General features: G+C 44.0%; 2 protein-coding genes and 1 pseudogene across 3 annotated transcripts; all 3 read left to right on the top strand.

Annotated features, from left to right (window-relative positions):
* The first annotated feature begins 34932 nt into the window (after window positions 1-34932).
* Window positions 34933-114331, top strand: LOC147425324 (beta-galactosidase). 2 transcript variants are annotated; one of them, XM_086500350.1, is made up of 14 exons: window positions 34933-35089; window positions 86571-86715; window positions 86800-86861; window positions 86946-86999; window positions 87091-87174; window positions 87266-87354; window positions 87435-87506; window positions 112705-112844; window positions 112921-112962; window positions 113059-113135; window positions 113233-113332; window positions 113644-113725; window positions 113842-113914; window positions 114020-114331. In XM_086500350.1, the coding sequence occupies exons 1-14, from the start codon at window positions 35001-35003 to the stop codon at window positions 114189-114191; spliced, it is 1281 nt and encodes a 426-aa protein (XP_086356476.1). In that variant the 5' UTR covers window positions 34933-35000; the 3' UTR covers window positions 114192-114331. The 2 variants fall into 2 exon arrangements, with proteins under 2 accessions (XP_086356476.1, XP_086356477.1); XM_086500351.1 differs by lacking the exon at window positions 112921-112962.
* On the top strand, window positions 79049-79941 carry LOC147425325 (uncharacterized; annotated as a pseudogene).
* LOC147425326 (uncharacterized) lies at window positions 82755-85060 on the top strand. The gene is given in 3 exon segments (XM_086499396.1): window positions 82755-83165; window positions 83226-83754; window positions 85029-85060. Coding segments are annotated over 3 exon segments (963 nt in total). The 5' UTR covers window positions 82755-82763.
* Window positions 114332-144179: the final 29848 nt, after the last annotated feature.

The raw sequence follows: 144179 nt of genomic DNA on the forward strand, positions 1-144179 counted from the left end.
TGCAATGTATAACCTATCCCAATCAATAATGTAGTAAGTGCAGCAAAATGGGCCAAACGGGCTCAACCCTATCTAAGAACCAGTGCATAGTAAAACAGAAAACACCACCCCCCCCCCCCCCCCCCCCCCCCCCCCCCCCAAGTATGTACCTATACCCAATAGGGCTACAAAGTCTATGTACTAAAAAACGTCTGTAAGCCCCCATAACGTGTCTGATTACCATCAAAAAAGATTTGCCAAGCTAAGTTAGACAGCAGCAAACCCCACAGCAAACCATTGTCAATGTAGAGTAGCCCCCCAATCAAACTAGTCATTTCAAAAAATTAACACACGGTTAGCAGCTGGTATACCATACCCAAAACATCATAAAATGCTTGAGACCAGTAACTACAACATTACCAGCAATCCGAACCATAGTGTAGGGGTCGAAGCTAGAAAAATAATAACATCACCATAAAATAGGATGTGCTGTGTATCAATGTTTTCATCATAAAGTGTTTTGAGACCAATACCTACACATCGTTGCCAGCAATCCAAACCATAGGGTAGGGTTCAAAGCCAAGCCAAAAATATTATCACCATAAATATTCACCACCTCATGGAACGACAACCAGGTAATGTTGAACTGAGCGACATCCTTATAAAAAACCACACCAAAATACTTGCTACAGTAACATTGATACAATGATTATTTGTTATATAAGAAGTAGGTATGTAGGACATTACACAAGAAAAGAGTGGCAAAGCTAAGTAGTTTGTGTTGCGAGCTCCATTCTTCAGTGTAAAAGAGACAGACAATCCTACTTTATGCAAGCAGAACAACAAACAAAGCTAAGTGAGGGGCAGAGATGCGCCCTCACCTCTTTATATAGACCCCTCCTTCTGAGACAGCGAGGCCGCCTACATTGCAAAGGAAGTTACCCTAGTGCCTTCATGGCTAGTTTCGCCTTAGGGTAGTAAACCACCCCATAAGAAAAAAACGTATTACCTGTGTTACAGACGAGCCAAGTCCCTGGTGCAGACCCAAATATAGTAGAGTTTTTAGGATTTTAACTGTCAAAATAAGCTAGGGGATCTTAAGTAATACTATGTGTGTGTGTGTGTGTGCACGCACATGCGCGTGCGTGTGTACGTGATTGAGCATTATAGCGGCGTCGGCGGGCTCCCTCTTCACAGTGGCACCAAATTCTTGTAACGACAGAAAGACAGAGGTGAGTGACGTTGCATTCCTGAGCTTCCCCATACGTGGGTTGCGTGTTTGTAACCTTACTGGCTCACATGCAATGCACAACAAGTCCCATGCAACACGACACAATGTCCTTCTTCTCTAATCTTACTATGATTGCCATGTTACTTGCTTCTCTCACGATTCCTCTCCATGAATTTTTTTTCTACCTCTATCGAGAGAGAGAGAGAGAGAGAGAGAGAGAGAGAGAGAGAGAGAGAGAGAGAGAGAGAGAGAGAGAGAGAGAGAGAGAGAGAGAGAGAGAGAGAGAGACTCAATTTACTTTTCTTGTTCAATAGACTCTCCTCTAATCTCCTCTAAAAGCAAGATCCTAGCCACACGTTTGAGCCACCGAAAGAAAGCTTCTAGCTAATTCATCAATGTCAAAGATATAATTGGCCAATACAATATAGCTTTGACTTGTGAGCTTGTAATTGGACAAAAATAATGTCGAATTTTGTCAAATGCAAGGCGACAGTGCTATCTTCTTTCATTCACAAATTAAATATCTTTTCATGATGTAACCTTGCTAGATTTAGTATCTTTTTCATAAGGATTGCATTAGCCTTTTCCAAACTGACATGGTGGTCTTGTCATTGATGACAATAAAGTATACTGATTTTCCAAGTGAAATCTAAATGTAGGTCTAGCGATTGCATCTAACTCTAGTCAATCCTCAGCAAACATGGTAGCAAGCATAGCTCCTAAACCATGCAATCTCTTGAGTTGCTTCTTTTGGATAAGAAAACCTTGAATTTTCTCTTTCCACGGTGAGAAGTTTCTACCATCAAACTTTTAATGCCTAATAGATCCGTATTTTACATGAATTCTTCCAGATTCAAGCACGAGACAATAGTAAGCTCATAAGAAAAATTTGGAAAAGTCTCAAAAATAATTTGGCAATAACTCAACCAAAAAGCATGATAGGAATGTCAATAAATGATATAGATATATAAACTATAGCAAGAATCTCAATCTGGTAAAATTTGGTAGCATTGTAGCATCCAGATAAAAATTTGACAACCATAGAAAATGTTACTTAGTAGAGGGAATTTTAATCAAACATTTTCAAGTTTATGAAGAAAGAGGGTAGTTTTACTCAAATTTGAGAAACGTGTAGAGGGGATTTTGATTAGCCTTTGATTGCATGTTATACTTAGGATTTCTTAAGGTGCATCCTCCAAGGACTCCCTAAGGAGGGGGTTTTGATTAGCCCTTGAGTGCATGTTATACTTAAGATTTCTTAAGGTGCCTCCCCCAAGGATTAGCATAAGGATTATCAATTGGTCAACATGACAATGCATCAATTGTATCTTATTTTTCTTTCAAAAAAGTGTGATATCCAATGAAATCATTAATAGTAGCCAATACCACATTTTCTTGAAATGTTAGTCAACTCTCTTTGAATTAAATTTATTATGAGTTTAGAGCAAGGTTGTGAAAAATAAGCCCTTTCATTTGACAATCAAACATAATTATTAAAAACCCATAGTTCGTATCGTTATGTGAAAGGAATTTCCTTCTTTCTTTCTTCCTTGCCTAAGGACTTGCAACAGCATCCTCAAATGTTGACGATAAGAAGACTTTTTGGCTTATTCATCTCTCAAGGACATTGAGAAAACTTATTAGTACCACAATTTGGACATGTGATTTCCACAACACTTCAAATAAAAGCAAGCAAAAAATGCTACTCTAGGACATATTATACCATTTTATGTCAGTGTGAGTACCAATTTGTGTGAGCACACCACAACCAACATTATTATCACTTCCCACTCAAAAATGATAATGGCATGTAGGATGATCGATCATGTATGGCTTTAAAAAATCATTTTGACTTATTGAATGAAAATTGATGATTAAAGAAGGCTATCTTTGTAGTGCTAAGATTTGCATAGTCAACAAGTGTATAAGGAATGATATAGAAAGCACCCAAGTTCTGAAGAACGGTTGCGGGAGTGAATCACACCACCTATAAAGTGCATGCAACACTACCTAGATCAACATAATGTCAATCAAGGACATGATAGGCGCACGGAGGCAATCTCTTTAGCTTGTCAGGCTGAAATCGTCCCACACATACAACATTCTGGAAGGCTAACTAAACCACAATCAGGAATCTCACTGCTCTCAACTACACCATCCAACCCACATACACACAAACGGGAGGAAATTCATCAAATCATACCAGAATTGTATGAAACCTAAGGAACACCATCCCCTCACTAAGATACACCTGTTCCAAAGCATCTACACTCAAAATCCTCACTCTAGACCCATCTATGAAGTGCCAAAAAATTGAAATCTATGAGTATCTGTGTGTAACTTATGTCGCCACGATTCTAATGACTACTTGCACGTAGAAAACAGACATCATTTGATATACTTACGGCCGCAAATAGCTCAAAGATGCATGAGCGTGCGTGCTCCATTCCATGGGGAATGCTTCACGTTGATGCGTAGCTCTCTCCGAGCCTGTCGTGATGGTGCAGTCGAATCTCCAATGTGATAAACGAGCGGGGAGTAGCGCCAGGATGAAGCTCACACTCTCTCTCTTTCTCTCTCACACACGGTTGATGTCAGCTTAAAACTTGATTATGATAAAAGTTCTCTTAAAAAATGACCTAGGTACATTATATACTAAGGCTACCATAGGTTAAACCTAAAACAAAGTTTAATGGGTCAAATGGCTTTGTATGTACAATATGGAAGTGCCATTGCACCGGGATTCTGCAACTAGACTAACTACTCATTACAAATGATGTTTTTAACCATAATCTATAGCATTTCATAACTCTCAAAAAATAAGGCTTTGTTGAGTTATGTCGTGCTATTGACCCATGGTATGTCCTTCACATCCAAACCCCAAGCTGCAACATCTATTGCTATCATTATAGGGCTATTGCAAGATCTAAATTGAGAAAGAATCCAATCTCGTTCAGCTTGACTCTTATCATCATGGATAGGTAAAGCTCCATCCATCATTCACCCCACTAAATCTGACCATGTTGAATATTTCGCATTCTCAGAAACAACTTCTAGAGTCTGTAGAATTGAGTGATTGGCTTTCAGATCTTGTGAGCCAATGACAACTTTGTAAGGATTCTGTAGAAATTGTCTGGCTAAAACCTTCAACTTCTTTAGGCCAAGTTGTACTTCAATACAAAGTCTGCCTTTCCGGACAAATTTGGGAGATAATTTTTTTGATTTGAGGTTCAAAACCCATGTCCAGCATTCGATCTGCTTCACCAAGGACAAGATATGTAACCTGTGAAGGTTGGTTTGTTGACCATTTGTATCTGCTCTTCTTCCTGGGTGACTCCTTTGTTCCTGCATCAAGGTGATAAAAGTTTCATTTTCCACTGATAGCTTTTGTCATAAAATCTAATAGCTAATATCTAACCAACCCAAATGATTTTCTCATATTAAATTGATCACTTAATGTGGGAGAATAAACGGGAACAAGTGTTAAGATATAGACATGTGCTTATAGATCTATCTCAACATGGGGCCAATGGTAAAGGGGCTCAAATGAGAGATGGTCTATCAAAGAGAAGGCTAACTAATGGAGCATAAGACCTTAGGGTTAGCTTCATTGAAGACCTCCAATAAGCTTGAGGCACGGGAACCCGACCCAGCTCCAGGTGCTTGTCATGCTTGATGACTAAGGTGCTTGAGGTGCTTGATGATTGAGGTGCTTGAGATTCTTGAGGTGCTTAATTATTGAGATGCTTGAGGTGCTTGACATGCTTGAGATTCTAGGGTTGCACTTAAGGTGAGAACCTAGCGCAAGCTTAAAGTGCTTAACGGCCAAGATTGTGGTGGGAACTGGGCCTATGTATGAGGGGCTTGAGGTGTCAAAAAGTCAAATACTCAATCCCTACAAGGAGGGGGCGAGCCCTACGTGAGGGGGGGTGAGATAGAACACCCACACACTCACACAAGGCATGCATCGTACAAAGAAAGCAAAAGGGACACTTGTCAAGTTCCTCCTCATGTTGCCCTCATGGTGTGCCTGAAGCCTATTGGTTGGCCACCCAAGGGGTCCAATAATAATTTAGGAGATTTAATTAAATGATTTAGCATTTATCTAGCCCTCTCTCTCAAAGGGGAAAGGGGGACACTTGTCTCAAGGCTACCCTTGCTGCTTGTAATGCCTCTTGCTTGTGATTGGCTAGGCCTGGAGGGGTCCAATGAGCTTCAAGATGAGCTACAAGGGGGGCGTCGACCCAAGCAATCTAGGGGGTTTCTTAGGGGGTATACTCACCCACACACACTCAAAAACACTCTCATTGTGTGCTATGCAAAGTGCAAGAGCTCCCTCTCCTTCTCCAAGCAAGTAGAGGTTGAGAGCCTACACCAACACTCTTGGATATGGAGTGAAAATCCAACCAAGAGCGCTTCAATGCTTAAGCTTGCCATCTCCTTCTTCTTCATTACTATGCTATTATGTATGCTAGCAACAAGAGTTATGATAAGTGAGGAACTAATTCTTTCTCCTACGAAATGTTTCTTCTTCCTCTTCCCTACCCTCATTCCCTGCTAGCTCTCTCCACCTTCGAAGGTGTTTGAGGTCTTGGGACTGAGGCTTGGGATAGTTAAAGCTTTCTTCAAGTTTATGTTATGTTTGTGATGCATCACCTAGGTCACAAGGAACACAAAGATTGTATTGTAACAAGTCTCTCTTAATGGGAGAAATCATAATACAAATGCCTATTGGAGGGGGGACCGGCTCCACATAAATCCGGTCCTCAACTGTTGTCATGTTCTCTAACTTCTCTCTCTTGCAAAAGTATTGTTCATGCCAAGTTAATTAATTGCTATGATTATGTTGCTATCTTCAATTATGTTCACCCGCTATGCTCACAAAGTCATTTCTCAAAAGTACTCTTATTAATTTCCGCTACTCTCAAATTAAATAGACCAATTCCATTACATTGGTATCAGAGCATTTGGTTTCTCTTTTCTTGCTTAAGAAGAGAGGTCCTTAAGTAGCCTATAAATGGTTGATGTTGTTAATTATATTAGGGTAAGTGGAACAGGGATCTGTTATCGATTTTGTTGAGCCCACTATGTGGGGGATGGTGCACACCTCGGGAGCTTTGGACTTAATAATGGAGTCTTTTTAGACTTGCCTACGGCTTTACCATTATTGAGCCATAAGAAGTCCGAAAGGAGCTAGCGCTCGGCAACTCTTCTATGTTAGACCTACTCCTCTACTCTCTATAATTAACCACTTCAAGAGAGGAGTAGATACTTAAGAGCCGATTTTCAAAGGCTAAGAGGAGTGGCAACTAAGGTTTTGAATTGCCAAAGCATACACTAAGTACATACATAAATTTTGTTAACATGGCTGACAATAATCAAGAGAGTAGAATGAACATTGATAGCTTTGATTTTGCACAGGAAGGTGCTAATGATGATGCTCCCATGTTTGTGAATTATCTCGTCACTAGGTTGCAACAAGCTATGGGCAACCCTGCTTTGCAAGCCGAAGTTACTCAACAACTTCGTGCTTATGGAATTTTCCTTCCTCTCCAAGAGGAGAGAGAGCTTAGGAGGCCTCTTGAAGAGACCCCCAAAAGAAGACTCTCTCCCATTCGAGAGGAGGAATCCAAAGAGCAAGAAAGCAATGAAAGTTTAAGTTCCTCTGAAGATGTGGCTCCACGAAGACGGCGGTCTAGACGATCGCCCACTCCTCCCAAGAGGAAAAGATCAACACATAGTCCTTCTCCTCATCACTCTGAAAGGCAAGAGAGGAAACAAAGGAAGAAAAGGGCTAGGAAGAGGTCACCCTCTTCTCCTTCTTCTTCACCTTCCTCCTCTTCCGACGAAAGTTATGGCTATTCTCCTAGAGAATACAAGAGGGGAGGACATCGCAAATCATTTCCTGCATGGCAAAGGTCACAAAAGCTAAAGAAGTTCAAGGAGGGAGGAAAGAGTATCTCTTTTCTCACCTATGATGGCACCTTCGGTGCTACTGACAAAGTGTTGGCCTTCATCCAGCAATTTGATGCGGCCTTTGGAGATGAGGGCTTCACAGAGTCCTCCAAGCTACACCATGTAGCTATGAACTTCCAAAAATCAGCTCGTCAATTGTGGGCTAGCCTTCGTAGCAATGGTGAAGCCCCAAAGACATGGAAAACTCTACGAGTTTCCATCATGAGGCAATTCCTTGTAAGCGAAGCGAAGGACAAAGTGCTTACCGAATGGCGCAGCTTGAAGCTCCTCTCCCATGAGTCTATCCACAAATATGTAGACAAGTTTTGGGATTTACATCTCAAGGCTACTGTCTTTCAAAAGATAGACTTTGCCGAGCAAAGGCAGCAATTCTGTGCGGGATTACCTGAAGACATGGCCGAATACATCAACTCTCAACGGCCTGGTACTATTAGCAAAGTAATCCATCACACCATGGTTGCTTCACACATCAATTTCCATCAAGGGGCTAGACGTAATGTCAAGCCCATGGAAAACAAAGACAGAAATGATGCAAAGGGGAAAACCAATGTTCAAAATACTTCCCAAGTCAATTCCAACAACAACAACAATCGGTCCAAGGAGAAGGGAGTTTACAAAGGTAAAAACAAACTCTCCCCTGAAGAGCTTGAGGCTTTTTGCAAGGACCATAATTGTTTCAAGTGTGGGGAGCAAGGACATGGCTATCGTTCTTGCCCCGAGAAGAACACTCGCAATGAGACTCCTAGGGCTTCCACCATCGAAGCTCCAAAAGACGATGCTCATTGCAAAGGATCATCACTTTCCTATGCTTGGGGAAAGGTAAGAGAGCATGATGCCTTCATCTTGTTTGACCCTGTCTCTACTCTCAACTTGATATCAAAGGAGTTGGCCACCAAGTTGGGCATTCAAGATTTTGACATGGGAGATATAGTAGTGGCTGATGCAGCTTTCAAGGGACAACAAGCCTCCGTTAATCCTTTGATTGGGAAGTTGAGGCTTCATGTCCAAAGCTATGTCGACAAAGAACACTTCTTCATCTCTCCTCTCCAACATGAGGATGTTATCCTAGGGGCACCATGGTTTGATCGCATGGCTGCCAACATGAAGTTCCCTGAAAGAAGAATCTACTTCACCTACAGGGGAAAGAACATGTATATAGATGCTAGTGAGCGTGGTCGCACTATTCCACTTGTAAATCCTCTTGCTTTTGATAAGTCAATGAAGAGCTCAGTTTCTGCGTACATGATTTTTGTCAAAGAGTCTCTAAAAGATACTAATGTTTGATAAAATGTAAATGGTAGGAATCAAGAAGAGTTAGACTTGCCTAATTTTCTAAAAGGATTCCAAGATGTGTTCATCGATGATATCCCTATGGACTTACCTCCAAAACGAGGGGATGATGACCATCGCATTGAGCTCCTTCCTGGAAGCTCACCACCTAACAAGCCTCCTTATCGAGTCTCACAAGCTCAACAAGAGGAGATCATGAGGCAAGTACAAGAGCTGGTAGACAAAGGGATGGTGAGGCCTAGTTCCTCTCCCTTTTGTTCTCCAGTCCTTTTAGTGCAAAAGAAAGATGGTACATATCGTATGTGTGTGGACTATCGAGCACTAAACCATATCACTATCAAAAACAGATTTCTTGTACCTCGGGTAGAAGATATGTTTGATAAGCTACAAGGCTCTACCTACTTCAATAGGATTGACCTTAAGAGTGGATATCACCAAATAAGGATAGTGGATGAAGATATCTTAAAGACCGCGTTTCGCACAACGTTTGGTCTTTATGAATATCTAGTCATACCTTTTGGCTTGACTAATGCACCAGCTACGTTCAATCGTTTGATGGAGAAAAATTTTAGACCATACCGCAGATTCACTGGAGTGTTCTTTGATGATATCATCATCTACTCCAAGTCTTTGGAGGAACATAAGCAACATCTCCAAGTGATTTTTCAAGCATTGAGGGAGAACAATATTTTTCTCAACCAAAAGAAAAGCGAATTCTTCCTTCAAGAGATTCAATACCTAGGTCATATTATCTCTAAAGATGGTATCCAAATGGATCCATCAAAGTTAGAGGTAATAAAAGCATGGACTAACCCAAGAAATCTACATTAGCTAAGAAGCTTTGTTGGTATGTGCGCATACTATAGACGCTTCATAGCAAAATTCTCTCAAGTAGCAGGACCACTACACGACTTAACTAAGAAGAACATTAAGTTTGTATGGACTGCTAAGGAGCAAAATGCTTTTGAAAAGCTCAAAGAGAAGCTTACTTCCCAACCAGTCCTCGTGCTTCTGGACCTCTTAAAGCCATTTGAGGTCCAATATGATGCTTGTGGTGATTTCCTTGGAGCAGTTTTGCTTCAAGAAGGGCATGCCATAGCATATGAGAGACGAAGGCTCAATATTGATGAACGAGTCTTGGGCATTTATGAGAAAGAGCTTTTAGTTGTTCTGCATGCCCTAGACACATGGAAGCACTACCTATTGAGGACTCCATTTATCCTACGAACCGACCACCAAAGTCTCAAGTATTTCATGACGCAAACCAAGCTTTCCGACAAACAAATGAGGTGGGTAAATTTTCTTTCGCAATTTAATTTCCATATTGCTCACATAGCTGGTAAGCACAATCAAGTGGCCGATGCACTTTCACGACGACCCAAAGTTAATGCGGTGTCTATAGCTACTCACAATGATCTATCCTCTATGATAGATGACTATGCTTTTGACCCTGACTTTAGAGACATAATGTCAGCCCTTGCTTTGGGGAAGAAAGAGGAACCATTCACCTTGCAGGATGGTTATCTTCTCCACGGAAATAGGCTATGTGTTACCCATTCCCTTCGTGAGAAAGTTATGTATGAATCCCCTGCTCCTCCATATGCGGGGCATAGAGGTATTCAACCTACTCTTCGAGGAGTAGAGACGTACTTCTATTGGCCTACCATGAAAGAGAACATACAAGAGTATGTTTCAAAATGTGTAGTATGCCAAAAGACCAAGTATGATAGAGGGAAGCAACCTGGATTACTCCAGCCATTGCCTATCCCAAATTCACCATAGGAGAGTATATCCATGATTTCATCTTTGGATTACCCAAGTCTATCCATGGGAATACAGGAATATGGCCAATAGTTGACAGGTTTAGCAAGCAAGCACATTTTATTCCTGTCAAAAAGACTATTAAGGCACATCAAATGGCAACTCTCTTCATATCTCAGATTTTCAAGCACCATGGATTACCCACATCCATCGTGTCAGATAGAGATCCTAGAATGACCAGTAACTTTTGGAAAGGTCTCTTTGAAAATATAGGAACAAGATTGAATTTCTCTTCGGCCTATCACCCACAAATGGCTGGGCAAAGTGAGATAGCCAATCTTACGATACTCGATCTACTCAAGACTTATGTTACCGAAGTAGATCAACACTCACAATGGGAAAAGTATTTACCTCTTGTAGAGTATGCCTATAATAATACTGTGCATACTTCTATGGGAGAAGCACCTTTTGAGATCATTGAGGGAAGACCTAAAAGTCCCTTACTACTCAAAGTACATGGGAAGATCTTCGCCGCCGATGAGTATAGCCGTGACCTACAAGAATCTTTTGAAAAGATTAAGGAGCTATATCCATCTCTCAACGAAGGCAAAAAGATGCTGCTGATAAGCACAGAAGAGCCTTAATGTTCAAAGAAAATGATTGGGTCTTACTCAAGTTTCCTAAGGCTCGATTAAGGCAAACGACGGGCAAAAATCCTACGGGCCATCAAAAGTATTATGCTAAACTAGCAAAAAGATACTATGGTCCTTTCCAAATCTTGAAGCCCATCAATGAGACGGCTTATCAACTCAGGTTGCCCAACCATTGGCTCATACACAATTCCTTTCATGTAAGCCTACTTAAGCCCTACAAAGGAGAGCCACCAACTGAACCAATTATTGAAGACCCTCCCGAAGTTGAAGACCAAGAAGAGGTGCTACAACCCGAAGCTGTCCTTCGGCATGAAGACAAGGTATTACGACATGGTAAGATTATCTGGTGGTATCATATTAAATTCAAAAATTATCCTTTTGAAGATGCTAGATGGATGCAAGGAATACAGCTTAAGGATAGTATGAACCTTGTCAATGCTTACAATACTACATTAGAGTAAGCCAATGTACAAATTTCTTTTAAATGACTCGTGTTTATAAGACTAGTCCTCTTTTAAATTGTGCACAAATTTAACTAGTGTGCATGCTTAGAATCATGTTTGTGATGACGACGTCTCTCTAGCACCAAGTAGAATTTGTCACTCTACTTTGGGAGAATGAAATGGACTAAAGAGCAGACATGCTTGCGGCAGCTATGTCTCCCAAGCACCAAATATATTAGTCATCCATCTTGGAAAGATGTCGTAGGGTAAAAAGGGATCCTCTACCCGCTAAGTAAAATTGACTAATAACTAAGGCTTTATCTCTTCTACCTCATAGTCGAGGACGACTATGATTTCAAAAGAGAGGTAATGTCATAAAATCTAATAGCTAATATCTAACCAACCCAAATGATTTTCTCATATTAAATTGATCACTTTATGTGGGAGAATAAACGGGAACAAGTGTTAAGATATAGACATGTGCTTATAGATCTATCTCAACACGGGGCCAATGATAAAGGGGCTCACATGAGAGATGGTATATCAAAGAGCAAGGCTAACTAATGGAGCATAAGACCTTAGGGTTAGCTTCATTGAAGACCTCCAATAATGTGTGTAAAAGGCCTTTGACCTTACGTAAGCTAGGGCTGATCTTGAGGCGCGAGAACCCGACCCAAGCTCGAGGTGCTTGTCATGCTTGATGACTAAGGTGCTTGAGGTGCTTGATGATTGAGGTGCTTGAGATTCTTGAGGTGCTTAATTATTGAGATGCTTGAGGTGCTTGACATGCTTGAGATTCTAGGGTTGCACTTAAGGTGAGAACCTAGCCCAAGCTTAAAGTGCTTAACGTCCAAGCTTGTGGTGGGAACTGGGCCTATGTATGAGGGGCTTGAGGTGTCAAAAAGTCAAATACTCAATCCCTACAAGGAGGGGGCAAGCCCTGCATGAGGGGGGATGAGAGAGAACACCCACACACTCACACAAGGCATGCATGGTACAAAGAAAGCAAAAGGGACACTTGTCAAGTTCCTCCTCATGTTGCCCTCATGGTGTGCCTGAAGCCTATTGGTTGGCCACCCAAGGGGTCCAATAATAATTTAGGAGATTTAATTAAATGATTTAGCATTTATCTAGCCCTCTCTCTCAAAGGGGAAAGGGGGACACTTGTCTCAAGGCTACCCTTGCTGCTTGTAATGCCTCTTGCTTGTGATTGGCTAGGCCTGGAGGGGTCCAATGAGCTTCAAGATGAGCTACAAGGGGGGCGTCGACCCAAGCAATCTAGGGGGTTTCTTAGGGGGTATACTCACCCACACACACTCACAAACACTCTCATTGTGTGCTATGCAAGGTGCAAGAGCTCCCTCTCCTTCTCCAAGCAAGTAGAGGTTGAGAGCCTACACCAACACTCTTGGATATGGAGTGAAAATCCAACCAAGAGCGCTTCAATGCTTAAGCTTGCCATCTCCTTCTTCTTCATTACTATGCTATTATGTATGCTAGCAACAAGAGTTATGATAAGTGAGGAACTAATTCTTTCTCCTACGAAATGTTTCTTCTTCCTCTTCCCTACCCTCATTCTCTGCTAGCTCTCTCCACCTTCGAAGGTGTTTGAGGTCTTGGGACTGAGGCTTGGGATAGTTAAAGCTTTCTTCAAGTTTATGTTATGTTTGTGATGCATGAAGCTTTACATCAAAGGGGTCTTTGTTGTCGTTTTGTTGTTGTAAAGAAAGTATAGGCTATAGCCTTTGCAGTAGCTTGTCTTGTTCGTCCAATCTGATGTACATAGTCTTCACATGATTCAGGAAAATCATAATTGGTGACGAACTTTATGTCTTTCACATCCACGCTCCGAGCTGCAGCATCTATTTCTGTCATTATAGGTCTACATCCAGATCTAAATTCAAAGAGAACCCAATGTCGTTTAACTTGACTCTTATCTTCATGGATGGAGAAAGCTCCATCCATCACTTGCTCCAGCAAATTTGTCAATTCAGAGTATTTGTGATTCTCAGAAACAACTTCTACAATCTGTAGAATTGAGTGATTGAATTTCTGATCTTGTGAGCCAATGACAACTTTGTAAGGAGTTATGTTGTGATGTTGACCCAGCGGTCAACACTTTGCTGTTGTTTTGTCTTCATCTGTTGCACTGCTTGTATCTTTGTCGAACCACAACAAGAACTATGATCCATTAGAGCGGACTTCTATCATCGTAACCATTCATATTTTGAGATCCTCTGATTACTTTTATGTCTGCTCTTCTTCATTGGGGACTTCTTTGTTCCTGTGCAATCATGTTGTTAGTGTTGTCTGCAGCTTTGTCATTGTAGGCCATTCTTCGACTCGCCATTGAGGAGAAGTATGCTAGCTCCAATTCATTTGTCAATTGATTTGAGTAGCATTTCCTTATTGTTGATGTAGAAGGAATATGTACAAGAGGATGGTGATAGGTGTCTTTAGATTAGGGTCTAAAACCTGGATGACCAAAGGGAAAAAACCCGGTGGGAAAAAAATGCCTTTGGTATACGCCTTATTCGAGTTTGAGCAGTTGAACGTGAAGTACATGTTCATGAAAGGTGAGTGCTTGGGTGAAACACGGAAAGAGTGTCTGATGCAAGTGCCAATTATGGGACACTCTATATGCATATGAGAAATTTGTCAACAAAAGCATGCAATGTGAAAGAAGGAGATGATGGGTGTTTCGAAGAATAAATGTAGCACATGTGACATCAAAAGATGTCTCAATAGCTTCCACCTTTCCAAGAAGGGTTTTCGATGTAGAAGTTTCTCCACTCGTATCTCACTGTGCTCAGTACGTGAGTGTATTTTGGACCTTCTCCTTCACTTCACCAGACTTAAGTACTTAGACTTCGACTCTTTTGCTCACCTATACCAGCATGAGCGACACAACTTAAATATGCTCAACTCTTCCAGCTTGAGCAGTACCTAGAATAGCTAAGACGCTTAGACCAGAGAGAATGTTACTTGGAGCTTTGGGACTAACAACTCACTCATTTTGTGGCTTAGCTACTCAACTCTGACTTGTATGACTTGTCGGTTGTATGTTGACACTGCTTTGTGACAAGCTCTTCGGCTATTGTAGTGGCTGCTGAGACATACTTCGTGAAGTTTCATCGTTTCCCTTAATTTTCTTCTCTTTGTAGTACTCAGGCCTCTCGTCAGTCTTTTCTTCATGTGGAGTATGGATTTTTTAAATTTTTTCTTAATAATAAACAAAGAAAATCTTTAAAAAAACTTAACAAAAGAAAAATCATTCAAATAGAAATCTAAATGCTATGTACACTATACACATGTCCCTAGGGGCTCATATATGGATTTTGTCCCCATACTCCGTTGTAACACTATTATGAGGGCATATACTCTAAATTTCGTCAAAAATTATCACAATAAAACGCAAAAATTCAATGCATCTCACAAAACATTGCCTTCTAATAGTCATAATGTTAGGTCCGCATTCAGAATGCCTCCCCCCTTCCTATTTGGAGTCATTCTTTACGACAGGGTATCGCAAAGGGTATGTGTTGTGCTTGGGCAATTAAAAGTTGTGCCTATGCAGGCCTTGTAATGTAGCCCTATTATGCATACACAGTCAATGCATGGAAAAGATTTATGTTGTGCAAGATGTGGGTATAAGCAATTTGCTTATTGGCATTTGTTGACGAGGCTTCCTATTCTAAGCAATGTAATGGTCTTAGAAGCTCCTGTATCGTTGCTTGATTGAAGCGACTTCTCTCTTCTAACTGTACTGTAATTGTAGAAAGAATTGTAAGAATTCAAGCGACGATGCACTGACAGCAGTTTTGTTGTTCTTCTTTTGGACCCATTTCTTTGCGATTATTGGTTGTTTTGTTGCTGACTCTCGTTTGGGAACCCATACTTGCCCGTGCTTCGTTTGTGTTTGAAGAGACTTCTTTGGGATCCACCTTTTTGTTGTGTGAGTCAACAGTGGTCTTTGCTTCAGCCCTTGTACGCTTGGTTGGGAATGGGATTTAGGCTTTAAAAATTGATATTGTGGTTGTTTTTGAATCCAAATGAATTGATTTTTTTGTGCTTGAATCAACTTCTTTAGAGCCCAAACCTGAGTTGTGAAAGCTTGCGACTTTGTGATATTCTTACCCATTCGTGCACGCTTTCTTTGTTTTTGTTTTGGTGTTGGATCTTGTGATTTGTCATTAGAGATCTTTGTCTTCTTGATCCATATCTGTTTTTTGCCGATCTGGCTTTTTGGTATCCAGATTTGTCGAGCTTTTTGCTTTGACTTGTTGTCTTGTTCTTTTGACCTGTCATGGTTGTTGTTGAAGGGGTTGGTGATAGTGATGGCCTGAGTTGATGATAGGGGATGTCGTAAGATTCATCACTATCGCTACTATCCTCAACAAGTTTGACTTCTTGTACTTTCCCTTGATTTTTTGGCCAGTAGTGGAAAGTTACTGTCTGTTTTCTCGTGGGTGGTAGTTTCTTGGAGGACTTTTCTAGTCCATTGATTTGAGCATTGTTAGCTCGTTTCTTTGGTCGTATTCCTCCTAGCTGAGTCTTTGCATCCTTATTAGGAGCCATGTATGAGGATGCTTGTGGTTGCTGTGTCTTCATCGAGGACTTTGGAATCCACTTTTGATGCACTTTACTCATGTAGCGATGACATTGATTCCTGGGTCGTTGATCTTCTGGAAGCTCGAAGTGTTCTACAGAGTCATAGAACTCGTCGTCGTCTTCATCTTTTGATTCTCCACATTTCTTTGTTTGCTCCTTATGTCAAGAGCTTGTTGATGTCTGGTTCTCTTCGTTTCCTCGATTACACTCACTGCAAAATAAGGAACGACATCATAGCCATTTTCATCACAAAACTTTGTTGTGGGAGCGTCCTCCACGGCGCACACGTCCAGAGTAGCCAAAATGTGTTCCAATCCAAAAGGCTCTAACTCTTCTTCAGGAACTGGTTATGGGGTATAGTCCTTATCCTCTATAACCCGCTCTAGGATACATTCCTCACGTTTCAAGCTACCACATTGTGAAGATCCACACATCCACAGTTCTTTAGGCTTACCTAACCAAGCTGGAAGTTCTGATCCTGGAACTGTGGCGGAATCAAACTCCTCTACCGGTGTTCTCGTCACATCCCTATAGTTATGGTCCCTCAAGTTTACCTTTGTTATGGTTTCCATATGTCTCAGGTATATATGGTCATAATCCCAATCTTGGACCATCTTCAATTGTCGCATGAATGGTCTTCCCAGAATGATGTCATAGTTGTTCTTCTTGCCAAAGTCAACAACAACAAAAGTGTGTTCATATTCAATGCCACAAGAAGTAACAAGTACTTTTTCTAGCAGTCCTAGGGGCCTTTCCTTATGTCCGTCTGCAAGCTGCAGGGTCATTCGTGTGGATATCAAGGCAGGTTTTCCCCATTTTTTCCAAACCTCTTTGGTTGCAATGGCCACACCAGCTCCACTGTCAAGGATTGCCATGGTTTTTACATTATTGCATTCCATAGGAAGGGTGGTGTTTCCATCTTCTCCCTCGTAATACTTGCCTACCTTGTTTAATGGCACTGGCCTAGTATTTAGTTGAGGCATTTCAAGCTCTTTGATGCCTTCCTCGATTTGAGTCATTGGGGTTTTTACACCAAATTTCTGTAGACATTTACCCACATTAGCCCACATGTTTGGTCTTATTTTGAGAAACTCGGCTAACATTATTGTACAGGTGACTGGGGTAGATAGAATATCTACTAGTCCCTTTGAATCGATGGCCTTGTTGGGAGACAGTCTCTTTGATGGGACTGCAACCACATCTGACTTGGTCTCGTACTCTCCCATGTAAGACGGTAGTGTTCTTAGCGAATGGGGTTGACTATCCATAGATTGTACAAATCCTTTGTCGCCCCAACACGATTGCACATCTAGATTCATTTGAGATCCAGTCTCAAATTCCTTTATTGGTGGTAGAAACACTCCTCGTTCATCACCAGTCTTGTCTACTCGTCTTCTTAGGTCATCGGTTTCATTGGCCTCTCTGACTTGTTTCCACAATTCGTCAAGACCATCTATCTCTTTACAATCCTCAGGTATAGCTTGGTGAAATCCCTCGGAAGAGTTATCCGTGGTATTCAGTACTATCCTTGGTTCTAATGCTAGGTCTTTGAGGTTTGGTCTGTCCTCATGACTAGAATCTGGCCCTTTTAGTTCCTGGTTTGGTGGGATTACTTGTGTAGGCATGACACGGATCACATCCTCAGGTTTTGCAACTGGTGGTTCTAGTAAAGCTTGGGTTGTTTGAATCATTTTCTTGCACATTTCAAACCTTTGCTTTTCTAGTTCTGTATAGGGATATGTCATCCACCTGTGTTCTTGGGTTTGGTTGTTTTTGAGCTTCACATCATAGGATTTCAAGAGGGCATCTAATGACTCATTAACCTTCTCTGCCAACACAGATCCTTCTGAACTAGCACTTCTCGGTTTCTCATCTGTGGATGGTTCTTCTAGAGGTTTAACCATCTGCGTAAGAGAAGGTGCCTCCTTTTCCTCATGTTGTTTTATCTTCTCCTCAGCTTCGGTAAGCTTCTCAGCTAGGGATTTTTGCTCTCGTTCCCTGCGTGCTTTCATCCTAGTCTTTCTAGCTTTCCAACTATTTCGTTTGCTCTTGGTTTTCTGACTAGGTGCGTCTGTCTTTGGTCCATCATCTGTCTTTGGACTCGTGTCACTTTCCATGTTCTTTGTCTCTGGATTCTCATCAGCTTTCTTTTGAGCATGTGCTCTCGTAACCACTTGAACTGGTACAACATTTTCATTTTCTGAGCTACTAGGGAGCTGAACAATCCCTGATACATTTGTCGTGCTTTTCCTGATTTGGTTTGGGTGTTTCGGGCAATCGGGGATCAAGTGAGTGATGCCACACTCAAGACAATAGGCATTTACTTCAATGATCTCCGTATGAGGACATTGTTTGACCAAGTGGTTGTCGTGACCTTTGTGACAATCTGTCTCTGGTTGAGGAGATTCTTTTAGCATTTCCTCTTCGCTATAAGCAAGCTGACCTAGATAAGCCGCTATTTGTAATGAATCGCAATGTCCTTTCGTCCATTTCATACCTTCTTTCTTTCGACTGAAACCCAGGAGGTGGAGGTTGTACCGGCCTCACCACTCCATGTGTTTCTCTCACATTTTGTTGCTCCGAAGGGTAGTACTCACTTTGGTTGCGATACCACATTGTAGCTGGTACTGGCATTGGTTTATTTGATGCTTCCATCATTGACATGTATCTCATGTCTACCGGCATTCTAGCACCTGGCAGCGGAGGTTGTTGTCCTAAGACAAGCTGTGGTCTTAAAACTCCTACTGGTCCTGGCGCATTCCCCGTAATGTATCTAGGTGGAGTAGGTGCTTCTGGAACAGGTTGTACATACCTCTCCCTAGCGTTTTCCATGCTATAATAGCACTCTTCCCCCGTATGGTTCGTCCATTTTCTCTCAATTTCACACCACTTCGGCTCTCCCGAATCAGACCTTACAAGAGGAATCAACCTCTTGACCAAGTCGTCGATAAGCTTTTCTTGATCAATAGGTGCCGTTGGCTTGGCAATGGACTCACTTATCTGTGAAACACTGTGCTAAGAGGATGTGTCGTCTCCTTGACTCTTTAAGTCCTTTTCTTTGTATGCCTCACAATTATCCACTAGATAAAGAGCTTCTTTGATCAACTCGTTTAGCGTCATCCTCCTTATCATATGCAGATCCTTCTGAAGGCCCTCATCTCTCATTCCCTGGATAAAGATCAGCATCAGTCGTGCTTGCGTAGGTACTTCCGCTCTCGGACAGAACTTAACATATCTCTTGAGCCGTAATGATGCTTTGCGTACTGATTCATTCTCTTTCTGTTTGAATCTATGGATTTGCGAGACCGTGTTGTGAGCAATGCCTTTTGGCGAGAATTCTTCAATAAACTCTTCAAACAGCTCATGTAGGGTCTCAAAATCCCATTTTACCACCGAGTTGAACCATGTAGCTGCATCATCTTCTAGAGTCAATCCAAATCCCGCAAACTGTGTCGCAAAATCTGAAACTTCCTCTGCTCTAATCACTCTTCTAAAAGCCGTTACGTGATCTCTCGGATCTTTATCTCCGGAGTATTTTCTGTTTACCCATTTTTGGACTTGGGATGTTCTAACTCGTCTATTGTCTACAAGTCTAACCAGAGACTCTCCCAATCCTTCTCTTGTTATCGCTCTTGAAGGGAATCCTGGTGGCTCTCTTCTTGGAACTCCTATAGGAATTCTCGTGTTTGGTGGAGGCATTTGTGGTCCTTCATTGACCAAATATCCACCTCTTTCTAGTACAGTCTGTGGATTTGTGCTTTCTACAACTCTGTATTCTCGGCCATACTTGTCGACAACTACAGATCTCCATTGACAGTCGACTCCGTATGTGTAGACATATAAGAGCTTGTAATCCGTTATCTCTTCTAGGTATGGATCTAAGCACCTATAAAGATTGACCTCATTGTCGTCAATGTATCTATATTGTCCTTCACTCTCATGACCAATCATCCAAACTCTCTCAACAAGATGGGTCTTTATCAATTGCAAGTTTGGAAGATCCATTGTGGGAGGATATTCCTCTATCGTCGGGATCTCCAAGCTTGTGTAAGCTGCGTTTGAATCTAGGGTAGACATGATTTCTGGGCTTAAAATCTTTTGCTTGGTTCAAGTAGACTTAGTCCACTGTGTTCAAGTGCTTTGGTTAGGAAAAAGTCGAAACTATGTCCAAAACCGCAACCGTTTCGTCACAATTCTCGCAAATTGTCGCTTTTAGACACCCCTGACTTCCGGATGAATTTTGAGTCCTTAAACGATGTAGGCATACATTTAGTTTAAGTTTTGCTCTAAGATCTGTAGAGCCGCTCTCAGGCTACGTTTTGATATAAAAACTTTTCCGATCCGATACCGTTTGTGAAAGTTATGGCCAAAACAGTGAAATGTAGTTTAGAATGGTCAAAATGAGTCCAAATTCAATTTTGAAAAAAGATTTGGGATCTCTGTGACACTGTGAACACTTCTGTATGCTCAAAAGTACAGTTGGACCCTAAAACTGGCGTGGAGACATCCTACGCGTAGGACGTCTTTTTACTCAGAATTTAACAAAATTTGGTCCAGAGACTCCCCTTAAGTCCAACAACACAATGGTATGCTCAGAATTTCATTTGGTCCTAAAAATGGCCTTTAGACATCCTACGCGTAGGATGTCTTTTTGCTCAGAATGACTTGAAATTTTCACCCCAGCTTCTCCTTGATGTGTTGATCACAGTGGTGTGTTCATAAGTTGGTTTGGAGTCCTAAATCAAGCTAGAGACATCCTACGCGTAGGATGTCTTTTTGCTCTGTTTCAGCTCAAACTTGCACTGTAGCTTCCCCTTGATGTGCTAAACTCACAGCTATTTTTACTTTTTGATTCTGACACCTATAGGTTGGTCAAATGATCCAGAATCTTCTCCAGAAACCTGATGTCTGTTCTGATTAATTCCTAAGTCATATCAACTCCAAATTTGACCAAATTTGACTAGGAGGCTTGCCTAAGGCTATACAACACCCTGCTATGTCCACAGTTTGAATTTTGGTTTCAAAATTATGCCTTAAACATCCTACGCGTAGGATGTCTAACTGCTCAGAATTTCCCCAAATTTGAACCACAAACTCTCCTTAAGGTGTTGATCACTGTGGTATGCTCAGAATTTTGTTTAGAGTCCAAAATCACACAGAAGACATCCTATCTTTTTGGCCTGTTTGACCCCATACTTGTCCCACAGCTTCCCCTTGATGTCAGCAACCCAATGCTATGCTTAGATTTGAGTTTGGATGTCAAAAGACCCCCAAAACTAGCTATTCTTGACTTTTTCAGTCAAAAGCTAAAGTCCGCTCAATCTTCCCTTTCACTGACCCAAATGAGATGAAATTTATCACATGCACTCAATACAACATTTAGAACATGCCTATGGAGTCATCCTATGGTTTGGTCTCAAAATTAGGCCTTGGAAACAATTTGGGTAGGATGTCTGGCAATTCTCATCTTTTGGCTTTGATCTGTCAAAATTTGGTCAAATTTCCACTTTCCAGGTGAAAATAGGGTAAAACCTACCTTCAAAACACACTGGTACAGTCAGATTTTCAAAAAAGTACCCAGATCACCCCTACGCATAGGATGTCTACTGCTGATTTTTTGAGACTGAAGTGTCCCTGATGCTTCCTTATGCTCTCAGAAAGTGCAAGTATGCTTCACAATTGCAAAAAACATGCAAAAATCACTCAATTAAGCCTTTGCTGAAATTTTACGTTTTCTGACTCCGCTTTTGGCTTTTGGTCAACAAAAATAGGGAAAAACACCCAAGTCAATACGTTACGAGGGTAAAACCTACCCTCTGAACCCACTGGTAACTTCAGTTTTCCCAAATTCCCTGCCAAAAGTGCCCTGGAGACATCCTACGCGTAGGATGTCTACTGATGAAATTTTTGGCAGAATTCATCCACATGCATCCCCAAGTCTTGAGCACTACTTTTTAAGCATTTCTACCAGTTTTTATGCAAAATTGTGCTCAGAATCTTAAGTTTCTTGTTTTCACGTTTTTGACACTCCGACTTTGGTCTTTTGGGTGTCAAGAGTTGGTCAAAAATCTAGTTTCAATGTATACTTAGGGTAAACCCCCCTTCTGAACACACTGGTGCAGTCAGATTTTCAAATTTGGTCTCCAGAACCCCCTTGAGACATCCTACGCGTAGGATGTCTATGTTTACAGAATTGTAGGTTTTCTTCACAGAACCCTTGCAAATGCTCTTTTATATGCACAGCATCAATCAGTCATACAAAAATGTCCACAAAAGCTTGTTTAATGCATTTTTATCCTCAAAAGCACACTTTTCCGTGATTTCAAATGCAATCAAGCACTTTAGCAAATAATTCAGTGCTGAATAGCTCTAGATCAGAATCGAATCACTTACCTAAAGCTACTCTTACAAATCATATGGGGTTTTGCATCTATGAGTAGAAAAACGCTTCACTTCCACACACGGACTAGTAAACGCTTTTATCACCTCACAAATCACTCGACCACCAACAACTACTCTAATCCCCAGATCCTAGCTAAACCTATCTAGTCGCAGACCCTCGGCAAGACACACGCTTCCTGGCTATCCACTTGATCACAGAATATCCTCTTCCGGATCCACTTGAGAAAAACGCTTTCTTTAGCCGAAACTAAATCAAGCAACCATCACACGAGTGTTAGTAGGAAACCTACTTAGGTCCTTGTGTCCCCGGCAGCGGTGCCAATGTTGGACGGGAAGCGACTCACACACCCATGAAGTGCATGCAAACACTACCTAGATCAACATAATGTCAATCGAGTACACAGATGACACGATAGGCACACAGAGAAAATCTCTTTAGCTTGTCAGGCTGAGACCATCCTACACATACAACACTCTGGAAGGCCAACTAAACCACAATCAAGAACCTCACTGCTCTCAACTACACCACCTAGCCACATACACACACACGGAAGGCAACTCACCTAATCATGCCAGATTCATACGAAACTTAAGGAACACCATCCCCTCACTAGGATACACCTGTCCCTAAGCTTCTACACTCAAAACCCTCACTCTAAACCCGTCTGCGAAAAACGTGTAGAATGACAGAGCAGAATTTTGAAAGTGCCCGAAACTGAAATTTATGAGTATCTATGCGTAGCTTATGTCGCCACGATTCTATAGACTACTAGCACGCAGAAAACAGACATCATTTGATACACTTAGGGACACAAATAGCTCGTAGATGCGTTGGCGTGTGCGCTTCGTCTCGCGTGGAATGCTTGGCGTTGTCGCGTAGCTCTCCTCGAGCCTACAACAATGGTGCAATCGGATCTCCAATGCGTTGAGCGAGCCGGGCATAGCGAGAGGATGAAGCTCACGCTCACTCTCTTTCTCTCTCACACACAGTAGACGACAGCGCTAAAGTTTGATTATGATTAAAAGTCCTCTTTTACAAAATGACCTAGGTACCTTATATACTAAGGCTACCTTAGGTTTAACCAAAAATGGGATTGAAAGGGTCAAATGGCTTCGTATTTACAATCTGGAAGTGCCATTACACCCCGGCTTCTGCAACTAGAATAACTACTCATTACAAATGACGTTTATAGCCATAATCCGCAGCATTTCATAACTCGCAGAAGATAAGACTTTGGTACGAAACTTGAGTTATGTTGTTTTGTTGACCCAGCGGTCAACAATTGTTCATGCCAAGTTAATTAATTGCTATGATTATGTTGCTATCTTCAATTATGTTCACCCGCTATGCTCACAAAGTCATTTCTCAAAAGTACTCTCATTAATTTTCGCTACTCTCAAATTAAATAGGCCAATTCCATTACAGCTTTTGTGCGATGTGTAAATCATTATACTGCTTCTACTTGATATATGACTTAATTAAAGCCTGACAAACCCTAGTTAATTCCCCAAGTTGGTCACATACTTCAAAAGGGCCTTATCCTACATCATTCATGATAGATGACCATCGATGAGCTATCATTGTCCATTTGTCCCCCAAAACTCATATACATGATGTACAAGGTATGTTTGATGGCTATCATGGCTTCAAATTTGAAAAAGTGGCATCTTTGGCTAGCTAGGGGTTAGGCTCTTTTTTTTTAACCCTTAGCTTGTACTCTCTATTCATAGCCTCTTGACAAAGTTTTTCTTGAGCTGGACCCGTATTTGGCTTTCCAAACTAACTTTTTGGATTTCAGTCTTGAAAATGACAAAAATGGCATCTCTGGCATCTTTTGGCTACCAAACACATGTAGAACCAATGATGATGAGTAGAATTTGACTTGACTCCTAGTTGCTCATGCAAACATCTATCACGATAGATGATTGAATTGTCATTTTTTGCCCCAACTTTATGTTGGAATTAGGGGTGCAAGAAAACACACACAGCTTGGAGAAGACAAAGGAAGCTCAAGGCACACAACAGAGAGTGTCGTACTTAGTGTGCAATGGAAAGATAGATAGCCCTAGAATGATGGGTGTATATACAATGCACAGGGGGGAAAAACTCCTAGTGAGGGAAAAATGCTCAGACAGTCCTAAGTGTGTTCACACACATCACTACCACATGTATATGGTAATAAATCCCCTCTAGAGTGATGTGGTGAATGAGAGCTGGCACATAGAGTAAAGGGAAGTTCCATGCCATGAGGACATGATTAGTCAACAAAGGGGAGCAAGTCCAAAGCTTTGCGAAAAGCTTCAAACTTCCCATGAGACAATGCCTTTGTGAAAAGATTTTCAATGTTGTCCTATGTTGGCACATAAGCCAAGCTAATATCTCCTGCTGAGAGCCTCTCTCTGACATAGTGTTAATGCACATCAATGTGCTTTGTGTAAGTATGAAAAGCTGGGTTCCTCGCAACTGCCAATGCACTCTGACTGTAAGTGTAGATAGTGTTGGCAGTGTCATGTCCACCAACACCAAATCAGCCATACACATTCAACCATAGTTGTGACTCAACGTGTACTCAGCCTCACAACTAGAAGTGGCCACAGTAGGTTGTTTCTTTCTCAACCATGATATACATGAAATGCCAAGCATGAAACAAAACCACTCGTGGACACTTGCGTGTCAAAACAACCAACCCAATCTGAGTCCGAAAAAGCATGTAAATCTATCGGCAATGATCTCCCCTTGGGATAAAAAAAGCCAAAATGTAAAGTGCCACTCAAGTAGTGAAAAATCCTCTTGACAGCCTGACAGTGCTTAGACCCTGGGCTATGCATAAATCTACTGACCTATGAGACTACAAACTGAATATACTATCTCATATTGCATACATAAATGAGGCATCCAACAACAATTTGGTAAAGTGTGACATCTGCAGGATCACCAACATCATGAAGACTCAATTTCAAACCTGTTTCCATGGGAGTGGCAATAGGTTTGCAATCCTCAAGTCCAAACGTACATATCAATGTCTCTATGTAACTTTTCTGACACAAGGCAATACCACCATCACACTTCTTAAACTATATACCCAAGTAATGATGCAACAGCCCCAAATCTTTCATCTTGAAGGTAGCATTCAAATCAGCCTTAAATTCAACAATATGTCTCTCATTTGGTCTAGTGATCAGCAAATCATCCACATAAAGAACCACAATGAGAAGTATATCACCCTCATGATTTACATATAATGTGCTTTCTGTTGGACTGTTAACGAAAGCCTCGTTTGACCAAATGAGTGCCGGCCTTCTCATACTAAGCACAAGGAGATTGCTTCAACCCATACAAAGCTTTGTTACATTTTCACACCTTATTCTCTTGTCCTTTCTTGACAAAACCACGAGGCTGTGTTACATAGACTTCCTCAAATATGTCACCATTCAAGAATTCACTAAAAATGTCTGATTGACGCACATCCCAAACAAAATGAGTTGTCAATGCACATAGGAAAAGCACAGTAGTCATATGACAAGTAGGAGAAAAAGTCTCTCCATAATCTATGCCTTTTTTATGTGCATAACCCTTTGCAACAAGTCGAGCCTTATAGCGAACAATCTCACCATCCAGCTTGCGTTTCAACTTGTAAACCCATTTTGTACCAATGGCCTTTTTTCCAGGAGGAAAATCACATAAAGTCCATGTGTCATTTTCTATAAGTGCGTCAAATTTTGATTGCATGACAACCATCCAATTTTTTGAATTTTGTGCTTCATAAAAAAACAGAGGTTCCTCAACATCATATAAGCTAGACAAAGCCAAAGCATAACAATCTAATGCATGGCGAGACCTTGAATGAGTGCAACTAGACAAAGATGCATCCAATTTATTGTCACGCAATGCATGCACCAACCATTTTGGGATACCTCTAGCCTGCTCATTTTCAGCCCTTTCCTCATCAAGTACATCATGTACATGTGCATCAGTAATAGGGTGATCTGTAACATTTTCAAAAACCCCCATAGACTGTACATTTTCCTCATTGGAATTTACATTCATACTTTCACTACTGAAAAGAGGCAACAAAGTGTCATAAATGTCTTGTGAGCTTACATTACTATCTCTAGTACATGACATCAAGGGCACAAACACAATATCTCATGAAACTAGAATACGCTTTGTTTGTGGATGATACAACCTGTAACCTTTGCTTTCAGCACTATAACCAACAAGAATACATTTGACAGTCTTATCATCCAATTTTCTGTGTTGTGTTTGTAGCACCAAATCATATGCCAACAAACATTCAAAAACACGCATGTGCTCAATAGAAGGCTTTCTATTATGCCATGCTTCATATGGAGTAATAGACTACAAAGTTTTTGTAGATACCTGTTTAGTACATAAGTGGCACACATGATAGCCTCAAGCCAAAACGAATGTGGCAAAGCTTGACTTTTGACCATACATCGTGCCATTTCCGTAAGTGACCTGTTTTTCCTCTTAGCAATACCATTTTGTTGAGGCGTATAAGGCACTTCACACACATTGGTGTTTTATCCCACGACTAGCCAAAAATGCATTAAATTCATGAGACATATACTCCCCCCCTTGATCGGAACGAAGGGTGCCCATAGTACATTTCAAGACATTTTCATCCATAGCCAAAAATTGTTGGAAGCACATAAAAACTTTGGACTTTGCTTTAAGCGGATATATACATGCATGCATGGAGTAATCATCAATAAAAGTCACGAAATAAAGGTAATTGCCCAAGAACGGAGTTCGCATGGGCCCACAAACATCACTATGCACAAGCTGCAACCTGCATGTGGCCCTAACTGAACCATCCTTTGGAAACTTAGAAGGCTGCATCTTACCCAAAATACAGACTTCACAGATATATTTGACACGTTCTTCAAGAGGCACCAAAGAAGAAACCATATCAGATTTCTGCAAACGCAACAAACCGGAAAAATTCAGATGAACAAAACGTGCATGCCAAAGTTTTGCATCTGAAATAGTGTTTGAATCCACAACTGCATTTACAAAATTCTGCCCGGCATAGTTGTCATACAAAGTGAGCTTATAGAGCCCACGACATAAAATGCCAGATGCAACAATTTCATCATCAAAACTGAGATCATGTACAGTACATCTATCATCCACAAATTTGACTACAAGACCAAGTCAAGCAAGTGCATATACAGACAAAAGATTCTTCTTGATCCCAAGTATAAAGTGCATCAACAAGTATGAAAGAACTGCCATCTATAGCAGTAAGCACAATCTTTCCAACTCCCTAAACCGGAGAAGAGGCATTGTTGGCACAAGTAACTGAATTCCCATGAGGGACAAAATCAAGAGAGGTGAACAAATCACGATGTGAGGTAATGTGCTTTGTAGCACCAATGTCAAAATACCACACATGTGAATCTACAGCAACTGACATGCATGCATCATGGACAACACGATTATAGGTACACTCTGCACTAAAATCCCATTCTGCATCAACATTAGCATCAAGTCTCCTTTCACAGAAGACTCAACAATAGATGCATTTGTAGTGGAACCAGCATTTGCAATGGAACAACCATCTTTCTTCTTAGCCTCTTTGGCCTTCAACTTAGGACATTGCTTGATCAAGTGATCATTAGCTTTACAATAATGGCAACACGTCTTCTTTTTGCCCTTATCACTAGAATTTCTAGATGAATTTATGCCAGCAGAAGCAGTAGGAACATGTGATTTTTCACTCACAGAAGAACCATAAGAAGTGGTTGCATTGTTGCTACCACCCTTTCTTTGAGTAGCAATAAAAGCCTATTCAACTGCACGCTGTCTAGCCCTGTTTTTCTAGAAATTGACTCTAGCAACGACAATGTGCACAATCCATCAAACTTGACAACTTCACAATTTCCTTGGGTCATAAGTCTCCGAGTACTAGCAAAAGTCTGGTAAGAGTCTAGCAACGCATCAAGAACAGTTTGCACAAGGGAATTGTCTGAAATGACTTCACCTGCAGAAATAAGTTGCTCATTGACATCCTTGACACCAGCAAGGAAAGTTTTTATATCATCTTCCTCATGCATAATCTTCGAATTCAACTCTTCACGCAGCAATGCAATTTTTACATCATTGCGGCTTGCATAAAGACCAACCAAAATATCCCAAGCCTGTTTTGTAGATTTCGTTGAACAAATGTGAGGAGTAATGGTGCGCTTCACAGACAATGCAATCAACACATGAGCTTGGGCATCCTTTACATCCCAATGAGCTTGTTCTGTTGTAGGCAAAACAACTCTAACAGATGCAATCCTTGCAGTAAGACCTCCAACATCCTCAATATCGCCTACTCCTCATATCTAGGACGTACATCAATACCCTGCACAATATCCCAGACGCCCTTTGACACAAGAACATGTTGCATCATATAAGCCCACATAGGGTAATTGTCAACATCCAATCCGTCCTCAATAGCAAACATCTTGAACACATCTGTGTTGTTGTCGGCCATGGTAAATGTTGCACCTGATGTAAAAACTGCCCGAATAGAGGAGAAATGAAGCGGGAACAATACGTGTTATATAGCACAAACCGTAGAAGACTATAAGGGACCTGTTATGCAAAAAAAAAGGCACTGACAAATTTTTTGACAAAATAGCATGTGCAGACTAATCTGTAGTGGAGTCGGAGGCCGAAATGAGCCCAAATAAAAAATCTGAGCAGACTAAGCTCTTTGAGCTTATTCAAAAAATTTGTCGACCTATGAAGCCTCACCAAAGCTCACCAAAATGGGAGAAAATGAGCAGGCATGTGCTGGAGCAACTGGTGACTAAGCCCGGGAGGATGCAACCTTCTCTGATACCAATTGTTGGAATTAGGGTTGCAGGAAAACACACACAGCTTGGAGAAGATGAAGGAAGCTCAAGGCACACAACAGAGAGTGTATTACTAAGTGTGCAATGGAAAGATAGATAGCCCTAGAATGATGGGCGTATATACAATACACGGGGAGGAAAAACCTCCTAAAGAGGGAAACAATGGCCCGGCGTTCCTAGGTGTGTTCATATATATCACTCCCACATGTATATGGTAACACTTTACACTTGATGGGTACGTTCATCTAGTCGCATCACCAACTTTCTTTGTCCTTGTAGGCCACCCCGGAGTTTGATGACCGTTCGCTTGCAGTCATTTTTGGCCTCACGTTGTTGTTGAAGACTGATCAACATTCTTTCCTTACCTTTGACATTCTAGCCTTGTGCATATGGTTTTTGGATACCTCGTAAAGTTTTGTCATTTTCTTGTACCTTCTTCTCTTTGTACTTCTGAGGCATCTCTTCAGCCTTTTCTTCATCTGGATTATGGAATTTTTTTCATGTTAAAAAAAAGAAGAAGAAAAATCTCAAAAATCAACTCAACAAAAAGCAAACATAATAGAATTCTAAACGCTATGTACATTGTACACATGTCCCTAAAGGCTCATATATGGCCTTTGTCCCGGTACTCCTCCTATAACGCTATTATGAGACTCTCAATTTTGTCAAAAAATCATCACAATCAAACGCAAAAATTCAACACAACTCAAAACATTTCCCTCTAATATTCATAATATTAGGTCCGCATTTAGAGTGCCTCCCCCCCTCCTATTTGGAGTCCTCAATGACGACAGGTTATCGCCAAGGGTATGTGTTGTGCTTGGGCAATGAAAAATTGTGCCTATATAGGCCTTGTAATGTAGCCCTATTATGCATACACAGTTAATGCACGAAAAAAATTAATGTTGTGCAAGATTAGGTTATAAGCAATTTGCTTATTGGCATTTACTGGCGAGGCTTCCTATTCTAAGCAATGTGCTATTCTTTGAAGCTCCTATGTTGTTTTCTTGATTGAAGGTTGTAGAGATTTGGACTTTCTCTTTAGTTGCCTCTAGTTATTTCATTTCTGCATTTTTCTTGTGTATTGAAATCATCTCGTGATCTGTAAGCGCGACGATGTAGTGACAGTAGTTTTATTGGTTTCCTTTGGGACCCACTTCTTTGTGATTACTGGTTGTTTCGTTGAGGATACTCGTTTGGTAGCCCATACTTTTCCCTCCTTCGTTTGTGTTTGAAGAGAATTCTTTGGGATCCACTTTGTCTTTGTGTGAGTCAGCAGCGGTCTTTGCTTCAGTCCTTGCATGCTTGGTTGAGGATGAGATTCAAAATTTGGGAGTTGATATTTTATCTATTTTGGAATCAAAATAAATTCTTGGTCTCTTTGTGCTTGAATCAACTCCTATGGAACCCAAATCTGAGTTGCGAAAGCTTGCGGCTTTGTGATTTTCTTAGCCGTTCTTGCAGACTTTGATTGTTTTCCTTTTGGCATTGGATCTTGTGATTTTCCATCAGAGATCTTCATCTTCTTGATCCATACCTGCTTTTGGCCAAGCTGGATCTTTGGTATCCAGATTTGTCAAACTCTTTGGCCCTGATTTTTTTTTTTTTGCTTTTGGCCATCCTTGGTTGTTACTGAAGCTGCTAGTGATGGTGATGACCTGAGTTTCTAGTAGGGGATGTCATAAGAATCATCACTGTCGCTGCTTTTCTCAGCAAGGTTGCATTCTAGCACTTTCCCTTTGTGGCTTGGTTGGTTATGGAAAGTTACTATCTGTTTACTCTTGGATTGTTGTCCCTAGAATGGCTTTTCTATCCAATTGATTAGCGTGTTGTTAGCTTGTTGACATGGTTGTGTTCTTCTTAGTTGATTATTTTCTTCATGTATAAAAGCCACGTATGAGGATGCTTGTTGCGGTTGCATCACCACCTGGGATTTTGGAATCCACTTCGGATGCACTTTATTCTTGTAGCGGTGACATTGGTTCTTGGGTATTTGATATGGACAATCATAAAACTGTGCATTAGTTAAAGTGTCGTTCTTGTCACTTGTTGGGTTGTCTTGATTTCCATTGTTAGCATCTTCTTGAAGCTCCAAGTGTTCTACAGAGTCATAGAACTCGTCTTCTTCTTTGTCTCTGGATTCCTGGATCACACTCACTGTAAAGTAAGGAATGACACCATAGCCATCTTTATCACAAAACTTCGTTGTTGGACCGTCTTGAATAGCACACACATCCAGATTAGCCAAGACATGTTCCGATTCAAGTGGCTCTAAAGCTTCCTCAAGAAAGGGTTCTGGGATATAGTCCTTATCTTCGTTTTCTCTTTCTAGGATACATCCCTCTCGCTTTAAGCTTTTGCATTGTGAATCTCCATACATCCACGGTTCTTTAGGCTTACCCAATCATGTTGGAAGTTTTGATCCTCCTATCGTAACGGAATCAAACTCCTCCACAGGGGTTCTTGTCACATCCTTGTAACTATGGTCCTTAAGTTTAACCCTGTTGTGGTTTCCATATGTCTCAGGTAGATATGGTCATAACTCCAATCTTGGACCATTTTCTGTTGCCTCATGAATGGTCTTCCTAGAATGATATCATAGCTATTCTTCTTGCCAAAGTCAACAATAGCAAAGGTATGCTCATACTCAATGCCGCAAGAAGTAACAACTCCTTTTTCTAGCATCCTATGGGCCTTTTTGTGTGTTTGTCTACAAGTTGCAGTTTCATCCTGGTCGCACTCACTATTGGTTTCCCCATTTTTTCCAGATCTCTTTTGTTGCAATGGCAACGCCAGCTCCACTGTCAAGGATTACCATGGTTTTTACACCTTGGAATTCCACAGGAAGAGTGGTGTAGGCTAACATTATTGTACAGGTGGCTGGTGTCGACAAAATGTCTATCAACTCTTCTGAATTGATGACCTTGTTGGAAGACAGTCTTTGTGGTGGGACTACAATAACATCTGACTTGGCCTCGAACTCTCTTGTATAGGATGGTAGTGTTCTTAGAGAATGAGGTTAATTGTCTATAGACTGAACAGATCCTTTGTCTCCTTAATACGATTCCACTTCTAGATTAATTTGAGATCCAACATCAAATTCCTCTATTGGTGGAAGAGACACTCCTCTTCCATCACCTGTCTGGTTTACTCATTTTCTTAGCTCACTTGCTTCATTGGCCTCTCTGACTTGTTTCCACAATTCGTCAAGACCATCTATTTCTTTACAACTCTCAGGTATAGCTAGGTGAAATCCCTCGGAAGAGTTATCCATGGTAGTCAACACTATCCTTGGTTCCAATGCTAGGTCCTTGAGCTTTGGTCCGTGCTCGTGAATTGAATTTGGCTCTTTTCGTTCTTGGTTTGGTGGGATTCTTGGTGTACACGGAACAAGGATCGCATCCTCATGTTTTCCAATTGGTGGTTCTAGTAAAGCTTGGGTTGTTTGAATCATTTTCGGGCACATTTCAAGCCTTTGCTTTTCTAGTTCTGTATAGAGATATGTCATCCACCTCTGTTCTTGGGTTTGGTTGTTTTTGAGCCACACTTTATAGGCTTTCGAGAGAGCATCTAATGGATCATTAACCTTTTTGACCAATACTAATCCTCCTGAACTAAGACTTTGATTTCTTCTCTGTAGATGGTTCTTCCGGAGATTGAGATGTCTGCGTAAGAAAAGGTGCAACCCTTTCCTCATGTTGTCTTATCTTCTCTTTGGTTTGGGTAAGCTCCTTAGCTAGGGGTTTTTGCTCTCATTCCCTACGTGCTTTTATCCTAGCCTTTCTAGCTTTCCAACTTTTTTTGTTTGCTCTTTGTTTTTTGACTAGGTGCATCGGTCTTTGGCTCATCCATCTCTAGACTCACATTCGTTTTCGTTTTCTCTATCTTTGGGTTCTCATCAGCTTCCTTTTAAGCTTGTGCTCTTGTAGCTACTTGAACTAGTACGGCGTTTTTGTTTTCCAAGCTACTAGGTAACTGATCGATTCTTGAGACATTTTTTGTGATCTTTATGACTCGATTTGGATTTTTTGGATAGTCGGGAATGATGCCACATTCAAGACAATAGGCATTTACTTGTGTGATCTTCGTCTAAGGACATTGTTTGACCAAGTGTTTATCACGGCTTTTGTGACACTCTGGTTGAGGAGCCTCTCTTTCATTTTGTCTTGGCTGTAAACACGCTCTAACCTAGTTAAGCCTCTATTCACAATGAACCTCAATTTCGTTTCGTCCATCTCATACCTTCTTTGTTCACGTTGAAATGCAGAAGGTGAAGGTTGTACCTCCCTCATCACTCCATGTGTTTCTCTTGTCTTCTGTCGCTTTGAAGGGCAGTACCCACTTTGGATGTTATAGTACATTGTAGTTGGTATTAGTTGTTTATTAGATGTTTCCATCATCAGTGTGTATCTCATATCTATAGGCATTCTAGCACCTGGCAGTGGAGGTTGTTGTCCTAAGACAGGTTGTGGCCTTGAAACTCCTACTCGACTTGGCACATTCCCCATAATGTATCTAGGTGGAGTAGGTGCCACTAGAATAGGTTGTACATACCTCTCTATAGCATATTCCATGCTATAGTAGCAGTCTTCCCTCATATGGTTTGTCCATTTCCTCTCAATTTTGCACCACTTAGGCTCCCTCGGATCAAAATTTACAAGAGGAATTAACCTCTTGACCATTTCATCGATAAAATTTTCTTGATCGATAGGTGGCATTGGTTTTGCAATGGACTCACTCATCTGTGAATCATTGTGCTGAAAGGATGTGTCATCCTCTTGACTCTTACAATCACTTTCTTTATTCCTCACAGTTATCCACCGGATAAAGAGCTTCTTTTATCAATTTGTTTAGCGTCAGGCTCCTTATCATATGCAAATCCTTCTGAAGACCCGCATGTTTCATTCCTAGGATATAGATCAGCATCAACCGTGCATTTGTAGGTACAGCTCTTGGAATCTGTGAATTTGTGAGACCGTATTGTGAGCTATACCTTTTTGCAAGAATTCTTCAATGAATTCCTCAAAAAGCTCGTCTAGAGTCTCAAAATTCCGTCTTTCCACTACGTCAAACCATGTAGTCGCGTCATCTTCCAACATCAGTCCAAATCTTGGAAACTGTGTCGCAAAATTCAAAACTTCCTCTGATCTAATCACTCTTCTAAAAGCCGCTACGTGATCTCTCGGATCTTTATCTTCAGAGTATTTTTTGTTTACCCATTTTTGGACTTGGGAGAATCTAACTCGTCGATTGTCTACAAGTTTAATCATAGACTCTCCCAATTCTGCTCTCGCTTCAGGCCTTCTACTATGGCTCACTTCTCTGATGGTGATGGGACGCCCGAGCTCTGCCCATATGTGGTTGCAGGTTTCTATTCTGAGTTTGCTTTTGGATTATCTTTGTTTATGTACGATCTTGTTTGTGAAGGATGAATCTGGTGGCAACATATTTATTCCTTGTGGCTCTTAGGCAGGATCTCTTTTGATGGGTGGCTCCCTTAAGAGTCGATGTAATCGGGATGTGGGTAGAGGGTATGTTGCTACTGATGGTCTTTGTATTCGAAGTATGTTTTGGGTGCCACCTGTCTTTGTAACTTTTCTAGTTTTGGTAAATATATCTTACTCACAATTGTGAGTTTTGCAAAAAAAGAAAAAAGAAAAAAAAAGAGAGGAATTTTCAAGTCTTTCTCAGGCCACAGATTTTCTATAAAAAGCTTTTCTAATTATGTGCACTTAGAAAGGAGAGCTCCTGCAAGGGTGGCGGGCTGCGGCTGGTGTAGCCAGGATGGGGATGCTGCTGAGCGCCGAGAAACCCCCTCCAGTGGTGTTAGTTCCCCCTCTTTTCCATCGCCCTGAACTTGCATGGCGCTATCGGTACTCTCTCTCTCTCTCTCTCTCTCTCTCTCTCCCCACACCCACACACACACACACACACACACACACACACACACACACACACTGTGTAAGATATCTTTTTAAACTGGTAAAAGGATGTTGAGTGAAAATCGAGAACTAATGACTTGGATGCATGTCCACCGAATCAAATTATCTGCATGCCATTCAAACGTTGTAGGTTTGAACTTTGGAGGTTATGTTGCTATCTTGTAATCAACCAAGCTGCTAATCTTATAAAGCTAATTTCTCATTAATGCAATTCCGTAATTGAGAGACTAAGCTATGAGCATTTATGATGTGTCATACAGTTGATGATGGGAGCATTGGGACGGGAATGCTTCTTGGTACTTTAGCATCACAAGTTCTCTTGGTCGTTTCATCCACAACACTTACTTAGACCGGAATCTACTCATAGCTATAGCTTAAAGAAATATGAATTATTAGAAAAATATGGATCCATAAGTAAGAGAGTTTTCTGGGTGCGTCATCGGAAGGATGACATAGAGCATCATAGAAAAAAACCAATTTTGAGACATCCAAGTGCGGATGTTCCTAGTGCATCATTCCAAAGAAATGACGAGAGTAGTGTGAATAGGAGGAATATTTGATTGGCGACCAGGAACGAATACTTCTTATGCGTCACTTTGTATGGGTGACTAGAGCATCGAAAAGAAGTACTCGGCCATCCGGAACGGACATCTCTGATGGGTCATAGGATGGGTGATAGAGCATCACTAAGGAGTTGTCTCAATAGCTTTGAGGAAATGTGGTTGCTTTCTAAGTTGCTTTTTGGTTACGTCCCGGAAAAGCAAGTGCTTCTTCGTAAAGGATTATATGTCAGTATTGCACATGTGCATGAGATTCCATCCGAGGACTCCTAGATTGTGTGTGTGTAAGCATAAATACCCTAGTGTAACAGACTTTGGACACCCCAAGTCTAGAATCTGGCACGACACACGAAAGAGAAATTGAAAACCACTTAAATAAATTTCATCACAATTGAGAGAGATGACACGGGCCGACGTAGTTCCGTGCCTTGGCACCCCTTTCAGTATTTTATATTAATTTCTGGTAAAGTACAATGTCTGAAGGTCCTCTCTTTGCTTAGTGCCCCAAGCCAATCTCTGAGGGAGAGAGGCCCTGGCAATTCTTATAAAGGCACTGGGCCCAAAAGCAATACATGAAAAGCTTCAAGTGCGTAAATGGCGCCACAAATCGCGAAAATCCGTACATTGTGCCATGTCAGCAGTCAATGTAATTTGGGGGGCGCTATACAGTTTGCCATATCAGCATTTTCTACGTAGTCCTAGGTCCTTGCTTTATTTTAACTTCCTTGTGTCCCTTGGCCCCATCGGACGGGACCCCAAAAGTTGGAACAACTTAATTCATTTAGCCTGCCAGTTTTCATTGGGGTTTGTCCGGGTGGACATGCCACATCATCACTTTGTGACATACGCCCCTCTTGAAAGATTTGTAATCGCCCTCGATTACGCCTGCAAAATCAAACTTAAGCCAAAAACCAATTCAGTAGACACTGACTCTAAGTACTGATGCATTAGACAACACATATCCAGCACTTGCACAAAGATGGCAGTCATTGAACTTTCAAATCACATTCACATCACTACTTATGTCGAGATCTTGGATGAAAATCATGATCAATCGGCAACGTATTTAGCAATCACATCTAGATCTGTCATTGATCTCCAAAAAAGGTCTCGATTGACTAAATCTTGTTACTATCATGTCTCTCCAGAAACCAAGACCGAAATGCTGCAGTCATTTCGTCTTTCAAACATGCACTCAAACACTATTCACATGAAAGAGCACATGTAACAGATTCATTTCGGGAATTCCTAGTTCGAAGTACTTCTTTCATAAAGTCATACAACAAAATACTATCAGTCCATTAGTATCCCTGAAATCCAAAGGAAAATCAGTGACTTTATTCCATCTAGGTAATCTGTGACAAAGGAGCGGAATAACTCCCCTCTTGTGCAATCCCGTCTGCACCAAATTCAACTTTGTTGATCTTCGTGATCTATCGGAATGGTCGAAGCTAGACAGGCCTCAAAGTAAAGTTCCAGTATCCAAGGAGGATCTGTTAGGTCCTTCCGATCCACTTCGCATTCAATGCCGGATAGTTCTTGACTTTAACTAAGAACCGCCGTATCACTTTACCTTTCACTTTCCTTTCCTTGTGAGAACGAGAATCTCCTCGCTCTCTTCCACTTCAGGTTGCTCCTTAGGCTCCCTGTCCATTGGCACCTCACCTTTGAAAGGTTTCAACACTCACATGATAAGCATTGTGAATCTTCCTAGTATCTGGCAGCTTCAATCTGAAGGATACATCATTGATCTTATCTTGAATCTGGAAAGAGCCATAGTATCTCATACTCAGTTTTGGGAAAAGCTGCTCCTTTCCCTTTCGTTATCGTAGGCGTGCCTCCATAAACCGTACGAGCGTCCAATCATCTTCCTTCAGCTGCAAGTCGCGGTGATGCATGCTTGCTGCCTTCTTATGCCGTGCTTGGGACTACCTCAAATGGTGCCTTCCCCGTCAATGAATGACTTGTATTGTTGTAGGCAAACTCCACCAAGGGCAAATACTTTTCCCACTGAGGCTTCTGATCCGAAATGTAAGATGGCAAAGCCAACACTGGCCCCGTTGTCAACTTTTCCTTGAGAGTGTGAAAGGTTGCAATCTTTGACGGTCCCCAAGTAAAAGGAACCCCTTTCTGAGTCAACACATGCAAAGGAGAAGCTATCTCTAAAATTTTTCGGATGAACCGCCTGTAATATGAGCACAAACCGAAAAAGCTTCGAACTTCATGAACATTCTTCAAATCAGGCCAATCACGAATGGTTTCAACTTTGGACGGATCCATCTTTACACCTTTTGCTGAGACGATGTGTCCCAAAAAGTGCATCTTTGGTAAAAAAACTCGCTCTACTACAAATCTATGTTGTCGCAGTCCCTGGAAAACCTATAACAGATGGTGTTTGTGCTCTGCCTCACTCTTGGAGAAGACGATGATGTCGTCGAAGAGATGCCCACAAATGATGGGTACTTTCTGAATTTCCTATCCACCATGCGGTTGAATGTAGCCGGAGCATTCGTGAGACCAAAAAGCATCACCAAATACTCGTACGAACCAAAAGTCGTCCTGAAAGCTGTCTTGTAGACATCCCCAAGAGCAATTTGAATCTGATGATAACCACTCTTCAGATCAATTCTGCTAAAGCAAGTAGAACCCTGCAGTCTGTCTAGTATATCATCGATCCTCGGAATAGGGAATTTGTTCTTGATGGTGATTTTATTGAGAGCTCTATAGTCAATGCACATTTTCCAAAATCCATCTTTCTTTAAAACCAACAACACAGGCGAACAGAATGGTGAAGTACTAGGCTGGTTGTCAGGTGCAACGGAAGTGTTTAAGGATTTAGCTCGGATCTAGTACTCAGCACAAACACAAGGGACACTTTACTTCACTTGAAGGAAGTGAGTTGAACTGAAAGAAAGAGAGGGACAAGAGACGACACAGGGATGTTGGGTCCCAACCCTCAAGGGCTCCCTTGCTCTATTGCCAAAGCAAGTACTTTATTCTTGCACAAATGTCTGAGATGCTGATGCTAATGGGTACTGATGCTACTGATGCTGGGCACTGCTGGTTTTTTGTTGAAGTCGATGACGATGACGATGACGACGACGACGATGATGTCGACGACGACGTCAAGATCCAAATTGCTAATGGCTGAAAACTGGAAACGCTAGGTATTTCTGCTAGAGATCTGCAACTGCGGTGGTATTGCGGTGAGGATTTACAACCGTCAATGCATGCGAAGCTGAAATGAAAAAACGCTAGCTGATCTGGGCTGAATCTGCAAAGCGCTAGCTGCTTTGGGCTGAAAACAGAAACACTAGGCTGATCTGCTACTGATGGTCGATGTGGCGAGGATCTGCAACCGGGAAGGGTGCAGTACGGCGAGGTTTAGGGCTGATCTGAAAACGCTGGTTTTATGAGCTGAAAACGCTGGTCTTATGATGCTGAAAACGTTGGGCTGATCCTGGAGAAAACGCTAGAAAAGCCTGAGGTACTGCCGTCGAGTGCCTGCCTCCTTGTGTCTCTACCTTCATCTCCCTTCAACTGGCGCCCCTTGCCCTGCTTATATAGCCAAAAAGTGTTGGACCGAGCAAGCTCCCTTCAGCCCCCACAATTCTGACAAATAAATAAGTGACTTGTAAAATAAATGACTTATTAGAGGTGGTTCACATGCTGTAGCAAAATTGGGTTCACATGGTGAAAAATGCTCATGCTGTGCAAGAGAGGGTATGCAACTGTGACCGGCTTGGACATGCACATCCTGCTAGAGGCTCACAAGGGTGCCTTGCTCAGTTCTAAGGTATTGGATCATGCTAGATTGGTAGAACATGTTCACATAGCGCAAGTGAAGTGCGCACGTGACATTGGATGAGACCCTTCGCAAGAAGTTCTTTTACCTGGTTAATTATTTCTTCATTTTGGGCTCGGCTAACTCGATAAGGTGGCCGGTTCAGGGGTGTACTACCGGGAATCAAGTCAATCGTGACACATCTTCAAAACGTGAAGGAGGTAACTCGCCTGGTAAGCCTTCAGAAAAACAGTCAGCCTAAGCTTGTAGAAAATCTTGTCGTTCCCTTTCGAGGTCTGAAATATTTGCATAGTTACATGGGACGGCGGGTCGGGGTCGAGGACAGGACGGCAAAAGTCAGGAAACAGGGACGAGGGTCGGAACGACAAAAAAAAAGAGAGTTTTTTTGGCATTTTTTGACCTACACACATGCCACACACATAGAGCATCTTTTTGACCACAAATTTACACTAAATAGACAAAAGAGCGGCGCAAATGTGTTAATAAAACATCGATGGATACAAAATGAAAAATGAATGCCACAAGGGCTCAAAAAGGACTCAGGACAAGCCTCAAGGATAACAAAAAGTACGAAGGGCTATGTAGTAGGTAGACTCTAGACTCGAGAGTGATCAATGATCATCAAACTCAAGAAGTGCTCGCCTGCTGAATCTCCATATTATCGTTGTAGTCGAGGTCGTCAGCGACATATGAGGCCTCGCGAGGCTCGCATTGAGGCTCGAAGTCCTCCTCTAGCTCCTCCAAAAGTGTATCGGCCATAGATGGATTCTCTTGTGCCATCTCCCACTCAGTGAAGGGATCTGCCTTGTGTGTGACGCTCTTGGCAAGCATGCGCAAGTTAGCGCTCAGAAACACCAAATCATCGGCCCTCTGGACCCCAAGGCGATTCCTCTTCTTAGAGGCAATGTGGCCATACACACTCCATAGTTGCTCCAAGCAACTAGTGGTACATGCTTGGCTAAGGACACGAACCGCAAAGCGCTGCAAATGTGGGCCATCTCCTCCATAGTCCTCCCACCACAAAACCGAGCCAATCTTGTTGCGATCAACCTGTGCATCTACACATCCATAGGAGCCCTTCTTTTTCTTGTAGTTGAGTAGCTCGTCTCTAATCTTGCGTCTAGTGTCACTGCTAGGCTCAAGGCACTCCAATGCAAGCCGCCATCCTTTGCTCACCTCCTTGTCGGTCTCTTGACGCCTTCCCTGAAACTCAGGGTCAAGCACATAAGCTGCCGCATGAAGTGGAGAGAAGTATCCATTCCACCTCGACTCACACATGCCATGAATCTCCGCATACTGAACAGGGTTAGGCACAAGCTTCTCAAGTGTCTCTATCATCCGATCCATGGCTTCGTAGACTTTGCCGATGCATGGCTGCAAGCCATCCACAACTCGAAGTAGGTGTAGAATAGGCTTGACCATGGCGTCAAGAGTCTTCACCTCCTCCCACCAAGCGGGGTCGTCGTCCCATTCTTAGCATTTCAATCCTGTTGCTGATTAGACTCCGGCATGGCCTGGAACTCATCACTGAGAAAGAGGCCCCTTAAGGCTCCGCAACATGTAGACAAGCGGCCTAGCATAAGCCAATTAAATGCAAATCTTGTCTCTGAATATTTGAGCAAGGACAAGTGGCTCCTCTTTGAGAACTCATGGCGCACTTTTTGATGGTTGAGCACAAAGGAGACAATTCAAGAGGCGTCACCAATGGTGGGTGAAATCCATGACAAGTTCCCTATGTCCTTGAGGAGGTTATTGAGGCAATGCGCCATGCAAAATGTGACATGGATGCTGGGATACATGCCCTCAATGATAGCCCCAACTGCCCTATTTGACACCTCTCCATCTGCAACCATACAAAGAACATTCTTCGGGCCGGTGATCTCTATGGTGCTTGTCCACTCCGCAACAAGCATCTCCGTGGCCTTGCCACTGTCGGATGCATCATGTGACTCCACAAAGTACATCTCCCCTGAGAGTAGGCCACCGCTTCGTGGATGGACCGCTTGCGGGTGTCGCTCCATCCATCTACAAGGAGAGAAACGCCTTTGGTCTCCCACAAATCCTTTGTTGCTTGGGCCGCTTGCTCCACGGCAAGCTTCTCTTTGTCAAAGAGGGTGGTGCGAAGCCTCTCGGATGAAGGTGGCACATAAGAGGAGCCATATTCCCCTATTTTGTAACCATGGTTCGAAAGTATGGAGACCTATCCACACAAAATAGAGCATGTTGTGCTATTATGGAGAGTCGAGAGTCGAAACCCCATAATGAATACAAAATGGGAGATTGCAATGTGCATATGCCAAGGGAAACTCATTGCGAAGCATGGAAGGCAATGTGGTCGTGGAAGAAGAATTGGGCAACCGACCTATCCACCTCTTTCTTCAATTTAGGATTCCAATTTTCGTTGAGGGTGCTTTGGCGATACGCAAAGGAAGAGGACGGTGTAGATGCATTTGTCTTGAACGCTTGAGAGATGTCGTCAAGGTTGGCTTCCCTTTGCTCTCGCGGTGTCGCCGTGGTGGAGGGATCAACGGTAACAAAACGGCCCCTCTTGGCCGCTTCCGCGACCTCATACACCGCGAAGAAGCTCCAACCTCTTTTTTTTTTTTGTGGAGAAAAAGATCCTTCTATTAGTTAATGAAACTGTCCATAGGGTGCTCCAACCCCTTCTCGAGAGATACTCAAGGGCAAAACTTCTCCTCGTGACCGGGTTCATGAAGAAGATAGGCTCGCACTTTGTTTGCACCGCCCGTTCTCTTGTACGGGCATAGCTTGCACGTCCATGGTCTTGCACCGCCACCTTTACCACGCTGCTAGAGTCGACTTCATCCCACCACGACCATGTTTGCACGGCGGGCCTCCTTCGAGAAGAGCCGGCTTGAGAAGTGGAGTTAGCTTGAGATGACATGATGGTGGAGAGATAGAGCTAATAGCTTAGAGGAGAGCTTGTGTGGAGAGAGAGTAGAGGAGAGCTTCAAAGTTGAGAGGGTAGCATAGGGAGAGTGGGTAGAGAGACTCAAGGGTAGATCTTGAGCGCTTGTAGGTAGACCGTAGACGGCATAGAGTGTAGAGAGTAGACGGTAGACCGTAGAGAGGAGAAGATGAGGCCCAAGGGTGCTTTTAAGGGCCAAACCCCCCCCCCCCCCCCCAAGAAGTGAACGTTGTGTCACGTGACACATCTAACCCTATTTGCACATGGACAAGCTACAGCATGATCAGGGTTTAGTTCAGTCAAGTCAATCTAGAATAGGAAGTGATCTCGCACTTTTGTGAGTCTGTTCGCAGACCGTGCATGACCATACACTTAGATTAGATGCATATCCTCGTGTTGCACACGGCATGATCATCAGCATTACCATCAGAATCCATCAGGAGCATTTTCCAGCGCATTAAAACCTATTTTCCCTATTTTTGACATTTTCACTTATTATTTTTAAGTGACTTTTGTTGGAAAGTAGGTAGGGCAATTTTGCTAAGTTGTATAAATAGAAACCTAGCGATAGCACTTTCTGGCAGAAGAGGTAGCATGAGCATTGCTCACAGGCAACTTCTCAGCAGGACCCCAAGCTCTCTAGCGTTTTTGCATCACAGTAGAAGAGCTAGCGTTTTTGGACAAGAACCGAGATCAGCCAGCATTTTTGTATCTACATCAGCCTGGCGACAGCAGAGGAGGATTCAGCCCTAGCGTTAGCAGTTGCATCAACAGATCCCTAGCAGATTTTCCATCAAGATCATTTTCAGCCCTAGCGTTTTTGCATCAGCGTGGCAGTCCAGCGTTTTTGCAGATCTTCGCGACCGAATCCCCACAAGCATAAGCGTTTTCAGTTTTCAGCAGTTAGCACTTGCAGTAGAAGTCCCGAACCTCGCAGATCTCACCTTCCCGCAACAGATCCTCGCCACACGATCAGATCCAGCACATTTTGCAGTTTCAGCCCGGAAAACGCAGATTTCAGCATCTGCGTTTTCAGCACGTCGTCCTCGCATCGTCGTCATCGACATCGTCACCGACAGAGTCAGAATTCAACAGATAAAGATTTGCAGATTTCAGCCATTAGCGTTTTCAGATTTCAGCCCGTCTCGTCGTCGTCCTCATCGTCGGCAAGTCCAAGCATTGTAGAGATTTGTGCAATCAATAGTAGAACGCTCTCGCATAGAGAGTGGAGCCTTCGAAGGAGGGTTTGACAACATTCTGGTGTCGTATGCTCTTCTCTATCTCTTAGTTTCAACACCTTCATTCACAATGTTCATCCACTTTGTTTGTGTCCATTGCACTCTCTCACTAAAGGACGGAAGGCTCTCCCTTTCATAAGTAAAAGGAACCCTTGAGCACAGTTCGGAGCACTCATCTTGAGCAAAGTTCAACATTCACTTCCGCTGCACCTTGCCCATGGGTTTTTGAAGAGTGACAGGAAACCCAAGAAAGAAGGGCTTCTCTGTGCGCTATTGGAACCACACCCATGGCAGTTGATGAGTTAGGGGTATCTATCCCATATCTCTCATACTAGACGAGGTTCAAGACGGGGATTTTGCCAGAAAATCCTCTAGCCAAGAAGAGATAATTATCCCAGATTCTCCTACCCAAAATTGGAACCTGTTCTAGAGGTGGTACCTATGCCGGACTTACCCGTTTTAGCTCCCGAAGTATCAGTTCTTAAGCTTATTCGGAGAAACAATTACTTTCTCTTAAGCAGTTGGCATGACTGGATCACAAGATGGCGACGGCAATATTATGCCTGAGGACCCGATAGCAATTCTCAAAAAGCAGATGGCAGCAATTTCAACAAGCCTCACATCGATTCAAACTCGCTTGGATCAAATGCAGACGCAAAACACTTCTTGGAATCATCCTACAACTTCTCGGACGACTAATGCTGCTTCTCCGCCATCTTCTTTTGAAGCTTCAGTGGTCGACAAGGAAGAACCACTCAAACCAAAGGCTTCGGAACTCAAAATTTTCTCACCCAAAGCATGGTTTCTCAGAGACAACTAGACACAAAGTACCTTCATGCGAGTAACAAAAGTCTCAACATGAATATTCTTGGAAATGTTACAGTTCTAAGCAACCAACTTCTTATTGGAATCATCAGCAACAAAAGAAGCAACATGAAGCTTCCAAAGGATCATCAACCATATTAAGATGGGCTTACTTAGTGGCACATATATCTGACCCTAGTCGAGTACTCGGTCGTGAATGCCGCGACGCTGGACAAGTTCTCCCTCGCGAGCCATGCCCTACATTTAAGTCTTTCTTGTCTGACGGTGGTAAAGTTGAAAATTTATTGATCCTTTCATTGTGCAAGAGGATTCTTCAGAGGTCTAAGAGGCAACAACTTCATCGACCTCCCCCTTCTCAATTGGAAGCCTTAATACCCGTTGAGAAAGCTGAAGATTCAAACGATTCTGGTTCTTGTGCGACAACCAACAAGCACATAACCCCTTCTTTGGCCGTGATTTAGGCAGAAAAACTCGCCTCGTCCGCCCTTGCAGAATAAAGTCTTTTTCTCTGAACAGATACCAAATGGAGTGGTGAATGACAATTTTCAAACTTGAAGAGGCCAGTCCTTATGTTCAACGGTATAAAGGATAAATCGAATGCAGACTCTTGCAACACGACTTCAGTTGTCACAATTGAATCTTTGGATCCCTTCAAGAGGATTTTACTGTCCCAGACAAACCAATGGAATACCTTACAGATCTCCAACCAGTGGTCATCACTCAACAAAAAACTCATGTCAGTTTACCAATAATTTCTCTCGAAGCAGATAAAGATTCAATCTTTTCTTTGACAAAGCTCGAAGTTACAAATGACTTTGATAAAAGCACTAATCAAGTTGCAGATGTGATACTTATACTTTTGACAAAGAAGAGACAAGTTGCAGATATAATCAATTTTCAATTTGGCAAAATAGTTATGGTCAATAACAGTGCCATGACATGGGAGTTGACAGTTACAGCTTTGGATACAGAAGCAAGCAGAAATACATTTTCCTTCTCCTGGGTTTCATTTTAAATGGGAGGGAATGTCACGATTGTGACATATTCTTTGTCTTGGTATTACCTTTTTGCTTGATTCTTTTGCAAATACCAGATCCGAGGCTCCCGATTCTCCAAAGGATGCATCTCTTCGTCCAAGAGTTGCACCTGTTCGGCGAATAGCCATGCCTCTTCAACGAATGGCTGCACCTTTACGCCAAAGGGTCACGACTCTACAGCAGAAGGACATGACTATTGGCCTAGAGTCATGTCTCTTGACCTATGGTCATGTCTTTTCATCGTCTCTTCAATTTCTTTATAAGAGCACCCTTGTAACACATTCATTCAATCATCAAACACAGAGTCTTCTGAGTCTTGTGTCTGAGTCAAGTTCAAGTTTCTTAAGTCTTAATCATGAGTTTAAGTACTTAATTAAGGATTAGTAACTAGAATCCTTACAATAGTCGCATGCAGTCATGTCCCTCAATGAACGTAGACTAGCCTTTACTCCAAGCATAGGTGACTGTCCATCTGCTATCGAGCTCGTCCTTCCTTTCCCCAAAGCTGTCATCAATTAGCAAGTCGTGCACTGCTTTTAATCCGAAATCCTCCTCTTCTTGCTTTGTTGCTCGCTTAGATGTTCAAAACGCTACGCTGAAGTTTCAACGTTACATTTTTTTTATAAAGCTGCTCGTCCCACTTCTTTTAACAACTTGCTATGCTCTAATCTTCTTTCCCCGTCTTTGTAGCGTGATCACACCCCATAAGTAACTAGCTTGCCCTCCGCTCCTAAAAACTGCTCGTCAACTCGTTGCTGCTTGCCCTCCTTGCTACTTCACACACTGTTTGTGATGAGGTAGAAGCGGGTTTGAAGCTTTGCTTTTGGGCGATGGTGAGCTGAGTTCTTCATGAGCTCAGATCACTCGAACAAAAAGCGCTCAATCTCTGTGAACGCCCCTTTAAACTGCTCATATTCTGCTTAAACCGCCATACTGCCTTTTTCCGTGCAGATGAAGCCAAATCAACTCGTGCTACTCTTCGAAAAAAAAGGTGCCCTTTATTGGCTCTCCTGCTCCGAAGCTATGCTCGTTTCTTTATTGTAGATGCTGCTTCACCTCTGCTTGGCGATCTTAGAACTTCGCATCCAAATGGGTTTGTCTTTGTTCACGATATGGTAGGTGTAGTATTTCTCCACTTTTGTCTTTGTGGCTTCCTTATCCTCTGTAGCTGCCGCTTCAAAAGTCGTTTTTTTACAGCTGACGGCGTTCTCCTTGTTCACCAACTTGCCGTCCCTCTTTCGGTTGCCGCATGTCGCCCACCTCGCGTTAACTCATTGAAGCTACTCGTCCCCTTACGGCCAACACTGCCCTTTTGCAGATCAACCGATGTTTCTTTTGTTTTTTTGTTTTTTTTTCCCCCTAAAGTCCTGCACGTCATCTCCTCCTTCAACTTGCTCGCTCTATATCTTCCTCTGCTCGGCCGTTGCACGTGCTCGTCGGCTATCGAGACTCCACCGTGCGTTGCTTTATGCTACTCCTCGCCCTTTTTTACTACGCTGCAGTTGTGCCTCAATCTCCCCTTGTCGGCTCCTATCTGCAGGTAGCACGCCTCTCCTCCCTTGCGACTACAGAAGCGGTCGTGCGCCAAGGACCGCTCACCTCCCTGCAACAGTGCTGTACTCCTCTCCTCCTCGTGTCACAAAGTGATGACGTGGATACGGACAACAGAAACCCTAATTTCTGCCAGAAACCCTAAAATTCATGCCAACCCTAATTTCTGCCAGAAACCCTAATTTCCGGAAATCGCGGAGGCGATTTAATTTTTTTTATAAAAAATAAAAAAATAAAAAAATAATGAGCGACGCAAATCCTAGCTTTTTGCTACTCAAGGATTTTGGATGAGAAAAAGAGAGTTGAATTGCTTTATTTTAATTCTCATTGAGAGAGAGAGAGAATTTGCTTCTGCTTTCAAGCTTTTGGGGCTCTGCTTTTGGGCATCCCTTGTAACCTTTAAATTAGTGGTGAGGGCCTAACTTCTCAGAGCATCTGGACACAGAGTCTGAGAGTGAAACCCTAACCGCTCTTTGTACTTTGACATTGATTTAATACATAAAGAAATACCGAAAGGGGCGCCAGTCTTTGGGGCCAATATCTCTAGGCACGGAACTCCGCCGTGCCAGTGCAAATATATTGTGATCTGTGAATTGTTTTGAAGTGGTTTATTTGGTGCTGTCGCGATTGATTCTTGACTTGGGAGTGTCCAAGTCTGTTACAGTGGTATCAGAGCACGGCCGATTTCCCTTCTATGGGAAATTTGATCCCCAAATTTTTTTCCGCGGCACCTATGGCTTCACGCAAGGATTAGTCGACTCCCTGTGCATCTGGAGATGCGGGCAGGGATCACAACGAAGATTCAGACAGAGAGTATGGCCCGCCTCGGCCTACTCAGGCGGAGGAAAGAGAGATGACGCGTCGTCAATTGATTGGCGATGCAACGAAGATGATGCTCAATTTTGCGAAGGACCCAAAATTTGCAAAATATATGAGCGAGGCTTCTTTTCAGGAAGTGCATGAGCAGTGGCAGAAAACCAGTACACCACCCCCGAAACCCACTCTCAAGAAACTTTCTGCTCCCAATAAATATTCAGAGAAGGAATTAGAAGAGGTGGTTGATGCACGGGTCGCCCAGCTTTTTGACGCGCAATAGAAAGCCAAAAAGCACGGCAAAAAGCAGAAGAAAAGCACTGACTTCTCGGGATATTTGGGTCGTCAGTCAACTTTTGATAAGGCAAAGAAACAGAAGAAGTGTGTTTGATTTGAAGGAGTACCCAATTCTTCTTCTTCTTCTTCTGACAGTTCTTCTAGCTCTTCAGATTCGAGCGAAGAAGACAGAAAAGGTAAAAAGCGAAGCAAGAAACAAAGCTTTGGAAAGGGCAAGAAAAAGGCAAAGAAGGCTACATCTCGCCCAGAGAATGACAGTTCTACTGAGGACTCGTCTACAGACAACTCAGATTCGGATGACGGAAACTTCTATGCGAACAAGAAGAATTTTTAGAAAGCCAACCAGTATGACTTTTTCGAAGATAAAAGCAAGAAAGTCAGAGAGTTTAAAAAAGGTAGCCACTCGATCAAGTTTGATACTTTTTCAGGATACTCAGATGCTTCAAAGGCTTTGTCTTTTATACAACAGTTTGACATTGCTTTCGCGGGAGGACGCTATTCAGAGCACTCCAAGATTCGGAGAGCTACCTCTTATCTTAAGGGGAATGCTCGTACTTGGTGGTCCACGCTTCTTTTAAACAAGACTGTGCGAGTTAAATGGCTGAAATTTAAGAAGCTTTTTATTTCTTCTTGGTTGACGCAAGAATATGAACAAGATATACGAGCTGCTTGGACCATCTTCGGATGACCAAGAAAGATACAATCCATGCTTACTGTGAAAGATTTTGGAGCTCTTTTCTACCCGCCTCTTCATTCAAGAAGATCTCGTTCAGAGAGCAGATTTAGGGGTTCACCTTGGGTTTACCTACAGAGATCCGAGATCACTGCTTGGAACAGAAGTCAGCTTCTATTTAGGAGTTGATGAGTCATGCGAAGCGGGGCTTTGCCATTCACTCTGGCAGTCTAACCTACCCCACAGATGAGGCCATGACACAACGAGCCGAACAGACTTCTGGGAATGAAAGTAGAAAGAAAAAGAGCAACCCAGAGAAAAAGGATGCACGACCCAAGCTTACTCCTAAGGAGAGAGCTCGCTTCATCAGAGAGGGGAAGTGCTTTGGATGCGGGGAACATGGACATATCTCCGTGAAGTACCCTAAAAAGGCATAGAAAGAACAGAATGAAGACGATGATAGGCCTGAGAGTTCGAGAGCAGCTGAGGAACGTGGCAGAAAAGGCAGATAGAAAAGCAGAACTGGTACCACATGGCGTGGGATCTGCACCGAATCTAATGAATGAAAGTACAAACTTTGCCGCTTTTGGGGCAAAGTGAAGGACCAAGAAGCTCTTTTGAAGGAGCCAAGGCCAACTTCTTTTCGCTTGGAATTGGCGGCTCGATTTGGAATTACGCCCGACAGACTGACGCCACAGGCGGAGGTAGTCGACTGGTACCCGGATGGGATGTTGCCATTACACCGAGCATTGGAAAACTTCGTTTGCAATGACAGGGGTGTTTAGGGCACGTGAGTGACGTTCTACTCAGGATCCCTTGGTACCACAAGAACTACGCCGTGGTTGACAACCGGGCCGAGAAAGCGACTTTGATAAATGAAGGGCTTAGAGATTGTACTTGATGAACTTCAGTTCTTACTCATTCTTTTGGGAGAGAACTGAATGATGGATAAAGGTTGAATATGTTTTGACCTGATCAAAAGAACGCCAAGATTTTTCTCCACACTCATGCCGATTGCTTTTCAGAGGGCCTGAAGATCAAACCATTGATCTGATACCTGGAAACACGCCACCGAACCGGCCACCTTACCGTGTGAGCCGAGTACAGAATGAAAAGATTATGAACCCAATGAAAGACCTCTTGGAAAAGGGTCTTGTCCAGCATAGTACTTCACCGTATTGCTCTCCATTGTTGTTGGATTTGAAGAAAGACGGATCTTGGAGAATGTGCATCGATTATAGCGCTCTCAATAAAATCACCATCAAGAACAGATTTCCGATTCCTAGGATCGATGATATACTCGACAGGTTACAGGGATCCTCGTGCTTTAGCAGGATTGACTTGAAGAGTGGATATCATCAAATCCGAATCGCGCCGGGAGACGTCTACAAGACAGCCTTTCGAACGACTTTTGGGTTATTTGAGTTTTTGGTGATTCCTTTTGGCTTAACCAATGCTCCTGCGACATTTAACCGGATGATGGACAGGATTTTTCAAGAGGACAGGCTATCTGTTGGCACTTTCTTTGATGATATCATTGTTTTCTCTAAGAATGAAGCAGAACACAGAGATCATATGCTTCAGAGATACAATTTTTTTGGGACACTTTGTCTCAGCAACAACAAGAGTGCAAATGGATCCGGCCAAGATAGACACTATCCGTGATTGGCCCGATTTGAAGAATGTCCATGAAGTTAGAAGCTTCTTGGGACTGTGTTGTAGAAGAATAGGAGAGAGCTTTTCTGGAGAAGGTGATCGCGAAGATGGGGAACCTGATGAAGGAATGGGTGATGTGATATGTGGGGGTATAGGTGATGAGGTTGAAGGATTTCTACAAGGTGTCAAAGGTTGTCTTCTGTGATAGTACTTCAGAGGGCTCAGTAGTGGGCTTTGACGCTCAACTGACCTCCTTGTATGTGTCATGCAGTGACCTCCAATCCAACCAAGCTTTGGGCAAGAGAACCTTGAACTGGCTGAAGACTGGTCTAGACTCTACTAGACCAGACGAGTGACTAGACTAGTTGGACCAGGGACGAGGGACGAGGAGGACTAGACCAGGGTCGAGGGGTCTAGACCAGAGACGAGGCAAGTTGGACCAGGGCGAGAGGGGACCAGGCCAGTAAGGCGAGAGACTAGACCAGCTAGATTAAGCTATCAAGGGTGAAACTGGACCAGACCAACAGGCTGCACAGGCGAAGCGAAGAAACCAGCTACTCAACAGAGTGAGACTTCAGTTGAGGTCCCACCGTGATCGCCAAAATGAGAGCACCTATAGCGCGGATAATGTGTCGTGCTCTCTACAGTGTGGGTGTCCCCCAGTGCAATGTGCGTGACAATCTCACTCAACAAACAGAAACTCTCTCGACAGAATGAAATACAAGAAACAATGGATAATAACAGAGACACCGCAGTAGACCAGAACAGGTGGACTCGACTAACTCAAAGGACCATGTACAGACTCTGGAGTGGCAGCACACTCAGCTCCAGCCCAAGACTCACAGGTACAAAATAGGGTGTCGAGGCTCAGATGTGCATGGATGGTGTAGCAGTGCTCTGTGTAAGTCTCTCTAGACGACTACGTGCAAGATAAGATGGAACTGTCCCAAATCGACTACTGATATGTACAACCATAGGAGCCACCAACGGCCCATAAATGTCCAGCCAGCTAAGTCTATCTCCAAACTGAGTGGTGGTGGTGACTTGGCCACGACGTCCACTAGACCACCGTAGGTACCCTGCCACGTGTCACTCCCAGCCAAAGGGTCCGTCCAGTGTGAACCAGACCAACTGTAGCTAACTGTCCAACTGCCTGTCCTGTGAAGTGACATTGTAGCAGGCTACATACACACTGCTCTCTCTCTCTCTCCCCTACGTGCAGTTATGTGATGCCCCACAACAGGGCTCTTCATTTGACTAATGTACAACTGTGTGGTTTCATGCTTTTGTGCTGAGGCAAGAGCCTCCTTGAGCAGGAATAGGGGTAGCTAACTGCTACTCCAAAGCCGGCACCGGTGAGGGTCATAACCTCACCGTACAGGTGCGTTTTCAGCGCTATGTATGCGCTGTAAATTGACTGTTTACTAATGGACGGTAGTGCCACCTTGGACCATGGTGAAGAAAGGCCCAGGGCGCTAGAGTCGAAGGAAAGGCTCTCTACGCTCCCGCATGCGGTCGGAGCTGCCCTGGAGTCTCTCGAACTGTCCCCTGAGAGTATGAATCAGCTCTAGCCAAAGATCTCGAACTGTCTCTGCTGGTGGTACAGGGCGAATCTCGAAGATGCGGAAGTAGCGGGCCTGCTAGATGGACCAGTGTCAGGCCGCAGATGAGCTCCCAACACTCCTCTCTCTCACTACACCACTCCTGTGGAGTAAGATCTGTAGTAGCCTAGAGTGTAAGTCGACCCCCCTGGATCACTATCATCATGTTGGTGGAGGATAGCTCAAACCGTAGTGCCGGGTCCGTGAGAGTGGACCAAGAAGCTGCCCCCCAAGTGTACTGTCATGCTGCGGAAAAAGCTAGCATCAGCCGAAGGACACAAAGCCAAACCTGCTGTGCCATAGGACAGTCCCAAAGACAATGACACTGACTCTCCACATGATGGCCACAAGCTGCGCATGCTGCCAGAGACCATTATGTACAAGCCGGCTCCCCACTGCTGTAGCTCCATGTGCAACCAACCACTGGAACAAAGTGACTCGCCGCGGCTGTTTGGCGTCCCACAACCTCGCCCTAAAAGCTGACAAGAACTCAGCTGTGAGACCCTCCTCCTGCCAATGAGGTGCTGCAGCAGGACGAGCCTCTCTCCGTGCTGCCAGTATGTGACGTCCTGATCGAACAGTGTACTGAAAGAAAGGGACACCTGGATGGTCGGCTGAGGCGAAAGGGTCCCGCCAAAACCACTCTCCAAGATCCCACTGCACTCGTGTTAGTGGACAGCTCTCCCAAGCCCATAGCCTCCAGTGGCCAGTCTCAAGAGCCGCTGGGTCAAGATCTATGACACAAGTCCTCCCACAGATGCCCACAACTCGGATCCTTTGAAAACAACACTCTGCAACTTGTGGGGCCTCAACTGAAACTCTATGTAAATGACCCTCACCCTGTAGCTCAAAAAACAGGGAGGGTACAATCTCTGAGCAAGCCCAAACTGCGATGAGGACCTCCATTCGCGTGAAGTTCCCCATCCATCTGGGCGCTGTTGACTCGAGAGGTGTGAACCACTCAATTGGTACTACCTCTGTGATGTCTTGACACAGGCTCTGCACCCCTCTCATGCCCTGTAGCTGGATGCTCTGAAGCTCCTCTGACAAGCCTGAGAATTGCAGCCAGTCACCTAAGGTGCGTGCTGGACCCTCTGCCATGGGACCCCAAGAAACATGAGGCCTACTACCAACCAAGTGGCCTCTCTGAGTGCTAACCATGGGTTTCCAAACAAGGGGCTGTCGTAGATGCTCCCCCGTGCAAGTAGGTTGGTGCTGCTCCACGCCTCTCCTCAATTGCTCCCAGGAGCAGAGGAGACTCACAACAAAACGGTCCTCTAGTCTCTTGCTCAGGCCAACTCTGTGCATCTCTGTGAAAATCCATCTGGTCGAAGGTCTCCAAGGGCCTCCAGCCTGAGGCACTCTAGCACTAAGCCGCTGAAGCAAAAACTCCTTCCAGGGCTCTTACCCTGGAAGCAATCCTCTGACAACAAACTTCCCAAGAAGAGCTCTGCTCTACTGTGCTGGATCTATGATCCCCAAACCCCCCCTGAGAACAAGGGAAAGTGATGACCTGCCAGGCCACTTTGGCCCGGGCTATCTGAGTGTCGTGCCCTGACCAAAGGAAATTCCTGATCAGCCTCTCTACCTGGCTGATTGTGGAACTCGAAAAGATCCAACAAGATGTGATGTACCACACAATAGCCAACAACACTTGGTTGGCCACTACAACTTTGCCTGCCAGAGAAAGTCGTACGGAGCTCCAATGTAATAACTTCCTCTTGATGAACAGGAGGTGGGGGCAATCTGCTACTCATGATAATGTGCTAACTGAAAGAGTTAATCAAGTCATCGAGGACATTCGTAGAGCCTATTGTTCGCAAGAGCCAAAGAAGTGGTTACAATATCTACCTTTGGTGGAGTATGCTTATAATTCTTCCGAACACAGGAGCATTGGAATGTCACCCTTCAAAGCTCTTTATAGACAGGACTGTTTAGCACCGCTGAACTTCTCAGATCCAACCATCAGGGTAGAAGCCTCTAGGAAGATGTTAGAAGATATGGAAGCACAGACTAGAGCTATTCGCCAGGACATTCAGGCAGCTCAGGATAGACAGAAGCACTATGCAGATAAGAACCGTTCGGAAAGAACTTTCAAAGAAGGGGATAAGGTTTTTCTGCGAGTCCGACCAAAGAAAAGCAACTTATCTCTAGGCAGATATAAGAAGCTAAGCCCAAGGTATTGTGGACCATTCGAGATCGTTAAGGTTGTGAGTGACCAGGCCTACAAGCTAAAGTTACCTGCAAACTTGAAGGTTCATGATGTATTCCACGTCAGCTTACTCAAACCGTATATTCCTAACCCTGATCAATTCTTGGACTCAGATCAGATAGTCATGCTAGCACAAGGAGTTCTCGAGCTCCAACCTGACTATGTACTTGAAACAAGGGAAAGAAAGTTACGCAACAGAACAATCACGGAGCATCTAGTAAAGTGGAAGGATTACCCTGAAGAAGATGCAATTTGGCAGGACGAACCAATGCTTATAAAGGATTACCCAAACACATTCTTGAGATGAGGACATCTCAAATTTTTCACGTTGGGGAGGTTGTAAGGTCTCTGACCCCGATCAAAAAGAGCACGATTGTACCTTGAAATAAACATAATGAAAAAAGTTATTATTTTTAGCAGTTTTTCAAATTCTGTCAGTGCCATGATGTTTAGAATGTTTTAAAGCTTCGAAATGTGAATTAAAATAATTTTTGTAAAGAAAATTCCAAAAATAGTAAGTTTTTGGTCACCTGACCCGTCTAGTTTTGACAGTCTCGAAAAACTGCACCCGTATCCCAAATTTGAAAAAATGCATTTTCGGACCCCGAGGGATGCTAAATATGGTAGGTACCCGGACCGGTACGTCTTAGTTAGAGCTTAGTATAGCAATTTACGGCATTAAAATCCGACTCGTATGATCCGTTTTAGCCTAAAACCAAATTTTCCCTAAATTGTCCGGGGAGGCACTGGGGCTTGAGGCAGTGTGGGAGCGGGTTCCAGGCCACTCTGGGTCAGCTTTAGCAGCTAGGGGGCGCCTTTTGTCCTTGTGGGAGTTTTGGGAGAGTTTCCAAGCTTGCAACTAAGTATGAGAGCCAGTTAACTAGGCCAACTGGACACTTGGTGGGTAGGCAACTGGACTTGCCATGCTTAACTGGAGTAGCTCCCAGATGCATATAGCAAGCAGGTTCAATTTTCAGCTTGAGGAGGCCTATTTAAAGGTGTGCTCACACACACAAACACATGCTCACACACACACCCAGTACACACACACACACACCTACACACACCTTAGGGAAGCGCTGCCGGTACACACACAGTTTTTGAAGGAGAAGCAAGGAGGGAGGTGCTGCCGAAATTCTCATCTTGAGGATTCATTGGATCAGAAAATCAAGAGGATTCTCAGCCCCTAATCACGGTAATTATGGTTTAATTCCGGTTCTTCTTAATTCTCATCATTATTCTCCCAAATTCTTCGTTTACTCTGCTTACTTTTAGCTATAATTCCCCATAGCTGCTCTCTAAGTTTATATAGCTATACTCCATTACATAATCATCATTCAATTAGCTAATTTATGCAGCCATTCATCATTCTTAATCGATGATTAATAAATGATTAAGAAAGATTTCTCTCTTTAGGCAGCATAGTTAATAAATTGTCAGCCGGTAATAATGTAGATTTGATGGAATTCATTCTTTTACCATTCAATAGTATTGTAATTAAATTAGACTCAATCTTCTCTCACATTAAGATGTGATTAAGGTTAAAATTAAACCATCATTAGGCCAATAAGAAGAGAATTTTCTATCACACATGCCTGCGGTAATTCTGCATCTTCAAATTGCTCTAGGAAAGTGATTGAGTTTGCTTACTTCATCTCTCTTGTAAATCAATTAGTAAAATTCTGAATTTCTTAATCATCTAAGCCAAGTGATTAACTTTAGAGCCAGTTCTCATAGGGCAAGTAAAGAACTACCTATAAAATTGCTAGGTCTCGAAGGAAAAATCTAATCTCTTGCATAAGGAGGATTCTTTAATGATTCTAATCTGCCAATTGGTTTGTTATGATGCTCTCGGACTTTAGCTGTTTCTTCAAGTTTATCATTTGAAGTAGTGAGTAAAATGGCTCCGGTTAAGAGAACTCGCTTCGGTGGTGCCCACGACCGCGAGGCGGGAACGAGCAATGTGAATGGAAAGGGAAAAGCTCCCATGGACGAACAAGCACCGGCCATCTCACGGGCCATTGACGAAGAAATGGAAGAGGTAGATCACAATTTTTTTCGAGTTGTTTGAATTAACATTGCATACATATAGCTAGGAAAGAACATATCTCCAAACACGTTGGAGAAATCCGAGGGAAACCTCGGCATTTAAATTCATTTGTACATTAAAGTTTAAAGTAGGAAAGAAATGATTGATGGATATACTGTTTGCAATAGGAAAGAATGTCTGCTAGGGAAAATTTAGCTCGACATGTTCATTCTATTTCCAATGTTGAATTAGTCCTGAACTCCCTTCTGATCACAGGGGACAGAGTTCCTGGTTAAGGGCTCTTGAATCCACGTCTGCTGGTTAAGCGGTGGAAACCCACTTCTGCTGGTTAAGCGGTGGGAATGTCCATGTTGTGCTTTCTATGCGGTGGACATACCTAGTTGTATGGGCAGCTAGGCGACAACGGGAGGAGTAAACTCTCGCTGGAGGGGGGATGTTGTACCTCTAGAACATTGGAATTTTAATGAATAAGTTTGAGTAGAATTTTTACTGGAGTACTGTCTTGGTGCCGCTTTGCAATACTGATTGAAGGGCTGTCTTAACGAACATTGTGATTCAGAATCTAATCAAGGAATGTTTATGTTGAACAATCATTGTGGTAGTAATTAGGACACAAGGAAGTGTGAGTGTGGGGGTGGAAAGTGGGGGCTTGGCTTAGGTTGCCAATGCCTATGAGAAGGGTGGTCCCGATTGGTCGGGAACTCTCTGTCCCCATAGTGTTTAATTCGATACTAGTAATACTCATAGTCCCTAGAGCGGTGAAATCTCGAGAGTACGTGCCTCTGAAACATGGGGAAAAAGGCACTCGAGGTTTCTCTCTTCTTGGAAGGTGGGTCTTAGGATCGCTAGATAGGTTAAGTACGCTTCCCTTGCGAGGTGGAGCTACATCTCCTTGCTAGTAGGCTCGAACTCGACTCACTTAGTGATGAAAGATCGTCCGCTAGTTGAACCCTGAACCATTTTGTTTGCTTCCGCTATAGATCTAGTGGCCACCAGGTTCACCATCAGATCCGCTGTTTGATACGGCGAGGTAGGGACCTCACACCTTGGTTCAGGGTTCAACTAGCGGACGATCTCTCATCACAAAGTGAGTCGAGCTCGAGCCTACTAGCAAGAAGATCTGGCTCCACCTCGCAGGGGAAGCGTACTTAAACTATCTAGCGATCCTAAGATCCACCTTCCAAGAGGAAAGAAACCCCGACTGCCTTTTTTCTCATGTTTCAGAGGTACGTACTCTCGAGATTTCACCACTCTAGGGGCAATGAGTATTACTAGTATCGAATTAAACACTGTGGGGACAGAGAGTTCCCGACTAGTCAGGACCACCCTTCTCATAGGCATTGGCAACCTGAGCCAAGCTCCCACATTCCACCCCCACACTCACACTTCCTTGTGTGTCCTAATTACTACCACAATGATTGTTCAACATAAACATTCCTTGATTAGATTCCGAATCACAATATTCGTTAAGACAGCCCTTCAACCAGTATTGTAAACAACACCAAGACAGTATTCTGTAAAAATTCTACTCAAACTTATTCATTAAAATTCCAATGTTCTGGAGGTACAACATCCCCCCTTCAGCGAGAGTTTACTCCTTCCGTTTTCGCCTAGTTGCCCATACAACTAGGTATGTCCACCGCATAGAAAGCACGACATGGACACTCCCATCGCATAGAAAGCAAGACGTGGATTCCCACCGCATAGAAAGCAAGTCGTGGGTATCCACCGCATAAAAAGCAAGTCGTGGATTCAAGAGCCCTTAACGAGGAAATCTGTCCCCTGTGATCAGTAGGGGGGTCATGACTGATTCAACATTGGAAATAAAATGAACATGTCGATCTAAATTTTCCCTAGCAGACATTCTTTCTTATTGCAAACAGCATACCCATCAATCATTTCTTTCCTACTTTAGACTTTAATGTACAAATGAATTCAATGCCGAGGTTTCCGTCGGATTTCTCCAACATATGTTCATTCCTAACTAAACGTGTGCAATGTTAAATTAAACAACTTGAATGAAATTATGACCTACCTCTTCCATTTCTTCGTCAACGGCCCGTGAAATGGCCGGTATTTGTTCGTCCATGGGAGCTTTCATTGACATTGCTTGTTTCCGCCTCGCGGTCGTGGGCACCACCAAAGCGAGTTCTCTTAACCGGGGCCATTTTACTCACTACTTTAAATGATAAACTTGAAGAAAAGAGCTAAAGTCCGAGAGCATCATAACAAACCAATTGGCGGATTAGAATCATTAATGAATCCTCCTTATGCAAGAGATTAGATTTTGCCTTCGAGACCTAGCAATTTTATGGGTAGTTCTTTACTTGCCCTATGGGAGTTGGCTCTAAAGTTAATCACTTGGCTTAGATGATTAAGAAATTCAGAATTTTACTAATTGATTTACAAGAGAGATGAAGTAAGCAAGCTCAATCACTTTTTTAGTGCAATTTGAAGATGCAGAATTACCGTAGGCATGTGTGATAGAAAATTCTCTTCTTATTGGCTTAATGACGGTTTAATTTTCAGCCTTAATCACATCTTAATGTGGAAAAAAATTGAGTCTAATTTAATTACAATACTATTGAGTGGTAAAAGAATGAATTTCATCAAATCTACACTATTACTAGCTGACAATTTATTAACTATGCTGCCTAGAGAGAGAATCTTTCTTAATCATGTATTAATCCTTGATTAAGGATGATGAATGGCTGCATAATTTAGCTAATTGAATGATGATTATGTAACGGAGTATAGCTATGTAAACTTAGAGAGCATCTATTGTGAATTATAGCTAAAAGTAGGCATAGTAGACGAAGAATATGAGAGAGTAATGATGAGAATAAAGAAGAGCCGTAATTAAACCATAATTACCGTGATTAGGGGCTGAGAATCCTCTGATTTTTCTGATCCAATGAATCCCCAAGATGAGAATTTTGGCAGCACCTCCCTCCTTGCTTCTCCTTCAAAAACTATGTGTGTATCGGCAGCACTTCCCCAAGGTGTGTGTAGGTGTGTGTATGTATACTGGGTGTGTGTGTGAGCATGTGTGTGTGTGTGTGTGTGTGAGCACACCTTTAAATAGGCCTGCTCAAGCTGAAAATCGAACCTGCTTGCTATTTGCATCTGGGAGCTACTTCAGTTAAGCATGGCAAGTCCAGTTACCTACCCACCAAGTGTCCAGTTGGCTTGGTTAACTGGCTCTCTCACTTAGTTGCAAGCTTGGAAACTCTCCCAAGACTCCCACAAGGACAAAAGGCGTCCCCTAGCTGCTAAAGCTGACCTGGAGTGTCTCAGAACCTGTTCGCACACAGCCTCGGACCCCCGGTGCCTCCCCGGACAATTTTGGGAAAAATTGATTTTAGGCTAAAACGGGTCATACGAGTCGGATTTTGATGCCGAAAATTGCTATAGCAAGCTTTAACTAAGGCGTACTGGCCCGAGTACCTGCCATATTTAGCAGCCGCCGGGGTCCGAAAATGCATTTTTTCAAATTTGGGATACGGGTGCAGTTTTTCGAGACTGTCAAAACTAGACGGGTCGGGTGACCAAAAACTTACTATTTTTGAAATTTTTTTACAAAAATTATTTTAATTCACATTTCGAAGCTTTAAAACATTCTAAACATCATGGCACTGAGACAGAATTTGAAAAACTGTTCAGAATAGTAACTTTTTTCATTATGTTTATTTCAAGGTACAATGGTGCTCTTTTTGATCGGGGTCAGAGACCTTACAACCTCCCCAACGTAAAAAATCTGAGATGTCCTCATCTCAAGAATGTGTTTGGGTCTCCTTTATGAGCGTTGGTTCGTCCTCCCAAGTTGCATCTTCTTCAGGGTAATCCTTCCACTTTACTAGATGCTCCGTGATTGTTCTGTTGCGTAACTTTCTTTCCCTTGTTTCAAGTGTTGGAGCTCGAGAACTCCTTGTGCTGGCATGATTATCTGATCTGAGTCCAAGAATTGATCAGGGTTATGAATATAGGGTTTGAGTAAGCTGACGTGGAATACATCATGAACCTTCAAGTTTGCAGGTAACTTTAGCTTGTAGGCCTGGTCACTCACAACCTGAACGATCTCGAATGGTCCACAATACCTTGGGCTTAGCTTCTTATATCTGCCTAGAGATAAGTTGCTTTTCTTTGGTCGGACTCGCAGAAAAACCTTATCCCCTTCTTTGAAAGTTCTTTCCGAACGGTTCTTATCTGCATAGTGCTTCTGTCTATCCTGAGTTGCCTGAATGTCCTGGCGAATAGCTCTAGTCTGTGCTTCCATATCTTCTAACATCTTCCTAGAGGCTTCTATCCTGATGGTTGGATCTGAGAAGTTCAGTGGTGCTAAACAGTCCTGTCCATAAAGAGCTTTGAAAGGTGACATTCCAATGCTTCTGTGTTCGGAAGAATTATAAGCATACTCCACCAAAGGTAGATATTGTAACCACTTCTTTGGTTCTTGCGAACAATAAGCTCTGAGAATGTCCTCGATGACTTGATTAACTCTTTCAGTTTGCCCATCTGTCTGCGGACGATCTCTCATCACAAAGTGAGTCGAGCTCGAGCCTACTAGCAAGGAGAGTATGATGGAGAAGAGTTAGAGACATCTTTGCTTTTATTAAACAGAGACTTTTTTCCTGATTCTTGCTGTTGGAAGGTCTTCCGATCCGGAGATCCCTTGTTTGCTTTGGCACCTCTTTCCGCGTTTCCTCTTGTGGGTTGTTACCACCAGCAGGATTTTCGTGATGCCCATCGGCATCTGTTTCTTGCAGCTTTTTGATTCCGTCCAAAGCCTGCTGGATAGCCGGCAGCGTGAGAAGCTGGTGCAATTCCGCAAGTTGAACTCGTACTTTCTTTGGCGGTTCTCCCTTGGCTTGTCATGGTTCTTCCGGTTCCTTCCCGGAATCGTCCTTCTTTGTGGAAAAAGAGACGCGACCGAGCTCTGGTACCATTGTCACAAAAGGGAGTGTAGACAAACAATCAAATTATCAATAGGCTGAAATTAAATGGAAATAGACGGAGCGAGATAAGGGAGAAGATCGACACAGTATTGGGGACAAGAAGATGGGTTGGTCCTCCCCCTTAAAAGAGAATCTTTATCAGGGAGAATCTTTTTACAAGCACAAGAATTGGAGAAACCCCTCCGTTCTAGTTCAAAGACTTATGGTCTTTTCCTTCCTGTTCGGGCACTCGAGAGGCAAGCTCTCTTCTCAACTTCCTTCCCATCAGTACTCAAAGCATGGAAGCTCTGAAAATTGGCCCCGATTTTGTTTCGGAATCCCCAATCATAGGCTGAAGCCTCCTTACTCACTTCTTCGAGACGGAGTACCTGCAAAACACAAACACGGTAGCAAAGACTCGGATCGGTGCCGATTCTGTTCCGGATCCCTGAGCATAGGCTGAAGCCTCCTTACTCACTTCTCCGAGATGGAGTACCTGCAAAACACAAACTCAGTAGCAAAGACTCGCAAAACCTCACGAACACAATTCACCTGCCGCTCTTGGCACGGAAAGCAACCTTCCTTCGTGAGGCGGTCACACGTCCTCTTCTCTCAGCAGTGCTCCCAAGCTAATTTGCGAGGGGGAGGCCTTGGCAATTGTTTTAAAGGCTCCCTAGCCAAAAGCAGTACATGAAAAGCATCAAGTCTAAAAGCATCTTGCCCCAAAAGCTAGTGCTGGAGGCTGTCGGCGCGTTTTACGGAAATCCGTACGATTGCCATGTCATCGACGTAAAACGTGGGGGTCCGTACAGCTTGTTAGGTCATCACCGCATTTCGTGGACGTCTGTACAGCTGCCACATTAGCACAATCTTGCTCCTTCCTTGAGTGTGAGTGGTCCTACTTTATTTTAATGCCTAGTGTCCCTAGGCCCCGTTGGACAGTGTCCCATAAGTTGGTGGGAAGTGAACTTTAAAAATAGGCCACTTGGCAAGCCTTGTAAGTTTGGTAGAACTTCATGTGCCTCTTTCACTAGGGTTTGGATCCCTCTCTGTCCGGAGTTCGTTCTTTAGGTCATGCCACGTCATCACTTGTGACATACCCCCCTCTTGAAAGAATTGTAATCGCCCTCGATTATGCCTTCAAAAACAGACGTAGGACAAAATCTAGTTCAATAGACACTGACTCTAAGTACCGACGCACTAGACCACATTTATCCAGCACTTGCACGAAGACGATAGTCACGAACATTCACATCACTATCCCCGTCGAGATCTTATATGAGAATCATGATCATTGTAACTTATTTACCAATCACACCGAGACTGCGCTGATCTTTGACAGGTGTCTTGATTGATTAAATCTCGTTACTATCATATCCACATCACCCCTCAGGTGAACCAGACCTAAATGCTGCAGTCGTTTCGTCTTTCAAAACAAGCATTCAAACAATACATACATGAGAGAGCACATGTAACTGATTTATTTTAGGAATTCCCATTTCAAAGTTCCCCGCCCAAAGAGACTGGCGCCCCTTCTCGGGATTTCTTTATTATTATGCTTCACAAAGTACAATGTCCAAGGGTCCTCTTCTCTTAGCAGTGCTCCCAGCTAATCTGCGGGGGAGAGGCTCTGGCAATTCTTTTAAAGGCTCCCTGGCCTAAAGAAGTACATGAAAAGCATCAAGTCTAAAAGCATCTTGCCCAAAAGCTAGCGCTACAAGCTGCCAGCGCGTTTTACGTAAATTCGCACAGTTGCCATGTCATCAGCGTAAAACGCGGGGGTCCGTACAACCTACCACATCATCAATGCATTTTGCAGGCGTCCATACAACTGCCACATCAGCACCTTTTTGCACCTTCCTTGAGTGTGAGGGTGGGCATGCTTTATTTTAATGCCTACTATCCCTAGGCCCCATCGGACAGGATTTTTTACAAATGCCACTCTTGATTTGGTAGAAGTTACCCCCTAGGCTTATATTCAAAGGCACTGAGGCGCAAAAACAACATTGCAAAAAAACAGGGCGCCCAAGAGCAATGCTGCTCAAAAAATTTGTTAGACTTACACCACTCTGTTGCTTCACATAGGTCTAGGGCATACTTGTACGGCTACTATGTCTTCGAGCTGGCCACCCATAGTCTAAGTTGTACCTGGTCCGGCCGCCCGAGTTTGGGGCTGAGTTTGGGGCCAGCTGCCACCTTGTCCGGATGCCCTCATATGTATATATATATATATATACATATTTTTCCAAGAAAAAGATCCTTCTATTAGTTAATGAAACTGCTCTAGGGCTACAACCACCTCTACTAGAGAGGGCTATAGCAATCACCAGGGGAGACTCTCCCCATGAAAAAAAACAGCATATGCAAAATGAGGTTAAATCAGGAGATGGGAGGAGAGAAAAGCCACACAGGTGGACGGTAGTGCCACCTTGGACCATGGTGAAGAAAGGCCCAGGGCGCTAGAGTCGAAGGAAAGGCTCTCTACGCTCCTGCATGCGGTCGGAGCTGCCCTGGAGTCTCTCGAACTCTCCCCTGAGAGTATGAATCAGCTCTAGCCAAAGATCTCAAACTGTCTCTGTTGGTGGTACAGGGCGAATCTCGAAGATGCGGAAGCAGCGGGCCTGCTAGATGGACCAGTGTCAGGCCGCAGATGAGCTCCCAACACTGCTCTCTCTCACTACACCACTCCTGTGGAGTAAGATCTGTAGTAGCCTAGAGTGTAAGTTGATCCCCCTGGATCACTATCATCATGTTGGTGGAGGATAGCTCAAACCATAGTGCCGGGTCCGTGAGAGTGGACCAAGAAGCTGCCCCCCAAGTGTACTGTCATGCTGTGAAAAAAGCTAGCATCAGCCGAAGGACACAAAGCCAAACCTGCTGTGCCATAGGACAGTCCCAAAGACAATGACACTGACTCTCCACATGATGGCCACAAGCTGCGCATGCTGCCAGAGACCATTATGTACAAGCCGGCTCCCCACTGCTGTAGCTCCATGTGCAACCAACCACTGGAACAAAGTGACTCGCCGCGGCTGTTTGGCGTCCCACAACCTCGCTCTAAAAGCTGACAAGAACTCAGCTGTGAGACCCTCCTCCTGCCAATGAGGTGCTGCAGCAGGACGAGCCTCTCTCCGTGCTGCCAGTATGTGACGTCCCAATCGAACAGTGTACTGAAAGAAAGGGACACCTGGATGGTCGGCTGAGGCGAAAGGGTCCCGCCAAAACCACTCTCCAAGATCCCACTGCACTCGTGTTAGTGGACAGCTCTCCCAAGCCCATAGCCTCCAGTGGCCAGTCTCAAGAGCCGCTGGGTCAAGATCTATGACAAGTCCTCCAACAGATGCCCACAACTCGGATCCTTTGAAAACAACACTCTGCAACTTGTGGGGCCTCAACTGAAACTCCGTGTAAATGACCCTCACCCTGTAGCTCGAAAAACAGGGAGGGTACAATCTCTGAGCAAGCCCAAACTGCGATGAGGACCTCCATTCGCGTGAAGTTCCCTATCCATCTGGGCGCTGTTGACTCGAGAGGTGTGAACCACTCAATTGGTACTACCTCTGTGATGTCTTGACACAGGCTCTGCACCCCTCTCATGCCCTGTAGCTGGATGCTCTGAAGCTCCTCTGACAAGCCTGAGAATTGCAGCCAGTCACCTAAGGTGCGTGCTGGACCCTCTGCCATGGGACCCCAAGAAACATGAGGCCTACTACCAACCAAGTGGCCTCTCTGAGTGCTAACCATGGGTTTCCAAACAAGGGGCTGTCGTAGATGCTCCCCCGTGCAAGTAGGTTGGTGCTGCTCCACGCCTCTCCTCAATTGCTCCCAGGAGCAGAGGAGACTCACAACAAAACGGTCCTCTAGTCTCTTGCTCAGGTCAACTCTATGCATCTCTGTGAAAATTCATCTGGTCGAAGGTCTCCAAGGGCCTCCAGCCTGAGGCACTCTAGCACTAAGTGTCACCAGTGTGTGACTACTATCTATCCTTTTTGTTGATTTCTTTCTTATTATCTATTTACTTTCACTTTTTGGAAACACCCCTCGGGAAATCTAACTGCCCTGCATTGCATAGCTAGTGTGGAACTGTCCAGAGGGAGTCCGGGCCTGAGGGCAAAAGAGCACTAAGGTTGGACAAGGACTATGGTTAGCCAAGTGGGGTCATTGACTAGCCAAAGTGGAATCCTTTGCTACAGAGGCTACATTTCAGTTTTGGATGTGGCCGCAGTGTACAAAGAGGGTCGGATGACCTAGAAAGATACAATGGCAGCATCTCCTAAAATTTAGGGAACTGCTATTTTGGGACCTGAAAATGTCTTCGCGTCATTACGTGCAGTTTGACATGGGGATCATTTTGTTACTCTGTGGCCAAGTCAACAGAGGCTGCAGGTGAGATATTTTTAGACCCGAGGGTCTAAAGCGGGAAAATGCACAAATGAGTGACACTTGGCACTTTGAGGCCAGTTTACTACTTATAGAGAAGGCAAAAACGTGATTTATAGTTGGGAGGCTCATTTTGCAAGTGTCTGTCACAGGTTAAGAGCTATGGAGTGCTTGCTTTCCCTCTTATGCACAGTGCGGTGCCAGGAGTGATGCCCTGCACGCTACGCACTGCCCTCTCTCTCCCCTTTGGCAGTATGTTATGCCCCTCTAGTGGGCTCTTCATTTGACCAATGTACAGTTGTGTGGGTTCATGCGCGATTGCCGAGGCAAGAGCCTCTTGCACAGGTACTGGATTAGCTAGCGGCTAATCCCCCCGCAGGTACAGGTGAATTCGGAGAGGTTTCACGCCAGAAATCTCGTCCGATTCAAAGGGCAAGTAGCCCTACAGGTGCGGGAGCTCGAGGACTTGCTAGGGATGCGACCGGCACGCGAAACGGAGCCCGAAACAGTGAATTACAGCCTGCTGTGTATTTTTGCAGGTTTAGGGTTTTGGCCCTAAACGGACCCTAATACCCCCAGGAGGTTCGGGGACGCAAGGGAACCGCTGTACAGGCGATCTGGCGCATTTTCAGGGCTGAAAACAGAGAATTCAGCGTGCTGCAGATTCTCGCCAGGTTTTGCAAAGTGCCCGTATGCGTCGGGAAAGTCGGTCAATGCGTGGGAATACTGACCGTGAAGGGTTCTAGTACAGTTATGCTGCCGAAATCGGGCTGGAACAGAGGAAATTCAGCCGAGTTTGTGCGGGGCAGCTTGTAGGAACCACAGCGTTTATTCCCTCTTTTGAACAATAAAGAAATACCGAAAGGGGCGCCTAAGTTAGGGGCCAATCTGGTGTCTGTCCACTCATACAGGTGCAATCTAGCAGCCTGTATCCCTCTCCCCTTGGTTGTGTCTTGAAAGTACAGGTAAAATAGACGACTAATAATGGGTGAAAGCTAAATCAAGGTTTAAAGTAAAGTCTACCGCCCTTTTTGGATTGAACAGGCCGGTTTCATGGTTCCATCGACGGGATTAAATCACTTTTTCCCATAGAAGTGAGCCTTGGTCAGTTTTGGACTTGAAGACACAGGGGATCATAGACCAGACACAGGGAATTGCAATTATGGCTGACAGACCAGATGATGTGACTGAAGAGGTTTCCTCTTCACAGGGTCAACAGACACATGAAGTGGGTGAGTCCTCAAGACCACCACAGACTGATGATGATATATTCAGGACCCAGTTGGCTACTGCTGTGGCTATGTTTACACAAGTAATGCAGAATCCGAGGTTTTTAGCCTTTCTGCAACCTCCTGTTCCGTCTCAGCAAGTTGGGTCACTGGATCATATTCAAAAGCCTGTTAAGGCTCGAGCACAGGTGATTCATACCGCACAGTCAATGGAAACACCTGTACACTTGACGGAGAACATGCAGTCTCCACAACGTATGCCTAAGGTGCAAGAACAGGTGGCTGAGATGCCAGTCTTTCAAGCTGTACCAATTCAGCCCGCCACCTTTCAACCGCCTATAGCTGGTTCTAATGGGCAGGGAAGCAACTTACAGGCTATGCAACAAGTCTTCCCACCACCTTCAGTACACCCTGGCTATTTTGGAGGTGGATCGGTATTTCAGAGCATGGCTGGTCATGCACCTGGAAATCAGTTTTATACGCCAGGAACAGTGTTTGCGGGTGCTCAAACGATGATGCCTAACCCCATGTACAGTGTCATGGGTATGCAACCAGGGTTTCAAAGCACTCAGGGACAATTTGGGATGCCACAAGCAAATTTTGGTATGGCTGGAATTACAAATCAGCAGCCAAATATGGCGTTTCCAAGTCAAGTTAATAGCGGCCAAGGAACACAGATGAACCCTAATAGTGTTCCCATGTTTCAGTCACTTCCATATGACAATTTAACGCCGCTGGAGAGGCCAACTCCGTACAAAGAAGGTGGCAAAGGTGTGTCATTCACGACCTTTACAGGGTTTGATGACAGGAAGAAGGCTCTTTCATTCCTCCAGCAGTTTGACAAGGCCTATGCAGGGGGAAACTTTACAGAGGCTTCAAAGGTCCGCAAGGCAGCCACTTTCTTGACAGGGAATGCGGGACAATGGTGGACAACTTTATTGCTTCAAGGGCAAGCTCCGTCCACATGGATTTACTTCAAGCAGATTTTTGCAGCAGCATGGTTATCTGATGACTTTGAAGCAGATGTCATGACAGAATGGCACCAGCTAAATGCTGCCACTTGCAGAAATCTGGATGATTACAATCGGAAGTTTTGGAAAGCTCTACTTCCCGTAACTTCCTATAGGTTTGTGCCATTGACAGAACAGATAGAAAAATACTGTTGTGGCCTACCCAAAGGATTGAGAAAATACTGCACGAAGACAAAAGTCACTACTTTGACGCAGCTCATCGAGGTAGCAAACACTGGCAATGGTTTGCTCAAGGGAGAAGATTGTGAATTTAACACTGGCGTCAAGGCAGGATCAGGCAAGAAAAATTCAGCCAAGAAGCACGTTCCCAATGAGGCTCCTAAAGGGACTCAGGAGTCGGCCAACACAGGGAAAGACAAAGCTACGGCTGAATCAGAAAAAGGACCAGCAAAGAAATGGAAAAGACGTTTTCCTCGCAAGTCAGAAGAGCAAAAGAAGGTCCTGAGGACAGAGAACAAATGCTTTATATGTGAGCAGCCTGGCCACATTGCTTACAACTGTCCTACAAAGAAAAGGCCAGCTGATTCTGAAGACAAGGAAGACAAGAAAGGAAAGAAGCCCATGGCTGGTCTAGTGCCAGATATGGTGGGCGACAAGCCAAATTCAGATGCAAGTGAGCTTTGCAGAGCATGGGGAAAGGTTAGGGATCAAACAGTGCTTATCTTCTTTGATCCAGGTGCCAAAGCCAACTTCATTTCCCCAGAATTGGCTTCAAAGTTGGGAATCAGACCTGAAGAGATGGGGTATACAGCAGAGGCAGGTTTGGCATGTCCTGGCCATACAGAGGCTGTGACACCCATCATTGGAAAGTTGCGTCTACATATCCAGTCCTATGTAGATGCTGAAGAATTTTACATCATGCCACTGGACGGATGTGATGTGTTGTTAGGTATTCCTTGGTTGTTTCGTGTACAGGGAATCATGGATGCCTACAACAAAAAGATCACTGTACAGAGCAGGGGAAAGACTCACATTCTGGATGTAAAGCTTAAAGGGGAGTCTATTCCTACTGTATCAGCTTCTGCTATTACTTCTGTAATGAAAAAGCATCTTTCTGCGTACTTGGTTTTTGCACGTGAAGTGTCAGATTGTGATGAATCAAATTTATCTGTGCTAGATAAAGAAAGGTCAATGTTTTTACAACAGTATAGTGACTGTTTTTCCGATTCATTACCGTCTCAATTACCGCCAGAGAGACCCGAGGACCATGCGATAGATTTGGTGCCAGGCTGTAGCCCACCAAATAAGCCTCCGTATAGGGTAGTGCGGCTCAGCAGAAAGAGATAATGAGCCAAGTACAGGAGTTGTTAGAAAAGGGGCTGATTCAGCCCAGTTCATCTCCATTCTGTTCTCCAGTGTTGTTGGTGCAGAAAAAGGATGGCTCATGGCGTATGTGCATCGACTACCGTGCACTGAACAAGAATACCATCAAGAATAGGTTCCCTATACCTAGAATTGATGATATTATGGACAAATTAGAAGGAGCAGCTATGTTTAGCAGGATAGATCTAAAGAGTGGGTATCATCAGATCCGCATTAGATCAGAGGATGTGCACAAGACTGCTTTTAGAACGACGTTTGGCCTTTACGAATTTTTAGTGATGCCCTTTGGTCTCACAAATGCTCCTGCTACGTTCAATAGGATGATGGACAGAATTTTCCGTCCACACCAGCAGTTTGTTGGTACGTTCTTTGATGACATGATAGTCTACTCAAAGAATGAAGAGGAGCATAGGCATCACTTGGCCATTGTGTTCAAAGAGCTACGCAGTCATAGGTTGCTCATCAATGCAAAGAAAAGTGAGTTTTTTCTGGAAGAGATTCACTTTCTTGGACACATTGTCTCAAAGGACGGTGTCAGAATGGATCCTGCAAAAGTCGAAGCGATCAAGTCATGGCCAAATTTGAAGACGGTGCATGATGTCCGAAGCTTTTTGGGACTATGCTCCTATTACAGAAGGTTTATCCGAAATTTCGCTGAGATTGCTTCACCTTTACATGCTCTTCAAAAGAAGGCAGTCACCTTTAGATGGACACAGAAAGAGATTTCAGCTTTTAATCTCTTAAAGGAAAAGATGACTTCAGATCCAGTCATTGTGTTGCCAGATCTTAGGAAGTCATTTGTGGTCCAGTGCGACGCCTGAGGTAGTAGCATTGGTGCTGTGCTAATGCAAGATGGCAGGGTAGTAGCCTATGAGAGCAGAATTTTGCAAGGGCCAGACATGACCATGCAGGTCTATGAGAAAGAGTTACTGGCTGTGATTCATGCGCTCTTAAGTTGGAAACACTACCTGCTAGGTGCAGACTTTGTTGTCCAAACGGATCATCAGACCTTGCGATACTTCTTGACACAGACAAAGTTATCTGAGAAGCATATGCGATGGGCAAATATCTTGTCCATGTTCCATTTTCAGATTGTGCATGTGGAAGGCAAGAAGAACGTTGTGGCTGATGCCTTGTCAAGGAAGCCACAAATTTCAGCTGTGTCGATTCCTTATCATCATGAACTTGATGATATGAGAGAACAGTATGCAAATGATGAAGATTTTGCTAGGGTCTTCGAGCAACTAATGGATGGACAACGTCATGAACACTATCTTCTTAAAGACGGGTTCATGATGATGCATGGCAGATTGTGTGTCACAAAGCCATTGCGACGCAAAGTTATGGAAGAGAGTCATGTCCCACCGTATGCAGGGCATCGTGGTATCGATGCTACAGTTAAAGCGGTAGAGACATTCTTCTATTGGCCTACATTGAGAAGGGATGTGGATGCCTTTGTGCGAGAATGCCTAATATGCCAAAAGGTCAAGTTTGACAGGCAAAAGGCACCAGGGTTATTGCAACCACTACCTATTCCAGATAAACCATGGGAAAGTATTGCTATGGATTTTATCTTTGATCTTCCGAGAACGCAGACAGGAAACGATGGTATTTGGACCATTATTTGCAGATTCAGCAAATAGGCTCATTTTATTCCTGTCAGGAAGAAGATAAAGCCAGATCAGATGGCACGCTTGTTTATGAGCAATATTTTCAAGTATCATGGCATGCCACAGTCGATTGTTAGCGACCGTGATCCACGCATGACAAGTTTGTTCTGGAGAGGCTTGTTTGAGAATATGGGCACCACGCTCAAATTCTCTTCGTCATTTCATCCTCAAACAGATGGGCAGTCAGAAGAGGCAAATTCTACTGTCCTAGATCTGCTGAAGTGCTATGTGTCAGAGCATAAAGGAAAGTGGGAGCAGTATTTGCCATTGGTGGAGTATGCATACAATAATACAGTGCATTCATCAACTGGCAAGGCACCTTTTGAGATAGTTGAAGGTGGCAAGAAAGTTCCTCCCATACTGCATACAAAGGACAAGATATTTGAAGCAGATAAGTATGTTCAGGACATGGATGAAATGTACCAGAAGGTCAAAGTGGCCTTAGAAAGGACTCAGGCAAAGCAAAAGAAAGCAGCTGATCGTCACCGTCGTGAAGTAGTATATTCACTTGGTGATTGGGTGCTTTTACGCTTTGAAAAGGCAAGGTTAAAGAAGATGAAGGGCAAGGAAAGACTGTTTCCAAAGCTCAGCATGCGTTACTATGGGCCTTTTCAAGTATGCGACATAATCAGTGATGTTGCATATAGGCTGAAATTGCCTGACAATTGGAAGATTCACAATGCGTTTCATGTGAGTCTTCTCAGACCCTATGTGGGTGATGTGCCAGAAGATATGCCAGCTGAAGATCAGCCGGAAGTCGAGGAACTTGACGAGATCTTGGTCCCTGAACAGATTTTGGCACACAAAGAAAGGAAAGTGAAAGGCAAGGTTACTAGGCGTTACTTGGTAAAGTTCAGAAACTATCCACCAATGGATGCTAAGTGGATGGAAGAAGGTGAACTTGCAGAGTCACCAACTGTGTTATCACTTTACCTGGAAGCCTTCGATTTGCAACCTACCTTGACCCCTTGAGTTTCAAAGCTACATGGATTGTCAGTGTGACAATGGCTTCTGAAACAAATGATGTACATGGTATTTAAAGTGAGCTCAAATCAAATACCTGTTACATGAATGTTAGAGCTGTACAGATTGTCAGTTTGGCAATTGCTCTTATGGAATGTCCAAAAGTTTGATTAGTGCTATAGAAGTGAGTATTTCTTGTCAGTTTGTCAAGGATACAGTGATTGCTTCTATTGAAGAGTACATGTGTAACTGCATTCTTAAACTGTCGGTTTGGGTATGCTCGAAAGTGTTACGGGATCCAACGTGTACTATAAGACAGTGGCAAAATGTGCAACTACCATTTTGTCATTGGAAAGTTAGTGACTCAAAGCAATGGCAGAGTGTGAAGCTACCACTATGTCATTGGGACAGGGTTCACATGCAGGCAATACATGAGTCGACGAGGTGTTGAATACACCAGGGTTGACAATGAGCATGTATGTGTCGTACATGTGTCGACAGGTGTTGAATACATCAATGTTGACTAGGAGCTTGTACGACATAGATGCAAACGAGGACGTTTGAGATTTCAAGAGGGGGGTATGTCACCAGTGTGTGACTACTATCTATCCTTTTTGTTGATTTCTTTCTTATTATCTATTTACTTTCACTTTTTGGAAACACCCCTCGAGAAATCTAACTGCCCTGCATTGCATAGCTAGTGTGGAACTGTCCAGAGGGAGTCCGGGCCTGAGGGCAAGAGAGCACTAAGGTTGGACAAGGACTATGGTTAGCCAAGTGGGGTCATTGACTAGCCAAAGTGGAATCCTTTGCTACAGAGGCTACATTTCAGTTTTGGATGTGGCCGCAGTGTACAAAGAGGGTCGGATGACCTAGAAAGATACAATGGCAGCATCTCCTAAAATTTAGGGAACTGCTATTTTGGGACCTGAAAATGTCTTCGCGTCATTACGTGCAGTTTGACATGGGGATCATTTTGTTACTCTGTGGCCAAGTCAACAGAGGCTGCAGGTGAGATATTTTTAGACCCGAGGGTCTAAAGCGGGAAAATGCACAAATGAGTGACACTTGGCACTTTGAGGCCAGTTTACTACTTATAGAGAAGGCAAAAACGTGATTTATAGTTGGGAGGCTCATTTTGCAAGTGTCTGTCACAGGTTAAGAGCTATGGAGTGCTTGCTTTCCCTCTTATGCACAGTGCGGTGCCAGGAGTGATGCCCTGCACGCTACGCACTGCCCTCTCTCTCCCCTTTGGCAGTATGTTATGCCCCTCTAGTGGGCTCTTCATTTGACCAATGTACAGTTGTGTGGGTTCATGCGCGATTGCCGAGGCAAGAGCCTCTTGCACAGGTACTAGATTAGCTAGCGGCTAATCCCCCCGCAGGTACAGGTGAATTCGGAGAGGTTTCACGCCAGAAATCTCGTCCGATTCAAAGGGCAAGTAGCCCTACAGGTGCGGGAGCTCGAGGACTTGCTAGGGATGCGACCGGCACGCGAAACGGAGCCCGAAACAGTGAATTACAGCCTGCTGTGTATTTTTGCAGGTTTAGGGTTTTGGCCCTAAACGGACCCTAATACCCCCAGGAGGTTCGGGGACGCAAGGGAACCGCTGTACAGGCGATCTGGCGCATTTTCAGGGCTGAAAACAGAGAATTCAGCGTGCTGCAGATTCTCGCCAGGTTTTGCAAAGTGTCCGTATGCGTCGGGAAAGTCGGTCAATGCGTGGGAATACTGACCGTGAAGGGTTCTAGTACAGTTATGCTGCCGAAATCGGGCTGGAACAGAGGAAATTCAGCCGAGTTTGTGCGGGGCAGCTTGTAGGAACCACAACGTTTATTCCCTCTTTTGAACAATAAAGAAATACCGAAAGGGGCGCCTAAGTTAGGGGCCAATCTGGTGTCTGTCCACTCATACAGGTGCAATCTAGTAGCCTGTATCCCTCTCCCCTTGGTTGTGTCTTGAAAGTACAGGTAAAATAGACGACTAATAATGGGTGAAAGCTAAATCAAGGTTTAAAGTAAAGTCTACCGCCCTTTTTGGATTGAACAGGCCGGTTTCACTAAGCCGCTGAAGCAAAAACTCCTTCTAGGGCTCCTCCCCTGGAAGCAATCCTCTGACAACAAACTTCCCAAGAAGGGCTCTGCTCTACTGTGCTGGATCTATGATGATCCCCAAACCCCCCCTGAGAACAAGGGAAAGTGATGACCTGCCAGGCCACTTTGGCCCGGGCTATCTGAGTGTCGTGCCCTGACCAAAGGAAATTCCTGATCAGCCTCTCTACCTGGCTGATTGTGGAACTCGAAAAGATCCAACAAGATGTGATGTACCACACAATAGCCAACAACACTTGGTTGGCCACTCCAACTCTGCCTGCCAGAGAAAGTCGTACGGAGCTCCAATGTAACAGCTTCCTCTTGATGAACAGGAGGTGGGGAGCAATCTGCTACTCAAGAGACAAGTCCAAACCAACCTGATAGCCCAAGTATCGAATTGCGGTCCCTGGGAGAAATTAAAATCCATCTGAAACCGTTGCCTGACAGCCAATCAAGCATAAGAGCACTACCAACCGAGAAAGCCACTGTCTTTCTCCAGTTGATCAGTGCGCTTGATGCACGACAAAAGGTCTTAAGAGCGTGCTCACACCTTTGAAGGTTGGCCTCCTGGCCGTCCAAGTACAAAGCTAAGTCGTTTGCAAACTAAGCATCCAGTAGCTCGTCACCCTGAATAGGGAGCGCTAAGCCACGTAGACCAACCTGCTGTGAAAGCAAAAATCTGCTCATCGCCTCAGCATAGAACAGAAAGAGGAAGGGGGCAAGAGCGTAGCCCTGGCCGACCGAACGTGTGAGCATGAAGCGATCTCCTCTACCACCTGCCAAAAGTACCTGACTGTGTGCCTGTCTGTAAAGAGTTGACACACCTTTGATCCAGGCATCTGAGAAGCCTATCCTGCGTAGAGTGCCCTCCAAAAAGTCCCAGTCAACTCTATCGGAGGCCTTCTCAAAATCGAGAAGAAGTATCACCAGATCCTCACGACGGAAACGCGTGAGGGCAGATGCCTCCCAAACGTAAAGATGTTGACAAGGATACTACGCTCCTTGACAAAACCTGTCTGTGTCCCATGTATAATGCTCTCTAGAAGTGGCTGAATCCTCAAACTCAGAGCCTTGGCAAGAATTTTGTAGGCTGAGTTGAGGATGGTGATGGGCCGTCATTGTCGAATCTCATCCAAGGAGCCACCCTCCTTGGGAATGAGGTAAATTAGACCCTCACTCATGCTGTCAAGCATCTCTCCTGTGTGTAGGATGTACTGAAAAGCGCTGCAGAGATCTGAGCCAAGCAAGTCCGAGTACTCTAAGACTACCACGAGGAAGTGCTCTGAGGGCTGTGTGGAGCTCCTCCAGCTGAAGAGGCAGCTCAAGCCTCTGGCACATCTCCTCAGTCACAAGACAAGGCATCTGTGCCCAAACCTGCTCTCTGATTGAGGCTTTGTTGACAGCTGGTCACGGTAAAAGTCAGTAGCAACTGCACACATGTCAGTAGCAACTGCACACATGTCATCTTGCTCTAAAGCAACTGACCTGCTATGCCTCCTCAACTGGCTGACCCTGGCATGCGTATGTCAGGGTCCCACTGTCTCAAAGAAAGCCCCTGTCACTCTGTCACCCACCTAGGGTCCACTGAGATGCCTGTCGATGGAAAGCAAACTCATGGCGCCTCTCCTCTGTGCTGGCAAGCTCCTGGCAAGCCTGCTGCAACTGCTCATCCAACCAAGCATTGTTTGGATGCTGCTCCTGCTGCCTTTGCAAGGAAGCAACGCCTCGTCGGAGACGCTGCTTCTCTCTCGCTGCAGCCAGGCAGGCCATGGACTCCTGAAGAAATAGCCGACTAAGCTGAGCAAGTCTAGAGGCCACTCTGTCAGCAGGAGAGTCGTGCATGTCTAAGCCCTTTGTCCAAAGAGCCACCACTCGCTCTCTGAGCGCAGAGTCCATCAAAACCCTCTCAGGGAGTTTACCCGTGAGATGCGGGAGATCAAGCATTAGCTTGGCTTGGATGGTAGTGCAACTGCTCTTCTACACTGCTGATCATTTGGATTGCTACCTTCAGAGTTGCGTACACCCACCCTTTGCAACCTTCTAGCAGACTTATCTCCCGATGTGGGCAGTAGGCCACTCCCAGCTCATTCACATTGAGAGCCACATCGAGATGTGGTTTGGTGGCGTTGTTTGCGCGGATTTTGTTTTGGTTGACACCGGAGGATTGGAGGCAGGAGATACAGGCAAGACGTCGCAAACAGATTGGTATGGCCCTTCAATGCGCAGACTTCTTAGTCTGGCTTCCCTTCTTCATATAGGATGATTACGGTGCAGACAGCTTCGTCTGACCACACCTCTTCTCAAAGGCCCTTCACTGATCAGATTGTTGAGTTTGGCTTTCCTCTCATCTTGGATTACCCTACCTACTAACTGGACACCATCCGGTGGTGGTCCGTGCGGTATCAGTGACTGCTGCAGCTTACGGTAGCTTCTACAGTGCAGACTCTTTAGTCTGGCTGTCCTTGTTTCGGAGGACGTTTATGATGCAGATTGCTACATCTGGCCTTCCTGGAGTGTTTCACAGCTTAGCCACCTGGCCACACTGGGTTACAGGTCCATGGATTGACATGCTTCCGGTCATTCTCATGACGGTTCCTGGGCTTTCCCATTTCCTCCTGACGGTTTGACTACAGACACCACAGATCCTATTGGGCAAGACACTTGCAGGTCTATTGGCACTTCTTTCACGACAAGGAGTTGTTTCCACACTCAATTCGGGACCTTCATGCAGTATCTTCACCCTGTATTGGTGGAGTATAGCAGTTTGCTACACTGTTCATGATGGCACTTTACCTTTGAGATCTCTCGGAGGTTGGGACACCCCATATTGTTGCTACACTCACGGAGTATCCTTCAATGGACATGGCAGCAGACATCTTCATCATTTGCCTCACATCTTCGGCTTCATGCGGTTTGTTCAGCATCCGGTGCTGAGAGGGGGTGTTAGACTCATACCACTCTGCTGCTTCACATAGGTCTAGGGCATACTTGTACGGCTAGTATGTCTCCGGGATGGCCACCCATAGTCTAGGTTGTACTTGGTCTGGCCGCCCGAGTTTAGGACCAGCCGCCCACCTTGTCCAGGTGCCCTCATATATATTTCTTTTCTTTTTGGTTCGTGGGGGATTTTTCCAGGCATTGCCCTACCTCCCCTTGGGCACCTATTTATGGGGCCAGTGGGGTACCCACTTCTGTTATCTGGTCATTGTGTATTGGGTCTTCTGCTCATGGTTGTCATGGGGGAACTGATCGCCCCTCTTCACCATATCTTGCGTTTGTGGTCTCTCTCTCTCTCTCTCTCTCTGGGCAGCGCGAGTGAGGGAAGCTCTCTCTCTCTCTGAGGGCAGCGCGAGGGAAACTCTCTCTCTCATTTCATTTTGGGGAGGCAGGTGTGCACGGCAGCAAGTGCAGGTGCGTGCGAGAGGGCTTGGGAGGCAGTAGCAGGGGCGCGATAGTAAACTGAAGCTGCAAGCTCACGCGAGAGGCGAAGGCAGGGCAACCGCTGGTGGGAGCAAGGCCAAGGCTGCGCAGCAGGTGCAGGAAGGGCATCGTGAGCTACTCGACATGACAGTTTCTCCTCGTTGTTCCTGAGTTTCAGCAGTGAGGACATCAGAAAATTCAGAAATTCAAAATTCAGAGCAGAAAATTGAGAAATTCATAGAAACTGCGAGGGGAGGGGGGAAATTTGTATGCGAAATGTATGCTTGATACGGGAGAAAATGTATGCATAAGTTTGGAAAGTTCTGGAAACAGCTGTGTGTTTAGTGTGGCCGTCTTGTGATGGAGGTCATGAGCGCAAACCCAACACTTCCCGAGAGCTCTAGTCCCTCCCCCTTGAGTGGTTTGCATGCAATGGCATCACCAACAATGAAAAAATCAACTTTTATGGTTACCAGCAAGAGGTTAGCAAACATGGAAAAGGAGATGAAGGCGTACAAGACAGAGATGGAAGAGTGGAAGATGGAGAAGGCGGTCTTTCTTCAATGAAAATCAGCGTGGCCGAGCTTCGAACTGTGGAGAAAATGGAGCATTGGGCCGAAATTAAAGACCTCAAGAATCAAGTTTCAGTTCTCAAGGGAGACCTAGCCGAGGCAAGAGCCAATGGTGGACTAGAAGAGGGAGAAATCCAACCCTCAGTGATAGAAGAACTTTAGGTAATCAAAGAGCAAATGCAAGCCATTAAGAAAGAGGAGAAACAACAGGAAGCAAAAACGTCTTCATGGACATATATGATTACCAAAACCCATAAAAAAGTGGAGGAAGCGGAGAAGTGGATTTCGGTTGCAAAGAAGGGCAAAGGCAAGGAGGTATCAATCCCCACTCCCACCATCATCAACATGACACTTGAGGAGGAACAACGAAGACGTATGAGGGCTTTGCATGTGAGGGTTACCAGCCTCAACGATCGGGACAAAATTGATGAGGAAGTACAGGGTACTAATGGGAATGCAAAAAGCGACACACACAAGAGCATGGAGAGTTGGTAAGAAAAGTGGAGGCACGGGGGAAACATCGAGAGGAAGAGCTCTCATATTGCGCTTCCCCTCTATTGAGGAGAAGAAGGAATTCTTGAGAAGGAGGCCCACCCTCAAAAAGACTGGTATCTTTCTTGGTGACGATCTCACCCTCTCGTAGCTTGCCCACATGTAGGAAGTCATGGCAGAGGTTAGGGCCGTAAGAGAAAAAGGGAAGACAACTTTTTATAGAGATGGAAGAGTGGTCATTATGGAGAGACGCCCTACATGACACCACACTGAAGATGGCTACTTGGAATTGTAATGGGTCTATGAGGTTGGATGTTGGGGCCTTTGAGGACAATTTTAGAGATAGGGACATTGTATTCTTCTCCGAGACTCACCATGCGCCTGGATAGGTGATGCCACATGTGGGGGGATATAGATGGGAGACAACACACAGGATAGTCACGAGATCTAAGCATGGGAGTAGAGGTTCAGGAGGAGTAGTAGTGCTATTTAGAGAGGAGCTCAACCACTACTACATATTGTACGGAGAGATGAGCATGCTAGATACATGTGGGTGAGGTTGAGAGCTGACACAGGTCGATTTCTATACATTGCCATATGTTAGTTCCCTCCCAGTACGTCAGTATATGCTGCATCCAAAGGGCAGTCGCCTTTCTCTATACTGGACGATGATATATGGGAGTTTTCTAGGGATGGTGATATCATCCTCCTAGGGGACTTCAATGCCCGAACGGGCAACTCTCAGACAGTCTTCTACGACACTTCAGATGAGATGCTTAGAGAGCTGGATGTGGGGGAGTTGGGGCTTGACAGACGCTCACATGACAGAGAGCAGACGGAGTATGGGAGATACCTCACAGAGATGACGACTACACATGGATTAGCCATACTTAACGGCTTACAGCGATTTCCTGGAGCAGCCGGCTTCACATGTTTTCCACACGCACATGGGGCCAGTACAGTGGACTATGTTATGACAGAGCCGAGCTTTATCCCTTGCATTCAGGATCTCATAGTGGGAGCAAGGCCAGTGGGCATAGCGGTAGATCATGCTCTCTTGACACTATCTGTTTCATTCCAGTATAGTACAGCCCAGACATCAGGAGGCAGGTGACACACTTGCTATACATTTACACCAAAGACTGATTCTGTTTATACAGAGGAGATCTGGGACTGTCTATGGAAAGGCACAGCTGGCACAGCTAGTACAGGCCTCTCAGTGGAGGAGTTCACCACTTTATTGACTGAGACACTGCATGGTGCTGCATCAGTGGCATACCCACACACCCAGCCGGGCAGGAGACCACATTTTGGGAGCATGCCCCAGGATAGTTGGTATGATGAGGAGTGCAGAGAGATGAGAGTCCAGCTTCAGAGGGATCTTCTTTTTGGAGTCATGACTTACAGACAGTCTCGGATTGCTTCCTGACGCCTTGTGCGATGGAAGAAGCGAGCTTACCTGGCTCAGATGGAACGAGAATTATATGAGATGTTCTTGAGTAGGGACTCAGGAGAGGCATGGCAACTCTTTCATGAGCACTCCCCTCCCCCAATGATTACTTCACCTTATGTGTGGGGCCAGTATGCGACATCGTTATATACGGCTCCTGGACAGGAACCCCTTCTAGACCCTAAAGAGCCATGCCCAGCTACGAGCACCTTCTTTACACTGGGATGGTACAGAGGGCCATTGACAGGATGAGGACCGGGAGGACATATGATCATGACAGTCTAGTAGCGGAGCACTTTATACATGCTAGGGATATGCTGATGGAGGTTCTTGCAGTGTTGTTCAATCGTGCCATCTGTGAGGGGTTATCTGAGACTTGGAGGTTGTCTACTATTGTGCCTATCTTCAAGGCAGGGGATCCTACAGAGCCTGGGTGTCACCAGCGTGTGACTACTATCTATCCTTTTTGTTGATTTCTTTCTTATTATCTATTTACTTTCACTTTTTGGAAACACCCCTCGGGAAATCTAACTGCCCTGCATTGCATAGCTAGTGTGGAATTGTCCAGAGGGAGTCCAGTCCTGAGGGCAAGAGAGCACTAAGGTTGGACAAGGACTATGGTTAGCCAAGTGGGGTCATTGATTAGCCAAAGTGGAATCCTTTGCTACACAGGCTACATTTCAGTTCTAGATGTGGCCGCAGTGTACAAAGAGGGTCGGATGACCTAGAAAGATACAATGGCAGCATCTCCTAAAATTTAGGGAACTGCTATTTTGGGACCTGAAAATGTGTTGACGTCATTACCTCCGGAATGACAAAGGGAACATTTTCTTGCTCTGCTGCAAAGTCAACTGACGCACCAGTTGAGATATTTTTAGCCGGGAATGCCCAAAGTCGGAAAATGTGCCATGTGGCACTGTGTGAGCATTCTGCTACTCCTGGCCAGAGAGGGGGCGCCTAAAATGAGAGAGGAGGCTGATTTTCAGAATTTGTCACAGGTTAAGAGCTATGGAGTGCTTGCTTTCCCTCCTATGTACAGTGCGGTGCCAGGAGTGATGCCTTGCACGCTACGCACTACCCTCTCTCTCCCCTATGGCAGTATGTTATGCCCCACTAGTGGGCTTTTCAATTGACCAATGTACAGTTGTGTGGGTTCATGCGCGATTGCCGAGGCAAGAGCCTCTTGCACAGGTACTGGATTAGCTAGCGGCTAATCCCCCGCAGGTACAGGTGAATTCGGAGAGGTTTCACGCCAGAAATCTCGTCCGATTCAAAGGGCAAGTAGCCCTACAGGTGCGGGAGCTTGAGGACTTGCTACGGATGCGACCGGCATGTGAAACGGAGCGCGAAACGGTGAATTACAGCCTGCTGTGTATTTTTGCAGGTTTGGGGTTTTGGCCCTAAACGGACCCTAATACCCCCAGGAGGTTCGGGGACGCAAGGGGACCGCTGTACAGGCGATCTGGCGTATTTTCGGGGCTGAAAACAGAGAATTCAGCGTGCTGCAGACTCTCACCAGGTCTTGCAAAGTGCCCGTATGCGTCGGGAAAGTCACTCAATGCGTGGGAATACTGACTGTGAAGGGTCCTAGCACAGTTATGCTGCCGAAATCGAGCCGGAACAGTTGAAATTCAGCCAAGTTTGTGCGGGGCAGCTTGTAGGGATCCACAACGTTTATTCCCTCTTTGGAAGAATAAAGAAATACCGAAAGGGGCGCCTAAGTTAGGGGCCAATCTGGTGTCGGTCTACTCATACAGGTGCAATCTAGCAGCCTGTATCCCTCTCCCCTTTGTTGTGTTTTGAAAGTACAGGTAAAATAGACGACTAATAATGGGTGAAAGCTAAATCAAGGTTTGAAGTAAAGTCTACCGCCCTTTTTGGATTGAACAGGCCGGTTTCATCGGGAACTACTGCACTATTATGGTTGGACACACATTGGCACAGTTGTATGCATCCATTCTTGAGTAGCGCTTGAGTATTTGGGCAGAGGATAAGGGGGTACGGGCAAAGGATCAGGCCGGTTTCAGGAGGGGTTTCTCCACTCTTGATCATATTTTGACACTCAGAGCCATCATCAAGGAGGGCTGGTCACATGGGAGACGGATTTATTGTAGCTTTGTGGATTTCGGCAAAGCATTTGACATGGTACCGAGAGCTCGATTGATGCGCAGACTACAGGAGATGGGGGTGCCCATAGAGTTGATCTAGGGGATTATGGCTTTGTACAGATTAGTGATGGGACATGTACGCACTCCGAAAGGGGTATCTGATTTAGTTCACTCTACTATTGGGGTGAAACAGGGCTGCCCATTGTCTCCTACTCTATTTGGTATGTATGTTGATGAGGTGTCTGATTACATTGACAGAGAGGGTGACAGAGGTGCCCAGCTTGTAGGGATGTGGATCCCATTGTTGTTATATGCTGATGATATTGTGTTGATATCTGACTCACTAGAGGGTATGCAACGACATTTGGATGCACTACACAGTTTTTCAAAGAGTAGTGGATTGTTTATAAACCTTAGTAAAACCAAGGTTATGGTGTTTAACACCACACGACAGTGGATCAGGAAATCAGCACCTACTTTCACATATGGTCAGGAGATTGTGGAGTATACAGATGCGTACACTTACCTGGGGGCAGTCTTCACTGGGCGGAGATTTCCTTTGAGAAGAGCAGGAGAGACTAGACTGACTAGAGCTTATGCGGCTTTGGGAGGACTAGAGAGGATGTGTTCCAGGTTCAGTTTCAGGATCCTAGGACAAAGCTATGGCTCTTTGATACTTTGGTTGCATCTACTATGCTATATGGGGTGTAGGTTTGGGGACCTTCCGTAGGCTAGGATGGTTGGAGACGTATGGAGAGGCCCTTGGTATCTATGATCTCTCGGCTAATTAGAGCCAAGGCGTCCGTACCACATGATATCATTCGAGGGGAGCTAGCTGCCCCCCCTATGGAGATTGAGGCGCTTACCAGATTAGTCTCCTTTGTACACAGCCTATGGGATACTACCAGAGACAAATATGCCAGGATGGCCCTAGAGTCCCCCAGACAGCTAGCTCTACAGGGGGATACATCATGCTGGTATGCACATATGACATCATGGTTTCAGACACATGGCTTCACCATGGATAGGCTACCTCCTTTTCAATACTCTCTACAGGCACCCTTGATGTCTTTGACACGGGTGGAGATTACTAGCGTCATTCGTCAGGATCTGATCTAGCTGGACACGAGGAGGACATGCATAGAGCTAGTACAGGAGTTGGGCACGAAGATAGCTTTCTATAGAGAGCCTCTTCTCCACCTCACAGGGGATGGGTTTGTGATTCGACCTAGCTATATGGACACACATCTTTATCATGGCTTGCGTTGTGCCATTGGCCAGATACGCACACCCTCACATCAGCTCGAGATTAAGACTGGCAGATTTAAAGGGATACCAGCACATAGCAGGATATACCGCTTATGTCATCTAGAGCCAGAGACAGAGTTACATTACATATGTCATTGCACATTGTACTATGAGATACGAGGCCGTTTTCATTGTCTATTTAGAGAGGGTTTTGGGCCTCTATTTAGGGTCATGAGCTATGAGGATCAGAGATGTCTTGGACTGTATCTACTTGAGTTACACAGGCACAGAGACACTTTACTGAGGAGAGCTGGAGAGAGACGGTCCCAGAGACAGATTACAGATTTCTTTACACTAGATATTGGACCCCCAGAGGAGCAGCGAGAGGAGCAGACACCATTGCAGAGCTCTGCCTGCACTCATACTACTGCTACTGGCATTCTCATAGACCGAGCATTGGAGCTAGGGAGATCTAGACGCCCGCGATTGAGGAGAGGAGCTACACAACATCGACGGAGACTACAACAGAGATTCGAGCCATACTCTCTCGACGTCCAGAGTGCAGATGAGGATGGATCTCCACCATATCTTCCCCCCTTCTTTCATTGTACTACACATTGGATTTTGTTTCAGATCTTTTTGATTGCGGACATGGTATCAGATTCACTATGTTGTAACGGCTTGGTCTCATATGTCATTTTGGCCTTTTGAAGACGTTAATATATCATTTCATTGCTCTCTCTATTCTGCACACGTGCGCTCTCACAAAATTGACGCCTAAAAGCCTTTAAAGTCAATTGCTCTAATAACTAGGCTGAAAAGATGCCATGTGCCACGTCCATACATTGGCCTCGTCAACGTGTGTTTTGCGGCGCAATTTCCAGCGTGAAATCTGAGCCGTACGGTGCCACGCTAGCTCCTGTCCAATCAGCATTCTCTTGATCAGTTCGGGTCATGCCACATCATCACTTAGTGACAAATATCCAGTCGATGTGGCATTAAAGGCAGCAGAGGAAAGATTTTATGGGGGTACCACATTATCAGGAGGATGAGAGTACTGAGCTTTGCAAAGTGTGGGGCAAAGAACAAGATTAGGAGGCTTTGATTTTTTTTGACAAGGGGGCCAAGGCCAAGTTCATCTCACCTGAGATTGCGGCTTGATTGGAAGTGAAACTTGAAGGGATGGGGCCACAAGCATACTACTTGGTATTCTTGCTCCTGGGACCTGCACTAAACATGTTCCAACTTGAAAGATATGAAAGCAAATGCCAAAAAGATATCAAGAGTCAAAGCTAAGTAAAAGCATAAATAGCAAAAGGGTTTGAAAATGGCTGGACATAAGAGGACTCATTAACTATGCAAATCCACAAGCCTAGGTCCTACAGGCTACATGCCACAGTTAGTAGCATGTATAAGGGAGGTTTGATGGGCTGTTTTGCACCCAATCTAGTTGGATGAGATTTGAGTTTCTTGTTTGAGGATCTAGTGGCCGTGTAGCATCTACATAGAGAGGTGATTTTGCAATTGATCTGGTTTGGTCATTGTATGAGAGTTTTGAAGGACCTGGTGTGGGTATAGCAACTTTAGACAGGAGATATACTAGGTGCAAACTTTTCAGCTTCGATGCAGTCATTATGATTGCGGTCATTCGATGATCTCTTAGGTGGTCCAGAGTGGAGTTTGTTGGCTGGTTGCTTATTTGCATCTCAGAATTGATGCTGATTGCGAGTTATCAGGGCTGATTTGGAGTCGTTTATTTTAAATACCTGTGTCTATTCTCTTTCACATGACCTTTCTACAAGCTAGTATTAGAGAAAGGCCATATTGAAGGTGAGTCATCTTTCATATACAACCGATCTTTTCTGAACAATGTACGTAGAAATTTCATCTCGAAAGAAAGAGTACACCGATTAAATATCGTCTTTGAAACAGCGAAAGTTCCTGAGGTGGAACTAACGAGACGAAGCAAATGGACCAGCACACGGAGTAATTCATTACCTCTACTCATATCCCATCCCTATGGTGCGGGATTCTTAACGGGAAAAGCTTTGTCCATTACCCGTAAGCAATTGACGTGCTTTTTTTGCTGAAATGATCAAGTTTATCAATTTTGTAAAATAAATTGATGGGGTTCAACTAAGTTACGAAAAAAACCATCACAAACGAAATATTAACAAATTTGGTGAGTCAAAGCTTGCTCGTTCAGCTATAGCAACCAGATCATACATAGGTCCCATCCATACTTTTGTTTCCATGTAGAGATCATTACCCCCACATGCACGTTCCCCCACCCTGCCAAAAACAAGTACACCTCCGTGAGCTTTCGCAATATTGTTGATCGACTCCATGATAAGAACTGTCTTCCCAACTCCGGCGAAGTGCTCCATGGAGCAGATATACTCCTAAATTGGCTGACATGCTGGTGAAGATATCTACGTGGATCAGCTGCCACATCAGTGTTCATATCAAAGTCTTTGTGCACAAGTGCACTTAGTTCCCTAATTTTTCAAGTGTTATGGCATGTAATGTGGAGCCACATCATCTGCAACCACTTGAGCAATCAGGACAGCCACTTCGACACTTGGTGACGATGTGTCTTTCACCAGAAATATATCTTGAGAGATTAGTGAAAACACTAATGTCATAGTTTCCTGGGGCACAGACATACTGATACAAAAGGAATCATTTGGCTTCAAAGTTATGGATTTGTATGGGATAATATAATCAGCGTTAAGGCTGTGGCAGACATGTTTTCCTGATTATGGACCAGTAAGGAAGCGCTGATGCTTCTTTAATTGCTCAAGCAACGATATATTCAACCTTATAGTAGTGTTGATAAAACTTTCTTAATTATATTGGTACAATGCATGGGACGGTCATCAGTGCTTTGTACTGTTCTTGTATGATATACATTTTTTCCAATACAAAAGAATGCCAGACTATTTACTTTCAACCACACTGACTAATGTATCAATCACACGCATAATGACTACAAAAACTATGGTTTGGCCTTAGGACACATGCCGCCTCCTTCAAATTGTCTCCTTTGTAGATATGTTTTAGGAGGCGGGGCAAAGGTCATCTCAGAGTGGATCATAACAAATCAAAAGCCCAAAACTAATTGCGCAGACCCAAACTCCTAGGGTGGATGTTCTTGTCATTTTCCTTTTTAGTCACTAGGTGTGCATGCCTTTCAAGTATTGTAGTAGCCACAGTCAAAGTTTGACCTTGTTCAATTTTCTGGTCTTACAGGATGGCAGAGTCCTCCTATGATGTACTTTTTGGTAAGGTTGCTAGAAGGTCACTTTTTGAAGACTATTACCCAGAAGAAGACAACCTATTTGCTCGTGTTATGCTAAAGCCACCTGAAGATCGGAACGTAGATTTTATTGCAACAGTATCCTGAGACTATCCTTGTTAGGAAGTTGTACTTTTTAAGAGCTTTGTCGCAAACAGCATTGTTCTTGACATCTTTTCACAGTTCTCAAGGACATTGGAAGAGGGAAACAATTTTAATGGTGAAGCCATCTTTCGCTGGCAGCGGTATGTGATGAGAGTTTTATCTCGGAGAAATATTCTTCTCATTATCTTTTGTTCAGTTGTTTTCATTCTTTCTACAACTTGCAGGACTGCAAGAGATATAAACAATTTTGTGGAATTAAATATGAGCACTTGGACCCAGTACGGACTCCGGACACTTTTCCACATTGTGTAACATTTGCATTTATGAGTGAAACAACAGACTTCAGTGTTTTTTTGGAAATTTCAACAGAAGCTTGAAAGTGACAACATGTGCCTTCTATCCAAGTGTGGGGCTAGGAATGTTTTCTTCTTGGCCAGTACTTCCTGTAAGCAGGTCCTTTTCCAACCTTTGATTAATGTAACAAAAGCCAGTAATGTTTTGATTAATTTTACAAAAGACATGAGTGAATGAAAAATTTGTACAGGTTTCGTTCCAGTAAGGACTCTGCTCTGGGGCTTCGATATGGATCATCAAATATATCCATTGGCACAGTCATAAACCCTGCCTTTAGAGGTGAGCCTGGTTTATTTATTCTTTCTTTTTCAGTCTTTCACGGAATCTGCAGAAATTAATTGGTAATATTTTTATTGCAGGCCCTTCATGCATCTGGTTCGTTGGAAAGATGGGAAAGATAACTGCAGGATGTCAGTGCAAGCCACGTCATTGTAAGATGCAATGAACTGATTTTGTTCCACTTATTTCCTGCAGAAATCTGTGAAGATTACATTGTGCAACAGTCGACTGTTATATTGCGATTGCACGTTTGGAAGATTTTGTCATGCACAAAGAAAATTAGTTCATATGCATGGGACTAAAACCATCCTCAACGTTGAAAAGACCATAGTAGTCAGGGGCAGCCTGTGGCTCATGTCCACACTTTAGGTTTGGAAGTCCAGTGACAAGCATGGCAAAGAGAATACAGATGGCTCATGTATTTGGATAATGGTTATTTCTAAAATAAATGTGCATGATGTTTATTGTAGAGTGAGAAAAGGAATGGATTTCAATTATATTTCATTTAGGGCAAATGGGAATGCTTGATTGGAGTTACCATGTAGATGCATACTCTTATCTAGGATGAGCATTTCTCGTTTCACATAAAATAGGAGACCAAAGTCTCTAAAGTCTATCTCCATCGTTTTACAGCTCTAAAAAGTGCATAAATAGATAGCCCCATTCTCTTCTCAACATGATGATGATAATCCACCGAATTGCACAGATTGCTAATGCCCAATAACCATTTTTTCTCTTTAGTTATAAAGAGATTTGCAGAGTTGAACTTGTATAGATGTGTATCTATCCCTCCTTCATCGACGTTTGTCTAGTGTCACTTTGACATTGCTGACTCCTTCCCATAAATGCTTGTACAATTTGACATGTCAAGAGGCAGTTGCCTGCATGTCTCTACGATATGGTGTTTCTGGGCAAACTAACGTTGGGGCACCGCTATAGCAATGCTAGCCAAAAGCCTAAAACCTTCAATCCAAGAACACCAAATTCTCCCCAAATCCCCTTTAAAATACCAAAACCAAAACAAGAGTGACCCCTTGGAAATTTACTGGTCATCGCCCACCCAAGAAACCACACATAAAGGAGAAGAAATTTGATTAGGCATGGATTTATGGTTGTCACCAACCAATGTACTCGTAAATAGAGCTTTCCCTTTCACAAATCTCCGCTTCAAAACTACAATTTCAAAGCATACAGGTTCCAAAACACATAAGGGCTTCTACCCCACTGTCTGCAGGTTCCCATACCCTGCACATTGTGGGAAATAGACCATAATTGTAAAACCACAACTCCAAATTGGATTTCTGCAACAAAAGTGGAAGACTCCAAATTTTGAATCTATGCCCGACCAAATGTGAAAATTAGCACGAAAGACGTGTAAAAGCTAGTTGAGGGCAAAATCTGGCAACAAGAGGGAGACCCTGTCATGAGGCTGTGGCAACCATTAACCTTGGTTGTTGGTTTCTTTGCCTTGATTTTTCTTTAATTTTTGGGACGCTCTTTTGAAGTGACAAATGGCCGGACATTGTGTGCCAGTGTGAAACGGTCGACGGCCGAGAGTTTTACCCGCAGTCAGGAAGGGCAGGTCGCCACGAGATGGTCGGGCCTGTCGGCACTGAAATCCGAGCAGTGAAAGGGTGTCTAGGCTCAGTTCAAAGTCATTTAGGCCCCTCGCTACACTTATAAGTTGTGGATACTAGGAAATTAACTCAAAAGAGGCAAACTGGACACTTGGCGGCTCCAAAGCAATCTGCCAGCTTGCATGAAGAGGGGGTGTCCAAATTTGTGAGAGAAGGCTGATTTTGATCATTCAAGTGCTACCGTGTGTGTGAGTAGTGGGTGCAGGTGATCACGGCTTTAATGGATAGCTTGCCTTCTCCCTTGCTCTATGTAGCACGATGGTTCCGCTCTCGTCCATCTCTCTCCCCCTTTGAATATAGAAACGTGATGCCTCGCTCGAGGGCTTTTCATCTGTATGTACATTTGCGCCGGTTCATGCACGATTGCCGAGGCAAGAGCCTCTTGCACAGGTATTGGATTAGCTAGTTGCTAATCCCCTGCAGGTACAAGTGAATTCGGAGAGATTGCACGCAAGAAATCTCGTCCAATTCAAAGGGCAAGTAGCCCTACAAGTGCGGGATCTCAAGGGCTTGCTACGGATGAAACCGGCACGCAAAACGGAGCTCGAGTCAATTACAACCTGTTGTGTATTTTTGCAGGTTTAGGGTTTTGACCCTAATTGATCCCTAACAGAGAATTCAGCGTGGTGCAGATTCTTGCCAGGTTTGGAAAAGTGTCCGTATGCATCGGGAAAGTCATCCCTGTCTATACCTTTTGTTGATTTAAATGCTCCACAAGGTCAAGGGTTTATGATTGGGCAACTAGACGGGGATGCGTTCAGGACACAGTTGGTTGCTGCTGTGAATGTGTTCTCTCGGTTGGTGCACAATCCTAGGTTTATGGAATATCTGCAAGCGCCCTCTGTATCACAACAGACAAGGCAATTGTCTCATGCAGTAGTGTCTGTTGAGGCTCAAGCCCAGGTCCCTTGTGCGTCCCAATAGGGCGGGGAGCACTCACATGTTGCAGAGTCACGTGGGGCTCCATGACAAATTCCTTTTGTCCACAACAGGTGGCTAGGACGCCTATTCCCCAGGCTATACCAATTCAGCTAGCCACCTTTCAGAGCCCAAATGTTGGATTAAATGGGCAGAGAGTCAATTTCCAGGCTATGCATCAAGTTTTTCCACCATCCACGGTACATCTTGGGTATTTCGGTGGATCCGTGTTCCAAAGTATGGTTGGTTATGCGCCTGGAAACCAATAGTATATGCCAGGAACAATGTTTGGGGGTATGCAAGGCATGATACCAAACCCCATGTATGGTAACAATCGCATCCAACAAGGGTTTCAGTGCAATCAAGGTCAGTTTGGTGCCACAGGTCACTTTTGGTACGGCTGGTTTTTCCGACTAGCAGACACATGGCATCAAGGAGCCAAAATGTCAACGGCACATATGATCCCCGCTACGGTACCCATGTTGCAAACGCTTCCCTATGACAATTTGGGAGCACTGGAAAAGCCAAAAGCTTACAAAGAAGGTGGTGCAACTGTAAAGTTTGATACTTTCAACGGCTTTGAGGATAAGGCAAAGGCTCTTACTTTCCTCCAGCAGTTTGATACAACTTATGTCACGTGCACATCTAACCCTATGTGCATGTGGACAAGCTACTTCATGACAAGGGTTCAATCAGTCTAGCTTATGAAGTGTTCTGGCACTTTTGTGAGTCTGTTTGCAGACCGTGCATGTCTAGACACTTAGAGTAGATGCATATCCTCTGGTTGCACATAGCATGATCATCAACAGTACCATCAGATTCCATCAAGGGCGTTTTACAGTGCAGAAAACCTATTTTTCCTATTTTCGCCATTTTTCACTTATCATTAATAAGTGACTTTGTTGGGAAACTGGGTAGGGCAATTTGACTAAGGCAGTATATAAGAAAAGCTAGCGCTAGGGATTTCTGGCAGAAGAGACAGGAGACCACAGTTGAAGTGCACCTTCTCAACAAGACCGGCAAGAAGACCTAGCATTTTTCATCAACAGCAAAAGAAGCCCATCGTTTTCAGCAGTTGCAGACCAACCTCGCGATAGCAGATTCATAGCGTTTTTGCAACAGATCAGAATCAGCCCTAGCATTTTTGGAGTTGCAGATCACCTAGCATTTTGCAGTTCCTTGGCGACAGATTCAGCCTTTGATTCAGCGTTTTCAGTTTTCAGCATATAGACACCGCAGAATAGCCCCCAAACCTCGCAGATCTCACCTTCCCACAGTAGATCCTCGCCGCACGGTTAGATCAGCCAAAGTTTGCAAATTCAGCCCGCTATTCGCAGATTTCAGCATCTGCGTTTTCAGCGCATCGTCGTCGCGTCGTCGTCACCGACATAGAGTCAGAATTCAGCAGATACAAGATTTGCAGATTTCAGCCCTTAGCGTTTTCATTTTTCAGCCCGTCTCGTCGTCGTCCTCGTCGTCGTCAATATCGTCGGCAAGTCCATTGCATTGTAGAGATTTGTGCAATCAATAGTAGACCGCTCTCGCCATAGAGAGTGGGGCCTTTGGAGGAAGGTTTGACAACATTCTGGTGTCGTATTCTTCTCTCTCTATCTCTCAGTCTGAGCAAATTCCCTCAGAGTATTTGCCACTTTGTTTGTGATCATTTGCACTCTCTCACTAAAGGAACGGAAGGCTCTGCCTTCTGTAAGTAAAAGGAACCCTTGAGCACAGTTCGGAGCACTCATCTTGAGCAAAGTTCAACATTCACTTCCGTTGAAGCTTCACTACCAACTGAGAAAGCCATAGTCTTTCTCCAATTGATCAGTGCGCCTGATGCACAACAGGTCTCAAGAGCCTACTCACACCTAAGTACAAGGCTAAGTCGTCTGCAAACTCAGCGTCCAGTAGCTCATCTCCCCGAATAGGGAGCGCTAAGCCTCGTAAACCAACCTGCTATGAAACCAAAAACCTGCTCATCGCCTCAGCATAGAACAGAAAGAGGAAGGGGGCAAGAGGGAAGCCCTGTCTGACCGAACATGTTAGCATGAAACAATTACCTCTACCTCCTGACAAAAGTACCTGACTGTGTGCCTGTCTGCACAGAGCTGACACACCTCTGATCCAAGCATCTGAGAAGCCCATCCTATGTAGAGTGCCCTCCAAAAAGTCCCAGTCAACTCTATCGTAGGCCTTCTCAATATCGAGAAGAAGAATCATCAGATCCTCACCACGAAGCCATGCGAGGGCAGAAGCCTCCCAAAAAGTAAAGATGTTGTCAAGGATACTATGCTCCTTGACAAAACCTGTTTGTGTCCCATGTATAATGCTCTCTAGAAGTGGCTGAATCCTCAAATTCAGAGCCTTGGCAAGAATTTTGTAGGATGAGTTGAGGATGGTGATGTGTCGCCACTGTCAATTCTCATCCAAGGAGCCACCCTTCTTCGGAATGAGGTAGATCAGGCCCTCACTCATGCTGTCAGGCATCTCTCCTGCGTGCAAGATGTACTCAAAGATCTGAGCCAAGCAAGTCCCAATACTCCAGGAAAAAGCTGGGAGTCAAACCATCCTCACCTGGACAGCTACCACGGGGGAGTGCTCTGAGAGCCTCGAGTAGCTCCTCTAGCTGAAGAGGTATCTCAAGCCTCTAGCGCATCTCCTCAGTCACAAGGCAAGGCATCTGTGCCCACACCTGCTCTCTGCATGCATCCTGGTGCTCTGACTGAGGCTCTGCTGACAGTAGATTTCGGTAAAAGTCAATAGCAATTGTACGCATATCCTCTGGCTCTAAAGTAATTGACCCACCCGTTGGGCCTCCTCAACCGATTGACCTTGGCATGCATATGCCGAGGTCCCACTTCCTCAAAGAAAGCGCATGTCACTCTGTCACCCACTTGGGTCCACTGAGATGCCTGTCGATGGAAAGCAAACTCATGGCACCTCTCCTTTGTGCTGAGGAGCTCCTGGCGAGCCTGCTGCAACTTCTCCTCCAACCAAGGACTGTCTGGATGCTGCTTCTATATCCTCTGCAGGGAAGCTACGCCCCGTTGGAGACGTTGCTCCTCCTCTCTCGCTGCAGCCAGGCGAGCTGAAGACTCCTAAAGAAGGAGACAACTAAGCTGAGCAAGTCCAAAGGCCACTTTGGCAGCAGGAGAATCCTGTATGTCCAAGCTCTTTGTCCAAAGAGCCTCCACTCGCTCTTTGAGCGCAGAGTCCAGCAAGACCCTCTCAGGGATGCGTAGCATCATGCTCCCCCTCCTCTGCCTATCAGTCACTGTGAGGATCACTAGTGCATGGTCCGAGGAGGAAGTCCCAGCCAAAATGCCAATAGTCCCACCCAAGTCATAGAAGTGATCACTAGTGTAGAAGCGATCTATCTGAGATAGATTCACTCCTCACACTCTACGGTCCGAACGAGAGAAGGCCAGGTTGTCAGGTGGCCTCACAAAGCTAGAATGTTTCCACACATTTGAAACCCGCAATCATACATAACCTCTCCCAAGCTGCCAACTCATCTCCATGCACGGTAGTATGGCTACCTCCAATCCTGTCCGCTGGGTCCTCCAACATGTTGAAGTCTCCCCCAATGCACCATTGCTTTGCCTGCGGTAGAGACTCTATGATGTGAGCCCAAAACTCTGCACGTGCGCTCGCCACATTGGGCGCGTAGATGTTCAGGAAGCCCATGAGGCAACCCTGAACCTGCATAGTAATCCATTGAGCCCTGCCTGGCACAATAATCCCTCTGCCCACAACGGCCTGCTGTAAAGAGTCCGCAATGGTCATACATACCCCACCGTGGATGCCTCCAGGTCCAAAAGGAGCTGACCAAAACGTCTCATAGCGACCACGCAAAATCTAACATCATCGCCGAATGCGGCTCTCACAAAGATGATGCTCCTGTAGCATAATAATGTCAATCTCACCACCCACAAGGTATCTCTAAAGCTCGTGACGCAGTCGACCCCTCTGACACTGAAACTGGGGCCCTCCTAATCCCTGCACATTCCATGAGATGATCCTCATGGAGTCAGTGAGAGAAAACAGATGTTGCCACAGTAGCCAACCTCGCTATCTTTGGGGCCGGTTTGGTTGGGGAGTAATCCGCATCCGAACGACCTCTAGACAAGCGCGCAAGAAGTGACTGTCCCGCCCAGGCCCAAGCCGAGCGTGCAGCCCAAAGGGCTACATCCTCTGTCCAAGAATCCTCATGCACAAATACATAACATGGAGGGCACTGAGTGTTAGCAAACAAATGCACCACAATGTGCCTGCAACCCGCTGCATCTGGAGGTGTGACGTGTCACGCTGAACTTAGCAAGAGGCCAAAGTGGCTGCACCAGATCTGTCATCGCTAAGTCCTCCTGTGTGGTGTGAGAACTCAGTAGCTTGAATCTGGAGCCAGTCAAGGACTGTGTGCTGGGTCCACTCTGTGATATCCCTACCACACACCAGAAAGGAGAAACCCACCGCTGTGTCCAGGGCCTCAGTGCCTCTAGCTGCAAGAAAGAGGATGTGGACTCGAAAGCTGGCCTCCTCCAAGTCGGGAGAGGAGTCACCCAGAAAGCGAGTGAAGCTGCAGTCGAAGAAGTCTCAATGTCTGCGAATGTCGAAGCTGGTCAGACCTCGAGGGACCGCTGCAAAGGGAGAAGTGTGCACAAAAAAAGGTGGCCTTAGGTGGGGTTGTCCCTCTCGAGCCACAAGGCTCGTAGCGAAAGCACTACCAAGAGAACGCCTCGCGGCAGAAGCGTGTCCAGTACCCTGTGTCTGAGGAGAAGTGAAAGCACTACCAAGAGAACGCCTCGCGGCAGAAGCGTGTCCAGTACCCTGTGTCTGAGGAGAAGTGGCGGAAGGGTCGGGAGACGAGGCTGTGGGTCCCATCGGGGCGAGAGGAGGGGCGGGAGGCGAAGGTGGAGGGGTGGGGGTGGGAGGAGGCGGGGGAGGCAGAGCGGCAGTGTGTGAGGGAGGAGGAGGCGGTGGTGGAGGAACTGAAGTGGACTGGGCCTCTTGAGGCAGGTCCTGCTGAAGGGGGTCAAAACGGTTCCCAATCGGAACCCAGTGCTGCTGAGCCGCAAACGGTTGGCCACCAGGGGGAGCAGTGGGGCGAGCCCTCCCCTGTCGGCGGCGGCCAGGCACCTGCTGTCAACCATCAGCTGGCTGATCACTCGTCTCTGTCGATGTACGAGCCTGTGCGTCTTGTGTATCTGGCTGCTTGGCATGCTCAGCCTTGGGAGGCTGCGCATGCGCTATGGGTTGAAGTCTCCTGCGAGGACAGGCCTTTGCCATATGGCCCATCTGCCTACAAATGAAACACTGGTTCAGGAGACCCGAATACTCCACAGTCTGTCTGATCCATCCCCCACTCACCCTAGGCAGCAGTACCACCTTGGGGAGGGAGTGCGTGTCATGAACGAGAACCCGCTGTCACGTGCACATCTAACCCTATGTGTACGTGGACAAGCTACTTCATGACTAGGGTTCAGTTCAGTTCATTTCAGTTCAGTTAGCTTAGGAAGTGTTCTGGCACTTTTGTGAGTCTGTTTGCAGACCGTGCATGTCCAGACACTTAGAGTAGAAGCATATCCTCTGGTTGCACACAGCATGATCATCAGATTTCAGTCAGAACCCATCAGGAGCATTTTTACAGGGCATAGACCTATTTTCCCTATTTTAGTCAATTTTCAATGATTATTTTTAAGTTACTTCTGTTGGGAACTGGGTAGAGCAAAATGAGTAAGGAAGTATATAAGAAACCCTAGCGTTAGCACTTTCTGGCAGAAGAGGCAGAAGGGACTTGACATCCAACAGTGCACCTTCTCAGCAAGACCCCTCCCCCCCTCCCAAAAAAAAAAAAAAAAAAGTTTACCTAGCATTAGAGTAGACCCCGGATCAAGCCTAGCGTTTTTCATCAAGACAGCCCGGGCGTTTTGCAGATTTGCAGATCAGCCCTAGCGGTAGCAGATTCCAGCATTCAGTCTAGCGTTTTGCAGATTTGCAGATCAGCCCTAGCGGTAGCAGATTCCAGCATTCAGTCTAGCGTTTTTGCATCAAGCATCAGATCAGCCCTAGTGTTTTTGGAGCAGCAGGCAACCTAGTGTTTTGCAGTTCCTACGAGATGGATTCAACATATGCATTAGCGTTTTCAGTTTTCAGCAGTTAGCAACCGTACCGCAAGTCCCAAACCTCCCAAATCTCACCTCTCGCAGTTGATCCTCGCCGCGCGGTCAGATCAGCCACCGTTTGCAGATTCAGCCCGGAAAACGCAGATTTCAGCATCTGCGTTTTCAGTGCGTCATCATCACATTGTCACCATCGACATCGTCACCGGCATAGAGTCAGAACTCAGCAGATAAATATTTGCAAATTTCAGCCATTAGCGTTTTCAGATTTCAGCCCGTCTCGTCGTCGTCCTCATCGTTGTCGACATCGTCGGCAAGTCCATTGCATTGTAGAGATTTGTGCAATCAATAATAGACCGCTCTCGCCATAGAGAGTGGGGCCTTCGGAGGAGGGTTTGACAACATTCTGGTGTCGTATTCTTCTCTCTATATCTCTCCGTCTCAGCACCTTCATTCACAGTGTTCACCACTTTGTTTGTGTCCATTGCACTCTCTCACTAAAGGAACGGAAGGCTCTCCCTTTTGTAAGTAAAAGGAACCCTTGAGCACAGTTCAGAGCACTCATCTTGAGCAAAGTTCAACATTCACTTCCGCTGCACCAAACATTGGTATCAGAGCTTTGGCAGTGTTTTGTATCACTCAAGGAACGAACCACAATCATTTTTTTTGCTTGTTGCGGTCGCAATAACCCAAGTCCTCTTGGGCGTGTCGATTCTTAATCGTGTTTTGGAAGAGTGATAGGAAACCCAAGAAAGAAGGGTTTGTCCAGCCTCCCCTTGTTTCTCTTTTCACTCATTGAGAGCGGACCGTGCACTTAGCGGCCGGCCAATCGACGTGAGGTGGGAAAAAGCAACCTTGGTGTGAGCGCAAGGCCGCAAAGGGGTGCGCCCGCAGAATAGAGAAGAGCTCGGGTAAGAGAAGATCCTTCTCTAACACCGATTGCAAGCTAAAGAAGAACCTCAAGCACCTCGGTCCTCAAGACTCCAGAACCTCAAGAACCTCAAGAACCGAAGAACCCAAGACCCACAAGAACCCAAGGTCCTCGTGACCTTAAGAATCCAAGACTTCAGTGTATGGTCATTACCTGAAGCGGAATGGATACTTCGCATGGAAGAAGCAAAGAAGAATTTTTCCCACTAGGAGGTTTTTCTGACCCTCCCCCTTCCCCATCTACGCCAAGGATTGCACCAACTTCTATGGAAGCTTTGGTCAAGTCGATGATGGACATGATGATATGACAAAGTAGACAACGAGAAGTGTGGCACGAAGAAAGAATGGCAACCATAGATCGTGAGCGTGAGCAAGTGCGCTTGGCGGCCACACAAAGAAATGCACAATTGGATTGCGAGCACAAAGAAAGAATAGCCGAATTGGATTGCGAGCGCAAAGAAAGACGGTTAGAGCGTGAAGCGCAGACATACCAACGCATGCAAGAGTTGGTCCTACTATTTTCTAATGTGCAGGCGCAGATTGAAGAGAATTAGGAGAAGGAGACTCTCTCAGTCTTTGCTTCTCCAAAGCACGACACACATGACTTGCATGATAATGATGAGCATGATGATTTGCATGATCAAGATGTGATTATTCACGAGCATGATGATTTGCAAGATAATGATGTGATTGTTCACAAGGATGATGGTTTAATTGATACTTTGTCTAGTGAAGCTAACCTCATTGAAGATTTGATCAATCACGAAGAACCGATCTTGGCTCTCGAGTCGAGGTCCAAAGAACCCCCATAGGAAGTATTATGTGTTCGAATGATTAGTCAGTACGCATTGTTTGAGTGTTTCATTCGTGACGCTTTCCTGTATTTTAGTCACCGTCCTTATGTGATCCCTTTTCATAGGCATGACATATTGCACGCTGAACACGATTCACTCATGAATGAGCACGGATGTATACGGATTACTCATGCAAAGATGAAATGTTTGCACCCAAGGAATTCACATTCCATGTCTCTTCCTTGGCATGACACAGTTTCCGAAACAACACAAGAAGGATTGAGCATCAAGCATCGGCATTTCCATTGTGAATTGACACAGTTGATAGATTTAGACGAGAAAGACAAGTTACGAACCCACTGTTTGCGTGTATTTGATGAACGGTTTGGCACTCCGTCTATATGTTTATCTACATTGCATGCAGTCTTTAAAGAAGACTAGAATTTTTCCAGTCACTTTACATGGAATGGGTATGTTCATGTTTTTGTGTTGGAAGTGGTTCAGGAATTTTCAGCCTCGGAGATTCTTAAAGAAGGTAGACGCATGACTATAGAGAAAGTTAAAGCATTGAAGGAGCCTCAGAAGACTTTGTGTCGCGTTCGGCGCGGCCCAAAGAAGCAAGCGTTGCAGACCTTTATGAAGTTCAAGTATCGCATGAACCACGTACCAGAGTGGGTCGGCGAAGGTCCTTTCCAAGATTCCAGAGGCTGTTAGCGATCTACCTCGACGCCATACAGTTCGGTACCAGTCCCTCACTTTAAAAAGGAGGGGATGTCACGTGCACATCTAACCCTATGTGTACGTGGACAAACTACTTGATGACTAGGGTTGGGTTCAGTTCAATTCAGTTAGCTTAGAAAGTGTTCTGGCACTTCTGTGAGTCTGTTCGCAGACCGTGCATATCTAGACACTTAGAGTAGATGCATATCCTCTGGTTGGGAAACTGGATAGGGCAAAACGAGTAAGGAAGTATATAAGAAACCCTAGCGCTGGCACTTTCTGACAGAAGAGGCAACAGGGACCTAACATCCAACAATGCACCTTCTCAGCAAGACACCCCCCCCCCCCCCCCCCCCCCCCCCGCAGTTTACGTAGCATTTTCTGCAGTAGACCCCATATCAAGCCTAGCATTTTTCATCAAGACAGCCTTGGCGGTAGCAGATTCCAGCATTCAGTCTAGCGTTTTTGCATCAAGCATCAGATCAGTCCTAGCATTTTTGGATCAGCAAGCAACCTAGCATTTTGCAATTCCTCCGCGACGGATTCAGCATATACATTAGCGTTTTCAGTTTTCAGCAGTTGGCAACCGTACCGCAAGTCCCAAACCTGGCAGATCTCACCTTCCTGCAGCAGATCTTTGCTGCGCGGTCAGATCAACCACCGTTTGCAGATTCAGCCCGGAAAACGCAGATTTCAGCATCTGCGTTTTCAGCAGGTCTTTGTCGCATTGTCGCCATCGACATCGTCACGGACATAGACTCAGAATTCAGCAGATAAAGATTTGTAGATTTCAGCCATTAGCGTTTTCAGATTTCAGCCCGTCTCGTCGTCGTCCTCATCGTCATCGACATCGTCGGCAAGTCCATTGCATTGTAGAGATTTGTGCAATCAATAGTAGACCGCTCTCGCCATAGAGAGTGGGGCCTTCAGAGGAGGGTTTGACAAATTCTGGTGTCGTATTCTTCTCTCTATATCTCTCAGTCTCAGCACCTTCATTCACAGTGTTCACCACTTTGTTTGTGTCCATTGCACTCTCTCACTAAAGGAACGGAAGGCTCTCTCTTCTGTAAGTAAAAGGAACCCTTGAGCAGAGTTCGGAGCACTCGCGTCTTGAGCAAAGTTCAACATTCACTTCCGCTGCACCTTACACCCGCACAGTAGGTAAACCTGCGGCCTTGGCCACAACTGAAGCTACCGTGCGTAGAGACTCCAGAACTGTCCCAAACATGGGACCAATCCTGGGTTGGAGGGGAAGGTACTCTCGCCTCAGGCGTGCAAAACAGACCGAAATCGGCAAGTCTGCCTCCTCCTTGAGCACACTTGTAGTAGGGTCAAAACCGTGATGGGAACTTCGGAAGTAAAAGCTCGGGCTGCTCTGATGCCGAGTGGGCTTATCGAAATAACCTTGGTCGTCATATCTGCAGACTCAAACTCGACCTGGTAGTACCCTCTCCCGAGGATATGGACATCGGTGATCTTGCCCACATCGGAGAGAAGACGGGCCTGTAGTAAATTCCGAACCTCGCCCCGAGTGGGCCGAGTGTCAATGGTCGTACAGATAACCGAAGTGGCTTGCAAGCGCTCCACTTCGGCCATCAAGCTCGCTTGCTCTTCTGGCGAGAGAGCAAGTCGAAGGGTCGGCCCCGCGTTGTCGGGTGAGGGGGGCTTCAGACAGTAAGATCAGCCAAAGTTTGCAAATTCAGCCCGCTATTTGCAGATTTCCGTATCTGCGTTTTCAGCGCATCGTCTTCGCATCGCTGTCGTCACCGACATAGAGTCAGAATTCAGCAGATACAAGATTTGCAGATTTCAGCCCTTAGCGTTTTCGTTTTTCAGCCCGCGTCCTCATCGTCGTCGACATCGTTGGCAAGTCCATTTGCATTGTAGAGATTTGTACCTCTCTCGCCATAGAGAGTGGGGCCTTCGGAGGAGGGTTTGACAACATTCTGGTGTCGTATTCTTCTCTCTCTATCTCTCAGTCTCAGCACCTTCATTCACAATGTTTGCCACTTGTTTGTGATCATTTGCACTCTCTCTCTCCCTTTCGTAAGTAAAAGGAACCCTTGAGCACAGTTCGGAGCACTCATCTTGAGCAAAGTTCAACATTCACTTCCGCTGCACTTACAGCTTATGCAGGGGGGAATTTTACAGAGGTCTCCAAGGATAGGAAAGCTGCCACCTCCTTGAAAGGCAATGTGCTTACATGGTAGATGACACTGTTGATGCAAGGATAGGCACCCGCCACGTAGGTATACTTCAAGAAAATGTTTGCATCTGCGTGGCTGTCAAATGAATTTGAAGCTGATGTCATGACAGATTGGCACCAACTCACTGTGGCTACTTGCAAGAGCCTACCGGAGTACAATCGGAGGTTTTGTAAAGCGTTGCTCTCAATAACCTCCTACAGGTTTGTGCCACTGACAGAGCAGATTGAGAAGTATTGTTGTGAAAGGGCTTCGAGATTACTATACAAAGAACAGAGTGGCTACCCTTACTCAGCTTGTGGAATTTGCCAACACTGGTCATACCTTGTTGAAGGGAGAAGACAATGGGTTTTAGGGCAACGTGAAAGGGGGTACGTCAAAGAAAAGACCAGCAAAGAGGTTTTTTGCAAAAGCTGATCCTGAAGCTTCCCAGGAGTCTGAAAGAGAAGAGAAAGCTGAAGATTCAGCCGAGTCTTCTAGAGCACAGGCCAAAAGAAAGAAAAGTTAAGGGAAAAGTTGCACGACTATATTTGGTGAAGTTGAGGAACTATCCACCTATGGATGCAAAGTGGATGCAAGAGTGTGAATTGCTAGTCACCGAATGTAAGGATTCTAGGTGCTTATCCTTAATTAAGTACTTAAACTCATGATTAAGACTTAAGAAACTAAAACTGAACTTAGAACAAGACTTAGAAGACTTTGTGTTTGATTGATTGAATGTGTGATACAAGGGCTCCTTATATAGGAGACGAAGAGACAAATGAAAAGACACGTCTCTTGGTGAAGAGACATGACTTCAGACGTAAAGATACATCCTTTCGGCGAAGAGCTGCAACCATTGGGCGAAGAGTCGCACCCATAGAGCGAAGGGGTGTGACCAGTTGTCGAAGGAGTGTGGCTTTTGGCGAAGAGACACGTCCTTTGGGCGAAGGGGTGTGACCATCCAAGAGCAGAGGTCCTCCTTGGTATGGCACTTCGCGTATCTGCAACTAGGAGTAGATGTATTGCTGTTAACATAGTCACAATCGTGACATTTCCTCCCTCTTTAAATAAAACCCAGGGTAGTTGTAGAAACTCCGGGAAGAAGGAAATGTAGTGTTGTTGTGCTTCTGCATCCAAAGCTCTTTTTGTTAAGTCCCATGTCATGGCATTGTTATTGACCATGACTATTTTGCCAAACTGAAAACTGATTATATCTGCAACTTGACAAGTGCCTTTGTCAAAGTTATTTGTAACTTCGAGCTTTGTCCAATAAAAGATTGAGTCTGTATCTGCTTCGAGTGAAATTATTGGTAAACTGACTTGAGTTTTCTGTTGAATGATGACCATTGGTTGGAAATCTGTAAGGTATTCCATTGGTTTGTCTGGAACAGTAAGATCCTTTCGAAGGGATGTCGTAGACTGAGACAGAGTAGTGTTTGGAGGTATATCCATCTGCAAAGGTTTATCACTAGAACAATTCATGTCCAAGGATTCATTTGTAGCGACTAAAGTCGTGCTGCAAGAGTCTGTATGTGCTTTATCCTTTGCACCGCTGAAGGTAAGGACTGCGGTCTTCAAGTTTGAAGAATTATCATTCACCATAGCATCTGGTATCTGTTTAGAGAGAAAGACTTTATTCTGCAAGGGCAGTGACGAGGCGAATTTTCCTGCCTGGATCACGGCCAAAGAAGGGGTTATGTGTTCGTCGGTTGTCACATAAGAATTGGAATCTTCAGAATCTTCAGCTTTCTCAGCGGGTATTAAGGCTTCCAATTGAAAAGGGGGAGGTTGAGGGAGTTGTCGCCTCTTAGACCTTTGAAGGATCCTCTTGCACAAGGAAAGGATCAATAAATCTTCAACTTTACCACCATCAGATAAGAAAGACTTAAATGTAGGGCATGGCTCGCGAGGGGGAACTTGTCCAGCATCGCAACATTCAGGACCGAGTACTCGACTAGGGTCGGATATCTGTGCCACTAAATAAGCCCATCTTGATATCGCTGGTGATCCTTTGGAAGCTTCATATTGCTGCTTTTGTTGTTGATGATTCGAATAAGAAGTTGGTTGCTTAGTACTGTAACATTTCCAAGAATATTCATGTTGAGACTGTTGCTGCTCGCACGAAGGTACTTTGCATCTAGTTGTCTCTGAGAAACCATGCTTTGGGTGAGGAAATTTGAGTTCCGAAGGCTTTTGTTTGAGTGATTCTTCCTGGTCGACCACTGAAGCGTCGGAAGAGGATGCCTGTATTGTCTGAGAAGCTGTTGGGTGACTCCGAGAAGAGGTTTGTGTCTGCATCTGATCCAAGCGAGTATGAATCTATGCGAGGCTTGTTGAAAGTGCTTCCAGCTGCGCTTTAAGAACCGCTATCAGGTCCTTCGGCATATTATGGTCGTTGCCATCTTGTGATCTGGTCATGCTGACTGCTTTGAGGGAATAATTGACCTGTTGCGTGATGATGTCACATACAACCTGTATTCCTGCTATATGAGGTTGGCCTTTGGAGCGAGTAATGGGTGTTGTGGAACTGGTTCTGAAAGAGGGCTCTCTGTAGGTGCCAATGCGAGAACAAGTGCGGATACTTGTTCTGAGAGAGGTTCCGGTTCCGAGAGAGGCTCTGGTTTTGTTTCCGGGAGTATCTGGAATGACAATCACGTCGGGTGCTGGGGAATTTTCCGGGAGAACAATGGCCAGAATCTCGTCTATGTACGAGAGATGCAATAGAGGCATATCGAAGACTTTGTCGGCCATGAGAAAAAAATGTCCCGCGCACGCAAAGTGCACACAAAGCCCTCGCTGGGAGGAGCGGCTGGAGGAGCAACATTCGAAAAATGGGATCGTTGGCTGTTCCTCATTTTTGTTTCTCTTGGGGCTGAGTTCACATGAGGGTTTTTTTTATAAAAAAATTGGGCTAGTCCAGCCAAGTGTGACCGGCCACTAGGCATAAAAACTTGTGTTGATTTTTTAAAAAAAGTATTGCGCTGCTGTATAACTTGGTTAAGTTACTTTTATTTAATGAAACACCTCTTATGGCCGATCACCCAAATTTGGGGCTGCTGGGCACTTTAATAATTTATAAGCTTATGAAGGGTCAACCAGCCAGCTAAATAATAACCCTCAGCGTAAAAAAACTCAACAGCGCTCATAAGGCAGCCAGCGTAGAGAAAATTTCAGCCAGCGCAAGATAATCAGCCAGCGTGGAAACTCTACGCACAATGAAAAGCCACGCGCAAAGGGCAGCCAGCGTAAGATTTCAGCGATTGGTGAGGAGACGCCTGGCTGAAGGGTGTGCATAGGGAAGAGACATGCAAAGAGGCACTAGAGGGTGCAATCTTCTGCAGGGAGTGCGAGACTTTGGGCAGCCACCGACGGTTAGAGGTGCCAAGAGGTGATAGGGTGTGTCCCTTCACCAAGGGGTGTGTGCCCCTTCACCAAGGAAGGCAACACATGAAGAGGCATGCGTGGAACGAGCACTTGCTACCGGGCCACGCTTGTAGAGAATCAGCAAGCATGTGAGCCCAAGCTTCGGGTAAGAGATGCATGTCATCTTTCTGCAAGGCAATGTTTGCTTCGGGAGCTGGTAAGGTTAAGTACGCCGGCTAGTATCCATCAAGAAAGCCCACCTTTCTTCTGCTTCCATACAACTGCGGGAAGGGCGGGAGAGGGGAGCGGCGAGGGTGAGAGGCTCACAACCTTCGGGTCTCGGGAAAAAATTGCTTTGATACCATTGTAAGGATTCTAGGTGCTAATCCTTAATTAAGTACTTAAACTCATGATTAAGACTTAAGAAATTGAAACTGAACTTAGAACAAGACTTAGAAGACTCTGTGTTTGATTGATTGAATGTGTGATACAAGGGCTCCTTATATAGGAGACGAAGAGACATAAATGAAAAGACACGTTTCTTGGTGAAGAGACATGACTTTAGATGTAAAGACACATCCTTTCGGCGAAGAGCTGCAACCATTGGGCGAAGAGTCGCACCCGTAGAGCGAAGGGGTGTGATCAGTTGTCGAAGGAGTGTGGCTTTTGGCGAAGAGACACGTCCTTTGGGCGAAGGGGTGTGACCATCCAAGCGCAGGGGTCCTCCTTGGCATGGCACTTCGCGTATCTGCAACTAGGAGTAGATGTATTGCTGTTAACATAGTCACAATCGTGACACCGAATGTATTGCAGCTTTACCTTGAGGCTTTTGGGTTACAACCTACGTAGCCCCAACCTAACGTGTTCAAAATAGGGGTCATGATGGAGCTAGCACATCAAATGTACATACTGATTCGGTGCAATAGAAGTGGGCACTGCTCTACAAATGCTAAAGGTATCATGCTCACTTCTATCGTAGATGAAATGACAAAAGTATGAAGGTCTCATTAAGTCATTTGTATCTATGTTTCATGACCTTTCCCGCGGATACATATGATGATAAAAGGGTGGTAATCACATTAAATCATCTATGGCATGTATATCTGGCATGCAATCAAGGACGTTTGCGATTTCAAGAGGGGGGTGTGTCACGAGGCTGTGGCAACCACTAACTAGTTGGCACTGAAATCCGAGCAGTAAAAGGGTGTCTAGGCTCATTTCAAAGTCATTTAGGCCCCTCGCTACACTTATAAGTTGGTGGGTACCAGGAAATTAACTCAAAAGAGGCAAATTGGACACTTGTTGCCTCCAGAGCAATCTGTCAGCTTGCATGAAGAGGGGGCGCCCAAATTTGTGAGATAAGGCTGTGGGAGTAGTGGGTGCAAGTGATCATAGCTTTAGTGGAAAGCTTGCCTTCTCCCTTGCTCTATGTAGCACGATGATTCCGCTCTCATGCATCTCTCTCCCCCTTTGAATACGAAAACCTGATGTCCCGCTCGAGGGCTTTTCATCTGTATGTACAGTTGTGTGGGTTCGTGCGCGATTGCCGAGGCAAGAGCCTCTTGCATAGGTACTGGATTACCTAGTTGCTAATCCCTTGCAGGTACAGGTGAATTCGGAGAGATTTCACGCGAGAAATCTCGTCCGATTCAAAGGGCAAGTAGCCCTACAGGTGCGGGAGCTCGAGGGCCTGCTACGGATGTGACCGGCACGTGAAACGGAGCCGGAAACAGTGAATTACAGCCTGCTGTATATTTTTGCAGGTTTAGGGTTTTGACCGTAATTGATCCTTAATACCCCCAGGAGCTTCGGGAAAGTGATGAGATCACTGTACAAGTGATCTGGTGCATTTTCAGGGCAGAAAACAGAGAATTCAGCGTGGTGTAGATTCTCGCCAGGTTTGGGAAAGTGTCCGTATGTGCCAGGAAAGCCACCTTTGGCATGGGGATTTTGTCTATGAAGCCTCCTACTGCGGTTATGCTACCAAAATCGGGCTAGAGTAGGCCATTTTCAGCCCGGTAAAAGTTGGACAGCTCATAGGAACTGGCAGGTTTTATCTCAAGTTTAATAAGAATAAAGAAATACCGAAAGGGGCGACAGTCTTTAGGGCCTATAGGGTGTTGTTGTCTGCTTGGTAGTGCTCTAGCTGCCGTTTGTTTGAAGTGTTAATTCCAGACACAGGTTTATTTGTGAAGTTCTTTTGTGTCTTGAAGTTCAAGTAAAATTTGTCAAGTAAAGAATGTAGACATGTAGTAGTGTTAGTGTGTATACGCGCTTCACCAGGGGCACTTTTCTCCCACTGGGTTTTTCCCCCTGGACATCCGGTGTGAAAGGACACCTTATCTCTTAGGGTTTCATATAAGCTTTGTAGCTCTGAGTTTGTATATACACTATTATTCCAATACAGAGAGATAGACTACAGAGATCTCGTACACAAGCTCTGTGTCTTCTCCTTCTCCATCTTCTTCCTACTCTGAGTTGCTGTCTTCCTTCTGTTTCCTGTTTCATCATCTTCAACAATTGGTATCAGAGCTTGGTGATTTCCAGAGCCTCTACTTGCGTTTTCGCGTCCGCGCGCGCAATCGCAATTTTCAGGCAGTTTTCGGAAAATTTGCTCGTGGGAGCATCCTCGATGTTCCGGGAGTATTCTGAGTAGGTGACCTGGGGTTTTACCCCCCTTTCGAAGCCGTTCGAGCCCTCAGAATTTTGTTCTGAGCAGCGTAGCAAAAGTTACTTTTCGGAGGCGTTTAGATCAAGAGGGTGTGCTTTTTGACAGATTTTCTTGAGGTAAATAGTTCTTTTGGGAAGCAGCTTGTCTTAGCTTTGTGCTGAGATTTTGTGTAGAGTTTTGCTTGCATTGGAGAGGAGATTTGTGAATCTCTTGGAGGTTCTTTTGCTCTCTTGTGTGCATCCACAGTATGGCTCAATCTACGGAGAAAGAGATTTTTGGTGCGTTTACATCCGAAGACAAATTGGATGGTACCAACTATTCTCTTTGGTCTTTTATGGCCAAAAATGTTTTGGTTGGTAAAGGATTGTGGGATTATGTATCTGGAGATGAAGTTCGTCCAGGTAGCATTGCACCTGCCACGCCTGGTCGTGGTGCAGCTGTTGGTGCAGGCCCCTCACAAGTCACTCCAGAGCAAAAGAGATGGGATACTAAAGATACACAAGCTATGGCTGTGATTGCCTTAACCATAAAGAGGACAATCACACCACATATCAGATCTTGCAAAACTTCTGAGGATGCTTGGAACACTCTGCAAGCTATGTTCGGAGGAAGAAACGCTGCCAGAATAGAGTTTTTGAAGAAACAACTTGACAAAATACAGATGGACGAAGGTGACGATATTGTTGAGCATCTTACAAAAATCAGGGATCTTAAAGAGTAATTGCTTAGCATTGATGAAGTGATTCCAGAGAAGGACTTGGTTTCCAAAACACTCAATTCACTACCACCATCTTATCTGACTTTTCAGACTTCTTTGACTCTGTCTTTGCGAGCTAATCCTGAGCCTCTTCATTTTGAAGAGTTAGTGGCTTTGCTATTGCAGGAGGATCAATCACGTAAGAACAAGTTTTTACAGGTGGATGGTATGGATCATGCTCTTGTTGTACAGAACAAAAACAAGGGTAAAGAGAGTGCTCATCACTCCAAGTCTAGTGCAGGACAATCTTCAGAGAAGTCTAAAGGTGATTCCGACAAGTCCAAGAAGAAAGGTAAATGTCACTACTGCAAAAAACCTGGTCACTACATTAGTGAGTGTAAAAAGCGAATTGCTAAAGAAAAGAAGAAAGAGTCAAGTTTGGTTGTTTCAGCTTCTGGTGATTCTTCTACAGCTAAAGAAGAGTCTGCAAACTTTGTGCAGGATTCTTATGCTTTTGTAGTATGTTCAGATTTTTCTGCTTACAGTGTTGACAAGACACAAATGATTTGGTACTTTGATAGTGGTGCATCCAGGCATATTACTTCAAGGAAGGATTTGTTTTGTTCATTGGATGCAGCTCCAGCAGGAAAGAAGGTGACATGTGCAAATAATGCTTCTTATCCAACCAAAGGCGTTGGTAAGATTTTGATTACCATTTCAGATGGTTCAGATTTATGCTTGCTAGATGTCTTATATGTTCCAGGGATCAAGAAGAATTTGTTGTCTGTATCCTCTCTTGCAAAAAATGGTCTTCGGGTCATTTTTGAGGATGACAGATGTGTTGTACGAGATCGAGAGAATGGTTATTCTCTTATCACTACAGGTACGCTGGAAAATGGACTATTTGTGCTAGATCGTTATGAAAAGCAGATTCAGGTATGTATTGCAGAAACAACGACTCAGGCCATGCAGGATGCTGAGTTGTGGCATGCTAGATTTGGACATGTTAGTTATGGCAGTTTGATGACTTTACAACGTCATAATATGGTGCATGATTTGTCTTTATTGGAGATGCCACCAAGACATGTATGGGAAGGTTGCGTTCTTGGAAAGATGCACGGATTTGCATTTTCGCAGGATGGTTCAGTTAGAGCGACACGAAAGTTGTAGCTTGTACACAGTGATGTATGTGGTCCTATGAGGACGCCATCTATAGGAAACAACCTTTATTTTGTGACCTTCATTGATGACTTTTCCAGGTTTTGTTGGGTGTATCCACTCAAAGCAAAGTCAGATGTGTTTGCAGTTTTTCAACTTTATGTCGCGATGGTTGAAAATGAAACAGGTTGCAAAGTACAGACTCTTCGTACTGATCGAGGAGGTGAATCCATGTCAGGTGCATTTAAGGATTTTTTGGGAAAGAAAGGCATTAAACACCAATGCACTATGCCATACACACCACAACAGAATGGTGTTGCAGAAAGGAAGAACAGGTCTGTAATAGAGACGGCTAGATGTATGCTCAAGGCTAAGAGTTTGCCTCATAAGCTATGGATGGAGGCAGTTGCTTGTGCAACACATGTTTTGAACAGGTGTCTTACTCGTGCCTTGAAGACCATTACTCCATTTGAAGCTTGGTATGACAGAAAACCTTCAGTCAGTTATCTTCGTGTTTTTGGTTGTCTTGCTTATGCTCACATCCCTCAGCAGTTACGTGGGAAGCTTGATGATAAGGCAATCAAATGTATATTTGTGGGGTACAGTAGTGGAAGTAAAGGTTATAGACTTTACAATCCTGCTACAAACAAGATTTTTGAAAGTCGTGTTTTATTTTTTGCAGAAACTACTGCTCAACCTATGGTTGCTTTTGATGTACCGCATATGCAGACACATGATGTATTTGAAGGTTTGCTTCCTTCTTTTGTGGAGAATCAAGAATCACAACAGGTTGATAATCTTGATCAATCTTTTGATCAGCATGTGACACCTCATGATGTAGAGGAAATTGTGCGTGAAGAGCAAGTTCTCAGAGAAGAAAGAACCTTGCCTAAATGGGTTCAGAAAACTTTGCAGGATAGCAAGTTGGATGCACCGTTGCCACGAAAAACACGTGCTGGTACTACTTTTGGTAGAGAGCAAGTAGATTTGGCTTGCTTTAGCACTCTTTGTGATGCAGATGAGCCTGATTCATTTGAACAAGCTTTAGAGTGTGTTCAGTGGAAAGATGCTATGCAGCAAGAAATTGATTCTATTCATAAGAATCATACATGGGATCTAGTGGACTTGCCTACAGGTAAAAAGCCTATTGGTACAAAGTCGGTTTTTAAGGTAAAAAGGAAACAAGATGGTACTGTTGACAGGTACAAAGCAAGGCTTGTGGCAAAAGGCTATGCGCAACAGAAAGGCATAGATTATGATGAAACCTTTGCTCCTACTTCTCGTGCGTCCACAGTTAGATCACTAGTTGCAATTGTTGCTCATCATGGTTGGAAAGTGCATTAGTTGGATATTAAAACTGCTTTTTTGAATGGTGATTTGCAGGAAGAAGTTTATGTAAGTCAACCAAGCGGTTTTGTTGTAAAAGGTCAAGAGCAAAAGGTATGTAGATTGCGTAAAGCTTTGTATGGTCTCAAACAGGCTCCAAGAGCATGGTATGAGAAGATACATACTTATTTGATTGGCCAGGGATTTCAGAATAGTCCAACAGAAAGTACTTTGTATGTCAAAAAGAGAGATGGAGTTCTCATTATGCTAACACTTTATGTGGATGATATGCTTATTACAGGCAATAATGCAAATGAAATTGAAGCGTTTAAAGATGCTTTGAGAAAAACCTTTGAGATGTTTGATCTTGGTTTGCTACATTATTACTTGGGTATTCAGTTTGTGCAATCAGAGGATGGCATATACATGTTGCAGGCAAAATATTTGCATAAAATTTTGGACAAGTTTGGTATGAAAAATTGTAAGCCAATCTCTACACCCGTAGAAACTGGATCAAAGTTGAGCATGCATGATGCTAGAGAACCTTTTGATGTACATACTTATGCAGCAGCGGTTGGTTGCTTGATATATTTGGCAGGCAACACTCGTCCAGACATTCAATTTGGGGTTTCACAAGCAAGCAGATTTATGCACAGCTCAGGTATGCATCATTGGCAGGCTGTGAAGCACATACTTCGTTACCTTTCAGGTACCCCTAATCTTGCCATGTTCTTTCCAAGGGGGGATATGTATGGAAAGCACAGTTCTATGCAGCTTCTTGGTTACAGCGATTCAGATTGGGCTGGTGATTTTGACACACGACATTCCACAAGTGGCAATTGTTTTTTCTTGGGAAATGCATGTTTATCTTGGCTAAGCAAGAAGCAACCCACAGTGGCTACATCAACTTGTGAAGCTGAGTACAGGGCAGCTTTCACGGCAACAGTTGATTGTGTATGGATACGCAGGTTATTGACAGATCTTTGTGAGTGTCAACAGGCACCTACTACCATTTTCACTGACAGTCAGAGTGCTATGGCAGTTGCAAAGAATCCAGTATTTCATGCAAGAACAAAGCACATAGAGGTTCACTACCACTATGTCAGGAAAAGGCTACATGCAGGGGAGATCACACTAACTTACTGTCCTACACAGGATAACATTGCAGATCTATTTACGAAGGCGTTATCACGAGAAAAGTTTGTAGCTTTCCGAAAAGCTTTGGGCTTACTCTCATACACATGATGATCTGCTACCTTGTACGGATTCACACTATCACTACAGGGGGGATTTGTAGACATGTAGTAGTGTTAGTGTGTATACGCGCTTCACCAGGGGCACTTTTCTCCCACTGGTTTTTCCCCCTGGACATCCGGTGTGAAAGGACACCTTATCTCTTAGGGTTTCATATAAGCTTTGTAGTTCTGAGTTTGTATATACACTATTATTCCAATACAGAGAGATAGACTACAGAGATCTCGTACACAAGCTCTGTGTCTTCTCCTTCTCCATCTTCTTCCTACTTTGAGTTGTTGTCTTCCTACTGTTTCCTGTTTCATCATCTTCAACAAAGAATCGGGTGAAAGCTAAAGTCTACTGCCCTATGGGACGGTTTCAGACCCAACGACCAAAACCTGCAAAATCGTGATAATAATAAAACTTCTTGCTTGCTTATGACTCCAATATCACTTATACACATGAAGCACCTCAAACATACAAGCATATTCAATGACATGCTAGTTGCCACTACATTGATGACTTTGCCTTGTATATACACCTGCTTGCTAAAGCATGCTTAAAAGTCCACAAGAAGAGCTCTCGCATACGCTAAGATCACTATATGTCATATCCATGTGTACAAATGCTATGGGGTGTTCAAAATGCTCGCAACAGCGTCGAAAATTCAAATCTTCTTGTATGGAGGATAATCTAGTCTGTCAAGTGGTGGTACTCTGGGATCTAGTGTTATTTATCAAAAATTTGTGAGAGAGATGTCATGAATAGCAAGGTCACAGACATACATCTTACCCTTGCAGTCCCACCTCCATCAACAGTAGCGATTACCCTCAACTCTCACGTTATCATCAATTGTGTTCTTTGTGGGTGCCAAACTTCAAATCAAACTATGTTTATTTTGTGCTGAAAGTAAAGACTACCTCTCCCGGGAAGGGAATCCCCGAAGTTGTGTGTATCCAGTTTGCTAAAAAAGGTAGCTCTATCAGCATACAAAGGTGAAAGCCCAGTTTGTGGGGATTTTGATTATTCCCACTTTGCTGACACAAGCTTTACTCTCCCCTCTCTCACACTTTTTAAGGAGATACCTCTCTCCAGTAATGGGGCTTTTCAAGTACATCTCCTCACATTCGTGGCCAACCTAGCGTATTGGCAAGTGTAATCAGCAAGGTAAGGACAATGCACTAGGATATTTTGCAACAAAACCAACCCACGACTTCTTAATCAAATAAGAAAGATAAAGGTTGGGAGAGAGAATGACACTGGGACCCAAAAGTGCTCTTGCCTATTTGCAACCTCCTTAAAGTTGGAGAAGGTTAGTGCCTTCTACATAGTTCTAGTTCTTTTGTTTTTGGCAAGTGAGCTCTGATGTAGTTGCCTGACATTCCAACTGATAATGCCCAGCTTCCGCATGAAGCATCAATATCTTTCTTTGTACTGCTGTCCAAAATAAAGTACAATGAACGTCGGGTTGATGTAATTCAATGTGTGCATATGTGGGATGTGCGTTGAGGTAGGAGCATACATTGGTACATAGTTCAGAGGACATGAGAATGCATTTTGACATGTGACATTTGCTTCTCTATTTCTGTGTGCTGCAGCTTCTACAACACCTCGATATGCTTGGAGTGAATTTGAAAAGCCCCCAAGTTGGAGTTATGCAGTAGATTATGGTGGCGGAAAGAGTGGGCCCCTAAGCCCCAGTTTTAATTTCTGTCTAGAAGCTCAGGATAGTTCTAAGGTTAAGTTTCTTTTGTCATGGTTGGGAGAGCCCTTTGTTTGTTTGAGTCTCTGAACTGAGCTTGGTGACCATGTAGCTTATTGCTTCATATTACCATCATTTAGTAGTTCAAAGACAGGTCTGTCATCTACACCTTTTTGTTTTGTCTGTTGCTGTTCGTGTGGATATCAAAAAGACCCGGTTTTTTATATTTCCTCTGCCATCGATTCTCCAGGTGAGGAACCCCTTCGAAGGGCCGGAAGTGATTGCTATCACAAACTACATCGATGTTGGTTTCGAGTTCCAACAAAGGCATGTCTATCAGTATCGAAACATTGTTTAGCAGCTGGTTGTTTTGGATGTTTTTTGTTACACAAATGTGTAATTTGTTATCCATATGAGAAGCCAGCCTTGCAGAAAGTGCTAAAGATTCAGAAACAGTAGGGCATGAGACACCGGCTATGCAGATAGGGGCCTCCTGGCAAGCAAATAAGAACATTCTTCTTAAGGTAACTTTTAATTACCTCATGAAGCTGAACACTTTGCTCAGCAGACTTTGTCTATGTGTTTGATTTAGTTTGAACGCTCTAGACCAAAGAGTGTTGGAAGTTTCGGCGAAAGTGCACTCCTTTTTGGGACATTTACCCTTCCGCCTCCACGTACCGCAGGTCGGTTGGCTACGACTCTCACCCGTTCTTCCAACATTCTTTGGTCTAGAGCGTTCGAACTAAATCAAACACATACACAAAGTGTGGGTTCTATTCGCACGAAACCTCAGAACGGGCGCTCAGCAGACTTTAACATGAACATAACCTTGTAGGGAAAGCTAGGAACTACCAGTTCTGCATTTGCGCTCTTGCTCAAGTCCTGGTGGGATCCTTCCTTCACAATGTCATTCTCAGGTATAGCTTCAAAATTTCATATGATTTCAAAGCTCTTGATGACTCTGCTAAACATTTCATCGTATGGATGACATCTTTTGTTTTTGCATTTGGTGTGTTTTGACTTGGGCGTTCAGCCATGCGTGATCACTTGTGCAAGGACACCACGTTTGGTTTTGGGGTCCAAGTCGAAAACTTCGGGGGTGCCAGGTGTGTTTTTGTTAATTACAAATACCTGTGTTTCACGACCTTTGGACAAAAACTTGGGATTGCTTTAAAACAGTTAACATGATTGACCTGGAGATTTTGTGGCAGGTACGAAAGGGCGGATCCAACTTATGTAATGGTAATTCCTACCAAACAGGATGTTGTGAAGGAAATGATGGAGAAGAATCCTAATGTTAGGCCAATGTTGAGCACAAATGTAATGGCAGGTAATAGTAGGGGGCTTCCAGCCGAATTTCGGCCACGATACTCTGTTCTTTAGAATTATAGGCTACTCTGATACATATATGTAACCATGGCCATTTTTATTTTTGCCTATGAACAAAACTTGCAATTGTTATTTTCATTCTACAGCATTCTTGGTTAATTCAATCTACATAGATAGGATATTATAGAAGGGTGTATCTGGGTTTCCCTTGTTATTACCTTTAAAATGAAGAGAGTCTTAGTTTAGTGGACAGTTTTCTCCTTGTAGCTGTGAAATGTGATTAAACTTAATAATTTAGTAGCTTTTATCATGAAAATGCCATGTGGAATGAGCTCATGAACTCCGTGCAAATTGAGGCTGTTAATCTTGTGGTGTTGGAGGCTATGTAAAGTGCATTGTGGTCTTGGATGGGATGGTATCCAGACCTAGTATTGGTCATGCCAGGTCTTCAAGAGGGATCCAGAGACGGAGGAGCACAGATGTACAATGTACTATGGCAGTTTGAGGATCAGATGTTTTGGGATTTTTTCTTGGAACTCTGCAGGGATGTCAAACCGTTAATTCTACGGGAGAGGAGCCCTACTAGCCAGGCCCGTCCAGACATAGTTTCGACCACTGACTTGTCCATGGCTTCATGCCCAAGTATGAGTACGGCTGCTAAGGTCACATCTTCTAGAGGCTTCATGCTGGACAGAGCAGTGGTGTTCAACCGGACAAGATACCCTCACCCACCTGGAGACCTGTACACCCCAATCATAGGCAGATTGGAGCTATCATTGAGCATCATGAGAGGAAAGGCAGCTCAATCTGTAGATATACATCTGTCATGAAAGGGAGTTTTGGGGAGAGCTTTTAAATAATATTTTGTTTATTGGGATCATGGATGTACTTTTAAATAGGCAGTTTTAAGCCTTTTAGCATTAGAGTGATTGGTCTATTTTCCTTCCTTAAATTAATTTTCGTGCATGTTTTGTATTGGTTTCGCAGGAACATTGGCGTCTTTGCAACACTATTAGTCTGTGTGTGTGTGTGTGTGTGTGTGTGTGTGTTGAGTGATTGGTCTATTTTCCTTCCTTAAATTAATTTTCGTGCATGTTTTGTATTGGTTTCACAGGAACATTGGCGTCTTTGCAACACTATTAGTCTGTGTGTGTGTGTGTGTGTGACGAGTGGTGTGTGTGTGTGTGTGTGAGAGAGAGAGAGTGTGTGTGTGACAGAGAGGCTCGTGGGTTTCTGTGTGAGCGCGAACAGCCTGCCCTGCACGTTTACGCCCTTCAGCCCTCAGGTGTCAGTGCAGCAGCGCGCAGTGACTCTGCAGTGCTTGTGCGCGCGCGTGCGCGTGTGTGTGTAGTGTGAGCGCGCTCTCCTGCTCCATCTGCTGAGAAGCGTTTTGCCCAGCACCACTGTCAGAGACAGAGCGGCAGGGTTTGCACGACAACTGTGCCCACATTGGTTCTGTCTGGTTTTGCTGTGCTGGACCGACAGGGCAATTTGCACACAGGTTCGATTTTGAGTACAGTTTCAATCTTTGGCAGAAAATCGAAGATGTATATTGCTGTGGGCTTTCGTTGCTTCTTTCTGTGAATATGTACAGAGTTGTGGTTCGTCCGTCATTTGCAAGGTTTTCTTCGCAGTAGATTGCAGAATTTTTCTCGCTAGCCAGTTTAGTTTGAAGAAGGGGTTTTTTTATTTGATTTATGTTTGACTCGCTCTGCGTATTTAAGCGTTGGAAAGCAATGGAACCTGCGTCGGAAGCAGCCTCTGATATTAAGGCATGCTTGTACGAGGACTTTGAGGAGGCTCGACAGGCATGGAATGGTCAGGCGTCTGCCCTTGAGGTGCGCATTCCGGTACACGACCTCATGGACCCAGTTGCGCAGTACGCAATGAATGCAGTTATTCTGTTTTTCCCAGGGAAAATGCCTACTGCGCAGGATATCGGCCAATGGGTCGATTTTCTCCTTAAGCGGCAAGCTGTCCGTGGTGTCTACTTTGGGGCGCGTGGATTTTATGAAGTGTTGATCGCAGATATGGAAGCTCGAAATCTTTTGCTTGAGATGTCTCCCTTCTTTTTTAATACGCAGATGACACATGTTCTCCCGTGGGCACTCACTAAAGACTACCAGAGTCTTATTCGTCACAAATGCCCGGTGTGGGTGGAAATTGTTGATTTCCCTCGCACGCGGAGACATTTCCTGTCGTTGTTGGCTACGCAGCTTGGAAAGGTTATCTGTCCTCCAAATTTGGATGCGAATACCAATAGGTTTTGCATTCTATGGGACACGGACAAGATTACCCTTGATGGTATTATGGTTGACTCAGGTGATTCGTGGGTAGGCAAGCGTCCCTTTAAACTTAAATGGGGAAAATTTGCGAATTCATGTTTTCGATGCGGCAAATTTGGACATATGCAATTCAAATGTCCAGAGCCGGTCTTGCAACCTCCTCTCTCCTTTGTCCACCTCTATCCCTACTTTGAAACCCACAAGTGACGCCAAGCAAAGTGGAGTTTCTACTACCAAAGTGGCTTCGAATGTGGACAAAGGGAAAGGCAAGGTACAGCAAGTTACTGATCTTGGGACTGGGAGTGCTGCTAAAGGCAAAAATGTTAGACCTGTTGATGTCAATACGTGGGTGGTGCCGAAAAAAGCACTGAAGATTCGCATGCCACTTTCTTCGCGTAATTACGTTTCTTCTGTTAATGCTAACAAGAATGCATCGTTTAAGCAACTTCCTTGTAATGACAATCGCACGCTGATTGATGCATGGGATAAAGCGATGCACTCTTACAAAAAGGTACTCCTTGCTGAGGCTTCCACATCGCATGTGAACACTGTGGACTCGTTTCCTACCCTGACTCAGAGGATGGGTCCTCGTACGGAGGCAGTGGATGGAGACGTGTCTATGGGCACCTCCACTTGATTTTGATTCTTGTTGCTTTGTACATATGTTTCCAATGCAAAGTCATATTAAATGCATCTCATACAATGTGCGTGGGTTATGCAACCTTGACAAATGGCGGCTGACCTTGCACTATGTACATACATGTAGAGCAGACATAGTTGTATTGCAAGAGCACAATCAACACGAGTTTGATGGTCAATGCTCCTATTTTGCCGGATATTGGATTGCGTATGCTGGTGCGCAAGATTTCTCTAGTGTATTGATGCTGATTCGGCATGAGCTTCAGTCTGTTCTGTTATAAAATGATCCGCATGGTCGGTGGATGGTTGTACAGTGTTTGTTGAATGATCGAGTTTATGAATTTGGAGGTACATATGCATACACGGCCTCTCGGCAAAGAGCTGCTTTGTGGCAGGAAATCTCCTCTCGCCTATGGACATCGAATGCATTTCTGTGTGGAGATTTCAATAATACTCTTGGTTTGCTTGACAGTACCACAGGAAATTCGCATATGCTGCTTGCAGAGAAACACAAGATCATTTTGTTGCCTCTGCTCAAATGATTGATATATGGCGTTCTTTGTATCCTGATGCCTCTGGTTTCACCTTTTAGCATGCTGCTCACTCCTCTTATAGAGCACGATTGGATCGTTGGTATTTGCTTAATGGGCAACAGTATGAAGAATTTGTATGTAACATGAGGATAGACTATGCTCTGCAGCTATCGGATTATTATCCTCTTTTGTTGTCGTTGTATTTTGGACAATCTATTTGTGATCGGCCTCTTCACAAGAAACGTTTGTTGCATGTTAATAATGCCTATCTTACTCATGAAGTTTTTCGTCATATGGTTGCCGATATTATTCCTCCGCTGTTGGCTCATATGCATATTGATGTGGATGCTGCTTATATATATATATATATATATATATATATATATATATATGGTATCGTTTTGTCATGAGAGTACAAACTGTGATTTCTGACTATGGTAGGAAGCATATGCAGCGCATTCGGGAGAATGTTGGTGATGCGAAACAGGTTAGTCAACGATTACAACAATTGGCTGATTTCCGTCCATTGTCTGACTCAGAAATGACGGAGTTATGTGAAGCTAAAGTGTGTATTCAGCAAAAGGATAAGAGGAAGCTTGCTAAGTGGCAGACGTGTGCACGTCAACAGGCCTTTATGGATAAAGGGTGTGCTTCGAAGAATTTTTTTAAGCATTTGCATCATTTGAGAGTCTCACAGTCGATTAAGCGGGTTATGCTTCCCTCGGGTGCTTGGACTTCTTCAAAGAGGGAACTTGTTGAGGTTATGGTCTCACATTATCGTAAGGTGTTTGCTGCTCTATCTCAGCCGTCTTCAACAGCTTGTCGAGCGCGTGAATTGTTGCCTTCTTATGTTCGTCCGATCTTATCCTCGCAGGAGGCACACTGCCTTGAGGATCCTTTCTCTGTCGCTGAATTGCATGGTGCCTTGCTTGCATTGGGTCGGTGGAGATCTCCTGGTTGGGACGGACTTACTGTGGAATTTTTCCTCTCGTTCTGGGATGCTCTTAAGCAACCCCTGATCTTTATGATAAATGCGGCATGGGAAAAACAGGATCTACCAATTTCATGGAAAGAGGGCTTGCTTAAGTTGTTGCCCAAGCAAGCGCTTTGAGAGCAGTTCTCTCATTAGCGGCCCATAACTCTGATGCCGGTGATATACAAGATTTTGGCTAAAATGTTGGTCCATCGCATCAAGGACTATTTGTTTACAGGACTTCATCAGACTCAGTATGGTTTTATTCCTCGTTGTCAAATCATGGATAATTTGGCCAATCTCATGATTGGCATGGAATATGCTAAGTATACGCAACAAGATATGCTGGTCATGCAAGTTGATATTGAAAAGGTTTTTGACACTGTGCACTGGGATTTCATTGCTGCCACAATGAGAAGCCTAGGGTTTGGTCCTAAGTTGGCCAATGTGGTTCATTTCCTGTATGACTGTAGTACGTCTTCGGGAATTCTGGAAGGGGAACTGACAGAATCGTGGCCTGTTTGGTTAGGCAAGGCTGCCCTATTAGTGCTTTGCTGTATGCAATTGCTTCTCATCCTTTGTTGATGTATCTTGATCGCTTGACCTTTGCGCATCGTCTTCATGGTTTGCAGTTACCTTGGGGTTATACTTTTATTGGGCAGGCTTATGCTGATGACTCCCTATTTATGTCCCGCAATCAGCAAAACGATGTTCAAGAGATTATGAATGCTTTGGAATTGTTTGCGCTTGCGGCTGGTCTTAAAGTCAATTTCCGTAAGTCAAAGCTTCTGCGGCTTCGTTCTTGTGATTGGCATGCTCTGCTGTGGCCAGGAGAGATTGTTCTTCCAAATGTAATCACTAGGCATTTGGGTTATCCAATTGGATGGAATGTTACTCACAAGCAGAAAGTGGATTGGGTTATGGATCGCTTGAATGTTAAATTGCATTATTGGAAGCTTTCTACCTGGCCGCTACATGTTCGCCTACGAATTGTTCAGAGTATCCTCATGGCATATGTTCAGTTCTTTTTGCCATTGTTGCATTGGCCCAGGCATTGTCTTGACTCTCTCATGTCGGCCATTTTGTCTCATTTGTGGCGAACGCGTGCTCATAGAAAAGGTTTGCGCTTAATATCGATGGCAAAACTTTGTACACCAAAGCGCTTTGGGGGTTTGAATATTTGCTAGGAAGGCTATGCTTTTGCCTACACTTGTGCATCAATCTCAGCCTTGGACTCTTATGTTTGCACACTCGAGTCAGCATGTGGTTACATCCTCATTTGGTCACTGGCAATCATCCATGTGGGAGGCAGTATTTGGTAAGATGGATGATCGTATTCCTGGATGCCCGCTTTGTTCCACTTTGCTTTCTGCATGGAAACAGGTTACGATTCATCTCTCATGGAATGCTCGGAGGGAAGGAAACTCGCTTCGTGCGGAGAGCCTTCATTGGAGTCGGGTTTCTTCTCTTACTTTGGTCGATCGCTCGCCTCGCCAGGCGTATTTTCTCTCCTGCCGTGGCATTCGAGTGGTTGAGGATGTAGTGGATGCAATTGGTTTTACTTTCGAGTTTCCATTTGCCGCTCGCCGTTTTGGATTGGGCATGCACTATCGCCAATTTTGGAGAGAATTACAACAAATGTTGGCTGTTTTTTTACCTGTTTCCCCTTTGGCTGATGGTGATCGAATGTCTGACTGGAATCTTGGGGAAATGTCATTTCAAGATATCTCTGCTGGCTGGGTATATGCTCTTCTTCTGCCTCATCCATGGATTGTTGATCATTGCAATGCTATTTGGCACATGCATAAATCCGATATTTGGTGGCGTAGTATTATATCTGCAATTTGGGAAAGCCGTTTGTTGTTGAAAGAGCGGTTGTTTCTTTGGCGGTGTTTACTTGGTGTGCTCCCAGTGGGTACCTTTCTTCGGAAGCGCCGTATCCGCCCTTCATCATGTGTCCGTTGCTTATCTGCCAAGGAGGATGTTTGTCACCTCTTGTGGGAATGCAGTGTCACTCGAGAATTCCTTCGTTAGGTATCTGCGTGTATGCGGTTACGTTTTCCCTCGACGGTCTTCCATAAGCGGTTTTGGGTTTTTGGTATCTTCTCACCGGCGTTGAAGTGCTTTGCAGCCTTCTTCATGTGGGTCAGGTTTTGGGCATATTGGAGCCTGTGGCGACAGCGTAATGACTATTTGTTCCATAGCATTCACACGGATCCTCTACCTTTCTTCAAGATTTCCCTTCGGCAGTCTCTGCGGTTTGCCTTGGAAGTTGGTGATATCACGGCAGAGATACATCAGCTTTCTTATGAATGCTTTTAGATATTTTGTACAGCTGAACACTGTTGTGTTCCTTTCCTTGTACATCTTTTGGGTGGGTTTTCCTCTCTTTGAGGTTTCCCACAGATAGTTAAATCAAATTGATTTTTTTTAAAAAAAGTGTGTGTGACGAGTGTAGCGAGAGATAGGATCACACGAGGATATGCGGCATTGGCGATGCTAGAGCGCCAATGCCACCAAGTACATTTTCAGGAGCCCTGCACCAAGGGGTGGCTCTTCAACATACTAGTCATCCCAGCTCTCATGTATGCAGCACATGTTTCTGATGGACACAAGTTGAGAGACCACCAGGCACATTTTCAGGAGCCCCGCACCAAGGGGTGGCTCTTCGACACACTAGTCACCCCAGCTCTCATGTATGCAGCACCGTTTTCTAGTGGACACGAGTTGAGAGACCACAGATTATTATGCTATATCCCGATTGATACACGAGAAACCCTCAGTGCCACATGACATCATCAGAGCAAAGCACCACCTGTGCTAGTGGAGGCTCTTTTTCAAAGAATATGTTTTATCCAAAGAGTGCGACAGATCCCCCCCCCCCCCCCCAATAGATTATCATACTGAGCACTTGAGGCATCCCGATAGCTGGCAGAGAGTGGAGAGACTGGATCATGGTATGCATAGATATGACATAGTGGTTTAGCATGCATGGCTTGGATATAGAGCAGCTACCACTCTTTTAGGACTCATCACTCATCTGCCTCTCCCATGAGGGGAGGAATCGAGTCCTCAAACAGGATCTTTGGCAGTAATGTGTTAGGGAGACATGGAGCACAACGAGACAACCTCTTCCATCAAAGATGATGTACTGTAGGGATCATTTCATGACCATCTTGGAGGGCGGCTTCATTTAGAGGCCTAGATGCATGGATGTCTACATGTCCCATAGTGCAAGAGTAGCCATCGAACAACTCAAGAGTTTCATCATATAGATTAGAGATCGAGACAGGGCGAGCATCTCAGCGAGCATCTCACACTCCAAGAGACGAGTACATAAATAGGAGCCAGCTCTTTCTAAGTTGTCTTCTCTCCTCTTGTAGGTGGTTGAGGAATTTTTAAGAGTTAAAAGTGTATTGGCAACCTATGGAAAGGGAGAGAGGGCTCTTAGTAGCCTATATAATGGTTTGAAGGCTTTGAGCAAAGAAAGAATTGGTGAGCCAAGGGAATACGCATGCCGTTTCTCGCATTTAAGAGAGCATGTGCAATACGAGAAGGATTAAATGTCGGCTTCTTTGAAAATATCTCTTTTGACACCTTGGTGACACCGGTCCTTTTTTATGGAGTTGAGTTATGGGTATCCCTTAAAAGCTCACCCCACATTGCCCTCTCTCTCTCTCTCTCTCTCTCTCTCTCTCTCTCTCTCTCTCTCACACAGACACACACACACACACACACACACACAACTCTTTAGTTGTGACCGTTCCGGGACAACTTTGTTGTTCATGTTTCTGCTCTTATGTAGTAGGAAGGTGCTATTGCAAATTGTAGCTCTCCTTCTCTCTCTCTCTCTCTCTCTCTCTCTCTCTCTCTCTCTCTCTCTCTCTCTCCCCCTTCTGTGTAGGTGATCTCTCTCTCTCATGCAACTATACATAACTGAAGCACCCGCCTTAAGTCATATTTTGATCACATTAGAGCTTGCTTTCCCCACATTCCCACTCATGAGCTCTATCGACATACACTCCTCTCCCAAGCACGATGTGGACTCTCAATTTGAATGCTAATTTCCAAATTTCTTGAGCATTGAGAGTCGCTTATCATCTTCGTACACCCCACATGGGATGTTGCTTTGGTCTCATATGTCATATTTAACCTTCGAGGAAGATAATGAAATATCTATCTATTTATTTCTTTGTCTTTCTCTACATGTCTGCACATATGTAGGGAAAAAATTCTTCCATGAAGTCCAGCATGCCTTCATGAGGGGAGACTGCATAGGAGCTCATGCCCACCTCTAAAGCTGGACAAGAGAAATACTCGAGGGATTTGATTATTATTTAAGAATTGTGATAGATAACTAGGACACAACCAAGAAGGATAGTGATGATGGAGGGGAGGGATATGATCATCTCGATAGTTCCTGCTAATTTGTAGGACATGAAGTCGTAGGACCTCCGAAGGATCGTGTTCTTGTCATGCTATATAGGAGGAGCTTTGGGACATAGTTTGCTACATGTCAAGGATGGTCTAATTGTCAAAATATGGTAGAAGTAAGTGTGCGTGTCATATGCTCTTTGGTTTATCGGGTCTCTTTTGTGTAGCCTACATTAGCTTTATTAAATGGAGTAAAAAACCAATATAGTAACAAACTAAAATACCACTAAATTGCAAGAGAATAGATTTTAAGCAGAGTTCACAATATTATCAATAAGATCAAATTAAATTGCAAAAGAGTACATAACACAATGTGACAAAGTTTAATGTAGATGGCAGCAATAATTGGAACATTATACTAAATGTTAGAGACAAAAGCTACTTAACTAACATCACAAGGTAAATTACAACACCATATAAGAGAGATTCTATGAGTTGATTTTGCTCGATATGACTCTTTTGAAATCAAAGGTTATGACTTTGAGAATATTGAGCTTTATGTCTGAATATTGAAGTAGGAATTGGAGATTCATTTTTTCCCCTTGGGATAACCTTTTCAAATGGACTTAGTAATTCTCAAGCATGTCGTAATTGTGAAACACAAGCCAAGGTAGCAGTGACTATGCTAGAGATAAGATGTTTTCAAGAGCTTCCATAAAGGCCTTTGGTCATTTGAAACATTGGTCAATTTGTGGTGCTATATGCACCCTCAGTAAGGTTTAGCAAATGGTCATGCAAGAACCATTCCTTGTAGAGCGACCATATGGGAAACGATAGAGGTCTAGAAACATGGTGGGAGCGTGAATCACATTTTCATGTGCATCATAAGATACATCATCATGAGCTGATGCATGATAGTATGGCTTCACATGCTAATATATGGGTTATCACATTATCTATGCCAACATAAATGACTAGGAGTTTTAATAGATTGAGGGTCACACACCAACATTGTCTCCTTGAACCTGAATCTAAGGAGAGAGACATGAGCTACAAGAATCTTTGGCCCTTTTTCTCAATCATGAGAACCAAAGAGAACATTAAAGATAGATTTTACTCAAAACAAAGTCAAGAAAATTGGGTTTTGCTCACAATAAGTGTGCCCAAGAGCCACGTGGATGAAGATGGTAGTCACTAAAGAGATGAGAATTTTGGGATAGGTCTCACTTCTCACGAAGAGAGCTAGGTCTATTTCTAAAGCCTTCCAAAGAGTGCTCGATTTTGTGATGATAGAGAGATTTTGTTTAGATTGATTTGTGTCTAACCTCCATGATGTGCGAAGAGAAATTTATGAAGACAATGCTAAAATTGTTGTTTATTTTCTTTCCTTACATGATGACGTTGGTGATGTGGCTCTCCTCGCTTGATGGCCGATTTCGAATTACATACCTAGCCATATTTGATTGTGCTATAAGCAATCCTTCTTGGAAATATACCTCCAAAAAATCGCAAGAATGCATGAATTTACAAATGTGCTTCATCACAAGACAGAGGCTCCTCAACATCATGTAAGCTAGACACAGCCAAAGCATAACAATCTGATGCATAAGATGCATGGCGAGAGCCTGAACACGAACGACTAGACAAAGGTGCATCCAATTTACTGTCATGCAATGTTGGAATTAGGGTTGCAGAGAAACGCACACACCTTGGAGAAGACGCAGGAAGCTCAAGGCACACAATAGGAGTGTGTTACTTAGTGTGCAATGGAAAGATAGATAGCCCTAGAGTGATGGGCGTATATACAATGCTCGGGGGAAAAAATCTCCTAAAGAGGGAAAAAATACCCCGGCGGTCGTAGTGTGTTCACACACATCACTACCACATGTATATGGTAACAAATCCCCCATGGAGTGATGCGGTGAACGAGAGCTGGCACATGAGTAAAGGGAAGTGCCATGCCCTGAGGACATGATTAGTCCACAAAGGGGAGTAAGCCGAAAGCTTTGCGGAAAGCTTCAAGCTTTTCACGAGACCATGCCTTTGTGAAAAGATCTGCAAGGTTGTCCTGTGTTGGCACATAAGCCAACCTGATCTCTCCTGCTGAGAGCCTCTCCCTGACATAGTGGTAATGCACCTCAATGTGCTTTGTGCGAGCATGAAAAACTGGGTTCCTCGCAACTGCAATGTGCTTTGACTGTCAGTTAGATAGTGTTGACAGTGTCCTGTCCAACACCCAAATCAGCCATAAGGCGTCTGAGCCATACACACTCAACCGTAGCTATGAAGACTACCTTGTACTCAGCCGCACAACTCGAAGTGGCCACAATAGGTTGCTTCTTGCTCAACCATGATATACATGAACTGCCAAGCATGAAACAAAAACCACTTGTGGACACTCACGTGTCAAAACAACCAGCCCAATCTGAGTCCAAAAAAGCATGTAAGTCTGGCGGCAATGATCCCCCCTTGGGATAAAACAAGCCAAGATGTAAAGTGCCACTAAGGTAGCGAAAAATCCTCTTGACAACCTACTAATGCTTAGACCCTGGGCTATGCATAAATCTGCTGACCTGTGAGAGTGCAAACTGAATATCTGGCCTCGTGTTGCATACATAAATGAGGCAGCCAACAACAGTTTGGTAAAGAGTGACATCAGCAAGATCGCCAGCATCATGTAGACTCAACTTCAAACCTGTTTCCATGGGAGTGGCCATAGGTTTGCAATCCTCAAGTCCAAACTTACATAGCAAGGTCTCTATGTAACTTTTCTGACACAAGGCAATACCACCATCACACTGTTTAAACTGTATACCCAAGTAATGATGCAACAGACCCAAATATTTCATCTTGAAAGTAGCATTCAAATCAGCCTTAAATTCAGCAATATGTCTCTCATTTTGGTCCAATGATCAGAAAATCATCGACATAAAGAACCACAATTAGAAGTACATCACCCTCATGCTTTACATACAATGTGCTTTCTGTTGGATTGTTAGAAAGCCTCGTTTGACCAAATGAGTGTCAGCTTTCTCATACCAAGCACGAGGAGATTGCTTCAACCCATACAAAGCCTTCTTACATATGCACACTTTGTCCTCTTGCCCTTTTATGACAAAACCGTGAGGTTGCGTTACATAAACTTCCTCAAATATGTCACCATTCAAGAAAGCAGTAACCATATCTGATTGATGTACATCCCAATCAAGATGAGCTGCCAATGCACATAGAAAACGCACAGTAGTCATACGACAAGTGGGAGCAAAAGTCTCTTCATAATCTATGCCTTTTTGCTGTGCATAACCCTTTGCAACAAGTCGAGCCTTATGGCGATCAATCTCACCATCCGGCTTGCGTTTCAACTTGTGAACCCACTTCGTACGAATGGCCTTTTTGCCAGGAGGCAAATCACATAAAGTCCATGTGTCATTTTCTATAAGTGCATCATATTCTGATTGCATGGCATCCATCTGACATATACTCCCCCCCTCGATCGGAACGGAGGGTGCCCATAGTACATTTCGAGACATTTTCAGCCATAGCCAGAAATTGTTTGAAGCACATAAAAACTTCGGACTTTGCTTTAAGCGGAAATACCCATGCATGCCTGGAGTAATTATCAATGAAAGTCACGAAGTAAAGGTAATTGCCCAAGGATGGAGTTTGCATGGGCCCACAAACATCACTATGCACAAGCTGCAACCTGCATGTGGCCCGAACTGAACCATCCTTTGGAAACTTAGAACGCTGCATCTTACCCAAAATACAACCTTCACAAACATGTTTGACAGGTGCTTCAAGAGGCGGCAAAGAAGCAGCCATATCAGATTTCTGCAAACGCGGCAAACTGGCAAAATTCAGATGACCAAAACGTGCATGCCAAAGTTTTGCATCTGAAATAGCCCTTGAATCTGCAACAACATTTGCAAAAAATTTTCCACACTTGTCATACAAAGTGAGCTTATACAGCCCACGACACAAAAGGCCAGATGCAACAATTTCATCACCAAAACTGAGATCATGAACTGTACATCTGTCATACACAAATTTGACTACAAGTCCAAGTCTAGCAAGTGCGGACACATACAAGAGATTCTTCTTGATCCCATGTACATAAAGTGCATCAACAAGTGTAAAAGAACTGCCATTAGCAGCAGTAAGCACAATCTTTCCAACTCCATGAACTGGATAAGAGGCATTGTTGGCACAAGTGTCTGAATTCCCATGAGGGACATACTGGAGAGAGGTGAACAATTCACGATGTGAGGTAATGTGCTTTGTAGCACCACTGTCAAAATACCAACACAGTCTCCTTTCACAGAAGACTCAACAATGGCTGCATTTGTAGTGGAATCAGCATTTGCAGTGGAACCACCCTCTTTCTTCTTAGCCTCTTTGGCCTTCAACTTAGGACACGACTTGATCAAGTGATCATTAGCTTTCCAATAATGGCAACGCATCTTCTTTTTTCCCTTATCACCAGAATTTCCATACGAATTGCTGCCAGCAGAAGCATTAGGAACAGAAGTTCTGCCACTCACAGCAGAACCATAAGAAGTGGCCGCATTGCTGTTACCACCCTTTCTTTGAGAAGCAATAAAAGCCTGTTCAACTGCATGCTGCCTAGTTCTGTTTTTTTCTGGAAAGTGACTCTTGCAACAGCAATGTGCATAATGCATCAGAATTGACAACTTCTAGATTTCCTTGGGTCATCAGTCTCCAAGTACTAGCAAAAGTCTAGTAGGAATCTGGTAAGGCATCAAGAACAGTCTGCACAAGGGAACTGTCTGAAATGACTTCACCTGCAGAAATAAGTTGCTCATTGATATTTTTGACACCAGCAAGAAAAGTGTCCATATCATCTTCCTCATGCATAATCTTCGACTCCAGCTCTTTACGCAGCAAAGCAATTTTAGCCTCATTGCAGCTTGCATAAAGACCTGCTAGAATATCCCAAGCCTGTTTTGCAGATTTTGCTGAACGGATGTGAGGAACAATGGTGCACTTCACAGACAATGCAATCAATGCATGAGCCTGCGCATCCTTTACATCCCAACAAGCTTGTTGTGCCGTAGGCAAAACAACTCTAATAGCAGCAATCCTTGCAGCAAGACCTGCAACATCCTCAACATTGCCTACATCCTCAGAACCAGGACGTACATCAATACCCTGCACAATATTCCAAACGCCCTTTGACACAAGAACGTGTTGCATCATATAACCACATAGGTTAATTGTCCCCATCCAACCTGTCCTCAGCAGCAAACATCTCTGTTGTTGTCAGCCATGGTAAATGTTGCACCTGATGGGAAAACTGCTCGAAAATAGGAGAAACGGAGTGAGAACAACATGTTCTATATAACGCAAACCGTAGAAGACTGTAAGACACATATTATGCAGGAAACGACATCGATAGAAACTCTGCACAAAATGACGAAATAGCTTGTGTAGCACTACTTGTAGTGGAAACGGAGGCCAAAATGAGCCCGAATAAAAAATCTGAGCAGACTAAGCTGAGCTCTCCCGAAATTTTTGTTGACCTGCGAGAACGATTGCCAAAGCTCATTGAAATCGGAGAAAGTGAGCAGGCGTGTGCTGGAGCAACTGGCGACTAAGCCCGGGAGGATGCAACCTGCTCTGATACCAATTGTTAGAATTGGGGTTGCAGAGAAACGCAAACAGCCTTGAGAAGATGAAGGAAGATCAAGGCACACAATAGAGAGTGTGTTACTTAGTGTGCAATGGAAAGATAGATAGCCCTAGAGTGATGGGCGTATATACAATGCTCGGGGGAAAAAACCTCCTAAAGAGGGAAAAAATGCCCCGGCGGTCCTAGTGTGTTCACACACATCACTACCACATGTATATGGTAACATGCAATGTATGCACCAGCCATTTTGGCATACCTCTAGCCTGCTCATTTTCTGTCCTTTCCTCATCAAGTACATCATGTACATCTGCATCAGTAGTATGCTGACCTGTAACATTTTCAGAAACCCCCATAGGCTATACACTTGCCTCATTGGAATTTACATTCGAACTTCCACCACTGAAAAGAGGCAACAAAGTGTCATAAATGTCCTATGAGCTTACATTACTATCTCTAGTACATGACATCAAGGACTGAACAGAATCTTCCACAAATACTACATCCCGTGAAACTAGAATACGCTTTGTTTGCGGATGATACAACCTGTAACCTTTTCTTTCAGCACTATAACCAACAAAAATATATTTGACAGCCTTATCATCCAATTTTTTGCATTGTGTTTGTGGCACCAAAGCATATGCCAAATAGCCAAAAACACGCATGTGCTCAATAGAAGGCTTTCTATCATGCCGTGCTTCATATGGAGTAATAGACTGCAAAGCTTTTGTAGGACACCTGTTTAGTACATAAGTGGCACACATGATGGCCTTAAGCCAAAAAGAATGTGACAAAGCTTGACTTTTAACCATACATCGCGCCATTTTCGTAAGTGACCTGTTTTTCCTCTCAGCAACACCATTTTGTTGAGATGTATAAGGCACTGTACATTGGTCTTTTATCCCACGACTAGCCAGAAATGCATCGAATTCATGAGACATATACTCCCCCCTCGATCGGAACGGAGGGCGCCCATAGTACATTTTCGAGATATTTTTAGCCATAGCCAGAAATAGTTTGAAGCACATAAAAACTTCGGACTTTGCTTTAAGTGGAATTACCCATGCATGCTTGGAGTAATCATCAATGAAATTCACAAAATAAAGTTAATTTCCCAAGGACGGAGTTTGCATGGGCCCACAAATATCACTATGCACAAGCTACAACTTGCATGTCGAATTGAACCATCATTTGGAAACTTCGAACGCTGCATCTTACCCAAAATACAGCCTTCACAAACATGTTTGACAGGTGCTTCAAGAGGCGGCAAAGAAGCAACCATATCAGATTTTTGCAAACGCAGCAAACTGGCAAAATTCAAATGACCAAAACATGCATGCCAAAGTTTTACATCTGAAATAGCCCTTGAATCTGCAACTACATTTGCAAAATTTTGTCCACACTTGTCGTACAAAGTGAGCTTATACAGCCCATGGCACAAAATCCTAGATGCAACAATTTCATCACCAAAACTGAGATCATGAACTATACATCTTTCATCCACAAATTTGACTAAGTCCAAGTCTAGCAAGTGCAGATACAGACGAAAGATTCTTCTTGATCCCACGTACATAAAGTGCATCAACAAGTGTGAAAGAACCGCCATTTGCAGCAGTAAGCATAATCTTTTCAACTCCTTGAACTGGATAAGAGACATTGTTGGCACAAATGACTGAATTCCCATGAGGGACAGACTCGAGAGAGGTGAACAATTCACGATGTGAGGTAATGTGCTTTGTAGCACCACTGTCCAAATACCACACATGTGAATCTGCAGAGCAACTGACATGCATGCATCATGGACAACAGGATTGTAAGTGCACTCTGCACTAAAAGCTCATTCTGCATCAACATCAACATTACGGTCTCCTTTTACAAAAGACTCAACAATGGTTGCATTTGTAGTGGAACCAACATTTGCAGTGGAACCACCCTCTTTCTTATTATCCTCTTTGGCCTTCAACTTAGGAAACTGCTTGATCAAGTGATCATTAGCTTTTCAACTGCATGTTGTCTAGTCTTGTTTTCTCTAGAAAGTGACTCTTGCAGCAGCAATGTGCATAATGCATCAAACTTGGCAACTTCTGGATTTCCTTGGGTCATAAGTCTCCAAGTACTAGCAAAATTCTGGTAAGAATCTGGTAAGGTATCAAGAACAGTCTGCACAAGAAAACTGCCTGAAATGACTTCACCTGCAGAAATAAGTTGCTCATTGATATTTTTGACACCAGCAAGAAAAGTGTCCATATCATCTTCCTCATGCATAATCTTTGACTCCAACTCTTTACGCAGCAAAGCAATTTTAGCCTCATTGCGGCTGGCATAAAGACCTGCTAGAATATCCCAAGCCTGTTTTGCAGATTTTGTTGAACGAATGTGAGGAACAATGGTGTGCTTCACAGACAACGCAATCAATGCATGAGCCTGCGCATCCTTTACATTCCAACCAGCTTATTCTGCCGTAGGCAAAACAACTCTAATAGCAGTAATTCTTGTAGCAAGACCTGCAACATCCTCAACATCGCCTACATCCTCAGAACCAGGATGTACATCAATGCCCTGCACAATATTCTAGACTCCCTTTGACACAAGAACACGTTGCATCATATAAGCCCACATAGGGTAATTGTCCCCATCCACCTGTCATCAATAGCAAACATCTTGAACACATCTGTGTTGTTGTCAGCCATGGTAAATGCTGCACCTGATGTGAAAATTGCTCGAAAAGAGAATAAACGGAGCGAGAACAACACGTTCTATATAGCACAAACCGTGGAAGACTGTAAGGCACTTGTTATGTAGAAAACGACACTAACAAAAAATTTGCAAAAAATGACGAAATTGCCTGTGCAGACTTGCCTGTACTGGAAACGGAGGCCAAAATGAACCGGAATCAGAAATCTGAGCAAACTATGCTCTACGAGCTCTCTAGAAATATTTGTCGACCTGCGAATATTTGCCAAAACTCACTGAAATCGGAGAAAGTGAGCAGGCGTGTGTTGGAGCAACTGGCGACTAAGCCCGGGAGGACGCAACCTGCTCTGATACCAATTGTTGGAATTAGGGTTGCAGAGAAACACACACAGCTTGGAGAAGACGAAGGAAGCCCAAGGCACACAATAGAGAGTGTATTCCTTAGTGTGCAATGGAAAGATAGATAGCCATAGAGTGATGGGCATATATACAATGCACGAGGGAAAAAACCTCCTAAAGAGGCAAAAAATGCCCCGGCGGTCCTAGTGTGTTCACACACATCACTACCACATGTATATGATAACAAACCACCTTTGTTCCAATGTTTGATTGATCTTCAATCTCTCCCTCGCCAAAATATTCCCTTTTTGCCGAAATATTATGGCCGGACGACAATCGAAAAGTGGTCCAAAAATGGCTGATCGGTTGGACGGTGGCTGGTAGTCAATAGCCGGTGGGAGATTTCTAATCAAACTTGTCTTCTCAAGGGCGGCCACACATGGACGCATGGGAGAGTCCAACTTGGACTTGTCTACACAAGGGCGGCTACACACAACTGCCTCTGTGAGAGAGGGCAACCCTTTTGGCCTATAAAAGGAGGCCTCTTCTACACACAAAAGGCATTGTGGTGCATTGTTAGTTGATGAAACAAGGTATTCACAGATAAGGAGTTTTAGAAAAAGTCCTTGAATGCATGTGATATACACAATTTCTTCTATGTATCTTGGATAAAACCTTTAAATATTAACATGTGCTCCAAAATTCATGTATCTCCTTCAAGGTTTCTCTACCTACATAGGTGGTGGGTGTCATATATAAACCTATTACATGAGCTTGCACACTTTTGCTAGCCAACTGATCAGCCTCTTCATTCTACTCCCTTTTAACATGCTTAAACTACACTGCTTTAAAAAAACTTCAACAACTTCTTTATAGGAAAAAAACCTGGTTTTGAGAGAATCCCTCTTTTCTTGGCATTTCCCCAAAAGCTTCTTAATGACCAAGAGTGCATCCAACGACCAATGTAGTAATTTCTCGGACAACATCCAATGATGCGCATCCTAAGGCATTGATCCTACGAAGCCAAGAAACTACCATACTATTATGGTTGGACACACATTGGCACGATTGTATGCATCTATCCTTGGGTAGAAATTTAGCAGATGGGTAGAGAGTGTTAGGGTCAAAGAGCTCTAGCCTGTTTTTGGTAGATGTAGAGACAGGATGGTGCATCTCTCACAATGGAGTAGGTCCTCAACAAGGCTAGGATTGAGATCTATAATCGAGGACAACGGTGGCTGAAATCCGCTAGCACTCAAAGCTGAAAACGTTGGTGGCTATCTTGGGTTGAAAATGCTATCCTTTCAGCTTACAACCAGATGCTCCCCAGACATTTCAAGATAAGTCGTTCAGAGTTTTTTTAGCATACATCGAAACGCTTCCCACACTCCTGTCTGTGTCATTTTGAGGTTTTCAAGCATACAATAAACGATCCCCAGACATCCTGTCTACATCATTTTGAGGTTCAGACAATTCGAAAACATCATTTCTTACTACTCCCCTTGGGAGAAAAACACCAAGCATTGAAACTAGTATTAATGTTGGGGTATAAAGCCCAATGTGGTCGCCCAGGTAAGTGGGCGGGCCGCCAGGTATGTACACATATTTTTTTGTTAAAACCTAATAAGAACTCACTATGCTCTACACATTACAGTAGAGTGAGTTCACCATATCGTCGTGCTCTTCTTCTCGCACTCTCTCTCGCGTCGCACTTCCGCTCGTACTCCTTCAACTAGTATCAGAGCTCAGATTGAGGCTCGGGGCAGCACTGCAGGAGGCTAGAGTCACCAACTCAGATTGGAGTGAAATTCGACAGGCAAAGACACGGCCCCAAATCTCGTTCTGAGGTCATCTCGGCCACCGTTCGGCTTCGACAAAGGTCTGCGCAGGCCATTTTCGACTACGTGGTCTCGACAGGTGCAGATCCGACTCTCCAAATTTGGGGTTTTCGGCCTACGACTGCAGGTGCTAAGGATATCGACACTCCCAGAGTGTTGATTTGTGGTTTTCTACACATCGAAGGACGGCTCACAGTTCTTGGAGGCGTGTCACATACGACACGGGCGCATCTACACAGACTGTAGGCGACATCCACTAGTTCATCAGGTAGCTTGTGTTTGCTGCTTGATATTCCAGATTTCATCCTGACATTGCAGGTACTTCCACATGGGATGTATTGTCAGAGATGATGTATGTTTGTTGAGGGTTTGCTGGTTGTGAGTCACGCAGCAAACAACCGCCGTAGCGGTTACAACATATAGTGGGAAATTTGTGGATGTATGACTTTGTGGGAAGTCTATGTACTGTCAGATTTACTGCAGCCTTTGTTGAGGGTCGAGTGAGGTTTTATTGAGCTGGGGGATTCTCGAATGTTGAGATCCTTTCGGTGATACAGGTCTTGGAGCGATCCCTCGAGCACCCTTAGATAGGCAGCTAGGATGTATTGACTGTGAGTTAGACAGTTGGGATTGCATCTTTGCTTTACTGCCGTTGAGGCATTGTCGTAGTCTATGCTTACAGGACAGTGACAGAACAGTCAGAGACAGTACAGGTGCAGGACAGGTTTACCCACAGCTTACAGTGTCAGAGAGACAGTGTTTTTTGAGCTGTTTTTTGGTCTGTTTTTTAGTACACCAGAGCCATTTTACAAAGGAGACTCTGCCAAAATTTCTGCAGAATCTGAAGCTTTCTTGGTTCATTTGACAGGTTGATATTGGTTCAGAGGTCAGTTTACAGGGGAAACTCTGCCGAATCTTTCCCAGAAAAGTAAACTACTGTGAAGCGTAGCTATGGATGGATCACAGGACACTACTCTTTACAATATCAAGAAGCTGGATGGAACCAATTTCCCATTGTGGAGGAAGCAGATTTGGCACGTGTTGGTACAAAAGAAGCAGATAAAACCTATAAAGCTCAAGGGGATAAAACCAGAAGATATGGACGAAGATGAATGGAGCGAAATGGATGAATTGACACTTTCTACCATTATGCTGACTTTGGCAGAAAGCGTTTACTTCAATGTAGCAGACGAGATGTCGGCTTATCAAGCATGGTTAAAGCTGAGTGATCTTTATGAGAAGCAGAGTGCAGCTTCACAGGTATACTGGCTTAAGAAGCTTTTTGACTTGAAGATGAAAGAAGGGACACCTATGTCCAATCATCTGAATGAATTCAACACAATCTATAGTCAGTTGTCAGCTCAAGGTGTCAAGTTTGATGAACCTGTTAGAGCTATGTTCCTGTTGATCACATTGCCGGATAGTTGAGACACTTTTCGCACAGCTTTGAGTAATTTTGCACCTCCAGATGGTTTGAACATAGCAGGTGTAGAAGGAATTCTGCTTACTGAAGAAACCAATAGAAAGACAATGGACAAAGGCAAAGGAACAACCTTAGTTGTCAAGGGAAGGACCAAAGAAAAGTACAAAGGTGGAAAGAGGAATCAGTTTCGTAGCAAGTCCCGCAGTGCTAAAGGCAAGAGTGACATAGAATGCTACCATTGTGGCAAGAAGGGTCACATGAAAAGAGACTGCAGAGAATGGAAAGCAGAAAAAGGCAAAGAGAAAGCTGAAGACCATGGTGAGAAGAACAAGTCCTCAGTGAAGATTCAAGAAATAAATGTGACAAACACTGTTGCAGAGGATGACAGTCTAGTGTCAGGAGACATCTACTTCTTGAAGAATACAATGGACTCAACTCTTCTTACAGCATCTGATGGAAATGCACTGAGTGACTGGATTATAGACTCAGGGGCATCACTTCATGTGTCTCCAAACAAGGAGTGGTTTACCTCTTATGTGACCACTAAAGATCATGTTCGGCTAGGCAATGGGCAGACATGTGAGATCTTAGGTGTTGAAGATGTTCAATTGAAGTTTCAGAATGGCTCTTCTTTCACGCTGAAGAATGTGAGACATGTTCCCGCAATTACAAAGAGCTTGATCAGCACAGGTTTACTTGATGATGCTGGCTACGTCACCATTTTTGGACAGAACATGTGGAAGATATCCAAGGGTTATATGACAGTAGTACATGGAGTAAAGTCTAGAGGACTTTACATGATTTATGTATCAAATGTCGCTAAAAATGTAATCAATGTAACCGAGCAGCCGAACATTTCTTTGTGGCATAGCCGGTTAGGACATATGTCCAAGAAGGGAATGGAAATCTTGTCTCATTCTGGTTATTTGCCTGGCTTTTCATTTAATGATTTTGAATTCTGTGAACATTGTCTGTATGGTAAGCAAACACAGCAGCCACATAAGCATAGAAGCAGTAGAAGAGATACACAGTTAGCACTTGTTCATAGTGATTTGTGTGGACCTATGCCTAACCTATCTCTAGGGGGAGCTTCTTACTTTATGACATTTATAGATGATTACTCGAGGAAAGTATGGGTTTACTTTCTCAAGCACAAGGATGAAGCGTTTAGTGTTTTCAAAACGTTTGTGACACTTGTGGAGAATCAGAGTGGCAAGAAGCTTAAATGCTTACGCACTGACAATGGTGGAGAGTATGTTTCAAAGGCCTTTCAGGACTTTTGTGAGTCAAAAGGTATAAAACGTGAACTTACTGCTCCTTACAATCCTCCTCAAAATGGTGTTGCTGAGAGGATGAATAGGACCATACAAGAGAAGGTCAGAAGTATGTTGTCTAATGCATAGCTGCCAAATGGGTTTTAGGCTGAAGCTGTATCAACAGCTGTTCATCTTGTAAATAGATCTCCTAGCAAGGTTTTGCAGAAGGATTCAGTGCCAGAGATGGTATGGTCAGGCAAAATGCCCTCATACAAGCATCTCAGAGTCTTTGGCTGTGAGGCATATACTCACGTTCCAAAGGAATTTAGGAACAAACTTGAGCCAAAGAGTAGAAAGTGCATCTTTCTAGGCTATGGTAATTCTGGTGAGATGGGGTACAGACTTTGGGATCCCGAATCCAGAAAGGTTGTCCGCAGCAATGATGTTCACTTTAATGAATCCAAATATCATTCTAAACCAGAGAGGGTTGAGGAGATTAGAAGAGTTGTCTTCCAAGAAGATGGACCTGCACGTGCAAGACAAAATGTCAGAGCTCAAGAGGAGCAAGGACAGGATAGAGTGGAACCACAGGTTGTGGCTGAGCCTGAGCCACCTATTGTGCGTAGATCTAGACGTGTCACGCGACCTCCTGATAGGTTTGTTCCATCTATGAATTATGTCATGTTGACTGATTGCAATGAGCCTTCATGTTACAAGGAAGCAGTGCAAATGAAGGACTCCGGGAATTGGCAATTGGCCATGCAGTCAGAGATGACACCTCTGCATAAAAACAAGACATGGAAGCTAGTTAAATTGCCACGGGGCAAAAAGGCTCTACCCTGTAAATGGGTTTACAGGTATAAGATCACCGCTCATGATAGTCAGCCAAAGTACAAAGCAAGGCTTGTTGCAAAGGGCTTTAAGCAAGAACAAGGCATTGACTTTGATGAAGTCTTCTCTCCGGTGGTCAAAATGACTACATTGAGATGCTTTCTTGCATTGGTTGCCATATTAGATTTGGTGTTGCACCAAATGGATGTCAAGACAGCGTTCTTGCATGGTGATTCAGATGTGGAAATTTACATGCAGCAGCCAGAAGGGTTTGTTGAGAAAGGCAAGGAAGATTGGGTATGCCAGTTGTTAAAGAGTCTTTATGGCTTAAAACAATCACCAAGGGCATGGTACCATAAATTCCACAAGTTTATGCTTTCTCAAGGCTACAAACGTAGTGAGTTCGATCACTGTCTATATACAAAGAAGGCTAAGGATGGCAGTTGGCTGATCCTTATTTTGTATGTGGATGACATGTTGATTGCTGGCAAGCACTTGGAAGAAATTTCAGCTTTGAAGTCAAAGATGGCAAAATCGTTTGACATGAAAGACATGGGTGAGGCAAGTCATATACTTGGTATGCGCATTGAGAGAGACAGATCAAAGAAGTTGATTTGGTTATCTCAAACAGAGTATATTGACAAGGTTTTGCAACGTTTCAATATGGAGAAGGGAAAGGCATTGAGTGTTCCATTGTCACCATATGTGAAACTTAGCAACAAGATTGTCCTGTGTCTGAGGAAGAACAGGCTGAAATGGATAAGATTCCATATGCGTCTGCAGTGGGTAGTTTGATGTATGCAATGATTGCTACTTGCCCAGACATTGCATTTGCAGTGGGAGTAGTAAGTCGATACATGTCAAACCTAGGCAAGAAACATTGGGAGGCAGTGAAAGGAATATTGAGATACCTGAAAGCTACAAAGAGTATGCGTATATGCTATGGGAGTCAAGAGCTAAGTGTAAAGGGTTTTACAGACTCGGATTATGCAGGTGACTTAGACAACCGAAGGTCTACGTCAGGGTATGTCTTTACATTGGCTGGTGGAGCAGTATCATGGCGTTCTAGATTACAAAATTGTGTTACTCAATCTACTACAGAGGCTGAATATGTTGCAGCATCAGAGGCATGCAAAGAATCAATTTGGCTTAATCGACTAGTAATAGATTTGGGAATCAAAGAAGAGATGCCTGTGTTGTATTGTGATAGTCAAAGTGCTATACAATTGGCTCGCAATCCAGTTTATCACTCAAAGACAAAGCATGTGGATGTGAAGTATCATTTCATCAGGGAAATGCTCAAGGATAAGCAACTTCAGCTTGTCAAAGTTCACACCACAGAAAATCCTGTTGATCTACTTACAAAAGGACTTCCCTCAGAGAGCTTTGCGCATTTTCGCAAGCAGTTAGGTGTAGGGTAGTACATCACTTCTCTACATCTCTTGTATATTAGCTTGTATAGTAGCTTCTCTCACACTTACAGTACCACATTGGACTTTAAGTGGGAGGTTGTTGGGGTATAAAGCCCAATGTGGTCGCCCAGGTAAGTGGGCGGGCCGCCACGTATGTACACATATTCTTTTGTTAAAACCTAATAAGAACTCACTATGCTCTACACATTACAGTAGAGCGAGTTCACCATATCGTCGTGCTCTTCTTCTCGCACTCTCTCTCGCGTCGCACTTCCGCTCGTACTCCTTCAATTAACACCAGAGTCAAACAATTCAAATCAGCATCAAGACAGGTTTAAAACATATACCATCCATTTCAAACAAATTCTAAATAGGATCACCAATTAAGTTCTCTAACAAAATTAAGAAAACTACTAAGTCAAGATGAAAAATCATTCTCGACATCAGTCGAGCTCGAAAGCCTCAGGTTGTTTTTGCTAGAGCTGTGCAGACATAGGAGTCTCTTGAGGAGATTAGACAATCGAAGACATTCACAGAGGGAGATTACTAACTTCTTTAGATCAAGGAATCAGGAACTAGATGAGCTTTCTTCACAACAGGCTTTAGAACGTACTTATACCAGAGGTACATTAGTTGATAGAGACATTGATCTCGAGAGAGCTAGACACTCACATCTATGAGGGCGACCACAACATCGATGAGGCTCCATCAGAGAATCACAAATATTCTAGCAAAAAATGGGAGATGCCCATTATAGCTATTTACAGAGGTGGACATTGATGGAGCTCTTCAGCAATCGATGTACTGATTTCTTGGACAACGCCCAATGACGGGCATCCTCACGTACTGATCCTAGGGGTTAGGGAACTACCATACTATTATGATTGGACACACATTGGCACGGTTGTATGCATCTATCCTTGGGAAGCAATTGAGCATATGGTAGAGAGTGTTAGGGTCAAAGAGCTCTAGCCTGTTTTTGGTAGATGTCGAGACAGGGTGGTGCACCTCTCACAGTGCAATAGGTCCTCAATGAGGCTAGGACTGAGATCTATCATCGAGGACAACGGTAGTTGAAACCTGGTAGCACTCAAAGTTGAAAATGTTGGCTATCTTGGGCTGAAAATGATGGCCCTTCAGCTTACAACCAGACGCTCCTCAGACATCTCAAGATGCATCGTTCGGAGGTTTTCTAGCATACAACAAAATGCTCCTCAGACATCCCATCTGCGTCGTTTTGACATTTTTAAGCATATAGTAAATGATCCCCAAACATGTCGTTTGCATCATTCCGAGGTTCAAACAATACCAAAACAACATTCCTCACTACTCCACCTAGGAGATAATCACCAAGCATTGAAACCAATATAAAAATTAGAGTCAAACAATTCAAATTGGCACATGGAGAGGTTTAAAACAGATACCATTCATTTCAAACAGATTCTAAACACGATCACCAATTAAGTTCTTGAACAAAATTTAGAAAACTGCTAATTCAAGCTGAAAAAGCATTCTCGACATCAGTCGAGCTCACTTACTTAATTTTATTTTTGTACCCAGACATTGGATTAGATCCACAAGGATTGTATCAATTTGGTCTCATAGATCAATTTGGCCTTTTGAATACGTTTAATATAACATTTCGTTTCATTTCTCTCTCTCTCTCTCTCTCTCTCTCTCTCTCTCTCTCTCTCTCTCTCTCTCTCTCTCTCTCTCTCTCTCTCTCTCTCTCTCTCTCTCTCTCTCTCTCTCTCCAACATTTCTTTTCATTCTATGTGTGTGTGTTTGTGTGTGTGTGTACCTGGCCGCTGAAGAGCGGGATAGATGGGCAGGCGAGCCTGAGATGGGGTGTGAGCTCAAGATGGGTGGGGAAGACCAAGTGTCGCTGGCATTGTGAGGCGATGGCGCTCTCTGTATGCAAAGCTATGAGGCAATGGCGCTCTTTGTATGGTTGCGATCAAAGTGAAAATGGCTCCCACGAGTAAATTTGGGTTTTTTAAAAAGTTTTTTGCGTCGCCTAAGCGATGCGGTTGCTTATACGATGCCATTCAGTTTGCAAGTGTCACAAGATGTGACGCTCTAAACGACGCATCAAACGACTCTCTAAACAATTGATCTAACAACGCTTTTATTCTTTTTTTGGGCAAATTATTAAGTGCCGCTTAAGCGACACCCGTAAATTTTGCAAGCATCCCTAGATACAAAGCCCTCTTGTAGTGTGGGATGCGAATGTGATGCACGAGTTGGTGCTCATGTATCTTACCATGTGGATGCACTTAGTACATGCTTTTTGGGTGTGATAATTTTGTGATTCCCCTTTGGCATAGGGGCTAATTTTCAGCTATGTTTTAAGCATCATTTATGCACCTGCTTTGCATCCAAATTCTTGCCAGGTTTGCCTATTTCCATAGTGCATGCGTGAGACAAATTTTGCAGGTTATTGTGGATATCATTGGGCACTTGCTATGTGCTATGTATAGTCTCATACGGTGATTGCACAGTGAGATGAGCTTTGGGGAAACTCATGTACAATTAAGTGTGGTGTTCTCAGCACGTGGAACATAGTGCATGTATGCATCGATATTTAGGGTGTAAGCTTAGCGATTATCTCATGATTGCCAGAGTTTTGGCAGAGTAGAGTTTATTGGATTTGTTGCCACGTTAGTGTCAGGTACTAGAGAGGTGCTTGAGCTCAGTTTTGGATCAAGTTTATAGTTGGTGTTTTGTTTGCACTTTCATTGATAGGTGTCACACTAATGTGCTGGTGGAAGTCTATTTCGGCAGAGAGATTTTGTGGTTGATGTGGTTTATGCATTGACAGAGATTGTCTCACATATTTGCATCTTTGGTGCCATATTTTTTGGATACTTGGCAGGTGCTTTTGGATAGTTAGTTTTGCCTTCTAGTTTTCTACTTTGCTCTCATGGTCGAGAAAGGTGATCATTCAGATTGTGGCCTCTTGGGGATGGGCACTTTGATGGTTCATAGCTTGCATCATGGCAAGAGTGTATGCTTCATGCATTGACACAACAAGGTTTGCATGGGCCATTGAGTGGTGATGGAGGTAGACCTTACAAGATGTTTACGATCATTGGTAGGATCTAGAGGAGGTGGCATTATATCTACTATCCCTTTTCACCTTGCAGAGTCGATATATGCTCTTGTTATGCATGAGCCTACTATGAGAGCATTATGGTAGAGATTACATGTCATGTATGATAGATTTGAGTCATCTACGACTCGTTTGAGATAGAGGCGTTCACGTCCATGCGGACACGTTATGTGTTGGCATTGTGGTCATTTAGAGCACATCAGATGACATTGTTTTTGTCGTATGAGACATCACAAGAGACATGGTTGTCTTCGAGATGCAGTTGATGTTGTTAGCTTAGTTGATTTGTCACTTGCAAGAGTAGATGCAATGTCTAAGTACATGAGTGATGTGGATGTCACATTTGCTTCATCGTTTTCTCATTATATTCTTATGTCTATGGATTGTGCACTTCCTTTGAAGTGGTTGCTAGATGCCATTGCTATGTTTCATGTCACTCCATGCCGTGACTGGTTTTGTAGTTATTATAGTGGGATGCTTGTCCAAATGAGACAAAAATTAAACCTACATAGGTTTTTCATGATGTCACAGATCAATCTATACATAATATAGATGTGAAATATGCGTCTAATGAGGACAGGGTAAAAATGAGGAATCTAGAGGGATGCCAAACTAGTTGTTGGTGTATACGTTTAATGATAGTAAATTGGATGCACCTTTGTCTAGTCATACTCATTTGGATTCTTATCATGCTTCTTTTGCATCATATTGAGATTCTTTGGTTGTTTCAAGTATGTTGGACAAGGATGAACCCTTTAAATTTGATGAAGCATAGAATATAAAGAATTTGATGGTTTCTATACAAGATGAATATGATGCACTTGTGAAAAATTATACTTGGTCTTTATGTGACTTGCCTTATGGCAAGAAGGCCATTTACACACCAATTATTACATTCTCCATTGTGTACCTTGTGCTTGTTCTCCATCTCCAAGTTGTGTGTGCATTCCTACAACCCTAACTCCAACAAAAAAAGATAGAAAAAAGACAAGTGTATAGGATGGCAGTAGAGAATAGGACACAAAGGTGTGTGTGTGTGTGTGTGTGTAGTTATTTTTACTTAAATAATAAGACATAAATAAACTTTAACATTCAAAAGACAGTTGGCTTTAGAGAAAATCCAATGATTAGTACAAAAACAACTCAGTCTTAGAATTATCTTTGTACATGGCTTATGAGAATGAGGCCTCATTCTAGTATACAGTGATAATGGCTCATTAAAGAAGTACTTCCTAAGTAGTAGGAGCAAGTGTAATCATGGATAGACATTTACTTCAAGCCAAAAAAAATTCCAAGAAAGGATAGAGTCCTCACTTGCATCCATTCAATCAAGACAATAGATACGTTAGTCTTGAATGCCTTTTACAGGTGTCAACGGACTATATCTGTTGTTATCCATGTCCAACTTACAACTTTTTTTACTTTAAACAAACGTCCAAAGTGTATATGTATTTCAATTTTGTAGAAAATTTCTTTTTAATTTTTTTTAAAAGGCCATTATCCCTTTGAATTATGGTTTTTATTATATGTATGGTTTTTATATAACCCAATTTTTAATAGACCTTAAAAAGATATTCATATATGTATCATTTTGATCATAAAGCCACCGCCCCTTTTGATCCAAGTGACTTAATACCACCATTAGTTCAAAGTTATATTGTGTTTACTTCTCAACCATACACCATCAAAATTTTCCACAACTTTTTCTTTTACTTAGTGTGGCAAAACTAATCAGACAACTCTCCTAGACTAATCAAGTATATGTGGGATACTTCTTACCACCTCTATCTTGAAAACTATTAGTCAAAACATAGTAACTTTGTCCTTAGCATTAGATACAACCCTCAAAAACATCGTGTTACACTTCAAATAGTTTGTATGTTGCTTGTCTTAGGCAAAAAGAACTCAGCTTAGCATATCAAATCCTCTTCACTTAGTTTGAGTAAGAGGAACAAAAAAATACCAAAACTGTATACACAAGTGTTCATAAGCCATGCCTTAAGAAAAAAAAAACTTATTATATCCAGACGGTTCAGTCACGACATGGTTATCAAAAAACCTCCATCATGGTATGCAATGTGACCCAGATCATAGTGCGCAATATATTATCAATTTGACACCACAATTATGCTAGCATCCCAACAAAAAACCATGCATCAAATGCAACAAAGGCTCATTGGACCCGGACCCCCCTTTTTTTAATAGGTAATCCCAATATTCCTAGCCAGTACGTAGATACACCACTGGTGTATCTTGATTTTTTAAATGGCATCGACAACTTAAACCCGCAGCTAATAGCCCAAAATATTGAATCAGTACGCAGAACTACGAGCCCAAAACCTAGGCCTCACACTTATTTCCATGGTTACCCGTGAAGTGCATGCGTACGACCTAATGCCAGTTATCCCTAAACATAAAAAAGATGGCCAAAAATCCCAGTTTGTTTCCAGAATGCCAGCCACACCATTGGTGTAGAGATATCTACACCCTTGCAGTCATAAAACACAAGGCATGTGAAAAAAGCCCTTCAAAAATCCTTGCAATTCTCATTTATCTTCTCAGGCCGAGTGATTTTTATGCTCAAAGTCAAAACAAATGAAAAGAAATTATGTCAACCACTATTTTTTTTTAATACCTGCATCATAAAAAAAAGACCAGAGAAAGCATGGACTGGTTTTCTTTTAAA

Source organism: Adiantum capillus-veneris, chromosome 25, assembly GCF_014529385.1.
Source record: "Adiantum capillus-veneris isolate H3 chromosome 25, ASM1452938v2, whole genome shotgun sequence".
Taxonomy (NCBI): domain Eukaryota; kingdom Viridiplantae; phylum Streptophyta; class Polypodiopsida; order Polypodiales; family Pteridaceae; genus Adiantum; species Adiantum capillus-veneris.

Excerpts from the sequence above, each read along its gene's own strand:
- LOC147425324 (XM_086500350.1), top strand. The coding sequence starts at position 35,001 with ATGGGGATGCTGCTGAGCGCCGAGAAACCCCCTCCAGTGGTGTTAGTT. Across the intron at positions 35,090-86,570 it reads GAACTTGCATGGCGCTATCG|GATGGCAGAGTCCTCCTATG; the intron begins GTACTCTCTCTC and ends CTGGTCTTACAG. Across the intron at positions 87,355-87,434 it reads CATAAACCCTGCCTTTAGAG|GCCCTTCATGCATCTGGTTC; the intron begins GTGAGCCTGGTT and ends TTTTTATTGCAG.